The sequence below is a fragment of the Crocodylus porosus genome, unplaced genomic scaffold (assembly GCF_001723895.1).
Source record: "Crocodylus porosus isolate Cpor-Errol unplaced genomic scaffold, CroPor_comp1, whole genome shotgun sequence".
Lineage (NCBI taxonomy): Eukaryota > Metazoa > Chordata > Crocodylia > Crocodylidae > Crocodylus > Crocodylus porosus.
The window spans coordinates 660,798-769,492 of NW_017728893.1; the positions used below are offsets into that span (position 1 = coordinate 660,798).

Here is a 108,695-nt window from a genome sequence, read left to right on the forward strand (position 1 = left end):
GACCCCCAAGTCTTTTTCTTCTGTAGTGCTATCCAACGTAGCACTGCCGAGCCTATAAGGGTGCTGCAGGTTTTTCCTCCCAAGGTGGAGAACCTAGCCAGAGAATCAGCTCCCAGGGGGTGGGTGCAGGGCAGCGCCAAGTCCTCATTTTACTGTGAGAAATTCCCATTGCAGCTCCTTGTCCCCCTGTTTCCACTGAGGCTTGGAGCCATCCCCACCTTGCTTTCACCACCCTCCAGAAGCAGCATTTGATCATTGAATGACCTTGGGCATCTCCTAAGCGCAGACACGAGCCCGCTGGGGACCCTTTTCTCTGGGTTCTCCCCAGGGGATTGTGCCCTATCCTGGGGGCTGCTGCACCCAGCTGTGTCTGCGGCCACTTTGATCCGCTGCCTTTTGAACCAAATGTACACACTGGAGGCCCTGACATCAGAGATCTTTTGCAAGAGCTGGGGACATTAGTCAAAGTGTCTGGGCAGTTGTCCAGCGTGGGGTCTCGCCACTCACTCTCTCTACCACCAGAGACTAATTTTTGCTTCTGGACGAGAAGCTGGTACATAGCATTGTGTTTCAACAAGGCAGGAGAGAGGGGAAGGGAGCGCAGTGGTGGCCTTAGGATCACTGGGGCCCTGGGCAAGAGAGTCATTTGGGGCCCCTTAGAGGCATAAGTTGAAGAAAGAACAATGTTTTTAATAAGTTGAAGAAAGAAAGAGGGGGAATTAGATAAATAATCAAGTGCTAAATGCAAATAGAGCCACTTCCTTGCAAAAACTTCACTCCCCAAAAAATGTGGTGCAAATTTTGGGGACCCCTAAAGTGTGGCGGTCACCCAGTTTGCCCTCTCCTAAGGCTGTTACTTGGTAGTGCCCTGTCTAAGCACTCTGGAATTGCTCAGGCTGCCCCAGAGGGGCAGTTGCAAGCCTAATTATTAACATTGTGCTTGTAAAAGCTGCATTTCCACCTGGACCCAGACACGGTGTTATTATGGGAACATGGCCAGCAGTGCGTAGGCCTTTGTGCAGTCCCTTGCATGCATGCATCTCCAAACACTTGGCCAAAGCAGGCCATTGCTGAGCTCTCCTCCCAATTTCAGTGTGCAGTGCATGGGTTTTTGCTGTTCTTGATGAAGCCCCAGCTCCTGGAGTTGAGGTGCTGGGTGAGAATCTCAGCTTCTATTTGAAAATAAAAGGGTTTTCCAGCCCTGGGGAGGCGGGGAGGAGGAGGAGAACGGAGAAAGCAAGGAGTGAGAGAGGCCTAAAGATACAGCCGCCAGAAGGTGGTATGAAGGGGAAGCACTTTGACATCAGCCTGGGGCACGGGACCCTCAGGGTAATGAGACTGGGGCCTCCACCCTAGAGGGGCATGCATGGGGTGGTATTTGCTGCCTGTGGGGGGCAGTGGGATATGTACCTGGAAAAGCAACGAGCAAGACAGCAGTGTCCATGTAGGGGCTACCTGTCTGGTCTCACACTCCCCTCCTGCCAGGTCCTGTGCTCCCTCCTTGTCTCCAAGCTAAATCAGCTTGCTGGGCACTGAGCTCATCTATAGGTACAAGTCAGCCGTGCTCCACTCAGGCAACTGATGCTCACTTATTCCAGCCGACTATCTAGCCCCCTTTCCCCTCCCTGCTGCCAGCCAACACTTTGTCACTTGTGACAGTCTCAGGTAGAGCCAAGCTCAGACTGAGTCTGGCTCTTCCTTGTGACTTCAGGCCCATGCTGCTGCATGTTTGAGCTTGTTCTCCGCTGTCCAGTGCCTGGGTAATTCATTCACTGCGGTGAAACACCCCACCATTTCCATATACTGGGATTGCTCTTGCAGCCCTTTAAATGGGCCAAAAGGGCCTGGCTTTGATGTCCTCTTCATGCTGCCAAAGGGGTCCAAGAAACAGGCCTGTGATCAGGTCAGTGGGCAGAACGGAGCCCCAGGAGCTGGGGGAAGTGGTGCGCTCTCATGCTCAAGGTGCGCACGCGCTCTGCTAATGGGGCCCAGGAAAGACCTCACTGTACCTTCGAGGGGAATCCCTGGGTCAGGCTGGTGGAGAGGAAGGAGGGGGTGAGTCATTCTCTGTTTCAGCTCTGGGTGGAGTTGCCCTTGGCAGGTGGAACTGGGAGAACCTGTATGGTTTTCCCCTGCCGAGCTCCTGCCCCCAAGGTGTCTTGACCTCATCAAGAGAGGCTCCGAGTTTTGCAGCCTTTGCCCCTTTTGGATTTGCAGCTGTCACTCGAAGGCAAGAAAGAGCATGTTTTGCAAGCAGCACCGCTGACCCGCACGCTCAGGTGAGCTGTGCAAAGCCCGTTTGGGTCTCTGAAGGCAACCCCAGCCCTGCTCCATGTTTTGCTGTTCCAGGGGTAAATATTTCACCAGGGTTCACGATCCCAGCTCTTGTGACAACTATCACGGGATTTCTTATCCCCACCATTGGTCAAGGCTCATTTGCAAGGGTGCTCATTGCAAACCTCTAATGCTGTGCTGGGGGATTGACTGTGTGTGGGAGTTTCTCCTTCAGGTCAGCCTGGCAAAGGAGGTGGGGAGCTCTGCTCTCCCCTATAGCATGGGCATGGGTCTCCACCTGGAGTCCCCTGAGCATAGAGGAATCGCTGACTCTTTGGCAGGGCATATCCCCTGATTTTTATCTGTGGCTTTTTACAGGGTATGTGGCCCAGCGACATGTTTTGGGGTGAAGGGTTAGAGTCCGATGGTTTTAGGCCTTTGGCTACCTTCAGAAGCAGGGGTCTGGTTTCAAGACTGTGGCTTTATGCCCCTATGAAAAGGATGACTGTAAGGTGCTGGCACAAGGACTTGCTGTTCTAGCACGGGAGTCTTGATTCACGGTCAGGTCGATATAGGGCCACAGTGAAGCTATCCAAAAGTGTGTGATGTTTGCTCCTGGCTTTAGCTCCCACCTTGCAACCCCTATTGCCATTGCAATGCATTGGGGATGGTGAGGGGTCTGATGTGATGGATCTCAGCTGGGTTAAGCACAGATTGCTAGGAGCCCCCAAGTGATCCCCAGCCTGCTCTGGCCTCTGAACAGCAGCACCAAGGCTGAGGCATCGTGCTTGGCTTCCCTGAAGACACATGTGTCTGTGGAGAGCAGCGGTACCTGTGGCCACAAGCACTGGGTCTCGAGCCACTGGCAGCTAACCAGGATCAGGACCCCATTTAAACCCAGTGAGGTCCTGCTGCCCTTACCCCAGAGAAGCTGTAGGAATAGTTATGTTGCAGGGAAAAAGCTTGCTCACCACTGGAGTTGAAATGCTAGCGGGGTCAAGACAGACGGACTTCTATCATGGGGTAGGAAGAGGGGAGGGCCAAGATGCACCCTCCTCTGGGGACTGGAAGATGCCCCTTTGCTTTTGGAGTGGGAATGGGCTCTGCATTCCCGATCTCCCAGAGTAATGAACAGGTCTAGGTCAGCAGAGGTTAGTCCAAGGTCATAGACTAGGTGGGCAAAGCCAGGTCTCCCTTCTGATTCTCCAAGTCAAGCTGCCACTCTGCGTGGCAGACCCTATAAACCCGGGAGGAACGGCGCTCAGTGCCAGATCTGCCTTTGGGTATAACTTATTTCAGCATACCAGCCAGGGATCCATCCAGCTATCTACCATCAGCACTGGTGAGGGGCTATGGTGAGAGATGACACATACCCAGCCAACAGGCTGGGAGCAAGCTCTGCTGGATCCTAGAGCCAAGACCCAGGGCTTCTGCAGTGTTTGTATGATCAGGACTAACATGCAGGTCCCAGCCTGCGTTTCCAGCCTGGTACCTCTGCTTTGACTCTGTAGCAATAGTTCTGCAGTGTAGTCCATAGGCAAGGCCCGGTGCCTGCAGTGCCTGGGACCAGTTCTCTGGCATACGTTTGGCCCTGTGGTACTAGACTGAGAAGAGGATGATCTGATCTGCAGACTGAAAACTAAGGCATGGAGAGGAGCTGAGCAGCCCAGCATCACAGGGGAGAGGAAGGATTTGCACCAGCCAGGTCCAGGCCTTGACAGTAAGACTAAGCCAAGTGGAGCTAACTCATCCCTCAGCTCCCATGAACTACCAGTGTGGGTCTCCCCACATCTCTCTATCCACCTGCCACACTCATGCACATGTGCTCTTGTACTTGATTTTCACAGAATCACGGACAATGATGGTTGGCAGGGACCTCAGGAGGTCACATCTAGTCCAACCCCTGCTCCAAGCCGGACCAGCCCCAACTAGAATGTCCCAGCCAAGGCTTTGTCTAGCTGGGTCTTCAAAACCTCCAGGGATGGAGATGCCACTCTCTGGGAAACCTGTTCCACTACCTACTAGTGAGAAAATTTTTCCTAATATCCAACCTAAACTTCCCTTGCTGCAACTTGAAACCACTGCTCCTTGTTCTGTCATCTGTGACCACCAGCTACCATTTTGCAGGGCTGGTATTTGGACCCTGTAGCAGCATGAGCCCCAGAGGCGGGCAGGCTGTGAATGAAGCAGTCCCCCAGCTATGTTTAATGTGAGCATGTCTTAATTTGGGCAGCTAAGGTGGTGACATCCACAGAGGCTCATCTGGGATTTGAGTGACTCTTAGCATTAGGGACTGAGGACAAAGTTTCCCCTATTGCAGAGGATCCCTGCTTGATCCCTGCTCGACCCCTGCCTCCATTGCAGCATCTGAATGTAGGTGAGAGATGGCACAAAGCAATGATCCACCTGGGACTTGTGCCAGCCCAGAAAGGAATCGGCAAGGGGAAGGAGCGCTGTACTCACTTGGGTAGCGAAAGTAAAAGTCATTGTCCAGGTGGCTGCTGTTGCGATGAATCAGTTCCTGGTGCCACTGGCTGGCGCTGGCCTCCTGGTCGTAACGCACAAAGACAGCAAAGAGGAGGATGGTGAGGATCTCGAGGAGGAAGCATGTCGCTGGCAGCTTCAGCCTTAAGTTAGTGGCGTGGCTAGGCATGCCGCTCCAGGGAGGGAGAGACGAAAGTGAAACCTGGCCGGCAACAGATGGAGCGTCTGTCCCAGCCCCTAGACGATGGTTAAGTACATGCAGCAAGCTCCACCTCCTGGTGGGTGAGTCCCAGGCTGGTTCCCACTCGCTGAGACAGGGCATGAGTCCAGGGGATGAGAAACTATTTGCTCATGTTTGAGTTGCTTCATGTTTTGCAAGGGGCTGTCTGCTGTGGCACGTACAAAGTGTGCCTACGCAGCCAGAAGGGTTCACCTCTAGGCCAGGGCCTTGACTCATGGGTATGCATTGTCCTTCCTGTGCAAGTGTTGTGTTTGAAGCCCACCAAAAATCCAGCCCGTTGCATACCATTCTAGCTGCCATTCATTCAGCTGCGACTGCTGTCCAATGAGCGAGTTCAGGGAAGTTTTGTATGCTGGGAGCCACATACCCCCAGGCTGTGCCGGGCCAGTTCTAGATTCGACTGGGTGGACTGGAGCAGGAGCAAAGCAGTCAGATTGGATTGGAGAATGCCGGACGTTATATTGCATTAACTGGAGTGAATTAGAAATGAAAGAAGGTGATGAATTGAAGATGAGATTTGATGATCTCAGATGGACTTTAGATTCTTGGTTAGATTTGAGATGGGATGGTCCCTAGTAGTATTCACCAAGCGTTCATACCTTCTTAGGACAAATGATGGCTGAAATAGATAATAGATTATATGGATTAGGTTATAGGTTATATATTAGTGGTAGAGTCTATTAGGTTTTTATGTAGCTGTGCGTTGTGACAGCACAATTAATGTTGAGTTTTGCCCTTATTACGGTGATTAAACCTAATTGATTTGCATGACAGGTACAGCCCAAATGGACAGCACTTTTCCTGGAGTAAAGAATTAATTTTCCGAGAATTTACAAATGCATCCATTTATTTAATTGCCAAAAATGTGGCCCTTTAAGCAGCTTAGCATCTGGATCAATCTTTATTTCATCCCAAATGACATTAACAAAAAGAATAACGTAGGCACTTGAGGAAATTAATTGAGTGACGTGAATAATTAATTTATAATTGACATGAATGATTGCGTCTAATTGTTATGCTAGCTACAGGCACGGGTCAGGTCAACAGTTTAGTAACTTTCCAGGAGAGCTTTTGTGACACAAGTGGTAATTGAACCAGTCACCATCATTTGCTTGTTATATTTCTTGGCTGTAGTGACTCAGTTACCTAAGGGACATTAGTGACCTATACTCTGAGTTCTTCTTGATGGGTTACTTGAAACGTACATGTAAGTCATAGAGGAGGGCAATGAAATAAGTGGAATAAAAACAAATATCTGTCTTTAAAAATCAGGTTTATCCAGCAAAGGACCTCAAGTATTTATAATGATCGAATAAACATCCTGTGCTCATTACAGGACTTCAATGAAGGGCAGAGTTAAGGTTGTTTGGATGTTTTAACTATGAATTTCACCGTGTCCTAGAAAATGAGGGTTGGAAGGGACCTCAGGAGGTCACAAGTAGTCCAATCCCCTGCTCAAAGCAGGACCCGCCTCGGCTAGATCATCCCAGCCAAGGCTGGAGATCATCCAAGGATGGAGAGTCCACAGCCTCCCTTTTGGGATTTTTTTAGTGGAATTTTAACGCTGTGAAGATTATGTTTTGTGATCTATGGTTTGGGATCATTAATGGGTGCATCTACATATGCACTTTAATGCACAGTAGATTATTTTACTGTGCATTAAAGCATCACATAAAAACTGTGACATTCTGCTAATGCTCAGTAAAATGGTCTACTGTGCATTAAGCAGTTCTTTAAAAAGTGTGTAAATGCAGTACTGCACATTAGTACTGCCTAATGTGCATTAATTTAGTACCTCACATTGAAGGTACTAAATTTAATGCGCATTAGAAAAGGCACATTAATGCATGTGTAAACATGCCCAATATGTCTAACGCCTTCACTATTAAATTGATCGCGCTACTCAACCCTTCCTCCCTTTTAAAGCTGGGATTGTTCTTTATTTATTTGGTCTAGGAATGGATCAGGTGCTTTGGATTAGTTCTGAGATGAGATGAAGTGGATTTTAAATTACCTGGGAACAAATTTAGTCTCCAATATGGGTGAGAAGTTGAATTAGCACGTGCTGTTTCTAAATTGGTTGTTCTTTGTTCACATGTTTTTATGGCCAGTCAGTGGGTGTGGAAGAAATTCAGTGCAATTTCCTTCCTCCCCCCGCCCCGCCCCCCGCTTCTGGATTTTGGTGAGAGGTGTTTTTTGTGGGTTTTTTTGCATGCAGAGATGGTGTGAAATCAGAAAGGATGAGCATCAGAGATGAGCTGGCTCTCTAACATAAAGCATCCATTTGGAAAGTAACTGAAGTAACTCTGTCAAAGGCAACAGGCCAGATGATGAGCTCAGTTCGACCAGTCTCAATCTGGGGTCATGCCTTTAGTGGTGAAAACGGCATTTATTTTAGGTTGTCTGCTGTGTGTGAAAAATCTGGCTCGCAGGGGGATTGTCATGGGTTTTATAGCCTCATCCTCCCCCCCACCCCCCTGTGTGGGTGTGTAAGAGCTGCCTTTATTCAAGTGAAGTGTACAGAACAATTATGTTCCTGTCTGCCACCAGATTGGTGAAAAAAATATCAGCCTCCACCCAGACCGCAGACATATGTCACCATACAAAGCAAAGGCACATGTCGACAGAGGGGTTTTACTGGTACTGCTTAAGCAGAGATGTGTTTGTGTGTGTTCATATGAATGCGTTTTTCTATAAAAGGGAAGCAGAGAGCTGCATCAAAGAAACCCATGCAGAGAGAAGGGAAAGAGAGGGTGTGTTTCTTGGGCAGAGTACTGCCTGGAAGAGGCTTGAAATTTCTTATTCCTTTCTTTGCTCCTGTGTTTCTTTCCTGCTGAGACTTGGTTTCACATTGTTTCACCAGTTACATTGTTCCTGGTTTATACTGTGAAAATCAGCCCCCTTGCTCTTAGTTTACTGCAAGTTCTAGGCTGGCATCAAAGGGGTATGCATCAGCATGTCTTCACTGAAGGGGCTAGAACGACGTTTATGCTAGTGCCATGTTTAACTCACTGATTTTCATTTCTTCCAACCCCCAAGCCAAAATAAACCCGCCTCTCAGAAACTAAAGCAATCAAACACCCTTTAACACTAAATATCCAGCAGGAAGTTAATTATTAAGGATGAGTTTGCCCTGCAGCAGCGTGCAGGCTGGGCAAAGGCCTCCAATTACATGCACATGTGTTCCTGACTTGGCTTATATTGTGCCAGGTCCTCATTTGTGCCCAGGGTGATTTATGCAGCCCAGAATGGTGTAACGGGCCCTGAACATACCTGAGAATCTGCTCCCTTATCCCTACAGTTGCCCTTAAAGCAATTACCTGGTTAATCATTAAGTCTACGATTTTATTCTATTTATCTTTTATTCTTCCGCTCTTTATTTATTCTTTTGTACGGCAAGTGGCACATTATGCAATCAGCAAACTGGGGGTCCTTTAATGAGGTGGTACTCTAGAAGGGACTATTATCCAAAGCAAACCTTGGCCCTGTTCATAAGTACAATGCTCTCTTGCAAAGGGGATTCAGTGCAGTCATAAATCGTATTTCCTTTCCATTTCGGATGCCTTTATGCTGCTAGAGTGGTGCAAAGGGACCTTTTGTGTGAATGAGAATTGGACGCTCTCCGTTTTTATAGTTGTCTTCTCGGCTGTCAGGACGGATATTCCCAGGATGTAATTCTGGATGGTGCCATTAAAGTCAATGGAGCTCAACTCAATGAAAGCAGTTACTAATGTGGGCCAGGAATCTCACTGGCTGCCGAGGGTCTCTCTGAGAAATCAAGCCCCTGGCTTGTATTCATGGCTCAGTTTGAACAGGGCAGGGGGTTAGAAATGGGTTGTTCCATATGGGGCCAGATCCTCACAAGTGCCAATGTCTGATGCTTGGAAGTCAGCGGAGCCATATTGATTTATCCCAGCTGAGAGCCCACGGAAAGGAAGCTATTGCAGGGAGTGATTTGAAGTTTAGCCTGAGTTTAAGACTTGATGATCTGGCTGTGATTGGAGAGGCTGGGGGTGTCTCAGCTGTTTTATTGCTACACAGGATTTTGAGGAGGAAAATGTCTATTGTCAGCATTTTTGCCCAATAAAAACCCCACTGCAGGGGTTTAGGCACCAGTTCTTCTGCCCAGAGCTGCCACGCAGAGCAGCAGCAAGCGTAACTGAGTGGCGTAAAGGGGCCTGATGGCAACTGAGGATTGGGCCCAGAGCCTTGTTTTTCACTGGGGAGGGAAGGTTGTTTTCTGCATGTCACAGCGAGGCTGGGATCACGGTGTCCTTCACTGCCAGAGACAAACTGCTGCTTGTCTTGTGTCTCGTCCGAGCTGCATCTCCTCCTCTGTCCCTTGAGATGCATCTTCGGGGCATGGGGGGAGGAGGGAAGAGAAGGCCTGCCTGCGACCAGGCTCCAGAACACAGTCTCATTGTGTCTGCTTTTGTTTTCTCCGCATCTCCTTTGACAAGCAGAAGCTCACCCTCGTCCCCAGCCACGTGAGGAGGACAAGACCAGGGTATATCTGGACCGAGGGCCCGAATCACAGCTCAGGGAAGCCTTTCTACTGAGTGCAATGGCCTCAGGATCAGGCCTTAGGCAAAATGAGGCAGAGAAGAGAGGCTTGGCCCTGCTCCCGGGGCTGGATTAAGGCCCAGCTGTTCAATGGGCCAGTGCCTGGAGACAGGTGGGTGAGCCTTGATGGACCATGGAGAGCATCTTCCAGTGCCCCATGCGCCATGAGTTGTGGTCCCTGGCATTGGCAAGCCCTCCACTTACCTGAAGGGATCCCCCAGATCAATGCAGACCCTTGCACACAGCTTCAAGGGGCATTATCCCGTGAATGGCCTACCTAATGCTGCAGGCAAAACCCAGGGAGACAGGTACTGCCAGACACTGCAATGACAGGCAAGCAAGTAGTTCCCAGATGCTCAGAAGATCCCAGGACAAGGACCCAGGCCCAGGCTTCCAGACTGGGGACAGAGAGGAGCACTAGGACATGCCCAAGGTCCTGCAGAAAGTCAGTGGCAGAGCTGAGAGTTTGAATCCAGCCCTGCCCAGTCCATGTCCCATGCCCTCTTCTTGTTCATGCTGACGCCCTTGTCCTGGAAAGCCTCCAGTGGCTCTTTTGCCAAGAGGAGGCCAGTTGGGCTTCTCCTAGGATATAACAGACATGTTCTTCATTGCCTGTTGGCAGCTCCCTTGACTCAGTTGGCTTCTGGCAGCTGGAAAAAGCCCCTCCCTGCCTGCCTAAGAATAGCATGGGGCTCACTGCAAAAATAGCACTGAGTCTTGTCGTGATGCTGGAGAGCCCTGGGAGGAGCAGCAATAATGTGTCCTTAGCTCTTGCTTAGGGGGTCAGACTCTCAGCCGGGTAGAAATGGGCTTTGAAATGGATGGGTCAATGTTTGTTTCCATCACCTGAGGCCTCGCACCTCTGACAGGTGTCGCGCACCCTCCAGGCGCTCTGATGCAGCTACATTGCACCCTTGCAATGAGATGGATCCTCTCCTCCCACAGCCCAGTGCTCGCTGCCCTTCTCTGCAGTTGGGAGGGCACATTACCCATGCCAGCAACTCGCCCAAAGCCACTAACATTTTCCCAGCTGGAGCTGGGGGTAAGGTAGTGAGTGTATCAAGCTGATGCCACTAGCCTGCCAAAGTCTGGTGTCTGGGGATGGAATAATAGGCAGCAAGGAGCAATAATAACCTTTCAGGGTTGCTCAGTTGATGGCAATAGCCGTCAGGCCATGCGGCAGGATCCTCCTTTATTGAAACCATCGGAGTACGGCTCCTGGATGGGAGCACTGGCCTGGTGGATTGTGGGAGAATCCCTGTTCCCTAAAGCAAACAGAAGCCCCTTGGTCAGTGCCCTTTGGTCCCCAGAAAAGCCAAGGGGTGACCTTTTCCAGGGTGGCGGATCAGCCCCATGACCGTGGCCCGAGGAAAATGATTAGTAGCCCACATCGGAATGGTGTTGACATTTTCTCTGAATTCCCGGCCTCTGTGGCTGCGAATAAAGACGGGCTTGTTAGCCAGAGCCGCCCTGTTTTGCCCAGCAGAACAATACAGGGAAAGATGCTCACAATGGGAAATTGTGATTCCTTCTTTCTCGTGCATTCGGGGGGAGGTTATATAAAAAAAAAAAAAGAGAGAGAAAGGGAAAGGCAGGCGCACAAACTGTTTACTGGGCTTGCCGTGGAGGGCGGGAGCTGGAGCCAGGAGGAGTTGCAGTTCACCGGGGGCCAGGAGGCTGTTCAAGACAGAAGATAAAACCTCTCCCAGTTGAGATTAGTTTCCTTCCCTGTCCCCGAGCGGGCCAGCCTGACATGGAGCCTGTGCCGCCTGATGCCAATCGATGCACTTGCTTGCCATGACGGGAGCCTGGAGCTTCCCCAGCCACTGAACCCAGCATCCCCGGAGCAGCAGGTTTGATGTTTTTATGCCTCTGCCCCCAACAAAGGGCCAGTCTGGCTCGGGCACTGGGCCACCCGGAGACCAGCGCTGTGGAGCAGGCAGTACAGGGGAGGGCAACTTGGGAAGGATGGGTTGGGTTTCCAGGTGCTGTTTGGATGGGAGTGATGGGTTGGTTGGTGATGAGGACTTGACTGTCAGCATGATGGGTCTGGGTCTAGTCATGGAGAGGGCAGCAGCGTGGAGGGCTCTGCTTGGGCATGGAGGCTTTTAGGGGCAAGAGGCAGCCTGGGGTAGTGGGTAGAGGCCAGAGCTAGGTTCTTGGAGAGGGGTTTTCCATTCCCAGCTCTGTGACCCAGGTGCAGCCTAGGTGCCTCAGTTTCCTCTCCCAACTCTTGCCGACTTGGACCATAAGAGACTGCACCTTGTCTGGCGCTGGCACCAGGGGCTGTACGAGGAGGCTGCATGCTGTTGTTATGATGGTCCTGGTGCCTGGCCAAGCCTCCTAGAGTTGAATAAAGTCTGAAGGGATCAAGGCTTTTATTCCTGGCTGGGGATGGGAAGGACACTGCCAGAAAACGAACCATGGAGCAGTCTCCGCCGGGACCGAACACGGGGGGTTTGCTGCCATGCACATGACCGAAATAACCCCCTTCTCTCTCTTTGAGGCAAGCTTCACTATGCACCAACTTGTGCTGCTGGCTTCTGCCTGTCTCTCCTCCCTGCCTGCTGCCTTCACCATTTACCAGAAGGCAACTGGGAATCCAGGTGCGTGCGTGCGCGCATACGTGTAGCTGTCTCGGAGCTGGATTTCCCTGTTGGAGGTGGAGGAACTGGGGGGCTGTTTCCATCTCAGCTGGTTGATGTTTAATGACATGGGGGGTCAGCTGCAGTTTGTGCCCAAGGGCAGCCCTTTGGATCCGGGACAGAAGTTCAATAAACCCATTTAACTTAAATCAGTTACGTCTGACACTGCATCCCTCCAAGTTTAGCTTAAACCAATTTTGACCATTTTTTTGGAAGCAGTTATCTGGACTGAACTTCTGTCGTGTTACAGATTTGAACCGGTTTCCAAGCACTGATATTGGTTTATGTGTCATTTCTGTACCTAGCCTTATTGGCTCCCACCGATCTAAAACCTCCCACCATTTTCTAATACAGCCCTCTTTTTCTTTCAAGTCAAAGGTAGACAGACCATGTTGACAACAGGGGAATGGCTGGAAGAGCAAGAGGCCTGTTGAAAGGCTGGGAGGCCTGGGCAGGCTGGGATTTGAGAGGCATCAGTGAAGAGAGACAAGGCTGGAAGGAAAGGGGATGGTGGGAGTCAGGAAAGGGAAGGGGCTGGGAGGTGTCTGGGATCTAGGGTGAGGATTGCGGGGCATCCTCCGAGCAGTGCGTGAGCAGGATGGGATGGAAAGAGCAGGATTGAGGGATGCTTCCAGGGGTGCCCCAGGGTGGTGCTCACAGCCCGTGTGCCCTTGCAGCAGCTGCCCCGCGCCTGCAGTACCTGCTGGAACCACTGCACGAGGTGGTCCACACCCAGCGCGGTGCCACGGTCACCCTGCCCTGCGTGCTGCGCTCCCTGCCCACCAGCTACAAGGTGAAGTGGAGCAAGGTGGAGCCGGCTGACTTCCTGGAGAACATCGTCCTCATCACCAATGGGGCTCAGCACAAGAACTACGGGCACCTGGGTGCCCGGGCCCGCCTGCGCCGCGGCCACCGCCTGGATGCCTCCCTCACCATCACCAACGTGGCGCTGGAGGACGAGGGGCGCTACCGCTGCCAGCTCGTCAATGGCTTGGAGGATGAGAGCCTCTCCCTGAGTCTGCAGCTGGAGGGTGAGGAGCACGGCATCCCGGGGGCTCGATGCTGGGGAGAGCTGGTCCTTTCCTTTGTAGGAGGCCGTGCATCCCCCTCAATCAAGATAGGCTGGCCCAGATGCTGCTTGCTATTTGCCCTGGGGCAAGTCACATCTCCGCTCTGTGCCTCAGTTTCCCTTCTGGCTGTCTTCTCAGCCCACAGGCTCTTTGGAGAGCACGAGGCCCAGCCTTTCACACCCTCTCCCCCTAACTCCCCAGGTGTCGTCTTTCCCTACCAGACCGGCAACGGGCGCTACAAGTTCAACTACTTCGAGGCCAAGCGGGCATGTGAGGAGCAGGACTCCCGGCTGGCGACCTACCAGCAGCTGTACAAAGGTGATGGCGGCCTCTTCTCAGCTCACTGTCCTCTCAGTCTCACCCCGCACACGCCCCACCGACTGCCCCGCTTGGGCCTGCAGCTCTAGAACAGCTGTTAAACGAGCAATTTGCTGAAACAGATCTGGGAGGGAGCGGAAAGAACGTAGCAGAACAGGCAAGAAGGACACGTGTACACATTGCGCGGTGCAGGAAAGGGAACAAACAGCAGAGCACCAGATCGGGTTGGGAGCAGAAAGAAGAGCAGCAGATCAGGCAGGGGGAGGGTGTGGGGCTGATTTGTTGGCTCCCATCAACATAAAATATCCCACCAGTTTCCAATGCAACCCCCTTTTTCTTTTAAGTCAAACCTGTTCTCTTGGGCAAGGGTTGTCTGAAATGTTGATGGAGATTATCACTGATTTCCCCCCCCAAACTTAGTTACGCTTTTTATTAAATGGATTTTTCCTCCCCCAGTAGTATCACTGAATTTGGCATTTTCCATTTTTCCCCCCCACAACATGAAAAAGCCCCAAATCGGCCTTTTTTAAAACTAAAAAAAGCATCAAATGGCATCAACAGAATAATCCATCTGCCATCGTTTCCACTTCCTCCAGATTTGATGACAAATGTACTTTATTTTACCAAAAAGATGGATAAAAATCCCTCGAAATGTTGAAAAAAATTAAACCAACTTTTTTTTTTTTTAAAAGTTATGTCCTTTTTTCATGTGTTTTGACTGTCTCAACGCTGTCTCTTAGCTTGTTTGAGCCATTCTATGGCATCATTTCTTCTGTGTTAATTAACGCAGTGGTTCCTAGAGGGGCTTTGCAAGCCTCTGGTAAGCCTGTAGGCCCTGCAGTGTAGGGCAGTAGTATGTCATGTGGGTGGGTTATAACTCCCAATCCCCTCTCTGCTCTTCCCACTATGTTGCAGTCCCTCGCAGAGCTGGGTGTAGAACCCAGGAGTCCTGATGCCCTGCTCATTCCTCTAACCCTTAGCCCATGCTGCCTCTGGGAGCTGAAAGCAGCACCCCCTTTGCACCGTGCAAGATGCTGGGTAACAGAGAATCAATCCCACTTTGTATTTAAGGTGCCAACTCACCTGAAGCTGCCTCTCCGCTGCGGTAGGATGGGTAGCAATGCCCTGGCTTCCCTTGTACTGACCTTTTCTGCCCTCTCTTGCTGGCTGGACCCACAGCTTGGACCGAAGGGCTGGACTGGTGCAACGCAGGGTGGATTCTCGATGGCACAGTCCACTACCCCATCATCAACTCCCGTGAGCCTTGTGGGGGACGCCTCCTCCTCCCGGGCGTCCGGACCTACGGGGCCAAGGACAAGCAGAAGGACCGGTTCGATGCATTCTGCTTCACCTCTGCCATGAAAGGTGAGTCCAGGTTGAACACGGGGAGGGAGGAGCGATGGCTAATCTGGGCTGGCCTCTGTAGAGGTCCATGTAGCCAGGTGTTGTGTTGCTTGGTGGAGCTGGCTATTGCCACCCCCTGGTTTAGGTCAGCTTCATCTTCTAGTCTACGTCTGTGCTGTGCCGGCTTCATTCTGTGGTCTCGCTTTGAGTGCCTTGTCCCATTCTGAGCTGGCCCGTGTGTCCCATCTCAACCACCACCCCCTCCTCCTGCTCCCCATTCAGTGGTGCCAGTGCCACCCCCTTTGAGAGCTGGGATGAGCCTGCTGGTTTCCAAGCCAGGTCCAAGGCACCACGAGGACATCCCTTCCTTGGCACCTGGAGGCTGATCTGTAGCATCCTGTCCTCATGCCCTCTAGCCCTGACGCCCACCATCCCATCCCTCCTCTCATCCCCCAGGCCGGGTCTACTTCATCCGTGGCCATCTCAACTTCAAGGAGGCCGGGCAAGCCTGCCGCAATCACGGCGCCACCATCGCCAAGGTCGGGCAGCTCTACTCAGCGTGGAAGTTTTCCCAGCTGGACCGCTGTGACGGGGGCTGGCTGGCGGACGGCAGTGTGCGCTATCCCATCACCATCCCCCGGGCCCGCTGTGGTGGCCTCCCTGACCCCGGCATCCGGAGCTTCGGTTTCCCCAACAAGGAACAGAGGACGTATGGGACCTACTGCTACTCGGTGAAGTAGGGGTTGAGGGAGGGGACAACAGGACATGCAGCAGGGGGGTCTCTGCCCTTCGTGCCTGGCTGCCCACCCAGGGCATGAGATGTGCATCTTGCATACGTACTTCTCTGTCCCAGTGGGTCTCCATTCAGTTTGCGGTTCACTCGCACTCTTCCATAAGCATCCATTTTAGCAGGACTCAAATGACTCCCCTCCGCTGCTGTGGCCAGGGTCCACGAACTCTCTGCCTTGCTCTGGGAAGAAAGTCTGGTCTCCACTGCTGGGAATCTGGCCTGAATTTCACCCCTCAGTTTGGCTCAGGGCCACTTTGCCCTGAATTTGGTGGTTTGGGGTTTTTTTGAGCATGCAGATGTTACAAATTAACGAGTTTGACTAATTGAATTTGTCCTTGTAATTTAATAAAATGATGGTAAATCTGCCCCCAAAATAGCACCTTTTTTCCCCTCCCCTCCCTGCTTTTTACTTGCGTGGAGATGTAGCCTGATCTTCCTTGAGCCCATGCTAGATTTTGAACCCAAAACAGGCAGAGTTCAGAGGACATTTGGCTGCTCAGGCTTCAGCCGCAGCGCTCGTAAATGATGGGTGACCTTTCCTGTGTGCCAGCAGCAGAGCAAGCATGCGTCTTCCCCGGCTGTGCATTTACATCCAATGTATGGGTGGAATCCAAGGCTGGGGTTGCAGCATTAGAAGAAATAGCTGCATGGATCCAGATTTTGCCCCAATTCAAACCTCCCTGAGGTTCAGACATGCTGGTTCGATCTCTCGCCAGTAGCTGGGAAAGCAAAAAATCCCAGAAGAGCCATTCTGAGCTTGCTGACAGTCCTACCCCAATTGCTTCCTTCTCTTGAACCCTTAGCACTATTGCAATAGCAGCTGGTTGCACAGACGGACCGCAGGGCTCCCTGGGGCTGGGTGCTGCACAAACACGTGCTGCTGGAAACCAAAAGGACAAACAGAGTGTCTGCTTATTCCCACATTACTGAACAGACTCTGTTAGATCAAGTAGCTCAACCCAGGTCCTACGGGAAGCCCGTGACCATACAGAACCCAGTACTCCTACAGCTGTTACCCACAACCCCCGCCTTTCTAGAGCTGGAAAGTTTTGCTGATGGAGCTGTCAGCTAGGAGCATGTTGGGATAAAAACCACAACTTGCTGCTGAGCTCACGATGCCATGGAAACTCTTGGATCCGGGACAGAAGTTCGATTCACTTGTCTAACCTAAATCAATTAGATTTGAGTGAACATTAAACCAGGTCCATCTTAAGCCTGGTTCCACCATTTTAGACCCATCTATGCACGCCAAACTTCTGTATGGTTACAGATTTAGATTAGTTTCTGATCACTTAGACCAGTTTATGTGCAATGTCTGTATCTGGCCTGGATGTAGGCATGGCTGAGAGATCTGTAGCCAGCTGAGTTTATCGGGAAGGCGTTTAAGCTCTGCTCTTTGTGGTGACATGGGGATCTAGGACAGAAGTTCAGTAAACCGATTTAATCTAAATCAGTTAAGTCTGATACTGCATCCATCCAGGTTTAGTTTAAACCAGCAGTTCCCAGTCAGTGGTGCATGTATCACCAGTGGTACACAGACAACCTGTCAGTGGTACGCGTTAACAGGTTTATTATAATTACTTTGTATGACACAAATTTGCTGGTGCTACTTAAGGTTATATTGTTTTAAATTGGTGGTGCCCAATCTGTCAGAGTTTGGGAGCCTCTGGCTTAAACCAATTTTAGCCATTTTGAAAGTGGTTTATCTGTACTGAACTTCTGGGTCAGGGACAGAAGTTTCATAAACTGGTTTGGCTCAAATCAGTTAAGTCTGGCGCTACATTCAGCCAGGTTTGTTTTAAACTGGTTTCAATTGTTTTGAAATGGGTTTATGTGCGCTGCACTTCTGTTCTGTTACAGGTTTAAACCAGTTTCTGATTACTTAAACCGGTGTATGTGTAATTTCTGTCCCTACCCCTGTTGTGTTACAGATTTGAACCTGTTTCCAGTCACTTATACTGGTTTATGTGTAATTTCTGTCCCTAGTGGGTGTCTCCACTGGGAGGCACTGCTGACCTAGCTGTGCCTGCTCAACACTAGGCACTAGTGCAGAGAACAGGAGTGTATTGCTTTTCAGGGGTTCAGGGATATATTTGTTAGCCATGTTGGTTGGAGACAGAAAGAAATGCAAAACTACAACTCTTGGTTCAGAGATGATACCTTTTATTTTTTTTGTGATTTCTTAGCTTGTCTAATATCTTTTTCTGCAAGCTTTTGGGCTCATGAAGGACATGTGAGCCCAAAAGCTTGCAGAAAAAGATCTTTTTTTTGCAATGTCTTAGCTGGTCTAATAAAAGGTATCATCTCTGAACCAAGAGCTGTAGAGTCTTGCTTTTAAGTGTCACTTTCCCTCACTTTTAATTGATCTTTATTCTTCCCTCCCTGCCCCTGGCTTTTACCAGGAGGTAGAGAAAGGGAGGAGAGAAAAACATGCATTTCCACATAATTTCCCAGTGAAAATTTCCCCTCCAAAGCTAAGAAATCCATGTGAGCTCGGAGAGTTTAATTTCCAAAATAAAGCATCCTGCCTATGGAAGCTGGGCTCTTGTAGGCCCGGGGCGCGTCTTGCCCCCCTGTCTGTCCCCACTCTGTTGGAGGCTCTGTGTGGGCAGCTCGGGCTGCTCAGACATCAGCATCCGCGTCCTGCAGGAACTAGATGCTGGTTTGGAGATACCCCAAGGAAGACACTGAGGCAGCAACTGAAGCTGACAACGGACCAGGTAAGGCCTTGCTGCGTGGTTAAAGCAGTTAAGAGCACTTCCAAAGCAGCCGATGAAGTAGGTTGTTGTCTACAAAAGCTTGTGCCCCTCTGAACCAGTTAGTCCGTATGGTGCCCCCCAGCGTTGCTCCTTGCCTTTGGCTTTACAAAGCATCTTCCCGAGTCAAGGCAATACTGCAAATACCACCTCTCCCACCTGTCTGCTACCAGGACCGTAAGTGTCTCGGGGCAGAGACCCACTGTCTTGTTCTCTGCTTGCCCAGTGCCTAGCACCCCCGGACGCTTGTACATGTTCATGACCTTTTCTAGATTGATATATTCTTTGGGGGTTTTTTATGTCCTGCAGTGTATCGCAATGAGTCCTGCAACTATTTTGCACGTTACAGGTTTAACACTCACAACTCGTCAGTATGCTTTTATAAGTAAAAGAGGCTAGCGGGCACCTCATCACCATGCTACCCGCCCAACCTTCTACTACTAATTTACAGCAGGGGCCACTTTTGAGCTGTCAAATGTGTCGTACACAATACTTTTTAGTTATAAAATAATGAAGCAAGAAGCAGTCATATTGTAATAAGCATTAATATTATTAAAATATTGTTATATATTAATATATACTAATATATTCGTATTAATATATTATTATATTAATATGAATAGAATACAACTCCTGGCCAGCCCTTGGTGTCGGGGGGGGAACCCAGGCTCATCGTGGCACCCTCTCACCATCCCCATTTTCGGGGAGCCCGGTGCTGCAGTTTCGGGTGATATCTCCAAATTCCCAGAAGCCTGGCTGAAGGGGTCAGGTGGGACAGGCCCAGGCACTCTGCCCTGCCTCTGCAGAGCCATCAGCGCTACTGAGATGCAGCCAGAAGACTGGAAACGGAAACAGAGAGGCTATCACCTCTGCTCTGAAACAAAGCAAACCACGGTCTTCTCCATCAGTTTATTTATTTTAATATCAGCAACAGCGTAAAAAAAAAAGTCATTCACTTTGAACAAGGGGTGGAGGAATATGGGGTTTTTTGGACGTGATGGAGCGGGCGGTCCCCATCATCTGGACCAGATGCTAGCCATGCCCTTGACTCCTGGGCTGTTGGCTACTGGAACTGATGTGCCTCATCTGGGCTGGCCCTGGACCATCTCTTGACCTACCTACCCCTACTCAGAGAGCAATGGGGTAGGTGAGTCTGTCCTATCGAGCATCTATTGGGGAAGCTGTCTAGCAGAGATGTGGCCTGCGCTGGTAGAAGCTGAGCGACAGAGCTTTCTAAGCCTCTGGCTGGCATGAGCTATGCCAACCCTGAGAAAACAGGGCTGGAAGGGGCCTTGAGAAGCCATCTAGTCCATCCCCTGCTGCTGGCTGCATGGGCCCCAGGGGTTTGGCTGGCTTCGCTATCCCAGGCATATGCTTTCCCTACCTTTCCACCAGGGAAGTGGATTTTAATGAAGCTTGGGGCCCTCTAGGATGGTCTGGAAGTGTAAAGGGGTCTAATCAGGCATGGGAAAGACATGCTGAGCCTCTCCAGCTGGTGAAGAGCTGACCTCAGTGTCTAGCACTGTCCCTGCTTTGCACCTCCAGCACTGGGGGATGGGGAGGGTTGGGAATACCCCTTCCCTTGGCTTATTTCTAAACTGGGCCCATATTTATATGGGAAGTGTGATCTATTTTTCTACAGAGCCAAATCAATTCCAACCAACCAAAGCGTCAAGGAGCTGACTGCCAAGGTATGAAGTGCATACGTCCGCTGGCTGGCGAGATTGACTCCATACACCATCACACAGCTCTGTTCAGGGGTCAGAGGTTGCACCATCCTCGTCTCCAGCAGCCGTTACAGTTTGGGAGGCACAATACTCTTTGCGCAAAGTGAAAAGCTACGTTTTATGTTGCTGTTGATTTTTTTTTCTTTTTTTTTTTTAAAAGGGAATCTTTAGTTACTAGACTTTTTTCTTTATACAGATATCAACCAAACGCACAGGGGGTGGAAGGCATCGCTGCGGTGTGGGCTGGTGCCCAGGCTGCGGGGCTGAAGCTTTCCCCGCGTGGTTTGCAACCAGCCCCAGTGACAATGCCCTGGGAAGTGAGGTCTTCCCTCCTGCATCCAGGCTCAGTCCTCAGGGGTTTGAGTCACACCTGGAGAGAGAGGCAAGGAAGGAAACTGTGGGTCAGACATCACTCCTGGTGCTGGCGTAGCTAGGTGTATTATAAGGCTAGAAGAACCATTAAATCCTCTACTCTAGGGTGCAGAATTACACCGTGTTATTCCTGTAGTAAGCCCAGTAACTTCTGTTGGGAGGAATGGATCCACCAGAAACACGGCCCTCAGGAAGCTCCCGCTCTTTCAGCCTCTTACTCAAGGCAGGATCATCCTTGACTAAACCATCCCAGTCTAGTGTCTGTGTCTCATGTGCTCTTGAAAACTTCCAGGGTTTGAGATTTCAACAGTGTGTCCTGGTTTCCAAGAAGGCTAATGGCATCCTGGGTTGCATTAGTAGAAGTGCTGCCAGCAGATGGAGGGAAGTGAGTCTTCCCCTTGATTTCAGCACTAGGGAGGCCACATCTGGAGTCCTGTGTCCAGTTTTGGGCCCCCTGCTGCAGAAACGATGTGGACAAGTTGGAGAGTCCAGCGGATGGCAACAAGAGTGGATTGGGGTCTGGGGGACAGGGCTTCTGAGGAGGGGCTGAGGGAACTGGACTTATTTAGTCTAGAGAAGAGAAGACTGAGAAGAGATTTAATAGGAGCCTTCAACTCCCTGCAGGGTGGCTCCAAAGAGGCTGGAGCTGGGCTGTTCTCAGTGGTGGCAGATGACAGAACAAGGAGCAATGGGCTCAAGCTGCATCAAGGGAAGCTGAGGTTGGATATTAGGAAAAACTTTCTCCCTAGCAGGGTGGTGAAGCACTGGAACAGGTTCCCCAGAGAGGTGGTGCAATCTCCATACTCGAAGGTTTTTAAGGCTTGGCTCAACAAAGTTTTGGCTGGGATGATGTAGTTGGGGCTGGTCCTGCTTTGACCAGGGGCTTGGACTAGATGTGACCTCCTGAGGTCCCTTCCCACTCTCACTTTCTATGACTGTATGAATCCACCACCTCCCTACGCAGCCTGACTACCCCCCGCTGTCCCAGAGTGACAGACTCCTTCCTCATCACCAGCTTCATTTTCCCCTGCTGCCATTTGGGCCATTGCTCCTTCCCCAGTAGCTGCAGAGGATGGTCCGTCTACATCTTCTATGTCACTGCCCTTCAGGTGCTTGAAGACTGTGATCAAATCCCTCCTCAGCCCCATCTTCTACAGACTCACAGGCAGAGATTTGGACTGATGGAAAATCCATCACTCCCCTTTGGGAGTTGGAGTCAGGGGTTAATCCACCCTCAGCTTTTCAGCAGAATGCTTTTTTCAACCCCAAAATGCTGTTTTTCATCCCAATTCACGGGAGGGTGAAAACTGCAGGGATTTAACCCCGTGGTGCAGGCACTCACTTGGCAGGCAAGCAAGCTGGGGATGCTCCCACATCCCCTCCTCCTGGCACCGGATAATGGGTGAGTGGCGCTGGGTGAAGCCCTCCAGGCACCGGTACCGCACGATGGAGCTGATCTCGTAGCGTTGCTTTGGTTTGCCGAACATACGGGCATTGGTCACCTCTGGTGGGGAGCTGCAAGACACTGGGAGGAGGGAAAGGGAAGGCAGGCAAAGGCAAGGATATGTGCTGGGCTCATGGCAGGGATGACCTTATAATCCCTCCGAAGTCCTGGAGGAAGCAGAGTCCTCTAAGCATCCCATTGCAAGGCTGTCTCCCTGCTCAACCCACTTGGGACCCACAGACCATGTGAGAAGGAGTGGGAAATTTCCCAATTTCTACCCAGATAATATTAGGAAGATTTTTTTGTTCTACATGTCTGGCAAGATGCTTCAGCTCCTCTTTTCCACACCAGCTGTACCATTTGCACCAACTTCATCTGGTTCTCTTTGTAGGCCACAGGAAAAATGAGTCCAAGCCTACTACAGAGGGGAAAACAGCCTACTCTTGCTGGCAGTCAGCTGGATGTAAGCATCACAGAGGCCATGCTGTACAATGGAGAGAGAAGGTCCAGATGTTGCTAGAACCAATTTTGGGATTACAGCCAAAGCACAAACCCTGAAACTTGCCCTTGAATATCTTTGAGCATGTTCCATGTGGTCAGTGAGTCATAACTGTCCAGGGGGCTGAGTGAGGTCGGTAAAGCCCCTTCTTTTGCCTAGCTGGCCAGCACATAGGGTTCATGGGGCCTGGGGAGTTCAGCTTTGCCTCAAAAAGGTCAGTGAAAATGACTGCTTCTCATGGAAATGTCCCCTGGGGGGGGACCCACAGCTTCCAGTTCCATGCTTGCAGAAAAGCCCTGCATGGGATGCTTACCTAGCCCCATTTTGCATGTATAGGACAGGTGGTAGTTGCAAGGCACGTCACTCCATTGCCCCCCGTCATGCCACACGATGACCACGCAGTTCTCTCCAGATAGGAAGTAGCTGTCAGGCTGCCCGGGATGCCAATTCTCATAGAGCTGTCAAAGGGCAAGGAGGAGCGAATGAAAAAATCAGCCAGGGACTAGAGCATACAAAAAGTGCATGCATTAAATGTCAGGAGACAGGACTGGGTCTTGGGTATGGTCATGAAGGTCATGAACCCTGGTTGCAAGGCTGGTTCAATATGCAGCTCTCGCGGTGTCTGATTTGTCGGTAGCCCTGCTCCTGCTATTATCTGAGCTGGTTTGCTGAAGTTGTATTCACTGCAACATGGAGGGGCTCTGGATGATTCTCACCCAGGTGCTGGGGCTGAGCTCTGGCATTGGTTTTAGAGCAGCCTCATTTCAGTGGATGAGGAATCCCCCATGTCCCTTGCGGAGCTGGGCCCCTGGTACAGACCTGCCCTGTGCCGGATTTACTCAGCGCACTAGCTGTGATTGCAAAGGTGCAAGAGGGGATTCTGGAAGGCACATCAGGGCTGACCCCAAGGCAACCCATGGGAGAGCGGGCACAGTCCCACTACACCCTGCCCTTCAATGCAGCCATCCCTGGGGTGGAAAAGTAACAGCAAGTACCAGCAGAGAGGGAAGGGTACTGCATCCACTGCATGGTGCAGCCGAAGGACAGCAGCCCAGCCTGGAGCATGGCGCGGCTTGGGGGGAGACACCAGGGTCTCACAACCAAGAATTCACATGAGGTCTAAGCGTTGGTGCTATGTTTTTTAATAGGCTCAGTCATATAGGGCTGCTTGGAGAGCCGTGATTACAACCCATGTGAGTCCACGCTCATGTGCACGTGCATTCGTACCTGTGTGCACACACACGGTGCTGCAGGCTGGCGTTACACATGCACGTGCACACACATATACACACACACTCTGCTGCATGTTATTATCCAGTTGTGAGTGCTGGATACTTAAAAAGCAAAGGTGAGTGGCTCTGCTCTTTCATGAAACGTGGATGCTACCAGTACCACAGCATCCAGGACTGGCACAGTTGGCCAGCACTGACTCAGAAACTCAAACCCCTGAGGCCTGGACCACTCCAGCCACAGCTTCAGGGTTCAGCATGGGCCTCCCAGCCTGGACAGATGAGGCTTAGTTTGTGCAGGGGAGCAGGGTCCCAGCTCAAGAGGGTTTGGCACTACTTAAGCAGCTTGTCCTCTGGAGCAGTGTTACCATAGACCCCTGGAAGCAGGAGCTCCAATTGAAGTGTCTCATTCACACCTACAGGTGGGGAATGGCTTCCAGGTGATGGGAAGGAATAAAGGCTGTTGATGGGGTTTCTATTCTTTACTTGGTATCCGGCGCAGTGCTGAGTGCCTGGGACTTACCAAGGGACTCCCATCCGACCACTGGAAATCACCCTCAATTGTTCGATCGTTCAGCCCAATCCACTGATACTCCCTGTACTGATCTGGAAGCCACAGGGGTTTGCAGTTAGGGAGAATAAAATAACAGGCACAGCCAGACTGGACAGGTCTGTCGGTCTTGGAAACACACACATGCATGGTTGGTAGGGAGTGATCACACATGCGTACAGGCACATGGATGGTAGGGAACGATTGCACACACGTGTGTTTGGTAGGGAAAGATCACAGGCATGCACACACACACCTGGTCGGTAGGGTGCACATGCATGCACACGTATAGTTTGTAGGGAATGATCTGTGGCTAAAGGTGTGGGCATTTAGGGGGTTCTTTTGGCTTCCTAGGCAGAGGTCTCTGCCGTCAGACAGGCTCCATATCATGGCCTCAAGAAACTGCTAGCTCTTGAGCAAATGCTCACACTCCGGACATCCAGCAACCTAGGCCTGGGGTCACAGCCGGAGATGCAAGGCCAGTACAATGAAGCCATCCATTCCTCCCAGCCATGGGCAGCTATCACTGGGGGAAGCCAGGGGGTCCCGTGGCAGAGACAGAGGCTGTGCAGCATTGGGTCCCTGGTACCTTGATTTCCCCCCAGCCACCAACACCCACCCTTGTTCACCCTGCCAGCTGCAGCCCTGGCACAGTGCAAGCATGGCCTCCTCCTGGGACCTCTCCAGACTGGCATCGAGGGTCCCTCCTGTGCCAGCCTGTGGCCCTGGCCTCTCTCCTACCCTTCAGGGACCACCTGAAGGCCACTCACTGTTGATGAAGTCCTGCTCCTCGGGAGTCAGGATGTTAGCCAGGTGGCCGCCATAGTGTCTGCACTGCATCTCTGCATCCTCCCAGCTCCGGCGGGTGGAGAAGTGCTTGTAGCAGGAGCCCTGGAAGCTGTCCCAGCCTGGGCCACACTTTTGCAGGTCTGTGGGGGAGGAAAAGAGGCAGGGGAGGGTCAGGACTACCCCTGCCACTCCCCCAAAGAGGGGAAGAAAATGGGGGTATTAGCCATCAGCTAGGCCAGCTATAAATCAGGCTCCCCCAGCAATTAACTGCTCATTAAAGGCAGGTCCTACCTCCCCCCCCACACACCTGTTTCACAGCAACAACTCACCTGTCTCACAGGTGTGTCCCCCGTAGCCTGGCAGGCAGACACAACTGATGCCCACCTCCTCCTCGCTGCAGGTCCCACCATTCAGGCAGGGGTTTGGGATGCAGTCCTCTGGAAGAACAGGCATGCAGTGACGCTGGCAGCCATGCAGCATCCCCCCCACCTCAGATCCCACCAGGGCCTTGAGTCCAGGGGTCCACAGAGGAGGTGCTAGGCAGACCGGGCGGGGTATTCAAGTTCTCTTACACATCCACCCACACATACGCACTCACAGATTATGCGTGCGCTCATGGTGCTACTGTCCCAAGACTGAGGACCCCTCGAAACTACTTTGTACCTGGGCTTCTTGCAGACTTGTCACACTGTGGCTACCTCTCTTTTCATCTGCCTCGGGGCGGGGGGGCAGCTACCTTCAGTGATCACAGTCATGCTCTGGCAGGCACCTTGTTGGGCCTGATCCTGAAACCTTGGAAATAGGCCACCTACTAGGCACTAGGCACCAAACAGCCATTTGCGGTAGGTTTTTTTGGAGGTTGGGGGGGGCAATGCAGTTGCCTCAGAGTGACACCCTCCACCCCTCCATGGCCCTTGCCCATTATCAACCTAGTGCCTTTGCAGTCGGGTTGCCAGGATGCCTGGGTTCCTTGCTTAACGTGCTTCCTCCCATTGTCCCCCTGAGCAAAGACAGTCTCTGTGCCTCAGTTTCCCTATTGCTGCCCCCCCTCCTGCCCAGTCTTTTGCTCATCTCCAACCTTAGCCATGCCAGGATTGCTGCAGTGCCCACCCCGTCCCATCCCTATCCCTATCCCATCTGTTCCCTGTCGTGCCCCAGGCTGGGTCACTAGAGGACAAGTGACAGCGCCAGAGACAAGCTGTCCCACCATAAGGCTCCAGCAGCACATAATGTCCCTCTGGCCCCTCACCGAGGAGCTCTATTAAGTCCTGCTCATGTCCTCAATGGAGCACAGCAGACACCTTGATGCTGGGTCAACTAATGGCCCATGAGCAGCCTTTGCAAGCCCTGATGCTGGCAGCTAAATGGAGCAGCGGATGTGTGCTGCATGGCTGCCTTTGCGGTCACCCCATCGTCTTGGCCTGTCTCCCCAGCCGCGACGCCGTCATCCTCCAGGTGCAGCTGTCACCCTAGATGATGAGACATGGGGCTTGTGCTCTGAGACATTGCGGCTCCCCCTTCCCGTGTCCTACCCTTGCTGTCTGAAGCGTGCGTCCTAGCAGGCCCAGGAGGGCAGTGCTATTACCTTCATGTACAGATGGGACAAGGATGCCTACAATGGCAAAAGGCAGCTTTGGGCCCCTGAATTGTCTGGGCAGAGAGATGCCAGCACCACCCTCAAGAAGTTGAGCAAATGCAGACACAATGAACCCGTGCTGTGCTCTTTGCTACTGTGACACTGCTGGTGGCAAGGCTCTAGCCATTTCAGCTTGCTTTTTAGCTTGCTTTTGGCTCTTGGCTGCCGGTGAGCTCTTAAGGCCTTCTCCAGCAAGGTGCGTAATACCCCCCCCCCCCGGACTCTCCTACATTGAAGGGTTTGACCTTCACCCCCCGCCCCCCAGTTTCTCAGCTCTCTGGTGGGAACAGCAGCACTATGCTACGCTGACAAGCAGCTAGCTGCTGTGCTCAGATAAAAAAATTGGCAGGGTGGCCCAAGGGGATCGGTGAAGGCTAGAAACCTGCAAGATAACATGTATGTAACATAATGTAACGTGTACAAGTGCCCTGTGATTCTACTAATAGCATGATCTGGCCCCCAAAGAAACCCACTTCGAAGCTCCTGCAATTGCTGCTGGTGTTGGACATGGTCTTGAGTCCAGGTCGTGCCTTGCAGACACAGGAAAGCACAGCAGCCTACGTCCTCAGGCACCAGCCCCTGATACAGCTGGGATTAGCTCTCAGATCAAAGCTAGGCCTGTTCCCACTAGGGTTACCCATTTCTGAGATGCCAGAATAGGATGTGAGAGGGTCTTCATAGCTCTTTTGCTTCCTTGGAAGACCTGGTCTCTTTCAGGGACAGTCCCCAAATAAAATTGCCTCCTGTGGCTAGGCACTGAGGCCAGTGTGGTCCTGCTGGGGGTGAAGGGAAGCAATGGTTTGACCCCATCTGTGTTTATCAGTGGGACAGATCTTGTGCAATGTGAGCAAAGAGCCGCGGGGCCATCGGCAGCAAGAGGCGATGAGCACACGGGACTCGGCCAGAAAGACAGAGTCTCTGCTCCTGGTCTGGTGGGGAGATAACAGCATTCAGCATCATGGCTGGGACTTCTGCCTGACTGGGGCAAAGGGGCTTCTGGAAAGCACAAGAGACTGCTGGATGGCAGAGTCACACTGGAGCCAGCTCTCAGGGTGAGGACTGCAAAGGCATCTGGTCCCACTCCCCTCCGGGAAGCCACTGGAAGGAGCAGTTCCCCCTTCAGAGCTATCTGCTGCCACGCTGAGTGATGGAGATGTCCCTCAGAGATCTGGCTATGCTCCCAGCAGTGGAGAACAGGCCTTGAAGGGGCTCAACCTACCTCTAAACATCAGCTTTTGGCTGCCTTGGAGAACCCGGTGCCCTGTGCTGCATTTCCTAGGACTATAGCAAGGAACAGCGCAGAAAGTGGTGAGAAATGCAGCCCTGGCTCTGCACAAAGAGCCTGGGAATGGGGTGAACATGGAGTTCAGGAAGGAGCAAAGTGGGGCTATGGCTCTGCTATGCCCCCATTCACAAAAAAGTGACAGCATAGAGATGCACTCCCTCCTGGCCCTTGCCCCTTCCTTTGACTGGAGAGACCACCGCACCCCGAACTGCCGCTGAAGGACGCAGCAGCCGATCAGCCCAGAGGGGTGTGCAAAGATGAACTGGGTTAGACCAGGGCTGGGGAGGGAAAGCAAAGCCTGTTTGGTGGCAGTGACCAGCTGCAGAAAGCAGTGTCTGTCTGTCACATCACAGGGGAGATGGGGGCCCACCCGCAGCAGGGAGAAGGGGACTTGCAATGCCCTGCACCATTGGCATTGCTCTGTGCATGTGCCCTGAGATATGATACTGTGCCCAGACAGCTATTAAAAACTTTGGGAATAGGGGCTGTGTTGTCAACACCAACAATTTCTACTACCAGAGCACGACAGATAGGTGCCCTTAGAATAAGAGGCTCAGAATGGGGTTGGACTCCTTGGGGTCTACAGAGGTCCCTTCCGACCCTAAAAATCTATGAAATCTAGCCAAGGGATTTCCAAATGGGGTCCTGCAGTAACCTGGGATGCCTTGAGGTCTTTTCAAGGGCACCTGCGACTCCATGCAGTGCTAGCACTCTTCAGGGCACATAGACACAAGAATTTCACATGTTAAAAACCAATTCTGAGCTCTTTGCAATAGAAAATTTGATTTTAGATCACCATTAAATGATCTAACTGGGCAATCAGAGGCGAGCAAACTGGCCAATCTTAAATGGAGAATCAAAGAGAGTGAGGGTTGTGATTTTTCATACGGTACAACACATTCTGAACGAATTGCCCAATTGCATCATTTAATGGTGATCTAAAAAAATCAATCCATGCAGCTTCCCCTGAAGCAGGCGAATGGTTATCAAAGGTAGATATTAATCTAAATTTAATCTAAATCTAAAATTAGATATTTAATTCATCTGGGTTGCTGGATGTCTGGAGTTGTACTCTTAAAATGTCATATGAAAGAAGAAGGATAGAAGACTTTCTCTATTTTGTTTCCCTGGAGTTAAAAAACACAAGTGACAATGGAGCTGGCTTCTCCCCAGATGTGCTATGGGTCTAATAATGGTTAAGAACCACTGATGCAGCCCACGGCTCTTGGAGTAAAGTAAGGTGGATTAGTTCGTCAGTGGGAGACACAGGAAATTGCAAATGACATACGCGCGCGTGCACACACACACACACACACAAAGAGGCAACAGACCAATAAAGACAAGGGAAGCAGAGATCTAACCAAGGCAGCTTTGTTCTAGAAAGCTTTTAATTCTCTTTATTAGTATCCTGGTTAGTCGTAGTCGGTAGCTAGAGATTTAGCTTTTCTTTTCCCCTCCCCATTAAAAACACTTCATAGAAGTAGGAAAGATTTAAAGTGCATGCAGGCTTCGACCCAATTTGTTTGACAAATATGTGCTTCTCTGGACACAAACCTTCCCTGAAGAGGAGAGAGAGAAAGAAAGGAAGAAAGACAGAGACAGACGGACAGAGGAAAGCACAGCACGAAGAAAAGGCGTTTGGTTTTAGTGCCAGAGGCCAGGGGAAAGGGCTGCCCAGAGGACCAAGGCAGCGCAGCTGTACGGGTTACCTGAGATGTTCACCCCCACGCCCAGGCTGGCACGCTCGGTGGGGAGGACGGGCAAGGGATGGGCTGTGGTCAAAGGGGCATCGGTGAAGGGCATCCCCTCCAGCATGGAGCCGGACGCTGCTTCAGGCACCAGGCCGTGCTCGGGGCTGGCGGGGGGTCCGTCCCCCTCAGTTTCTCCACCTGGGGTAGCAGAAGGAGATGCTGCAGATGGAGGCCGCACTGCCACAGTCTCCCGGGCCACTGCCTGCGTGTCGCTCTCCCCCGACAGCTCCTTACTGGGTGGCCCCTGGTCAGCCCCCAAGTGTCCAGCGGGGACCGTGGTTACCTTGGGCTCAGCAGTACCTGGCTGGGACCCTGGCGATGGAGCCCCCACAGTGCCCTGCTGCTCCTTGCCCGGCTCGTGCAGGCTGGGGGACACGGACTGCAAGGTGGCCGGGCTCACTGTGGTGCCCACGGAGGCATCTCCAGAGAGCTCGGTCTCTTCAGGAGCGCCCGGGGGGCCGCCCAGGCTGGGGAAGTGCGTGCTGGTCAGCCCCGAGACCAAGCCTTGTTGGGGGGTGGCATGGGTCCAGGCAGGCTCCTCCTGCCCTGGTTCACTGGCCTTCCACAGCAGCGTGGAAGCAGCGACGGTCGAGTTTGCCAGCCCCAGCAAGTCCTGGCCGCTCCCAGCACTGGTGTTTGGAGCCAGGCGCTCCGAGACATCCCACTTTCCCCCCACGGCCCCCTCTGAGGCAGGGGCTGGGCGATCCTCTGGAAGAGAGTCCCCTTCTCCGTGCTTGGAGCCAGGGAAGAAGTCCGCCTCGCCGCTCACTTCTGGCACATGGGTGATATCCAAGGAACTGCCTTCTGCTGCAGCCTCCTCTCCATGCTCCTGGGAGGTTGCCGGAGATGCCAGGGCAGGGCCAGGTAACCCGCTGTGTTGGCTCGCATCCATCAGGGATGGGGAGACAGCAGCTGGGCTGAGCGTGGGTGCAGCCGTGACCGAGCCGGCCGTGGGGGCCTCGGTGGGGCGGACGGGGTTCTGCAGGCCACTGTCCAGCGCCAGAGTCCCTTCATCTTTGGAGGCACGGGCTGTCTCCCCTTCCGACAAGGAGCCCGGGTGCCCCTGGTCTGCGCCGTGCTCCTCCCCTGCACAATCCAAATGACAGAGACAGTGAGCACAGGGCTGGACGAGCGCGGCTTAGAAGAGTATGTCCCCACCCAGGCCGAGGGGAAACACAGACGCTTCCAAGCTGGTCGCTGCTGCAATCAAGTCAAACCGTGTTCGAGTCAGGCTGACCCACCCCCTGGCTCCAGGCGGGCTCAGCCCTGACCAAACCCTCCCAGACACGCACACGTACCTCTGGTCCCCAGTCAGAAATCTGGGGACAAACCCTTGGGGCATTTGTAATGCGAAAGGATCACTGGGCCACCCCAAAAAAACTGTTCTCTCCTTCAACACAACATCCCAAGGCTGCACTGTTCCTGCCCAAGCATGCACCCCTGAAGACAGCACTGCCTGAAGGGGCTTGTTAAAAGCTACCTTCCCCCTAGCTCAGCAGGTGACCCCCATCCACAGAGCAGCTGAGCATCAGCCAAGATGAAATGCAGTTGTCCTTATACCCCCATGGGCAGCTGTTACCCTCCCCCTCCACCTGTACAATAGGGATAAGTGATGTGCCCAAGGTCACACGGCATCTGTGGGAGGGGACACACTAGAACCCAAGCCTCTTGCAGGGCAAGCTGGTGCTTTCACCATGCCAACATCCTTCCTCTGTCTTGCCACCCTGAGTTCCTAAATCTCTTCTCCATCAAGGCTTTTTGCAGAAGGTGAAGGGGCTCGGGAGGGGCTGCAGATCTACAGACACAAGACCAGCATCAAAGCCCCCCCCCCCACAAAGAACTTGAATTACTCTTGTGCCCAGCTCCCTGTGCCAACCAGAGCTGCCCTGAGGCTGCTCTAACTCGCACGCCAGCTACCTGGGATGCTGCGGTCTTGGGAAGCAGAGAATGGACCCATGTTCCAAGAACATCCCAGTCCACCCACTATGAAGTGGTGCAGTGCTCTTATGCCAAATCCCACCAGCTGGGCACTCCTCTGTGCAGAGATGCATTTTCAGACATCCCTTTTCACCCATATGCTGCCAGACAAGTGTCTTGACATCTCTATGCTTTGCAAGCCTGAAAAGTCTCAGCCCCCACATCACCCCCAAACCAATGGCATAACTACTCCTTAGTGACATCTCTGCAGGGCAACCTTTTCCCAGGGATGGCAGCACTCCCAGACCCAACCAGAGCCTGTCTGATCTGAGGAAGCATGAAAAAAAATGACCCTTCCCTTCCCAAACCCTCCCAAATGGCACCCAGCCTTTCTCCAGCCAGCGCAGAGTTGAGCTGTGATCCAGGGTTTGGATTACGGCTCACTCAACCCAGAGCAGCATTTTCAAAAGGATGCAAGTGACTGATGAACTTCAGGCTAAAGTGATTTAGGAGCATGAGGCCTGAGTTACAGTCCTAAATCATTCCACGTATGCTATGCTGCACCCCGGGTAAGTGAGCCTTGGGTGGTCACGGCTAGATGGCTGCTGGTACCTGAGCAAGCTCAGTTCAAGCTAACTGGGGTGTGTCTACATACCAAATCCAAGTCACTTAAGAGCCCAAGTTCCAGTGCATTTAGAAGAGACCAAAGTAAGTGCCTGAGTCACTTTGGCAAATGGGAGAAGGGACCTGCTTTGCAAAGCAGTTGTGTGCCCATTTCCACTGAAACCAAATCAGGCTTTTTGGTGAATCCCATCTGTGGGCACCTCAATAAACGTTGCAATTCTCATCAGATCCTACATCCTCAGGGCAGATTTTCCAATGGGGATCAGAGATGTCTAAACACATGACCCCTTTGGTGACTGCTACCCCCTCTGACTATGATCTCCATTTGTCTGTTCCACCTTGCAAAATTCAGCTCTGGAAGGTCAGTGATGGCTCCTACGGGAGAGGCTGGGATTTTCTAAACCTCTTTGGTTTCTTCAACACACCGCACCTGGGCATACGCCTTCCAAGCTCTACTGCCATGACCCCACAACTCAGGCACCACCTCCTGATCACGCTAACAAGGATGCTCTACCTACCAGTCCTGGGTCTCTCTTGACTGGCCTCTGTGCAATTTCCACCTCTCCCCTTTTCCCCTGGCCAGGCAGAGCTCCCTGGCAGGGCACCACAGCTTATTGGGCCCCCCAGCTCTGCCCTGGAGGTGAAGGGGGTCTCAGGGGAAGGTGTGGCTGGTGGCAGATGGAGTCCTAGATCTGAGGACACGGAGTTATCTAGTGGGGCATGCCGGGGCACGGGCACGCTCGCCTCTTCGGGGGCACTGCTTGGCTTTTCCCGCTCAGCGTCCTGAAAAAAGGGGACGGAGTATATGGCCCCTCTTGACTCATTGTCCACTTCTGCTTGGGGCAGCTGCAGCTCCTCCATCCTCTCTGTCACTGTGACAATGTCCTGGAGGCCCCTGGGCTCACTGGCTTGGTGATTTTCGGGAACCTCAGTGAAAGAGCTGGGCTCTTCTGTGGGCAGAAAGAAAGTGGGATATTACTGCCTCGTCCTGGCTCCTCAGCAGCAGGACCCCTTACCAATGATGCTCCCAGAGCAGGGCTGCCCAGGAGGGGTACAAAAGACTGTAGTCAGCCCTGGTGCCCCCAGGGATCAAACCAGCCCAACTGCCTATCCCCCGGCTCTGAGGCCAGGTACACGCAAAAGTTCCCTTGATGCCACTTGGGTGCTGTGAATGGGCTTGGAAATGGCATCCTAAAGGAGAATCAGGCCTTGAGATTTCGTCAAAGAGCATGGCTAGGACCAATAGTCCATATCGCTTCCAACCAGCAAGGATTTGGGTGTGTGATATCTTTTATTGAATGAACTACATAGTTGGAAGGGATATAGACAAGTTTTCAGTTACCAAATACTGAGAAAGGGTGTATCTGGCACCCAAAAACTTGTCTCTGTCCTTCCCAGCTATGTAGTTGGTGCAATAAAAGATATCACCCGTAGAGATCCTTGCCTCTTGCATTTTTTCAGGACCATTGCAACGACAGCAACACCCCCACTAGATGACTAGTAATTGGCTAATGTCTCCCATAGGGGCAAGTCCCAGGGCATCCCGGGGGAAACAGCTTGAGACAAGAGCAGCTTGGGGCATTTACAGCAAAAACTCTTTTTCCAGGACCATTTCCCAAGCCAGGTTTGAGGCTCAAGGAGTTGCACCCCACCTGCGGCATCAGGGAGCCCTCAGGCTCTCCTGAGCCCTCACCAGGATTTCTGCGCACTCGTGGCTGCAGGCAGGTGCCAAAATTGTGCCCGTCGGTGATCTGGGCCACTGGAGCAGACTGACTCGCTCCAGTGAGGGACACGGACCATCGATTCCAATGGATTAGGGCCAGTTGACCCTGGAAATGTCTCCAGCTTGCTGTCTCCCACAGTGCAAAATGTGTCTGCCCGCAACAGGGCTCTGGCTGGGATATAAATTTGGAGGGGAATTGTGAATTAGCACCAGCCTGCGACTTCTCTTTCATTCAGGACCACTGTCTTCTCTCTCTCTCTCTCTCTCTCTCTCACACACACACACACACACACACACACACGGGGGAGGGGGGTTCTAGTGCAGTTCAGACTGGATCAGGAGAAAACCCACTGAGTGCGGTAAGCTCCATCCTAGAATCACAGGAAAGTCAAGGCTGGCAGGGATGTCTAGTCCAAGCCCATGCTCCAGGCAGCATCAGCCCTTTCTAAACCATCCCAGACCAGCATTTTCTTTCTTCCTGGCTCTAATACCCCAGGTCAAGGCGTGGGAAATTCTCTTGTTCCCGAGAGGGACCTCACTGCAGTGCTTGGCCCCAGTTGCAAAAGATGCTGCAAAATCTAGACCAGGCTGGTCCCCCGTCCCCCCGCCCCGAGGACAGCTCCACACTCCAGCTATGGCACATGCGGTCAGTGAGAAGAGAGTCCTGCCATCCGTGTTAAGTGACACAGCAAAGGACCATGGGGGCATGCAGTGGGAACAGCACTGACAGCAGTTAGTGAGTGACAGCTGAGGGGGAAGCACAGCTTAGTGGTTAAATCCAATTCCATTGCAGGCTTGTTCCCATGCTCCAGCTCCCATTCAGCCTCTGGAGGTCCCTTTCAGCCTGCTTCTCTATGAATCTATGCAGCCGCTTAGAGAAAGAACTTGTATCTGTACTACAGCAGGCCGAGGGGAATGACCCAGACACAAGCACGTGTAGCAGATCACTCAAACACGGGGTAAAACTCCCCCTGGAGAGACGGAGCAACTTCACTACATGGGGCAAAATAACTACTTGAGGACATATGTGCATTTACTGGGCAGTAACCCAAATTACTGTGCAGTACATGCGCACGTCTCTACATGCACACCCATACTGCACAGTAAATATGGTGACTTATGCCAACTTGAGCATAAATTTGATACCTGCATCATGCCAGTACGTGCAGATGCCTTACTGAGCAGTAACACTGTGGGTGTAGACTGACTTGGGACTAATGTTAATACAGCGTTAATGCACTTTAATGCCTCCACATGTAGATGCCAGCCTATTTCCCATTTACTGTGCAGTAAATTTAAGCCAGAGTAAATTCATGTGTAGACGCACCTAGAATGTACTGTAGGTCTCGCTGGAACTTTGATCATTATATGCTGCAAACACAAGAACTGGTCAGAGTAGGCCTGATCAGCAAAACAGAGTGATGCATGAACTCCTTATGTCTGCAAAACTTGGCTTGTGGTTCAGATGGCCTCCCCTGCCAGGAGATGGGAGCAGGGGATGGCTGTACAAGGTGTAGGATAGTCCAGGACCAGGATGAGAAGGTGAGAATGGGAACATCCAAATCAGAATGTAAAACAAGCCAGTGGTAAAGGATGGATTGAGATATTCAAGATATAGATGGAGTGCAATATGCAATTGGGTTTAATCATTGTACGAAAGGAGACTTGGAAATCCAGGGAATTTTGTAGTGGCCTTGGGAAGCCTGTGTGGTGTTGTGCCAACTATCTGGTCACATATACAAATGCCTTAACTCATGGACTGATGCACTTACTAGGTCAGGACATGGCAGGGCTGGGCTTGTAGACAATAAACCTTTGCCACTGAACTGAGCCTGTGGTCAGGCTTTAATCAGATTGATGCTGGAATCTGCTGACCACAACTTCAAACACCGCAGCTCCTGAGACTTCAACACCAACATATCAATAACACCCAATGACACACACAGTGTCCCTTGCTCAGTTTTATCCCAGGGTAACCCAAGGCAAGGCAGGTCCCCTTCCCCTCAACTGCAGACAGCCAGCTTGGGGGAACGGGGTTGTGCGTCCAGTCTTTGCCATGGATTAAACGCCAGATAAAATGACTCCACTGCACTTGGGTTACATCCTAGGTGCTGCCAAAGTGATAAAAATAATGCAGCTTCCCTGGGTAAAAGCTGGCCCCAAATACAGCTTGTAAAACTGGGAGCATCTTCACCCAGAGCACCACTCTACCGTGCCTCCAGCACCATTACTGAAACCAGTGGAAAGCATTCGAGCATCTCAGGCAGGAGAAATGAGCTCAGGTGCTTCTTCCCTGCTATTTTGTTTTAGAAGCAGGCTGGGATATAAGGCAGGGGGTGGCCAAAAAAATCTATGGGAAGACAGGAGAACAAGGCTGGTAGGGTTACAGCTAACACACCTTGGTTTGGTAACCTGCATGTCTTCCCTTTAGTTTCTTGGTCTGGTTGCCTAAACAAGCATCTCTTTGCTGGCATCATGGACCTTTTCATAACCCTTGCAGCCTCTTGCCAAGAACCTCAGAGCGCTTGAGCGATATGAATACACCAAGCCCTGTCCTTGATGGGACAGTATGGCCTCATCTGCTTTAACCATAGAGAAACTGAGGCCCAGAGGAGAGCAACTGAACCTCAGTTACTGGGTAAAGGAACCAGGAATAAAGCCCGGAAGCCTCCATAGCTCAGCTTCTGTTTTAACCTTGGAGGCACCTTCTGACCATCTCCCCACACATCCAGTGGCCTAGGCAGATGGACCTTTATCAACCCACATATATCAGCTTTTATTGCCACATATAGATCTTTAAGTATAGTATACTGGTAAGAACCCTATTATTCTGTGTGAGTACTGGGAAGATAGAAAGAAGATAGGATCTATCCATCTTTCCATCTAGCAGACAAAACCCTGATAAACTGAATGTATCAATCAATCATGACTGCTACACAGAAATGATCTTATATAGTACCACCATATATAAATATATTTGTCTATGTCCCCATGAATCAATATATCAGTCACTGCTGTTGCTACTCACAGATCTTTCTCCCTCCCCAGCCAAGAGCCCTGTTAACCTGAATACAATTGCCAGGCACAGATCTTTCTTTCTCTTTTTTTTTTTTTTGCCTATGGATATAGACAGAGACCTTCATTCTTAAAAATAAATTCTCAAGAACTAAATATAGCAGCCCCAGAAGCCCCTTGGAAGTGCACAATTTGGTCGGGATCCAAGAGCTGGGAATAGCGGCTCCAAGTAATTACTGAACCTGTCGCAGAACAGAAGTGCCCCATTTAGTCAAGCGAGACAGAAGAGTGGGATGGTGGGTAAGGGGAGACCCAGGCCAAGGGGCTGCGGCCAGGAGGGAGAGGGGGTGTTGGGGCTTTAAAGGAGACAGAGGCATGCAGGGTCCTGTCTGGAGGGAGTCAGGCTAATATCAGAGCCACAGATGCCTGGAAGAGCAATGTGGATTTCTCCTGATGGAGCTAAATTCGCCTCCCTTCCTTCATCAAAGAGGCACAAACCAAAGCTATCTACCACCGCTGCAACACCACCCCTGGGATCCAGACACAGCCTATCCCAAATGACTAGCTATCACACTGCACCCAATCCTGACAGCCACCGAACTCATGCACCAGGCCTTCCCTGACACTGCCCGAGCCCCAAGAAGTCACAGGGGGTGTCACGGTCCTACCATGCAGCAGCACCCAACTACCAGCTGTCTTAGGTACTTAGTGCCTCCAGGAAGAAACCAGACCTGCTACATCCTGCCATCTCAATGCTTCCAGCAAAGTGCGTAGGAGCATCGCGAGCCCTCGTCCAGAGACATCAGTCATTAGGCAACAGACACAGACCATCTCTCTCTTGACCCTGCCGGACAGCCCTACGCTGGGTGAAATTCTCCCCTGGGCAGCGAAGCAGCACCAAGCCCGGGGTCCTCCGATGCTCCGGCAGGGCCTGGGGGTGGATGCCACCCCTCCCCGTGCACAGCCGCGGCCCAATCTGTAGCGGCTGCCGGCGACGGCTGCTTTACCTCTAAAGCAGAACACATCGTATCTGCTCTGGGCATCGGGGAATCCCGTCTGATTCCGGAAGAGGAAGATGGTTTTGACTCCCGGCACACTCCCTCCGCACCGCTCCCGCGGGGTGACGATGGGGTAGCGGACGCTGCCGTCAGCCAGCCAGCCAGGGCTGCAGTGGTCTAGCCCCCGGGTCCAGGCCGCATACAGCTGACCCGTGGTTGCTATCTCTGCTCCCAGCGCCTGACAGTGAGCCTTGGCCTCTTGCCACGTGAATTTGTCTGGGGCCGTCTCCAAAAAGATTTCTCCTGCGAACACAGAGGAAGGAGGGAGGCATCAGAGCCGGGAGGGTCCCTGTGAGGGACGGGGCCTGACAGCCCCTCTCCCTCCTACCTCTTCTCCCACCCGTGGGCTACACGACACACCCCAGCATCAGCAGCCCTGATCTCCCAGGCCTTTGTCAGAGGCTTTGTCACTGCAATGGGGAAGTCAGTGTTTAGACCTGAACTCGGCCCCCCAACAAGCCTGTCTGCTGCTGTCATGCAGACCCCTCACTTCCTCTAAGCCAGACTGGTACTGAGCTGGCCCTTGGGGATTCACTTGTTTCATACCAATAACACTAGTGTTAGTGCAATCGCACGTTACAAGCAAGCTGGTAGACCCTGCCACCTCCATGGCTCTCATGGAGGAAGGGTAAGTGACTTGCCCAAGGTCACACAGGACATCAGTGGCAGGGAAGGGAATTTAGCCCCCAGTCTAAGTTTTAGGCAGATTGTTTTTACCACCAAGCCATCCTTCCCGACTGCCAATGAGAAGAGAAACTCTTGGCATCCAGGGCTCACCGAGGTGACTTTAGCCCTATGGAGACCGTGCCTGGGACTAACAAAGCAGCAGGGCACCAAACTCATGTAAAATGAGGAGGGTTTAAGCACTCCACAGTCTGCTGAGAAAGGAAGGGAGCTGCCAGGACAACAGGACAAGACCATCACATGCAGATATAAAGGACGATGCAACACTCAGTGCACAAGCCGGGTGACATGGAGACAAGCCTTCCCTCGCCCAGGGAGAGAGGGGAAGGACAGGGCAGCCGGACCCTCCATCTCAATGCAAACCCGCAATAAAATGCTGCATTGGATCCAGTCTGGGAATCCAGCTACAGGAGGGGATCTACTCTGCAGGGAAGAGGCTTTCCAAGCACAAGGCACTGGGCGAGGGCTGGGAGCGCCCATATCCTTCCCAAGCTGCCATCTTTCTCACTACTGGGAGAATCACGAATGTTTTTCCTCCACAGACCTCACAGCTACACCTTGGCCGGGTCTGGATTCAGAGGCACAGAAAGGGGAGGTGACCGTGCCCAAGGTCTCCCCACAGTCCTGGCTTTGCTGCCAGGCCAGACCCAGGTGTTCTGAGCCGGACGTAGCCCATCTCCACCTTTTAGAAAAGGAGAATTAGGTTCCCAGATCACTTTGGAATATGTTTCTTGAAATCACCTCGAAAATGGGGCTTCATTTAGGTCCTCAAAAGTAAATTTAGAGCAGTGGGGGCCAGGCTTTTTGGCAGGCATGCAGTGCTCTGCTTTCTGCTCCCTACCCAATCTCCCACCTTGATCTGCAGCATGCCATGCACACAGGCTATTTGTGCCCCTTGTAGCACGGGTGCCCCAGGTTGGCCACCCCCGATTGAGAGCCGCCAGGAGTGAGGGGTCTTTGAGGACCAAGGCTGTAGGAGCCTAAATCTCTTAGGAGACCAACTGGACTTAAAGCATATAGACCCCTTTGAGAAGGCAGCCCAGAACGTGTTGGAGCTCACGGGCTATGCTGGCACTCGAGGGCTCGTCCAGACCCTTGCAGCACAGCTGTGGGGCTGTGGCAGTGGGGACAGACCATGATTGTTTTGGAAAAGCCAGTGCTTTCCCTTTCATTTCTCCATGTCTTCTCTTTTTCCTGCTGTCTGGCGAGTCTCTGTTCCAAAGGGCCCTGCCGGGCTGGGCAGACGGCGCAGGGGAAAGAATCCAAGCCTTTGATGTCTCCTCCAGCTGACCTGAACCCCCCTTTGTGCCCGATAAGTTCACATCCTGCCGTGACCGGGTGCCAACACCACTACGAGAACATTGTGACCCCAGCCAAGGCCCGCTCAGCCCTCCCAGAGCCACGCTGGAGCTCACCAGGCATCAGGGGGAAAAACCCCAATGCCTCGTGTCCACCCGGATTCAGGGCAAAGCAATTCAGCCCTCGGCAGAGCTGCCCACACCAGGCCAAGCTGGCCTTTTTGTCCTCCAAAATCATAAGACATCAGAGATTCAAGGACTTGGTGCCATCAGCTCTACAGGGTGGCAAATCACACATTACAGCCGTAATGCCGTCTGTAGCACAAACCCTTTAGCATCACTCGATGTGTGGATGAGAAGCAGGTGTCACTGAAGCCTCTGCTAGTTAAAAGCCCAGATCATCTCAGAGGCAGAAAAACACAGGCACACAGGGCTTTACAGGAGCTAAATTCATCCCGGGGGTAACTCAGTGGTAATCCATGGTAGCACCAAGGAATGCCTGGTGCCACCATCTCACTCCTAATATTGATACCGGGATAGGGGCTTGAAAAAGGAGGTTCAGACGCATTTTCTCCTGCCCTTCAGATGACAGCGGTCTGCAGCAGCCAGGATCACTCAAGTCAGGTGATGTATAAAATGATATACACAGGCAGGAGGTGTCACAGTTCATCCCATGAGCTTCATGCATGTGAAAACACATGGATGTCAGGACCCAGCAGAGCAGTGCATGCAGCAGTGATCTCAGGCATGACTTGTGTTGGGTCTCCAGGAAACATGCCAATCCCTTATGTGTGCTAACCACTAGGTAAGTGGCTGACCTGTAACAATCCACCAGACTGGTCTCCTCTGAGGCTGGACACGTGGTGACCCACCAGCTCAGCATCATACATATAATCCATCAGCTCAGAGCCACCCATAAAACGACCCCAGGCAGGACATGCAATGATGCCCTTGGACACATGTGACAACCCACCGAGTCCAAATGGACTTACAATGACACATCAGCATGAAACATGCAACAACACGACAGACCATGCAACCATCCAGCAAGAAAGTCCATGCTATAATACATAAAGAAATGCTCTCCCACTAAGGCCAGAGAGCCAGGATTTAGCACTTTTCATATGCATAACTTATGATAACCATCAATAATCATGATTTGTCTCACCCTTTGCACCATACATTAGTAATTCAAGCCATTTTCTGTTCTTCAGACACCCACCCACCAGATCCTAGACATGCACAGACTCCAAGCTATGAAGCGAGATGCATGGGCCGATCTCAGACCCTGGGAACAGAGCTGGGTGATATCACTGAACGGGCTGAAAAGTCCAATATGAACCAAAACCTTCATAAATTCTGGTAGAAGACAGTGAAAAATTGTGCCCAAGGGGGAAAAAAACACCCAGAAGGGATGATTCCAGCAGCATGACCCTCAAATGCAAGAAGACCTATAATATTGGGTTGGACCTTTTGGGCTGGTCCAGAATGAACCTCATGGGCTTTCTTTGTTTCACTGTAAAAGGTTTCTGTCCTGGTTTCATTCAACCCATGTGTTCCCTTTACTGCTTTTTTGGTTGGGCTAGCAAACAGACAACTTTATTTTGTCACCCATTTTCCCCCTGGGATGTTGCCACCGACGTGCACAATGTTTTCATGCAGTAAGATGAAATACTCAAGGCCAAGATTCTCTCTCTGAGTTTGTGATAGATGTACAAAATGGGAGGATTTTGCAAGCCACCAGAGAGACAGGGCAAAGTCCCCTGGATACACTGAATATTCATGGCTGTGGGCAGGTGTTTAGGTCTAGCGCTGTTTGCTCATGAACTCCAGGCATCCCTCAGAGCTCAAGAGAAATAACCAAAAAGGGGATACGTGCCTCTTTTGCCCCACATTTGAACATCCAAATATCTAGAGCATTCTGCTGAAGTCACTGGGATAGTTCCCAGCATCTCAGAGGATTGGGGCCATACTCCAGAACCAAGGATGTGTGGCTAAAATTGCAACCAGAACTGGGGGGAAAGGAAGGGGCCTTAAAGCAACTGCAGTCTGCAGGGCATCAGCCCAGCTCTGCCTGAAAGGAAACTTCATATATGGGCAGCTCATTCCATAATTACCCCATAGGGGATCCCCGAGACAGGCTGGGTGGGGGGGCTACACAGGTAGCTAGGGGGACCACAGGGCCAGCGCAGCCAATTAAGATACCATGCGCTTCAGGCTCGTAATTACCGTGGAGCTCTTCGGCGTAACAATACACATCATACGTGTCTTCGGGGTCCACCACCCCGTAGTTGCGGACCCCAGGGAAGCCATTCATGTCTCCATAACAGGCCTCCCGCGGGGTGTGGATGGGGTACCTGGGCGGAGGAAGCACAGGGATGGGTTTGCCGCTGGCTTTTTTGAAGGAGGAAAAGAACGGGGCAAGGTGGGAATATTTTAATCTAGCCCAGAATTTCTAGCCAGCCCCATCCAAATGGTTCATTGTGTCCCCCCAGTTCACCATCAGATACCTGCAGCAGCCCTGTGAGATCCTGCAACCTGCAAGCAGAGCTGTCTATGCTCAGGCCCTAGGCCTCGTATCAGGACCTTGCACGATAGCCAGCCCTTTAGTCCCAGGCAGCATCACTGCACACGTTCCCTCTATTCACTGCATGTCTTGCATTCCTGAATCCCACCGCAGGCCATGCCATGGGTTAGCCCCCGTGGGAGATTTGCAGTCCCTGGCAGCCGGCTGCCCACCTGACGGTCTGGTCCGCGATCCAGCCGGCGTCACACTGCTCATAGCCACCCAGGTAGGCGGCATAGAGCTGCTCGGGCGTGGCAATGCGGGCCCCGACCCTGGCACAGGCCTCCTGGGCTTCGGCAAAGGTGTAGGCGTAGCGCTGGGAGCCCTCGCGGTAGTGGAAGACAACCCCTGGGAGACAGAGGGGGGGATATGGCAGGATGGGTGCAGACTGGAGCATGGGAGGGAGCCATTTGCTTTGGGCGGCAGGGATATGAAGAGATAACGTTCAGCAGCGCCATCACCTTACAGTCGTCACTGCATCTGTACTGCCACCACCTCGGCTATCACATGATATACATTGAAGCAGGAGATCCTGGATTCAGTCCCCACTGAGGAAGACCCACCCAAGGAGAGCCTAAGCAAAGACTAGCAACCTCATCAATATGAGGTTGGCTATAGGTACCTCATCAATATGAGATATAGCTATAGAGCTATAGATGATATATCTCTCTGTCTATAGCTCTATATAGATATATATTATATTATATAGATAGAGCAATTATCTGATGCTTCTGTACAAAGTGGTTGTGGATCTGGAAATGCCCTGCCCTTTCCCTTGCTGGGATGATGTAGTTGGGGCTGGTCCTGCTTTGAGCAGGGGCATGGACTAGATAATGACTTCCTGAGGTCCCTTCCAACCCTTATTGACTATGATTCTCTTTCCATCTAGAGACAAAACCCCCTCTCCAAAGGCTTGAAGCTGAAATCCAGCAAAGGGAGCACTCCTGCTGACTTGTAACAAGCTGCTTTTAGGTTTCTGGGTCTCCTGGAAATGAGGGGATGCTCTCGTTTGGAGCTCATAACTGCTGCTTTGAATTCCCCACTTCCCAAGCCACCAGAGGATGAAGATATCCCTTTCTCACCCCGTCCTTATTAGATTTTTCTGAGCAGCCGCCAGCTCTACATCCCCTGCCATGCCCCACATGACACCCCCAAAGGCCGGCGCTGTTACCTTTGACCTTCACCTCCAGCAGGTCATGCCCATCATCGATGCCGTGCTGCACGTCGCAGCGGTAGATCCCCGAGTCGCTGGGCCGCAGCTCCCGGAGCAGCAGAGAGGCGTTGGTGCGCTGGTGCTGGAAGATGGGCAGGGAGGCGCGGAAGCGATAGTCCTCGCTCACCTTCACCCTGTTGCCTCGGGCGACCAAGATCTCCACCTCTCTCTCATCGGAGATGAAGGTCCATTTGACGCGGGGGGCCCCCAGCACCGCCCGGCGCCCTGCCGTGCTGGAGGTGGGCAAGGGGCGCAGGTACGTGATGCTGCAGGGGATCAGGATGTTGCCAGCTAGCACAGCCTGCGTGGACGGGTGTTGGCTGATGGAGACTTTGAGAGCCTTGAGGTCATCTGCAAGGGAGATGGATACAACACTGATCAGCCATATCAGGCTGGGATGTGGGGTCACCGTGCTGCACATGCATGCATGCACCCTCTATTTTCATTGCATTGGAAGGCAGTTTCCACTCTTCCTTCTCCCTCACTCTGCACCCCCGTCCCCTGGGTGCAGTATGCAGCCAACACCCTAAGGTGTTTGCAAGGCCCTCTCTTCATCTGGATTTCTGCAGCCCCTCCACTCCCCTGGACCTGGGTCAATTTAAAGGCTACAAGTGGAGCTCCCAGCCCCAGTCACACAGGCATCAGCTGGATGGAGAGGCCTGACTGAAACAGCCTCCTTCCATGCTCCGGTCCAGCCTTTGCCACAAGCCTCTGCCTAATTCACTGCCCAGAACAGCCCGTGCTCATGCACTGGGCAGCTTTTCAGCCTCCGGCTTTGAACTTACTGTCCAGTGTGTGGCCTGGAGCCTGATTGACCAGTCTGAGGACAGAAGTAGCAACTTTCCACCCCCGCAACCCAGTGCTGTTTTATGGCTCATGCCCCCACAGATCCCAGTGCTGCGCCAATAGCAATGGGTTTTGCTTCTCCCTGTTCCCTATGTCAGAGTAGGTTGATCCTGTACCAAGGCAAGCGGACTTGTGAAAAGAAACAATATTGGCTCAAGTAATTAAAAGGCAGATTCCAGCCAGAGGCAGACACGCAGCATGGGGAGGTTTCAGCCCAAGGGCTTAAAGTTGGAGAAAGCTGCAAGTCCCTGAAAACAGAGGCTACAATGGAAACTATCAGTCAACCTTAGTAACAGGTAGTGCCACCAGCCACATGCACAATGGCAAGTGGGGTTGGGTGTGTGTTACCTGTGCTGTCTCCAGAGACAAATGCATGGGGGAAGGCCAGGGGGACAAACACACAGAGCAGCAGCAGGAAGGCATCGGCCATAGTGTCACCTGGAAATGCAGGAGAGGGGGAGAAAAAAACAACACAAGGCAAGTCAAAGGGAGTTTATATTAGTCCCCCTGCCCCAGCTCCCCCCCTCAACAGAGCACACAGAGTGCCTGAGAAGATCTGTATGTAACCATTACAGGTGCCTGGTGTACAGCAGGGTGTAAAGAGGAGAAAGAGAAAACTGGAGAAGGAAGGGGTGGATGAATGGATGGATGTGGCAGACATAATGGAAAGAGCAACCGGCATAGGAGAGGAAATGAGAGAAAGACCTGTGGATAGATGGGTAGGTACAGAGATTGATACACACTCTGATTAGATAGATGGGTGGGTAGGTGGATATAGATGAGTGTGTATGGATGGATGGGGTAAATAACTGCATGGATAAGTTACCGAGATAGATAGACAGATAGATAGATAGAGCCAAGCAAGCAAGCTGTGGAGGCAATGAGGCAGTTACAGAAAAAGAAATTACTGCGCATAGATGGACTAACAGAGGCCAGAGAAGAAGTGAAAGAGCAATGCCTAGAAAGAGGCGAGGAGAAAGATAACGGGAGAGATGAATGAAAGGATAGAGAGAAAGAGACAGTGCTGGAGGAAAGGACCAAGGTACAGCGGGATGGGCAGGGGAAGACAGACAGCTCTGTAGACCCCATTTGCACTCCCCCCCTCAGAAAACAGATATCATGGCTGGAAACACAGAGGTGGGTGACCCTGGCCCAAGAAGGCCCCTGCCCCATGTACAACCCCCAGCCCTCTTCCTCCTCTCTTTGCTCTTCCAGATGCATCTCCGTGGAGGGCTTAGCAGGGCTCGCAAAGAGCCTCGATGTTTGTTGCACAGGGCAATAGCTGCCAGCGAGCAATTGAAACCTCCTCTTGCAAATCACCTGCTGTCGGGAGAAATGTCACCGCAGAAGAAATACGGGGCTGGCCAGGCGCTTTCCGCTCCCCTGCGTGATGGCTCTACAGAGCCCAGGCTGTTCCACTTCACTGCCCAGACACCAGGGCTCCAATCTCTCCTTACCGCCTCTTGCGTCTGTGAATATGTCTGAGCATTGTGGGCATCACAACTGCCCCCGAAGATGCCCGTGGAAGCGCTTTACCAATGACACACACAACCTCATTATAGCAAACCCTACATGAGACCAGGGGAAAAGGTCTCACAGTCACTCAGTATTTCTTCCCCTGGACCCTGCCACAGTCTGGGAAGGGGCAGTCTGCCAATACCCCTTTGTATCTTCCCTGTCCCCCGCACAGCCAAGGGCCCCATGGAGGTGCCGTGCCTTAGAGCGGAAGGAAAGAGCTTGCAGGGGTGATTCAGGGGGTCCTTGGCTATTGGCCCTGTGCTCCTAAATCATGCCCTACACCAAACCGTACACACTTAGGCATAGCTGTGGTAGCAAAGTAAGCCCCGGGTGCCTGCTACAAAGACTGAGCAAAGAAATTTGGTGCTAGCAGGCAAAGGTTTGGGCTAAGGGACTTGCCCAGCATCCCATGGGAATGCGGTGGCAGAGGCACATTCCCTCTCCAGTTCTCCAGGGCCACATGACCGCCCTCACCCCCACTATGTCTTCCTACCAAGTCCAGCCTCATTCGCCACTAAACTTTCCAAGCCGTAAAATGAAGTGACACCACCATCTTCCAGGTGACAGTTTCCCTTGCTCCTCCACTGGAATTTGTCTCCAGAGCCCTTGTCATCTGGTGCCAGAGAGGAGGTGGAGGCTCAGGGTCACACACAAAAAAAAAAAAAAATAGCTAACACCCTTCTTAGACACTGACAGAGTCAGGAGCCCTCAAAGGGGCTGAGACTGAAAGTCATGGGGGCTTATAGCACAGCTCCAGAAGCAGATGCACAAGAGGGGATTAGGTGCCTAACTCCCATTGGCATAATTGTGAAGAGGGTAAGAATTTGGCCCCTGGCCCATAAACACCGTTTGAGTTGCTGTTTTCCCGGTGTCTCATCCCAGACTGACTCTGGAGATGCCCCCGTGAAACCAGACCCTGAATTTGCCATGCTGAGACTCTCCTGAACCTTTTGCATGTCAGAGGATGGGCAGGGAAGCAGGACATGGTGCCTAATAGATGGCCCAGAAAGACATCCATGCTGCAGATAACCCACCAGCTCAGCAACGCAGCACGGAAACTATGAGGGAAACCCCTAATATCTCCAGGGCTGGGTGAGGAATTATTTTTGGAAATGCTGTGGTTAAAAACCCCAGGATGGGTTTTAACAGCCTGTGTTTAGCTGGAGCCGGGGTACACCAGACGGTGGGTTAGGGCTGCCGGGCCTCGGGCAGTGAGGACAGGAGACTACATGTGCGTACGCACACACGTGTGCATGTAAGTGTGTTGCCAGAGCCATAGGTTCATCCTAGAGGCTGCCAAAGAGTTTCACAGCTGTGTCTGGAGCCACGAGGGGATGGAGCCAGGGAAATTCACTTTGCGATTCCGCTCAGGCCGGCGGTTCCCGGCTCGCAGGCTGTGAATGCCGTGGTCCCACCAAAGAGCCCATTATGTCCCCGGCTTTTCTCAAGGCTGCTTGGCACAAAGCAGCTTCCCCTCCCCCCTGCCTGCTTCCAAAAGCTCTGTCTGAAAGGGTTTCCCAGGCACTTAACGCTGGCTTTGCCGGGCTGAGCCCCTCTGGGCCACCTGGCGCTGCAAGGCCCTTGGCAGCGAGAGGAGAGAAAGAGGCTGCAATGGTCTGAGCTAGCTGCAATGGTCCCTGCCCTGCCAGTCTCCCCAGGCAGCCTTGGGCATGTCACTTCATGAGCCTCTGCCTCTCCGGTGACTCCCAGATGCCTCCTGCCAGCCTGGCTCTTCCTCCACCCTCATTCAGCTGAGGTTGACCGGCAGGGTGTGGACCCAACGCACTCTCTGGATCTTACTCTGAAGTTTTCCTCAATCCCAAAGCCCTTTGGGGTTGTGATATCCTGAAGCTGGAAGCAGGCTCCAGGGTTGAAGCCTTAGCACGGATGCAGGATGTACGCGTTCCTACGTCAGGCCAGCCAGGCATCCTTCCAGCCCACATGTTCGTGGATGGAGCAGTCTTCCACAAACCTCTTCAGATCCATCCCTACATTGTCCTGAGTGTCCACAAGTGAATCCCATGCTGCAGCCCACGGCAGCTCCCTACTGTTCCCTGAATGCCTATGACGAATCATCCTGATCCCATGAGGGCTGCGAGCTGCCCATCCAAGCCATCTCCACCCAGATGGCTCTTTCCCAGACCTCGGGAGTTAGCAGCAGGTCTCCCCTGCCAGCTTTCCAGCCCCCTGTGGATGTTGCGGACGGCCAGGCAGCCTTTGTCGCTCTCTCTGGATCATTGCAATTCAAAATCACTTCTCTGGAGGGAATCAGAACAAAGCCTTCCAGCCCCAGCCTGCGGCTGGGACTCAGCACCCAGCTGGATGAGCGCAGCCGCTCGAGGCAGACTCCTCGGGAAGCCTGTGAAAGCAGACAGCTTTTGTTGCCCAACTCCTTTTTCTGTTCCCAAGGTGCCACGGTGGCTTGAGTGATGGCTCTCCAGACAGCAAGCGCCAGAGGAAGGAGAGAAGAAAAGGAGCCATAAAAAAACCCACTGTTTCCCAAGAGGGTGTTTTTTCACCTCCTAACTCCTACCTGCGCTATCCCCTCTCCGGGGCATTGAGGGCTCTCGTGCCTCCAGACCCGTCAGCAGCAACTGTGACATGCCAAGAGGCATCATTCACTGCATTTTTAATGGTGCATCTCAAGATAATTCAAATCACCTCAAATCACCAGCTTCTGGAGCCCAGTGAGGATCTAGATGTTGTCTCAACATTTCTAGCCCTCTTTGTCATGGAAACTGTGGAAATGGATCCCCCTGGCTCCATCCTCAAAGCAAAGAGTCCCAAATGCAGGGTCTTATTTTGGGGGGGGTTCTTTAACCCTCCCATCACAGTGGGCAGCCGGGTGCTCTGCCCCTTGCAGTATCAGGGGCTGACAAAATGCAAAGACCCCGAAGACCCTACAAATCAGCAGAGCTGGAAACTAGACCACCACCAATGCACCTTCCTGCAATGGGATGGATGTGGCCGAGGTAATGAAAAAAGCAACAGGAACAGGAAAGGAAAAGAGAGAGAGAAAAAAAACTGGATAGGAGGGGTAGGTACAGAAACTGATACACAGTCAGACAGACACAGTCAGATGGATAGACAGGGGGAGGAGCCATCCCAAATGGGTCACCAAAATTCAGCAGGGAGCAGGGGCCAGATGAGCATGCTGGGTCTCCCAGCTTCAGCTCCATGCCCGTCGCTCCCATCTTGGAGGTGGGATAACATCAGCCTGTAGATTGAGCAGGGGCCTGTGCCCCCCCAGGGGGCGATGCCCGAAGCCACAACCATGCTGGGCCCCAATGGCAATGCCCCGCTGGCAGGAAGCTGGGGTCATCCCAGCCCCCTCCAGTCTGCTTGTCAGAGAAGAACCTGCTCCAAGCCTCCTTCCAAGCCTCCCCGGCCACGTGAGGCTTTAGTCATCCGGGATCACAAGGTGCCCTGTCGGCCCCGCAGGAAACGAAGGGAAGGAGACAGAGCAGTGGCTTTCCAGGGCTGCTCAGCTGCAGAATGAGTCAGCAGCCGCGCATCCACGGGCCTGGCGCCACGCCAGCGGGCAACGGAAGCAAGGGAGAGAGAAGGAGCCTTTGATGAGCCTGCAGAGACCGGCAGGCACGTGTCTGTCAGTGCACACCTGCACACACACACATGCACTGGGCTTGGGCTCTGCCGGCACACCTGCTCCCCGCACACAGCTTCATACGTGTGTGCAGCTCCCCCCACCCGCCTGCTTGGATGCCACGTGGCTGCACACACCTGCAGGCCCCTGCATGCATGGTCAGGAGTAAGGTCATGTGTGCACACATGCACCAACGTGTGCATACATGTGGGTCCAAAGCACACTTATGTATACATGCATGTGCTTTGGGCACACATGTGCAGGCACAAACTCCTCGCATGCACATGCTAGAAGCTAGCTCCTGCAAGCATGCGCATGTCCAGGTCCCTCTACCCGCATAGAGCTGCATCTATGCACACTCCTATACCCACAGACTTGTCCACCAGTGCATAGATGCATGTACACACATGCCCCACAAAATACTTGCATGTATCCACCCTGCCTCCCTCCCCCACAACACCCCTTTAGCATGTGCTATCAATGGAAACCTCCCTCATCCCACATCTAATCCACATGGACCATCCAGTGATGAGCTTTATCCAAAGGCTTTTGACCTCTTCCAGGCCGTTCAACAAAGCATGGCCAAAATCAACACCCTTTAGCTGGAAGGATTGATTGCAAAGACAAGGCCTTTCCCAATGGGATATCAGGCCATTTTTCCACCTGCTTTACCCAGGAGTTGATGGGAGCACCCTAGATATAAGCACAGGAATCCTATACCAGCTGGGAAGCATGCACAATGCCGGCTGAGCAATGGGTGAATACCAGGTCCGTTGCAGGGAGGATTCCCAGATTCCCTTCCTACAGCTCAGCCCCTGATCATTAAGCAAAGCAGCGGGAATGGGGTGCAGGGGCACACAGCCCTATCTTTAAGGGGAAGGGAGCTGGAGGGGGACAGTGCCCAGGAGCTGCCTTGGCAATGAAAATAACTTGGTAGAGTGGAAAAGGGAAGGGGGTGGGCTTTGCTGCGAGTCAGAGCAACTTAGGGCTGGGGGAGTAGAAAGGGGCTCTCTGGGACAAGGCAGCTGAAGGCGGCGTGGAGGGGACCTAAGTGGCAGCCCCAGCCTGCCCTGATTCTTCCTTCCTCCGCAACAGAGCATAGATCTTCCATCCCTTGTAATTGCATTCATTAGCCAGCCCCTCTGGGTGGGATGAATCTGCTCTGGCTGGGGTCTGGGAGAGTGGGAAAGCGGGAGTGTAGCTCCCAGGGCTGGTATTTCAGGCTGGAAGCTCAGAAGATGGGGAAGGGGGTGAACTGGATGAACCACCACAGGAGACAAGTTGGGGAAGGGATAAGATACTGCATCTGCTCAGCACAGGGGGAGTTTGCATTCAGATATTCACCTCGGGAGTCTGTGGGGGAAGGTAGTAAACAGAGCTCAGGAGAGACCAGCCATCGAGGCTGGTGCTAAGTGCTGTACAGGCAACCCAGCCAGAGCCAGCCCCTGCTCCCAAAGGGGCCAGAGTGGAGGGGAGGGGAAACTGAGGCAGGAAGCTTGGAAGAGCCTGGCCCACAGTCAACCAGCAGAGCTGGGCAGCAGAGGCGGAGGCTGGGTAGAGGACACCTGTTTCTGGAGCTGTGCAAGGCTCCACCTGCTCCCCTTGCCCCAGCTGTAACGTAGAGCAGCCTTGGTGCTGGCAAACTGGGCACAGGTACGCCCCTGCTCCATGATGAGCCACTGCCACATGGCTCTGCTGTCCTGAGCACGGGGCTGGGTGCACAGGACACGTGGGGCGTGTTCTCATGGCGGCACACCTGCACACACCCCTGCCCTCGGTGTGCCAGGGATGGCAGGAGTCAGCAGCTCCAGGCATGGCCAGTACCCACCTGTAGAGGGTGGGGGGAAGGAAAGGAGCAGTGATGGGTTTGGAGGGGTGGGGGTTGCAGTCAAAGGCACCAGTGGGGGTGACACACGTGCACACAGACATACCCCAACTGAATTAAAGAGAAGCAAAAGGAGAAAGCTACTGGAGCCCCTGGGATATTTAACCAGGTGGAAGATAATTACCCAGCTTGGAATCCAGCCAGGACAGAAGGACCCAGCCGTAGAGATCCATTAATGAGATCTCTTGCAGTGTGCATGCAGACGCGCACGCACGCACATGCACGCACGCACTGGCCCTCCAGCAGTCCTGCCCCTGCAGAGTGTAGGGGGGACTCGGCATCATTCCAGCCCCATAGGCAAGGCCTGCCAGACAAGGGCTGCGGGTCCCAGCCCCAACACCCCTGAAGTGCCACAAGGCAGCAGGCCCCACCTTTGACTTGGCGGAGGGGGAAACTGAGGCACGCAGCACGGGTGACTCACAGATAAGGAGCAGAGGCTGGGAGAGATCCCTGGCATCCAGCCTCCAGACAGCCTCCTTTCTAACCACTAGGCTATATTACTCTCCTACAGCTGCACATAAAAGACAGCCTCAACAACTAGACAACCTGCTCTAACCACTAGGAAACACCCCCTAGGAATGGAGCCCAGGCATCCTGATCCGCTCTAACCGTGCTCCCCAGCAATGAACCCAGGAGTCCTGAGGTCTGGGCAGCAATACCTCCTAGTCATGACAAATCCAGGCATCGTGCTGGAGAAGGAGGGACCAGCCCTCAGAACAGGACTGGGCAGGCTGGCAAAGACCCCAGGGGTCTCGCACCCCCCGTTCCTCCCTGCGAGGCCCCTAGGGTTGTCTACTAAGCCCCAGAGCAAAAAGCCAGGGCCCGATCCTGCCTTGCAGACAGGAACCCTTGCCCTCCAGGAGACAGAGGTGCTCAGCTTGGGGGCTGGCAGCCATAAACCTGGGAAGGGAGCATGGGGGGGATTTCTTTCTACCATGCTGTCTGGGATGAAAGGGGATGAGCAATACTGGAGGAGGGATGGGTTGCACCAAAGCAGGGAGAGAAAATGCATCCCCCAAGGCAGGCATTAGGCTTCATACATGACCAGGAGCAGCCCAGAGGCCACGAGGATGGGCACAGGGAGAACAAAACGGGACCTGAGCCCCAAAGGCCAGCACCACCGGGCAGTGAGCGAAGGTTTGATCCAAACCCAGCAGCTCATACATCCCTCAACCATGTTCTTGGCCTGCACATAGGAGCTCTCGGGCTGTGTGATCTAGCAGTTCACTGCCACCTCCCCCTGCCAGTGCCTCAGTTTCCCCTCCTGCCTATTGACATGGACTGCAAGCTCCACAGGCCTGATCTTGGCATGCCAGACCTGGGGCTCTGAGCCTGGCTGGGATGGCTCTAAGTTGGCTGCATTAGCAGAAAGCCACTGGCTACAGCTGGTCAGAGATAGGAGTCTCTGAAGCGCCGCCCTCAATTCGCTAAATATGCAAAATAAATGCCTTGTTAAGGAACTTTGTGCTCTCCTGCAGCTCGGAGGCAGCCTGACAGGGCAGGGCCCAGTTCAGACATGCTCTCATCCATTCCAGCAGGATGACAGTTCTGCCTGCAGATGCCACAGGGGCAATACTGTCCTGGGGTCAGTGGGGTATGGGATGGCAACTGGGGGTCTTTGCTGGGGATGATGACAAAGGCCTGGGAAATCCCAAGCCAGATGCAGTCACCCTTCTGCTCCAATGGAAGACAGACAGAGTTTTGCAAACCTGTGGCTTGGAGTGAGCCCTTGATGTATGGAGCTCCTAAGACACAAAAGGCAGCAGGGTTGATCCTCAGGCTGGGAGGGATCTTTGCAATTGCCCCCTCTGACCCTCCCATGTCACCCAGGCCTGAGAACCAGGTGCAGCAAAGGCTGCGTGGAGCCCAGCAGGGAAGGGCTGAGCCGGCCAGGCCTGGATTGTTCCCCGCAGTGCATCAGGACATGCAATCACCTTTCACAAATGGGGGTCTAGCTGCACCCCATCCCTCCTCCGGGAGCACTATCCCTTGTCACACAGCACAGAGGACATGGAACCAGATCCACACCCCTGCCCCATCAGATGCAACAAGTCCAGAGCTCAACCAGGACCTGAACCCAGGTCCCCCAGCTCCCAACCCAATGCCCCTGTCCTCCCTGCACAAAAGCAGCCATCGCCTCTAGTATTCAGTGTTCCTCTATGTCCTGGGGAGCTGAGCAGGAAGACCTCTGGATGAAGAAGCCAAGGAGATTGGATCCAGCATGCCCAGAGCAGCAGCAGGCTGCTAGATCCAGCTCCCAGTGCTGCTAGGATCCATCTCCCAGTGCCGCTCCCAGCCTGTCCCTGCTCAGAGAGGCACACACAGCAAGCATCCTCCCCAGCCCTGCTCAGCCAGAACTGCTGCCCGGTGCGCAATTCTCCCACACGCGCAACTTTAACCATGTTTCCCTCATCGCTAGAGCTGCAGATTTGAAGTAGATGTAGGGGGAAGGTTGGATTTGTAGCACAAAGCTTATCTATTAAAAATAAGAATAACAAAACTTGCACACACCGAAAAAATCATCTGATGCAGAGAGAGAGAGAAAAAAACCCTTAAAACCCCAAGCCAAGGACAAACCTCTCCAGCAAGTGACCCAACCAGAGTGACAAGCCCAGAGCTGAATATTGCAGGTCAAATATCTCCTCTGTGGTGTATCAGGTTCATCTCACTCACACAAAAGATAAATCTACCATCCAGACCCTTTCAGACTCCCTGCTGCGTCTCTTCGCTTACCTTCTGGCATTCAAGATCAAGAGCAAGGGAGGTCAAACAAAAAATCTCTTTGTACTTAAAAAAAAAAGAGCCCCCCAGAGCCAGCCGCACAGACCCTGGCTAGCACCCACTCCCATCAGTAGCCCCAGTGAGTCTTACTGGAGTGAGTGCTGGTCCTCAAGGGCTGGATAGGACCTGCCACTGAGCTCACAAGCAACCAGGAGGCATCACCCATCCCAACCTGGCTCTAAAGTGTCACTGGTTTCCAAAGTCTCCCTTAGATGGAAGAAAAAAAATAGCCCAAAGTCATTCACCAACCTCTTCAGGATGCTGGGAGCAGACTTGCAGAGCAGTGGAGGACCAGGCGTGTGTGTGCTGAGCTGAGAAAGGCAGAGAGAGAAAGAACTTTTCCTCTGGAGCTGAGCTGGTGCTTGCAGGGGGGGCAATGCAGAGATGAACTGCAGTTATTTCAGAAGGGAGCACAGATAAAATATACAGTCAGGAGCTGCCGGGCAGGACAGAGCTACTGGATGCACACACACATATCCTCCCCCGCTCCAGCCTTTTATATTTTCCCTCCCACTCCCCCCACCCTTCTGCAAAAAATCTATAGTGCCAAGGAAATGCACTGTATTTCTAATTCAGTGCTGCACTGGCTGCGTTCCCTCCTCCCTCCTCCTTCCCTGCCACTGGCAGAACCATCCCGAGAAGAGATGCGAGAGGAGAAAACCAAAGCAGGGCAGATTTTCAATCCAATGCAGCAAAACTTGCTGATGCCTCCGAGTTGCAAATCCAAAGTGCAGTGCCCTGGCTTGGGAGAAATGCGGCTTTTCTGAGGTCCTGGCCACTCTCTTGCACAGTTTCAGATGCACACACACACCCACCCAGGTACCTGCCCTAGCTCTGGGTGCAGAAGTGAATCAATACCTGTCATGGATCAATACAGAGCACAAGTGATTCCCCCCGTCCCCTCCCCGGTCTTCTTTCAGGGTGGCCAGTTGGCCCCTGGATTGAGTTATATGCAGCACTTGGCAGCCTTGAAGGAACGGTGTGGGGGGGCTGTTGGCAGGAGGCTGGGGGTAGCCAGGGTGGCTTTGTCATGCAAATCCCCCCCAGCTCTTTGTGTGCATGGGGGGCTGGGGTGGGCATGGATCAATGGTTCTGCAGTCCTTTACGACAGAGTTAAAAAAAAAAGCAATGCTGGAAGGTGGAGGAAATATCCCTGATTTTATTTCAGAATCTGCAACTTTGGAGCTTTATTTCCTGCTTATTAAAACCACGAGGTGTGGCTCAAATGTGACAGCAGGCAGCATCCAGTCCACATCACCTTAGTACTGGCAGGTGCCTTCCCCTCTCCCCTCAACCCATGGAAGTCCCTTCCCCCCCCGCCCATCCTGCTTGGAACCCTTCCAGCCTCAGTGTACTCAGCTGAGAAATGGGGCTGGGGAAAGCCCATGACAATGATGGCGATGGCTTCATAAAGGCACAGGGTTTGTTAGGGCTGTTTTTAGCTACATTGGGGTCCGCAAGGCTGTCCCTGTCAGCAGGCTGATGGGACCTCATTTGGCAACGAGTGGAGGGGAGGGGGGCAGAAAAACAGAAATCAAGAGTTGGTCCCCTGCAATAGACACGTTCTCCAGAGTTAATCGGCTCCCAGCAACCCCAGCTCAGTGCTCCGGGGGCAATAGATCCAGCTTTGGGGCTTGCTGCGCCAAACCCTTTCAAGGCTCAGATCCTCCCTGTGCTACTTGGACATTAAAACGCAAGAGGGGAGCTTTTGCTGCTCTTAGACTGAGCCTCTCCTGCCCACAGTGTTCTGCTGCACGCCAACTGGCTGCAGCCTTCCACCCCAGAGCTGGCTGCGTTTCAGCCGCGGTAAAGCCCAATCCTATGATGGAAAAGGCCAAGGCATCTCCTGCTATAATGAGGGTAGCACTGAGAAGGCTCACAACGTCCATGTGCCAGGGGCTTTAGAGACACCCAGCAGCAAACCAACCCTGCTCCCATAGGGCTTATAGCCAGAAGAGAAAAAGAAAGGACTTGCCCAAAACTAGTACAAGAGCTAGGAATTTGTGCTCTAACCACTGTACCACACTGCAGTGCTGTCGAGCAACTCTCAGGCCCTACTCCACCTACACTGTAGAGCCATGGGTGTGACCCCCTTCTCCAAGCAAGGGGTCTCGAATGCCTGTTCAAAGTCATTATGTTCCACCCCAGAGGTGGTTGCACAGTGCCACCCTGCAGCTTCCTGTTAAAGCCACAGGGCTGTAGGGAGGAGGGTTTCCTCTCTTCCCATTTTGATGCCATGTCTACAGCCTGCCAGGCATTTTGCAGGACAACACCTGCCTGCAAAAGCTTGCAGGATGCCCCACTACACAGGAGAGAGCATTGCTAGCAGCAGCCTCTGTCACTTTGGCAGAGGCTCCCGAGATGCAAAACCCAGGGGTTTTAAAAAGGTCCAGAAACAGAGCAGGATGAAGACACAGGAGAATTGCTTACAGTCAAAAAAATGCCCATTTGGCAAAACGTGGATGTTTCCTAGGAGCATGCGATTTTTGTGGAAGAGGCCCCGTTTCGAAGCAATGAGATCACGGTGGCTCTCAGACTGCAATCCTTTGCCTTTTATTTGTTCTCTGGAAACACTGGGTGGCAAAGGTCGGATAGCTCAGGGCAATTTCCCTCTGTGGAAGCATCCAAGATTTGGACTTTTTGGCCCCCAAAGCCCCACTTTCCAGTGCTCTGTTGGATATTCCAGTCTTCAATGAGGGTAGCACTGAAAAAACCCACCCAGGCCCAAGACCCTCATGTGCTGGGGGCTTGATCCTCCACTAAGAGAAGCCAGGGTGTAAGATGCAGGGATTCAGCCAGCATCCTGGCAACCGGTCCCCATGATACCAGCCATCCTGACCCCTGCCAGCAAGTGCTCAGCTCAGGCTCTGAAAAGGACCGGGGGGTGGGGGGGGTGTTATATCTATCATGCCCCATGCATCATAGCAACCATGCACTTTCTGGTAGGCCAATGTGCCATGTGCTGCTCTTTGCCAATGGGAAACTGCCAGCTCCTTTCCTTCAGAGCAAGCCACCTCCTTCTGCTCCTCAGACAGCCCCCCCAAATGCTCATTCAGGGTTCAGGGGTACCAGGTGCAAGATCCCAGCTGATCCAGGCCACTTTTAGCCTTGTCTAATTCTGCTACTGCTCAGCCTCGAGGTAGTAGTGACTCAATTTTTTCCTACAGCTGCTGAAATAGATAGGCGTCTAGTCGAGCCTGGAGGACTTCCCAGGCTAGCAGCAAAGCCTCCACTGGCAGCTTTTCCCAGCCCAAACCTCCTAACGGACTTAGAAAGGTTTTTTTTCCCCTAGAACCGAAGCACTGGGCTGTGTGGTCATCAAGCAGCTGCAGCATGCAGGACTTCAAGGGTTTCCACAGCATCAAGTACTCCAAAGGGATAGATGCACAGAGTTGTTTCAGCCAGCACCAAGATGCAGCTACTTCTGTGGAGGAACACTGCAGCTTTTAACAGCCCAAAGCAACAGTGCTGAGAGGTGGCCCTCCTGGCTCCGAAATGCAGCCAGCTCTGGGGTGTAGCAGCTGCCCTACAGGAGATGAGCATATTCAGTTGATATTGCTGGCAGGGGAATCAGCCAAAGGATCCTTCTACCCTGCTCCAAACCCAGCCATGCAACTAGGCAGTGGCTTGGGGCTGCACTGGCTGCCAGGCCAGAAGGAAATATCTCCTTTCCCTGAAGATTTCACCCCACATGTCACAATGGCCCATTCATTCCTCCCTGATCCTCTGCCACTGCCTGAATCAGCAACAACCTGGAGGTCTCTCCTCCCAGCCTCAACTGGCTCATGAGATCACATCCTGAGCTGGTACATTTGTGGCCGAGGGCTCGCAAGCTGCGTGCTCAGCAAGGGATGCTGCACCCTAATTAGAAACAAATGTTCCCTGCTTGGCCAGTGCATCATTCCAGGACTCCATGATTTTGGCTTCTTGGCCTCTGCAAAGGCAATGGAAAGGGGTAACACCTCTCCCCTCTGCACCCTGCCCCATCCAGGGCTCTCTCAGCAAGCAGTTCTGTACCTGTATTGATCCCACCCCTGGGGCAGGGGGTATTTGCATGGTTTTGCTTGTATCCATAGGGACCAGCTTCAGTTAGAGCAGCCTGGAGGTTGCTCTCGCTGTCACTAGAGGCAGGCCAGGACCCTACACAGCCCCTAGGACTCTGCAGGAAAAAAGAGAGGGCTTCTTAAAAGAAGCCAGGATATCAGGAACAGAACCTAGGACACAGGCCCAGCTACTCCAGACCTCCAAAACAAGGAGATGCACTCTGTCCAGCTCTGGTTAGGTCTGCTAACTGACTAATTTGGCTAAGAACCAGGTACAACACCATCAATGCAGTCCCTCTGCTTCTGGGCAAGAGCTAGAGGTGGGATAGCCAGGTTCACATTGTACCTGGGGTCATGCTGTGCCCACTACGCAACCTGGTGCCATCCTGGCAGGTTGATGGATTGCTTTCAGGCTCACCGGTCTGTGCACCAGAAGGGAGAAACTGAGGCACAAGCCCTATGGATCAGCTCTCCTGCCTTCTTGTGCCCTTTCCTGTCCTGGAACCAAAACTGCAAGGCCCCTGCCCTGCTGTAAACCATGGCCACCCCTATTCACTGCCACATACTCAGAGCTCAGCACCTACACCAGGACCAGCTGCAGGCAACCCAACCCAGACCCAGTGCCAAGGAAGCAGCACAGTTGCCTTGGTCCCAGTAGTGCCCTCGATAGGTCTTGTACAGCTACAGATGTCACCAGGGCTGAAGTCTGCATCCTCTTGGCAAGGGAGATACAGACCAGACTCCCTTCCCCACGCACCAGTGCAAAGCACCAGCAAGTAAGACTAAAGAGCAGCTTACACCCACCAGCGAGCGAGAAACAAGCAGCCAAGATGACTCTGGAGGCACGTGCACGCCAAACACTGACAATGCCAGCACGGTGCCCTCAAGCAGTTCTCAGCTGCCCAACTCCAAGCCAGCTGGGACCCAAGCAACCACCATCTGCCTGTTAAGAGACCCCCATGCCCCTGGCTGGCAGGACGGCTGCTCTCCTGATGCACCCTGCCAGCTCCTCCACTGGTTTTCCTAAAAATCACATCCCACTCCTCGTAGTAACAGGCACCTGTCTGTCTTGCGAGACCATAGCTTTATACTGAGCCTTGTTGAACTTCATCCTTGCTTGAAATTAGTGAAGCTGGAGTGACCCCTCCAGGGCACAACAGCCTGGGCAGTGTGCATGGAGACACGGAGCTGCCCACTGTCACTGTCCCTCTTAACCCTGCTGGTTTAATCCAGAGGAAGGGCAGGAGCCAGCTTGGCTGCAGGAGATGCCTGAGCAAAGGAGACCATCCACTTGTCCATCTATCAGGGCTCTGCCGCTAGCCTCAGAACCAGCATGGGTGTCCTCAAGCTGTTTGGTTGTGCTCCTATGTGAGCCATGTAAAAACATGTCCTGTAATTATGCAGACAGGACTATTAAGATATCAGCTCCTAGATGAGTTTACCCAGCACATTGCTGCTTTAAGCTGGTTTGATTGTCTTTGGCTCAAAAAGTGCCTGCTTTCTGCTGGGACAAAGTCTTTTAATGTGGGATCCTCCATTTCGAGTGCTTATGGAGGACCTCCCATAACTCTAGGGCAATGCCTTTTATCTGTGGGGCAAGCTCAGTGTATAGAGGGCTGTGCACTGCCAGGTCCTGACTCAAAGGCAATCTCTCACGAATGCAGGTGTCAGGGACATCGCTCATCCCCATTTAAGAGTTAAGAGTCAAGTCTGCCCAGAGGCCAAGACAACTGCTGTGTCCGAGACCTGCTGTCTAGACCAACCCCCCTGGCTTAGGGCATATCTCCCCACTCTGTGCCACTCTCCACCCACTCCCCTGTCTCCATTTCAAATAGCTGCCCTTCATCCCCCAGGCTCCCCACTGCAGGGGTGGGAGATGGTGGGTCCCCTGGGCACCACAGATAACACCAAGGTCTGGGGATGGCTACAGCACAGTACAAGGCCCCTGCTGAGTGGTTTGCACAGAGAGGGGATTTTTTTGTTTTGGTAGTCTTGGAAAAATACAGCCCAGCTGAGCTGTAATCAATAGATCAGCATCCAGAGCAAGGCAGGCCAGCCTGAGCACTGCATGCGATACCTGGCCCTGGCAGGGAGGAGGTGACTGGACTCAGGGTTACGTTCTTTGCTGAACGCTTCATAGGGCAAATAGGACCGGCCCCCTCTCACCGGCACTGGTCTGGATGGTGCCCTACTCAGACACAGCAGACCAGGCCCTTCCTCCACTAGCAGACCACCACTGAGGTCAGTTGAGCAGCCACAGTCAGCCCCAAGCCAGGACTGGCCCATTCATTTGCATCACATTAGCACAGCAAGGGACTCAGGGATCTCCATCCTGCTGGGACTTGCACACAGATGAGCGGGAGAAACAAAGGTGGTGGGGGTAGGGGGTGTGAATTGTCCTCCCTGCTCTGGAGCAAGATGGGACCCCAGGCACCAGTTCAGCTCTGCCCCGGGTGTCCTGAGGCAAGTCATCTCACCCACCCAACAGCACAGGCAGCAGAGACTCACCTGAAGCCATGATCTAGCAGCAGGCTGCCTCTAGCTTCACACTGCAGTCAGGAACTCTGGGTAAGGGGCAAGAGCACTGAACTAGGTCTGGGAAGGAAGCAGGGAGCTACCCACAGCTCTGGCTTGCAGAGCCACCTTGAGCCAGTTCCGTGCCTCAGTTTCCCCATCTGTAGAACAGAGTTTAGGTCAGGTGGAAGGGAGATGGTATCATTGCACCCTCCCAACCCACCTCCACCCCAGTCTAGGCTCAGTTTGGGTGAGTCTCCACCCAAAGCATGGTCCCTTCAAGCCCCAGGTCACCTTTTCCAGCTCCTATAGCATCAGCAGGGCCCTCAGCCCTACAAAGAAACCTCCACCCTGGCAGACTGCAGCTACTCCTGGGCCTGCTTTTATCCCCAGCCCAAATGGGGCAGGCACCCTGATTGGGTGGGCTGGTTAACCGTTTCCTTGCCAGCGCCATCATGGAGAGGATGCTCCAGGATGCTCCGTTTAGATGAAGACCAGTGTTCGGACAGGCATCAGGACTAGTGTCTTGGGGTGCACCTGAGCAGATTATGCTCATATCAGTGGGGTACAACACCCTGCCCTCGTCGCTGAAAGTGTCTGAGATCTGCTGACGTAGCCCTAGAGCATCACTGGGTGTTACTCTTCTGTGCCTGGCCCATTGAGGTCCCCAGGGCTCACAGCACAGGCTCCTAGTCACTACGGGTGCTTGTCCATGTGACAGTTTGGTACTATATTGCCCTGCAGCAGCTCACAACACCCAGCCCCAGCTCCCCCCATAGCTGACCTTAGCCAACCAGTCTCTTTGCTCTCTGCCCCCAAATCTCCTCTGCTGTGGTCCTTCCAGCTGCATCCTCCTCTGAGTCCAGCGTGGATCCATCTCTCAGCGCCGCGGCCCCCGGAGACACAGAGATGAATTACCAGCCTCACCTGCCCCCTGAGCTGTTGACCTCACTTAATGATATTTCAATGCAGCGTCCATGAAATAAACCAGAGACCGGGGTGCAGGGACGGGAAGGGGGGAGCCAGGCAGCCAGACAGGATGTCTGGATGGAGATTAGGTGGAAATCCAATCTGCTGGGGAGCTGGCTTCTTGGAAACCGGAGGAGCTTGCTGACAGAGCAGGGGCGCCCTGGGAACCACCTCTCCAGGCAAGACAGCAAAATGGAGAAGCACTTGGTTTATTTAAGAGTAAGAAGCTTCCCCCCAACAAAAAATTGCCTTTATCCCAACAGCCTCAGAAACAAGGAGGCAGGAGCCCATCACACAAGTACTGGCTTCGGACCCTGCAGAGAGGCCAGGTATAACCCTCCATATGTGCCCAGCCCTAGGGACTGGGCACATATGGAGCTCTCCTGCTACTGCCAGCCTGCTGCAGCTCTTAGGGGGTCAAGTCTGTGCAATCCACAGCTGTCAAGAGTCCAAAGGATGCATCAGGATCAGGACCGAGGGTGCGAGGAAGGAGGGAATCAAGCCAATGTGCTTTTGTCCTAAGAAGACTTGAATTCCCCCCCTGCCCCAAATTTTGCTGGGAGATATGGCCCTTCCTCCCAAAGCATTCTGGGAAGCGGTCCAACAGGCCAGATGTCTTGAATGCCTGCAGGGAGGGAGCAGGGCAATGGGAGCGGATGGATGATACTGGCAGGGGGATATTCAGCATCGTGAATCATTTTCAGTGGGACGCTGAAGCAGCAGAGACGCGAGGTTGTAAAGAAGGGTGGAACCAGTGTCTCTATGGCCCGGTTATCAACTTTCTTTTTGCATTTCCAGGACAGCTGCAAAGGCAGCCAGGCAATTCAGTCCAGCCCCAGACTGCCTGCAAAGGCAGAAAGGGTGCACTGTGGGGGGTCAGGGCTCTGGGCCTGCTAGACCTGGAGGCCCCTTCCTTTCTGGTGTTAAATACTGGCTGCAAAGAGTTGGTGACTGTCCAGTGCTGCCGTGAGCATCCCAGCAGAGGGTGCTGCCGCCTTGCTCTTGACAAGCCGTGGTGCAAAGCCGGGACAGGCCAGCTTTCATTGCCAGGTGTAGCAGGTGCAGAAATCCCCCTCCTTGCTCCAGGAGAGTCACCCTCACTGTACACTTGAAGGCCCAGGACACGCGGGTGGGAGCAAAGAGGGCTGTGCTCACATGACTCTATCATGCTGCTTTGAAACCTGTGGCTTGGGAGGGGCAGGGAGGAAAAATCACATCAGAAAGTTTTCTGCATGGATCCAGGCGGTTTCATCAACGCAAAAACTTCCCTGGGAAACACCCCCTGGCAGCCAAAGCGGCAGGGCTCTATCGAACCCCCCCAAAAGCTCAAAAGAAGTGCCATTCCTTGGGTCAGATGGACAGTAGGTCACCTATGGAGACTGGACTGCAGAGTGGCCTGGGCCTGACCAGATTTTTTCCCTGCTCCTTGCTCCCTGGCAGACTCCAGCATTGAAGGTCCAAATGCAGAGGTTGCATTGAAGGTCCAGGCAGTCCTGATGCAGAGGCCATGCCCCTCACTCCCCGCTCCATAGCGACTGATTCCCCTTTCCTTCAACAATGGGTCTGATCTCTGTTTGAATCTGGTTAAGCCAGGGGTGGGTAAAATGCAGCCCGTGGGCCAGATGCAGCCCGCCAAGCCATTCTATCCGACGCGCGAGGCCCCTAAAAAATTTAGAAAAGTAATATTAATCTACCCTGGGCTGTCTGTGACGCAGCCCTTGATGGCTTGCCAAAACTCAGTAAGCTGCCTTCCGCCCAAAATAATGGCCCACCCCTGGGTTAAGCTGTCAGCTTCCACCGCATCGTATGAGGATGATGAGTGCCACAGTTCTGTGGTTTTCTTTCTTCAGGGAGTGAAAATCAAAAGATTTCATAGAGATAGATAGATAGACAGACAGAGATCAAATGACCAACCCACTGAGTGCTAGGTAGAATGACAGACAGATAGATCGATCAATCGATCAAGATCAAATGACCAACTGACCGACAGACAGGCGTAGATAGATAGATAGATAGATAGATAGATAGATAGATGAGTCATGGATATAGATGAGTGTGTCCACAAAACAGATGATGGGGGTAAATAGCTATCTAGCTGGATGGATGGGTGAATTACAGTACAGATGAGTATATGGATGTATGGAGATAGATAGATAGATAGATAGAGATCAACTGACTGACAGACAGGTAGATTGATGGACAGACTTACAGACAGACAGACAGAAGATTAAACAAAGCCTGGACTATTCTGGCCAGCTGCGTGCCCTTCTGGGGTGAAAGCCCAGGCTAATCCCTGACAGTTCTTGCTTGTCAGTTGCCCCAAATCCATTTTGTTTAAACGACACCCCTTCCCCTCCCCCCCCCCCAAAAAAAGGGTTCGAGACTAATGTCACTTCCCATTCATCCACCGCTTAAATGAGGCTGCCGCCAGCAGAGGAAGGAGAGGGGTTTGCATCTGGGGGACTGCTAGGATGGGATGAGCTCACACGAGTGACGGGACGTCTGTTTGTCTGTCTTTCTTTACTGCAGGGCTGGCCGTGCTTCACAACCAAGAGGCATGGCAGGGGCTGGCTGGGAGTGTAGGGCCCTGCCTGCTTTGCTTCCTTGACTGGACCAGGGAGAAGCCAGCACCAAAAGAGCAGCATCCTAGCGCAAGCAGCTCGCAAGGGGTGCAGCTCCCAGGGTAGCAGGGTTCCTGGATCTTTCTCGGCATGGAAGTGAGAAACAGCTGTGTGTGTATGTGTGTGTGTGTGTGTGTGCATGTGCGCACGTGCGTGTCTGCATGTGCATGTGTAACCCCCCTCCTCCCCCACATACCTCCTGCTGTTTCCTGCCAGTTGCATGCTTCTTGCTGTCTTCTGTGCAACAAGTTGGGCACATTCTCAGCCCAGCCCCAGGGACAAGATCCTTCTTAACACAACGTAACACTTGCACCTGCCTTAACACAGCTGACTCTCTCCACTGGGGGCTGCTGGAGGGCACCAAGTGGTCAGGCTGCTGCCCTGGGGGTGGGGGGAAGGGCATTCCTTATTAATCCCGTTATTAATCAGATATATTTGCATTGCCTGCATGCCTCTGAGTCCCACAGCGGGCCCAGGCTCCATCACCTGGAGGCCGTGTATCCTACCCAGAAACCTTGCAGTCGACATCCCCCCACCCCCCGATTGACAAGAGAAGCTCAGAGGGGGACTTTCCTCACGTCCCACTGCTGGAGGTTGGAAGAGAGCTCAGGCGTCCTGATTTCCAGTCTGCAGCCCCCTCCCTCCCTCCCCACCCCTCATGATGTGACTATGAGAGCATCCTTGCAAAGCTCTTGCAGCTGGGCAAGCCCTGCTTGACGCACAGATGAAGCTCTTCTATATTTGGCCCAAGTCCAGCCAAAAATAGCCGGGTCTGGCACCGGGCAGTTTTCTCGAGCACGGGTGAGGACCTGGCCTGGAGCACGTCCAGGCTGCCACCGCCCTGAGGCATGGAAGAGTTAAAGCCCTCACTCACTGTCTGGGGCCTCCTACTCCGCCCACTGGAGTATGAATAGCTGCGCTCCGCTGTTTCCCGGCCACTTGCTCCCTCTCCCCCTCTGGACCACACTTCCCCGCTCTCTGCCCATCCACGGACCACGGTTGTCCAGTGATGTTGAGCATGGAGGGCTTGCTGGGGGCACGTGCCCTGGAGAAAGAGTCCCTCCAGATGTGGGACCTCAACAAGCGCCTGGAAGCCTACCTAGCCCGGGTGAAGTTCCTGGAAGAGGAAAACGAGGTGCTGAGAGCAGAGATCCAGAGAGCTAAGAGCAGCCCGGCCGAGAGGTCCTGGAGGAGCAGGTACGAGGAAGAGCTGAGAGCCCTGAGGGCTACCTTGGATGATGCCTTCAAGGAGAAGTGCCGAGCGGAGCTGGCCCGGGACAGCCTGTACGAGGAGGTGGAGCAGGTGAGGAGCAGGTGCGAGAGGGAACGGGCCGCCCGGGATGAAGCCAAGAGGCAACTGGGGCTGAGCAAGAAGGAGCTGGAAGAGGAGAGGAGAGCCCAGATCTGGCTGAAGGAGAGGGCTGCCCAACTGGAGAAGGAAGTGGAGGCACTGATGGAGATACACGAGGAAGACAGAGCCCAGCTGGACCAGGAGGTCGCCCGCTTCTCCTGCAGCCTGGAGAGCTTCCGGGCTCCATCGGCTGCCTTCCAGCCCCTGGAGGTCGAAGACTACTCCAAGAGGCTGGCCGAGATCTGGAAAGGAGCCGTGGAGACCTACAAGAGTGAGGTGGCCCAGCTGGAGAGCACCCTGGGCCAAGCCAAGGAGAACCTGTGGCAGGCGGTGGAGGGCAACCGGCAGAACCAGCTGCAGCTGCAGCAGCTGGAGAAGGACCTGGCCGGGCTCAAGGCGAGGAAGGAGATGCTGGAGGAGAACCTCTCCCAGCAGTGGCAGGAGCAGAGGGGGGAGGCGGAGAAGTTTCAGGTGGGTCCAAAGGCCACGGAGGGGAGGGCATGCAGATGGGCACACAGGACTGGGATCCAGACTAGCATCCTTGTCCTGTCCCTGGGAAGGAGCATGCCTAGTGGTTAGAGCCCGGGAGACCGGAGACCGGGACTCCAGGTTTCAAGACTGTACTCCGAGGGACAGATGCAGAGGGTGGGAGGGGAAGCGGGACTCCTGGGTTTTCTGCCTGGTTCTTGTGGTTAAATGCAGGGGGAGGCCGACTGGGCTCCTGGGTTCTCTCTGCAGCTGGGCCAGGCGCACCTGCATGCAGGAAACAGGATTTTTGGTGGGGGTTGAGGAAGTTTGCCAGTGGCAGGGCCACTTTTGGTCTGGACTGACTCATGGATTTGGACTTGATTTGGCTTGGCGCATGAAACATTTCTTTAAAAAAAAGAAGAGGATTTCCAGCCCAGGCAGGTGCAGAGAAGGGTTGTGTGAGACCGCGGCATGAGGTCTCAGAGGGGGGATGCCAGGAGCTGGGCTGGTCTGGCGGAGAGGGCTGGGCTTATCCCTGGCATTAGAGCAGGGAGGGCGTCTATCCCAAGCCCTGAGGAAAGGGTGAGGGACATGTCCTCATCCTCCTCTTCTGACATGCTGTGGTGCTTAGGGCTGGGGAGAATGGGAGCCAGGATGCCTGGCTTCTACCTCCATCAGGCATGCCCTTCCCTCGCTTTGTAAACCCGCCAGCCCCAGCAGGTTGGAGCTTGCAAGGCATTTCTGTGCCTACATGAGGGCATGACAGCCAGGGCTGCCAGGTCCTATGCCTGCTTAGGGGGCCCTTCCCCTTTCTGTGCCTCAGTTTCTCCATCTGCAGAAGCAGGATCATCATAGAGACTCCCCACCCCCTGCTTCAGGCGCTCAGTGATTTAAAATCTTAGATCAGGCATCTTGACGTGGAGTGGGGACATCCCCTGAGTCTCTGACTAGCCTGGGTGAGCTGATGACCTTGGATTCACAGCATGTGCTGGATCTGTCTCTGTCCCATGCACTGTCTTTCTGTCTCCTTTAGAAGAGACAAAAACCTTTCCAGGCTTCTGGAAATGGGAGGGTTGTCCAGTCTGGAACATAAAAATCCTCCCTCCATGACCTGCAAGTGGGGTGAAGACAGCTCCGCAGCTGCCCTGACCCATTCTGGCCTTGGCCGTGTTTGGAGCGGGTGAAGGCTTCAGAAGTTTCTTAGACTCTGTGTCAATCTGGAGTGTAAATCAGGGAGGGATTTGGCCCTGGAAGGGGGTTGGACCCATGGGTGAGTTGCACCCAGGGCTCCAGTTCAGAGCTCTTGAAGAAGGAGAATTTTGCTTCAGGCCCAGTTTGAATGCCCATTTGGATACTGCAAATCCAGAGTCAAACCCTCCACCCATTAATAGTGCTGGTCTGGATCCTTGCACCCGAACCTGCCCTGTCTCCACCCAGTGCATCTCCTCTCAGAGCTCTCCTGCTTTCCCCGCAGGGCATTGCACACCCGCTGCAGCAGAGATCCAGTTTCCCCATCTCCTCTTCCCAGCTGTCCAGCAGCTGCTCCCCTCGGTATCATCATGAACCAAGCAAACGGGGGGGCGGGGGAGGAAAAAAGAGCCTGACCACAGCTGTAGCTGGACAGCTGCAAAGTGGCTCCTCTGGGCAGGGCTGGTGGTGGTAGAGTAGGGGCAGGGGGCCCAGGGCACCAGGTCAAGGCAAGGCAGATAACTATGACATGGGTCTCATATGGCAGCCTGGAATTCATCCCTCCTCTTCCCGGACCAGGTGCAGGGAGAGGGGAATATGAGGAGCTAACAGGGAGGAAATCTCCAGCCTCCGGGATCGATGTCAGGAGCAGAGCACGTGGCGTCTCCCTTCATCCTGCCTGCTTTACTTTGCAGCTTCCCTTTCCCTGCCCCCCTCCCCCCCCAGACCTTCCTCCCCACCAGTGATCAGCCTCAAAGAGCTCCTTCCCCAGCTGCATTTCAGGTGCTTCCGAGATGACAGGGCCCCCTTGCTCTCTGCCAGGGCAGAAAACCCGCCGAGGCAGCTGTTGGGCTCCGGGGTGTAACGGGATCGGGGGCTTGGCTGCCTCTTCCCATTCGCACCCCAGGCGGAAGCTCCCTGAATAGACCAGGCTGTGCTGCTCTTCCTTCCCCCCATCCCAGGAGGAGATGGACAGAGGCCAGGCCTGGCCAGTCCATCTGAACTCAGATGAGGAAGGAAAGCAGAGTAATTGCTTCCTGTGGGAAGGAAAGCAGGAGCAATAGGAGGGGAGCGAGAGGAAAGCCTGGCTGGGGGCTGCACCAAGGAGTGCCGGCGGAGTTGTGCGTGACGGGGGGGAAACAGAGAAGCAGACTTCCCCCCGTTGTCTCTCCACATCCCCTGCCACCTCCTTCAGGGCAGGGTGTCACAGCCCTATTACTACGCCTGCCTGAGCACCCGGGCTCTGTTCTCCCAGCATGGCCAGAAGTAAGAGTGCACTATTCCCTCCTGGGCAAACTGGGGCACAGGGAAGGGCTCAGATGGGTCTGTCTGCCAGGAGTGGGTGGGGAAGGGATAAGCCGGGGGGGGTGGCTTGTGGACTCACCACTGTTTGCCCTTATCACCTTGGGCACATCCCTTAGCCCCTTAGGGGGAAGGGTGGTCCCAGCATGGCCCTTCCTCGCCAGGGTGCTTGGGTGCTGCCTGCCAGGCTGGGAGGCTTTGGGTGCACCCCAGATGCATGTCCTGGCCCACTGACCTGGCCTTTCCCATCCTAGTTGGCCATCGAGGCCCTGGAGCAGGAGAAGCAGGCGCTGCGGGTCCAGATCGCCCAGGTCCTGGAGGACAGGCAGCAGCTCATGCACCTCAAGATGTCCCTCAGCCTGGAGGTGGCCACGTACAGGTGGGTCTTACCCCTGCCCACCACAGACATGCCACGCCACGCCACGCCACGCCACGCCACGCCACGCCACACCATGCCATGCCATGAAGCACCGGAGCACACGGCCTCGGGGGCACTGAATGACCCGACATCCCTGCAGCAAAGGGGTTTGGGCACTTGGGATGTGCAAAGGGGCCAGTGAGAGGGGCTTCTCCAGCCTCACAGGCAGCTCCTGCTCTGAGAAAGCCCCTTTGCCAAAGGGATGGGCCAGATCGTGTCCATTGTCTGCACTTCCTTCTCCCCTCAAAGCCGTTCCCTGGGAACCTGCCCCCCCAGCCCTGCCCTGGCCCCTGCTTCCCATCCAGACAGCTCGCAGACAAGGGGCAGCCGGAGGGAGCGTGGGGAGGATTGATTAGCATGAGAATGGGGCCTCTGAGCTAGCCATGATGTCATGGGGATACGGGGAGGGGGGCAGGATGGAGCAGGGCCAGGGAGGGTGGTGCAGGAGGTGGCATAGAAGGGATATGGGGGGTGACTGGCGGTCCCATTGCAGGCACAGTGTTCAGCAGAGCTGCTCCTGGCACTGCCAGGGGGTTACCTGCCTCCCCTGCAACCACATGTCCCTGTGACACCTTGGTCAAGTCCCCTATCACTGTCCTGGCTCAGTCATGGCAAGGCAAGGTCAGTGCAGGGGGCCGAGCCGCCAACCTGCTCCCAGCTCCAGCGCTCACTGGTTGGTGCCTTTGTACCCATCAATCCCCCTCTCTCTTCCTCAGTTTTCCCCCACTGCAAAGATCTGCTAAGATAGATGGACGCTGGAGCTGCCCACTCAGACCGCTTGGAGCATCCTGGGCTGTCTGTTAGCAGGAACATCTCCTTATTAAAATGCACCAAGTGCTGAGTTAGCCATTCTTTTATTGTATGTTAAAGAACCAGTCTGTTCCCCACTGGCTGCCCAGGGGGTAGGGTCCTGTGACTGGAGGAGAGGGGGCAGCATCCTTATACCTCCAAAAGGGTCCTGGCGGCATTGGAGGATCTTTGGGCCGGAAGGTCTGCACTGAGCTGTATGTGCAGCACCAAGCACCACAGGGCTCTGATAGCATCTGAGGCTCACCAGAGGTCCTGGAATAACCCAGCACCCGATTCTCCATTGCAGGACACTGCTGGAAGCAGAGAGCACCAGGCTGCAGCTGCCAGCAGGGGAGTTCAAGCTGGCCAACAGCTTGCGAGGTGAGCAGGAGAGCCTGAGGGTCTGTACGTGGGTCCCTGGGGCACCCCGCTCTTTCAGCCACGATGGCAGGGATGTGCCCAGTCACTGCCGGTGTTGGACACAAGCTATGTACCCTATCCCCAGAGCAACACACTGCCTGGAGAGGGCAGATCTGACTACATGTGGCAGGGGCAGAACTGGGAGGGGACAGCTCACAGCTGGGGGGGTCTGGTAACCCTGTAGAGAGGGAAAAGACAAAGGGCTGGAGCCTGGGGGACTCCATTTTACCACATCCCCTGTTGCCAACTGGAAAAATCAAGAGCCGAAGCCCCAAAAGCAAAGAGCTCCAAATCTCAGGAAATTTTACCGAAAAAAATAAAAAAGCAAACAAATGGAGGAGGCTTTGCATTGCCCTTCTGGCTCCTGAATCCTTAGAGTGCAGACAGCCATGCTTCCCCCTGCTCCCAGGAAGGTTGCAACCCTTTGGGGTGCAAAGCAGCTGAGATTCACACCTGATCCCCTGACCCTGAAGCCAGGGCTATAAGAGAAACCAATCCAAATTCAGCAGCAGGAAGCCTAACTTGGTCTGGTGGGAGGCTACAAGAACATGTGGTGGGGCAAACACAGGGCTTCTCCCTGTAATCGGGCAGTTCCTGATTCATTTGTCTAGCGATGGGCACCACTGGCTATTAGACGACCCAAGGATGCCTGCGCTATAATTCTGGGCACTTGGAGTTTAAAGTATGCACTCAGTTGAAAAGGTCTCAGCTGTAATTTAAAACAGAAATAGCCCAGCAGGCAGGGGGAGAAGACAAGTCTTCTCTTCTGCAGGCACCAAAAAGTGCCTATGTGTACCCCCTTTCTAGCCCTGGCACCAATATCCGGCTTGAACTGCCAGCTTTGTAGCTCCATTAGACATCAGAGAGTCAGCAAGGGAGATTTTCCTGCCCTCCCACTCTGTCCCATCCCTACCTAGCCATTCTTCTGTGTTCTCACCAGCTTTCTGGTTCCACCCCAGAAGTGGCTGCATTCTGGAGGTGGAAGACCCCTGAATGGATGTAGGGTCAATCAAATGTCCCTCATCATGTTGCTCTGTCCCAACCAAAGACTTTGCGGTGATAACGGGCTGCGCCCAGGTGGTTTTCAGTCCACTTCAGGCTCTGTGTAAAGGCTCAGGGGATCAACTGGAGCAGATCTGCCTCCTCACAGCAGCTCTGAGCCCGTGTCTTCCCCTGTCTTCCCCTGCCAGTGCTGACTGCATTTGCCTCTCTCTCTGCAGAGGCCAAGCTGGAAATGAGTAGCAGCAAGCTCCAAGCCATGACCCCGGAGCCCAGAAAGCTGCTGCCCTGGGACCACCGGCTGAGCCCCATGGTCTTCCAGAAGACAGAGAGCAAGATGCATCTCTTGAGGACCCCGACCGAGTCCCCCAGGCTGCAGACAGCTGCGCTGCCCCAGAGCCGGCGCCCCATCACCAGGGAGCTCCCGAAAGCCATCACCGGCTTCCAGTTCTCATCCCGGCAAAGCATTGACACCGCAGGTCCCAGCAATGCAGCCTCCGGTCCTGTGGGTGCATCTCAGGGGCTCGCAGCCACTGAGATCAAGACAGTGGCTCGTTCTTTCTCCCGAGAGTCGCCGGAGCTGCTGAACTCTCCACGCTCTGCAATGCCGGAGCCTCTGGGACAACCCCCTTCGGACCTGGAGGGAGACAGAGAAGCGGAGCTGGGTGCCCAAAAGGAAGCTGGTGAGATGGGCAAGGAGGACGAGGATGCCATGAGGGAGGAAGGACGTGACGCCAGTGAAGAGCCTCCTGGGAAGCCGGTCCCCCGAGAGCTGCTGTACCCCGACCTGCTGGTCACTGAGGCCTTGGAAGATGCTTTGAGGGAAGTCAAGCAGGATGCAAATACCGCTGAGGGGTCCAGCCCTCTCTGCACCGATTGGGCTCCCCTGGAAGAGGTACATGGACTAGCAGTTCCTCCAGCTGCAGAAGAGCTAGATGGAGAAATAATGTGTGAGCTTGAAGGTCTGACGGACCCTGGCCAGTCCTTAGAGGCTGTCAGTGGGACCTCAAGGGAGGTCGACAGCGACCTGCAACCCCAGCCTGAAGACAGCACGGGACAGCCTGGTATGCAAAAGGAGAGTGGACAGCTCTGGAGCCCATCCAGGGAGACAAAGGACTATAGTTCCCACGCAGAAGTGCAGGACAGCGAGGCGGAAATCTGCATGGCGCAGGCTTTCTCCATGCAAAGCCTTCCAGCTGCCCCCCAAGAACCGCCTCTGAGAGGGGATGAGGAAGAGGACTGGGAGCAGGGGGTGCAGAGCCCCATTCAGCAGGACAAAGAGGTCCCCTGGGAAATGCGGGATCCTTCCCCCAGGCAGGATGAAGAACAGCCATCTGCCGAGACCCGGGAGGATGCCAGCTCCTGGGAGCAGGATGAGAGCAAAGAGGAAGAGACGCCCCCATTGCAGAGCCCAGAGGAACGTGAGGAAGCAGAGGCCATTTGCAGGAGTGCAGAGCCATTAGGAAACGATGTGGTAGTTTTAACAGAGCCCACAAGGGAGAGCTGGGAAGTGGGAGCACATGGCCGCAGCACCCAGGCAGGAAGCTCAGAGGAGTTTGACCGAGGGGAGGAAGACTTGGAAGTCATGAGCACAGAAGCCTTGCATCTGTCAGAGGATGAGGAGAGACGGGAGCACTGGAGCCCGTCCAGGGAGATTGAAGAATACAGTTTCCAGGCAGGAGCACAGGAAAGCGACTTTTTCCAAGCAGAGATTCAAGCAACGCAGGCTTTCTCTATGCAGAATTGCCCAGCTTTGCCTGTGGAGAACCTCGCAGAACAGCTCCAGACCACGGAGGTGGAGGCAAAGCGACTCCAGAAGACAGAGATGGTGTTGGAAGACGAGGGGAAGGTGGAGGTGGCAACAGAAGCCCAGGATTTTGGTATCTCGGGAGATGAGGTTTCATTTGGGGCTGAAGAAGCAGAGACCCTGGATGCAGCCAGAGAGGGAGGTGATGAGCACAAGGAAAAGCTGGAAGGGGAAGTATCGGGTAGTGAGATTCTCTGTATGGGACACGAAGGCCTAAGGCAGGACGAAGGCAGCTTGGAGGAGACTGGGGACCTGCAAGAAGGCACCTCTGGGCAAGACACGGGGCCAGGGGAGGAGGTTCTGGAGATGCCCCAGAGACAGGAGTCCTGGGGCAGGGAGGGGGATATGGAAGAGGATTACCGCAGGTCCCCTTCCTTGGAGCGGGGAGAGGAGGTAGCAGAGGGATATTCTGAGGATGGGGAAGGAGCTGAGGTCTTGGCACAGGCAGGCCACACCATGACCAGCATGGGGGCAGCCGACAGCAGAGAGGAGCAGACCCAGGGCAGTCTGGACTCAGAGGTGCAAGAAAGGAGAGAGGAAGAAGATGCTGACGTAGGTCATGGGGCTGGCCAAGAGCCCCCAACACAAGACAGCAGAGCAGAGCAGGCTGGCCCCAGCACAGAGCTGATGGGCGAAACCCAGCATACCCCAGAGAGACCGAGTGAGGACATTCAGAGCCCACCCACCCTGCCGCCTGTAGACTCCCCCCACCAGGAAATCCTTGAGGGGCCAGAAAAGGCTTGGGAAGGCTTGCAGCCCTCCCCTGAAACACAGGGGAAGGCTACAACCAGGGGAGAACATAACGAGTACGAAGAGCCAGACAACCTGGACGTGGCCTCCAAGATGCACCCACTGGGGCAAGGGGACTTCTCAGAGTCAGAGGACTCCCTGGCATCCCAGGAGGATTTGGACCTGAAAGCAGAAGGCGCAGATGAGGAGCTGGACAGAAGCACGAGGATCCGGCTGGAGGAGACGCTGCCGGACAGCACGCCTCTGCATGTCTATGAAGGGGAGATGCTGGCCCAGAACGTGTCCAGCCAGGAGCCTCCAGCAGCTGAAGGCATGGCAGACCCAGCCCCATCGTCCTCAGTTTCCCTCGAGGGTGCAGGGCAGGTGCAGACCGGGGCCGAGCCAACAGGCTCCCGAGACAGCGGGAGCAGTGAGGAGCACACAGCTGGGACGGGGCCTCTGGAGAGCACCGAGGAAGAAGGGTACTTCATGGTTTCGGCTGCCCCACACGAGACACCCAGCTGGGAGGAAGTCGAGGGCTCAGAGGACTTTGAGGAAATCCAAGCAGAAGCTGCAGGCACCCTCGGAGTTGATCTGAGTTTGGGCACCGCGCAGCCCGGGATGCAGGAGAATATGGGGCACTGTGGGGAGTCTACGGATGAACCCACCGAGGGTTTGGGAGCAGACATAGCCCAGGCTGAAACCTCTAAGGATGAGGGCGATTGGGGGGTGCACGATGAGGAGCTAAGCACGGCCACAGTGCCAGAGGACCAGGCACCCCTTGAGGAGCCGACGGTGGGATCGGAGGGACTGGCTGCCGAGCTCGATGCAGGGCAAGACGGTGAGGCAGGGGAGCTGCCCCAGGAAGACAGCAAACCCTGTCCCTCTGATATGGCCCCGGAGCCAGAGGAGAGTGGTGTTTCTCCAGAAAACGTGGTGCAGGATGGGGCTCAAACGCCCAAGGCCATCAGCCCTGGCACTGGGGATGCTGCCAAGGTCTCTCCACTGACCACTGTGGCTGACCTGGGAGAGATTGTGCTGGAAGGGCAAGCGCTGGCTGGCCAGACAGCAGTGGATGGGTCTCTTCCCTCCAAGGATGTGCAAGAACTGGACATCACCCTGGCCCCTCCAGATGGTCCTAAGGCCAGCAGCCAAGGGGACAACTCTGGGCAGCGCAAGGAAGATGCAGAGAAGAGCCAGGAGGTGCTGGTGGTCTCCCCGGACACTGCAGAGATGCTCCCAGCCAGTGTCATGAAGGACTCGGACATCCTAGAGATTGTGGAGCAGGCGCTGGAGTTCAACCAAGAGCTGATGTTGGGTACGAGACTCCCAGAGCTCCCCGATGACGCCGGGCAGCCAGCTCTGGGCACAGGCGAGGCGTCAGAGCCAGCCCCGGAGGCCAGGAGTGATGGCAGTGACTCCTCATCCGGCACGGACGAGTTGAGGACTGTGCACGAAGCCCTGGAGGACTCCTCGCCTGGCACCAAGGGACTCGTGACATCAGGTCTTATCTGGGCTGAGAACCACGCCACCGCAGATCTGAACGGGGTGCACCACGAGGCCCGGCTGGCGGAGCTGGCTGAGTTCACAGAGGAGATCCTGAATGGCATCTCCGACCTGCAGGTGCCCGATGGACACAATGGGTGTGAGGAGATCGCCATCCCCTCTGCACTCCATGGGCAGGACCCTGACACCTTCCCCGTCTACCAGAGCTCCCTGCCACGGAGCGACGAGGAGGGACACCAGGATGGGGACACCCCCGTGGAGAAAGCCCCCATGCCCCTGGATCCTGACAGCTGCAAATTGGCTGACATCCTGCAGTGCGGGAAGACCCTTGAGGCTCAGCCCATCTCTGTCCCATCGGCCTTCGGAGACGAAATCCTGCACCTGAGCCCTGGGCAGCCTCTGCAGCACCAGCCCAAAGACGCCCAGGGATCATGGTCTTCAGAGGATGACTGAACAGGACAGGGAGCCCAGACTGCGCATCCACCCAAGCTGTGACAAGTGAAAACCATGTATTTATGGGGCTGGGGGCTTCCACCCCTCTCACCACTGGCCCCCTTGCCAACTTAAAACAGGCACCGGTCTATTGACAATCGGCAGCCTCCCCTAGAGCATTTACTGCCGTAACACTGCCCATTGGGGGTTTATCATTATTATTATTATTATTATTATTATTGATTGTTTTTTAACACGTTTGTTTGGATTATCTTCCTTTTTTTTTTTTTGAAGCACACGTGAACGTAGTGGCATAGACTTAGCCCTCGGGGCTCGGTTGTGTCTCGGTGGGCGCGGAGTTGGGGGCGATGCTGTTTGCCTGGGGTGCAACATAGAGGAACACAAACATGGGAGGGCAATTCCCCTTTCTCATTCACACCCGCACCAAATCACGCATGGAGCCTCACTCTCTGTCGTCCCCTTTGCTCTGCTGTGATTTCTACCCGCTGGAAGCATCAATAAGAACAAGGTTCCTTTCTCCCGCTCTGTGGCTGCTCTGGCGTCTTTTGTGTTTTCGGTCTCTGGGCTTGTTGGTGCAAAAGGAAATCGAAGCTGGGGTTTCACGGAGGTGCCTGCTGTCTTTAGAGCATCTGAGCTGGCGCCCACGGGCTTGGGAAGTGGGGAATAGTGATGGCTACTGTGTCTTGAGGGCCCACAAAGGTGTGATGGGGGGTTGTTAATGACAAGGCTGGTAGGACTGGGGTGATGGACACCACCCCCCACCACAGCACAGTGAAGGGTCCTATTTCTTCCTCATCCCACTAGCTCCTCCCATCTTGTCCCCTCCTGCACCCGAGCATGGCATTTCCAGCCACATGGGATGGAGGAACTGGACATGACCCCCAAGAAGCAACAGGATAATTGAGTCTGACCCCTGTGGAATAAGGAACAGCTCCACTCTGGGCTTCTGCTTGGCCCCTTGCCTCAAGCCCCGCTTCCTTAAGGAGAGGAAGAGGAGGCAGGGACTCCACCAGCCTCTTCAAGGCTGTCTCCGTCCCTGGGTGGAACAGCTGAGGTGTCTCACGATGGGGGCAGGAGATGAGCTCAAGCCTCATCTGGACCCATGCTATTTGGCCCAGGTGTCAATGGAACCAGGCTGGGGGTGGAAGGCCAGTCTTGTCACTTCCTTCTCTGTGCCAGCTCAGCTCGGGGTGGCTTTGGGGCTCTTTAATCCCTGCTGTTAGCACTGGATCCCCCAGCCCGCAGCCATCGTGACAGCCGCCTCGGCGGGTTATGGCCGTACAATGCAGCGGCTAGGGGACAAGCTGTCTGTATGGACATGGGGTGAGAGCCTCACATCCCAAACTGGCATCGCTCAGTTGTGCCTGTATCCATCCACAGAGCAGGGCCCCATGACGTGCCAGGAGGCTGAGGATCTCTCCTTCCTGTTCATCGGACACGGGTCCAGGAAGAAACACCTCAAAATGATCCATTTAGGGCCTGTCTCCATCCTCCCACCACACACAAAGAGATAGCACCTGTTCTTCACCTTGTGACATCCACGGAGGCAGTTGCCACTGAGGAGAAACCCCCCTGCACATTGCAGGCTGTGCTCAAGAGAGAGCAAAGCCACTAGAATGATTTTTCCCCCGATCCTGAGATCTCCCCAACCTGCCATTTGTGCCAGGGGAGTTATGGGGATGACACAGAGCACCCCGAAAAGAGACTTAAAAAAAATAATCATATTCCAGGTTAAATTAGCCAAGTCAGTTCCAAATCCTATCGATTGAGCAGAACTCAGTTGTTCCAAAAACCTTACTGAGTGAGCAGACAGAACTCAATCGTTCTAAATACCGCGTGTGGCGCTACAGCTGGCCAGCATCCTCCTTCCCAGACCTGTGCCCCTGGGACTTCAGATGTTCCCAAATCCATTGGCAGGCATCCTATGTGCAGGCTCAAGCCCAGAGGTCTTGGGGTTCAGATACAGCAGGCAAGCATCCTCCATCCCAGAGTCTTTAGTCCCAGACTTCAGATACTCCCTACACTTGATCTGAGGCCAAACTATACTTGATCTGAGCCAAAAGGCCAGAAGTATCCCAAAAAGAGATGCATCCCTGTCCACACAGCCTGATTGCATCATAGGATAGTTTCATATCTGACCTCCAGCCCTGGCTTTCTGATCTATGCCCAGCAGCCAGCAAGCCCAGGATGAGCTGCTAGTGGATTCCCTGGCTCATTTGTCATTCAATAAAGCAATTGACTTCCCACCTGAGCTTGGTGTGGATTCATTTTGGGCCCTGATTCTAGCTGAGTGCTAGCTGTGGTGGACAATAAGCTTTTTGGCATCCTGGGTCTGTACAGCGCCTAGCGGTGCAAGGTCCTTATCCGCGACTTGGACTTCTGGGAGCCATTGCCATTTTGAGCAGAGGCAGCTCATGACAGTCGGAAGCCAGGGTTGATTTGCACCTTATAGGCTAACTGAATCAGACATGCATCACTTGGCTGAAGTGAAAACAGAAGCAAAACCCTCCATCCTGGACAGACCTGAAGTGAAAGGGCTGCTAGCACCGGTCATGGTGATTCACTACCCTGACAATGATTTCTTGCAGCAAAGTTATTTGACTTGGCAGGCTGGGAAGAGGTGGGGGGAAGTTCCCACTTATTTCCTAAGAGGCCTGGGAAAAGTTCCCTGGCCTTGCTAACATCTGGGGTGAGGTCATTGCTTTCTCTAAAGAAGCTGCGTCTTGCAGCAGATCAAATGAGAAGCCAAGGGGTGATGATAATCCTCCCCCGCTGCCCCCAGCCCCTTCCAACTGAGATGCAAATGTCTGGCTGGCTCTCCCAAAGCCCTGGGCTTTGTCCCGGGAGCAGAGACAAGGGGCTGAGCATGGGGGACCAGGTTCCTCTGCAGTTTCCCAGCTCCTCCTGAGATGCTTCAGCTGCCAGATGGAAGCCGGCGGGATGTGAGGAAGATCGGGGGGTGCTGGAGGGACTGGAGTGGGGGCTTCTTCCATCAGCAGTGAGCCCCCTGCTATCGACTCCAGGAGCACAGGACATGGCTATTGGACTGGCTTTTTCCCAGCAGCCTGTGTCTTGCAGCTCAGCAGATGCCCTCTAAGGACCCCATGGTTTTTAAGACAGGAACCAGGCCTTGTCTACACTGCCTGGTCCCAGGGCACCCCACAAGGCACCAGTCTTGAGTGTCCAGAGCCACAGGATGCAGCTGGGAGAGCCCCAGGAGCAGCCCCTCAATGGGCATCAAGCAGGGCATCTCCAGTCCAGCCCTGTTCCTCTCTCCCTGTTAGTGCAAGGGGGGAAGAGAGCATCTCCCCAATACCCCTCTGCCTGCCAGAGGCCAAGCCCGGACGCTGGGGCTGCATAGCTCCCAGCCACATGAGAGGCATCACCCCAGACACAAACCACACAGGCCACAGGCATAGCGGCTGCAGAGAAGATTGGTAGGGTGGGAAGGGTCAGATGCCAACCCACCTATTTGCAAGCACAGCTTGGAAAACACCAGGGCAGCATGTGTTTAGCAATGAGACAGCAGAACACGGCTGCTATTTATACAGGGCTGGGGAAGGGATGCCGGTGCATCTGCTCTCCACCAGCTGATGCAACTTGATTTCCAAAGACAAGAGGAAGGCCCCAGATTCCTCCACCCCAGCCTTGCCCCTGGCAGGAGAAAAGGAGAAATCAAGGGGGTGGGGGCTTGGGGAAGGACTTGCTTCCCACAGCATGTGCTAGGAGCTTCGGGCCATATGGGATAAGAGCTGGAAGGATGCGGTTTGCAGCCACTTCCCTTGCGAGCTGGGGGGCCGTAGCTAAGGGAGCCGGGCTCAGACCTGGGAAGCGCTTTGGGCAGCTCGTGTGGGCTCCAGCTGTCATCCAGGCATACGAACACCCCTTTGCGATGGCCTGGTTGAAGTAGCGGAGTTCCTTAGATCAGCCAAAATAGCCACGGCCATAGAGGCTGGACCCAAAACAGCAGAGCTCCTGCAAATGGGGAAACTGAGGCACAGCCTGGCAGAGCGATAGGCAGTCAAGGAGGGCTGGGGGAGAGCTGGGAAGGCAACCCAGGAGTCTTGGCCTTCCCTGGTCTCAGCAGGGGAGAGGCAGGGGCTGCTTTATTTAGGGCATGACAGCAGACAAGAGCAGATCTCACCCTGGCAAAACTCCCCCAGCAGCTGAGCATGAGTCGACACATTGGACCCTAGATCGCTCCTCTCAAATAGATGCTGGGTAAAGCTGCATATGACGGGGTATAAATACACTGATTACCAGGCCCTGCCATGCCTGGGCAGGAGGGGGCCAAATACAGTTCCAGCCATCCCTGCCATGAAGCGAGCCTGTGCTCAGCCAGCACTGCAGAGCACCCTGTTTGTGGATGGCACTGGGGACGGGGGTGCTGGCACCCCCTCTCCAGAGCCTCTGTGGCCTCTTTGGTGTATGCCAGCTGCGGGGCTGAGGCAGATCTGACAAAGCAGCCCCCAAAGGAGGGAGAGCGGGTGGTCACTGGGTAAAGGGACCCACTGAGGGTGGCCTAAGGGTGGCCCTGCGGCGTGCTTGGCTTTGGCATTTGCATCTTGCACTGTCTGTTCTGGGCAGTGCCCAGCAGGGGTTTTGCTCGGTCAATCAGAGCTTTGTGCTGATGTGCTGAGCCACAGCCCGGGGCCAGGCCTGGGCTGGGGGGGGTCGTATCCAGGCCAGGGAGGAGAATGGGACTCTTTGTGTGTGGCCAAGGCAGGAGCCAGCCGGCTGAGTCACGGCCACAAGCTGCCAGGCCGGGCGCCACGACTGATGCTGCAGATTTGCAGAGCCGCAAAGGGCAGGGGCTGCAAGGGCAGCCTGGCTGCCTCCTTGGGACACAGCTGACAGGCCCTCTCTGCCACGGGACAGGGAGATGCCACAGCCTGGCCAGGGCTGAGAGGGGCCAACGGGGCAGCAGGCCCATGATATACCCAGGTGTGCACCTGCAAGCTGCTCCGGCAGCCAGGACCAAGCACAAGAGCAAGAGCGAGAGAGATTCATGTGCAAGACACTGTGTAACCAGCACCTGGCAAGACCCCTGCGGTAGGTGGGTGCCCATTGCTGGTGCCCTTGCAAGCCAGCTGAGGCACCAGAAGTCACCACTGTGACTCAGCCACTCGCTAGCACAGCAGGACGAGTGACAAGAGAACCCAGGTGTCCTCAGTCCCTCCCTGCTCCGCTTCCTAGACCGCCTCCACCCCTGAAGCGCCACACATGCAACCCAGGAGTCCCAGCCCCGCTTCCCCAGCATGAGCATGGAGAGCTGCTGCACCCTCGTTGCCCAGAAGACTAATGGCACCTTGGGCTGCACTGGTAGGACCGTTGCCAGTAGGTCAAGGGCAGTGATTCTTCCCCTCTATTCTGCACCGGCAAGGCCACATCTGGAGTCCTGTGTCCTGCTTTGGACCTCCCACTACAGAAAGGATGTGGACACATTGGAGAGAGTCCAGCAGAGGGCAATGAAAAGGGTTTGGGGGCTGGAGGACATGACTTGTGAGGACAGACTGAGGGAACGGGGTTTATTTAGCCTGGAGAAGAGAAGACTGATGGGGGATTTAATAGCAGCTTTCAACTCCCTGCGGGGTGGCTCCAAAGAGGCTGGAGCTGGACTGATCTCAGTGGGGGCAGATGACAGAACAAGGAGCAATGGGCTCCACTCACAGCAAGGGGAGTTGAGGTTGGATATTAGGAAGAACATTGTCACTAAGGAGGGGAGTAAAACACTGGAACAGGCTCCCCAGAGAGTTGGTGGCATCTCCATCCTTGGAGGTTTTTAAGCCCAGGGCAGACAAAGACCTAGCCAGGATGATGTAGTTGGGTCTAGTCCTGCTTGGAGCAGAGGTTGGACTAGATGTGACCCCCGAGGTCCCTTCCAACCCTCATTTTCTAGGATTCTGCAGAGCTCCTGACCCAGCCTGCACCCTGCCCTGGTACCTGATGCCACGTCCTTATCCTGCTCCCAGGCACTGGCTGCTCAGATGCTGCCCTTGGCCACTTGCCCATGACTGGCCGCTTCCCCCCAGCCTTGCCCACGCTCCTGTGTTTAGCTTGGCAGCTGCATGCAGCCCCTTGGCCCCTTCCAGCAGCTCCGGCTGGCAGGGAGGAAACAAGCCCTGGTGATAAGGCCTGGTGTTGATCTGCCTGGTTCCAGCTTCCTTTTAAGGACAAATTCACCCACTGGGATAAAAAGCTTCTCCTTAGTGTAATTCGGCTGGAGGCCCAGGCTGAGTCACAAGCTGGCTGGGGCACTAGCATTGACTGGCCTGCCTAGTCTCAAGCAGATGCAGACCCCAGCCATTGCCTGACATGGGGTGCTGAGCACCCAGGTGCCTATCCAGGACCTCACCAAGGTGCACCAGGTTCAGCTTAGACAACTCCAACACGCCACGTACAGCTCTGTGCTCAGCTGCCAGAGCAGAAATCAGAGCCAGGATGGGAGACAAGTGAGACTGGAGACTGTCAGGGTGGAATCTAGCAGGACCCCTGCAAACCCACCCCAGAGACAGTTGCATTTCTGTAGTGCATACAAGTCTCTCTATGCAGTCAGGCCAAGCTCTGCCCTCAAAACACAGCTGGGGGCTGCATTTGTAGGTGCCCACCTGGTTCCTGAAGGAGTCAAGCACAAAGGGCAGGGGGGATCTGCACTTCCAGAGCAGTTGGTCCCTCACTTTGCAAGCCTCAGGACCCAGTGCTCAAGCTAAACAGGCCCTGGGCTCAGCATCCTGGTCCCAACGCTCTTCTCTGAGTATTTCCCAGACTTCTGGGCATTTCTGATTGCTACACAGGGCCAGGAAGGAATATGTATTGTTCCCCTCTTGCTGCTACATGTGTCTGGGGTTCCCCAGCCTCAACAGCACTGGGTGTTGGTGGCAGCCAGGGCTGGTGATGGTGACTGGGTTGTGCCAATGCACCTGCTGGGACTAAAACCTGGAGCGGCCTGACAAGAGGGTCTTGCCCCTCCGCTCAGGATCAGACCAATGTTGCATTGGGGTCAGGAAGGAATTTCCCCCCCCCGGCCAAGACACATTGATGTAGACTGGAAGGAGCGGGGATTGCTTTCCTCTATTGTGGAGGTGCAGCCTGATCCTGGGATCTCTGGAGCATCCGTTATCACCCTTTGCAGCACTTGGCTGTTGTCTTCCCCCTGCTTTCCCTGGGGCAGATTCGGGTGTGGTGCCCTACGGTTGTGTCAGAGTTGCCTGTAATTTTGGCTACAATGGGTGTCTTGGCTGGTTTGCACAGAGCTGATCCTGCCTCAGGTGGGGCGTTGGACTGGATGTGGCCCCTGGAGGCTCCTTGACTTCTCCCCGATTCGAAGGGTATAAGGAAAGGCTGAGCCATGAATTCCTGAAGTGGCTTGTATACTACAGCCCGGACCTGATTTCCCCCTCCAGGGAGACCCACTGCCACATGCACAAGAACGGCATCAGCAAAACCCAGCACCACCAGATCCATCGAGCCAGAGGAATGGTTTGCTGCTGCGGATCCAGAAATCCAACCTCCCCCCAACCCTGAAGTTGGAAAGGAGCTGGAGTGGAGCAGGGCCCCTGGGAAGGGGGAGGGGAGGCAGCCACAAAGGAGGCAGGCATTCCAGGAGAAATTAAAGCACATTCCTCCAGCTCTGGCTGACAATGGAGACAAGTGGGGACAGATGGTGGAAATGGAGCCACAGCCCCCAGGGGAGGAGGAGGAGCAGGAGGAACAGGCTAAGGGCTCAGCAGCAGGGTTGGGGCGGGAAGGAGGAGGCTGGAGAATGGGAGTTTCAGAGAATCCTAGAAAATCGGGGCTGGAAGGGACCTCAGGGGGTCTCATCTAGTCCAACCCCCTGCTCAAAGCAGGGCCAGCCCCAACTACATCATCCCAGCCAAGGCTTTGTCTAGCCAGGGCTTAAAAACTTCCAAGGATGGAGACTCCACCACCTCTCTGGGTGACCTGTTCCAGTGCTTCACCACCCTCCTAATGCGAAAGTATTTCCTAATATCCAACCTCAACTTCCCTTGCAGCAACTTGAGCCCACTGCTCCTTCTGTCATCTGCCCTCACTGAGAACAGTCCAGCTCCATCCTCTTTGCAACCCCCCCTGCAGGGAGCTGAAGGCTGCTATTCAACACCCCCTCAGTCTTCTCTTCTCCAGATTTGCTGGGCTCTGCTGGCCCTGTCCTTCCAGGAGGCCCTGGGGATCCCCAAGGGCACAGGGGTCAGGTTTGAGATGGCTCCTTGGCTGGGGGAGCACGTGTTACCCCCGCAGCCCCCAGCCCTTTCTCCACCAAGCGGGGGGTCCGTGGAAAGTGAGTGGGGAGAGAGAAACAGTTACTGGCCAGAAGACACCAGACCAATGGGAACCGCCGTAATTATCCGGGACCTGTCCAGCCTCATTAATTCCAGTCATCAGAGCATGCATAATCTAATTTTTGGGGGGGGAGTGGAGAATCTGGGTTGATTGGCAGCAGGGATCCATATGTGTATATGTATGTGCATGTATGTGTATATGTATGTGTATGTGTATATGCGCGTGTATGTGTGTGTGTACTCCAGTTCCAATATACCTGCACACTCACACGCCAAAAACATGTGTGCACACACACACTCATGCCTTCTCTGTCTTGGAGGCTGGACCTGATGATGTCATGAGGTCCCTTCCAGCCCTAAACTTCTGTGAATTTGTTTGACACACAGATGCTCTCACAGATGCCCACATGTTCCCCAGCCCTGTCTGCATGGAGGATGGCGTGAATCACATGCCCAGTGGTGCGAATTTGCCACTGTCCATTGGATGAATCAGTCTGGCCTTCAGCGTGCAAGGGTTGTGTGCAGGGCAGTGCACCGAGGCTGCCACTTTAAGAGCCCACAGAGGCCTTTCCTCCCTTGTCTCTCCCTTGGATAAAATCCAGACAATTAAAGGTTTTGTTTCCTTTAAGCCTGGCTGTTTCAATGGAGCCCACACAAAGCCTCCCTGTGGGGTAAGGGGGGGAGTGGAGATGACCTCAGTAGCATGACCTCACTGTGCAGCTCCCAAAATCGGCAAGCCTTATAAGGAAAGAGCCACTATATATATATATATAGATATGCACACACATACATACACATATATATGTAAATAGATACAGATATAGATATATATATAGATATATATCTTCATCTATCTTGCACACACGACACAAAAAAAGCCCCGTCACCCGGACAAAGCTAAATATAATCCAGCAAGACTCATTCAGGCTTTCTTTTATTTTTGCAACTAAGTGAAACAGGCATTTTTCCTTCCCCCCTCAGATGCACGGGGTGTTTGTCATGTTCTATTTATTCTCCCGATCTTTACCCCCCTCCTCGGGTTCCCAGAGACAATGAAGGGCCTTTGACGGTGGGAGGGACGTGATGACATGTGGAATGTGCTGGCAGATTCTTTTGGGGCCTGTGGAGGAAAGCATGGGAGGGGGAAGAGGAATGAACACACAAAGTAAGTTTTTTTTCCTTCCTCTTGGCATGATTTCAGTCAAAGCTTCATCCCATTCTCCACCCCACGTGCCTCAGTTTCCCCAGACACGAGGCAGGTGAGCAAGGCAGAACTGTTATGCAGGGGGAGGGATTGAAAAGACAGTCTAGTGACCTGAGCACTGCAAAAGCAGGGAGGGAGGGGGGGAGGGAAGCAACCTGCAGGGGCTCCACAGTTGGAAAAGGAGCAACAAGAGAGTGTATTTTAAATCAGAAAAGCAGATCATCACACCGGCATCAGGCCCCTTCCAACCCTCTCCTGCTCCTGCTCAGCTGGAAAAGGGTTTTATAGGCACTTCCCCACCCAGAATCCTTTTTTGGGAAGGAAAATTCCCCCTCCCACCCTCTTTTCCCTTGGGGGATTGATAGTTTGGCAAGTCAACCAGTTCCTACACAGTCTACAGCATGAGGGCAATGCCTTTCGTTTTTCTGAGGTTCCAATAAGCCAAAGACTTTTTAAATTACTATTATATTTCATGTTCTAGGTCAAAGCAGTTCCAAATCATATCGATAGAGCAGAACTCAATCGTTCCAAAAACCATATTGACTGAGCAGGCAGAACTCAATCGTTCCAAGCATCACGTATGGCACTACAACCAGCGAGCATCCTCCATCCCCGACCCATCACCCGGGGACTTCAGATGCTCCCAAATTCCTTGGCAGGCACGCTCCATGCAGGCCCAAGCCCAAACGTCTTGGGGTTCTGATGCCCCCACTTGATCTTAGCCTACAAGAGGACTTGATCTGAGCCATAAGGCCAAGAAGTGATAAGCCGAAGACCTAGGCCAGTCCAAGCAGGGCTGTTGAGCACAGTCATTTGTGCAGCAGGCTCTGGGAACTTGTCTGAGTGATAAAATTGGCCTTTAAAGCAGCTTAATTGCCCTTTTGAACCACTTTAATGATGTCACCGTTTACATCTGCAGCAGTGTATTTTGCTTTAATTTTGTCACAATCTACACGTGCTGCAGCATATTCCACTTTAAATGACCTTGTTACATTTGATATCAGAGGCCCACTGAGCCAGGCATTGTACAGACTCAGCAAGAGAGACTCCTGGCCTGGAAGAGCTCGGGGATAGGCAACGGGTGGGAGAAGAACCCAGGCGTCCGAGTCCCAGTGCAGTATTATGGAGGCTCCAGGGCTGGAGCATGGGGTAGCTTCATGTGAGATCAGGCTGGGGGACAAAGCAGGGCAGGGCAGCTTCCAGGATCACCCCCCAACCCAATTTGCACTACATGTCATTGCTATTTGATGGCATCACACATCGCACCTCGTTGCTATTTGATGACATCACACTTCATTGCGATGTGATGACATCATGCACCACACTTCATGGCTGTGTAATGACCTCAGTCCCCAGTGCTGGCCAGCCCATGATGTCACTTGCCCCATCTTGTTGTATGATGACACAGATCTGTCCCCATCGCCTGTCAGCCTCCTGGTGCTGCCTCATCCCATATCCCATTGGGTCATGTCATCCAATGGCAATGCTGTACCATGATGTCATTGCCAAGGCCCGTGATGTCATAATGACGGGAGATGACATCATCAAGCTGCACTGCCACCTCGTGTGATGTCTCCAAGCTGACGTCCAGCCCACGGGCCCTCCCGGACCCTTTATTCTCCCAGCAAAGCGAGACCAGTTCCAGCCAGGATCAGGGGCCAGGCTCTGCCTTCAGGTGCTCCCGTCCACAGCCCTCGCTGCAGATTCCTGGAGCTCACGTGCAGCACAGACATGGCCCAGAATAGCTGAGCCTATAATAAGTCCCCCTTTGGCTGTGGGGCAGCTGCTCCATGAGCCCCACCCCTCGCCCTGTGCCTGCCCTTCCCCACCCCCCCCCGGCAGCTGTCAGCCAAAGGAGGCCAAAAAAAGCCAGCGTGGATTTTTCCAGCTCTCCCCCCAGAATGCAGGCGGCCGGACCTCTGACCGGGACGGGATTAGAAGTGGGGTGGAGGGCAGCTGGCATGCCAGCTTGGAGCCATCCATCAGAGCTGGGGGACAGGGAGCAGCACTACTGTCCCCCCTGCCGCAGGTCACATTACATGGATAAGCATTTGTCCCTGCATTCAGGCTGGGATTTCAGGCAGCTGGGGGGGGGGTGTCACTGAAGGGCCCCGATCCTGTGCACCACTCTGGCCTCTCCCCCTGCAAGACCCCAGAGGCTGCTCATGGCACCAGAGCTCAGTCCAGCGGGCAGAGAGCAGTCGGGTCCCATGCCCAGCACACCCACTTGCATCTGGGCAGATTTCTTCTCTGAACTAGCCTTGGGTAGGGCACCGGGACTTGGCACCACAGAGGCCCAATCTTCTTTCTTTCATTCTCTTGTGAAATCAAACCAGTGGGGCCAGCTCTCCCCCATCCCATCCTTCCCCCCCACCATCCTGCAGTCATTCAAAATTAAGCACTTTTCCATGCTGTGGGCACGGAGCAGAGGCTGCTTCTAGCACAAGACGCTGGAGGGGGGAGAAAGAGAGAAAGGAAGAAGTCTCCAGATCTGGAGTCCCTTCTGCAGCACAAAGCCCAGGTGCAAGCCCCGGCTTTGACTTCCAGCGGAGGGGCTTGGCACCCTCTTAAGAGCAGCCCCTAGACGTCGGCCACCGCCAGTCTCCTGGCTTGTCCCAGCAGGTGCCCTTGAAATCCCCCCTTCTTTGACTCAGCTGGCCTTTTCTGTGGGGGGAAAACCCATTAATTCGGCCATGACAGATCCCAGCCACCCCTTGACTGGTGATTTGCAGGCTGGGAGGACGGAAGGAGCCCCCGCACCCGCACCCGCTCCGCTGGACCCGGCCTGACCCTGGCATGGGTAAACAGCAATTTTCGGAGCAGTAAGTACCGGATCCAGAGCTGAAGGAACCTGTAATAAAGTGAGAGCTGTGATTAGAGCTGCGGGCAGCAGGCAGGGTCAGCACATAGGAGCCCAGGGCAATGCCAAGTCTTGTGGGGGGGCTGGCAGCCCGTCCCCACAGAATGGCCCCCTCGTACCTCCCCCCATGATGCAGCAAGCTGGGAGCAAACTCCAACTCTGCCCCTGGCCTGAGCAGTGTTGCCCAGGCAGCTCCAAGGGTCTCAGTGCAATGAAAGTGTGTGCCGGGGGGAGCTGGCTGAGATCATGCGACTCCCCCACAATCGCCTGCGGTCAACCTCCCAGCATCAGGTCCGTCTTTAACGAGGAAACCAGCCGCTGCCCTCCCCCACGCCATGACATCATCCCCTTCTGGAAGGCTCCTTCGCCTCCTCGCCACTCTTTGTTCCCCGCTCCTGCGCCCGTTGCAACTCCCGACACTGCTGAGGTCCCCCAGCCTGCACCGGCTCTGGTGTCTGCTTCCCGTGGGACATGAACTAGAGCAGCCCCAAGGCTGCTCTGAGTGCGCCCGGGACAGGGGCAGAGCCCAAGCTGTGGCTCCATTTCTCTGCTGCCTAAGTGTGGCCCCTGCCTGGTCCTGGAGCAGGGCAGAGACCCTGTCCCCAGGGTGCAGGACGCAGCCCCGGATGCAGCCTGCAGACGTGGCCTCTGCTCCTTGGTCCCTGCTAGTCACAGGCCGGCCTCGGGCAGGGGAATTCTTGCCACCCCTTGACCCCCCACCCGCCCTCCAGGGAAACCATTCTTAACCCCCATAGTACTGGATTTGGTTGTCTTCACCCAGCACCCTGTGCTTCAGTTTCCCTGGGCAGGGGCCAGGGGCATCCTTGTGCCTTAGTTTCCCTGGCCTCAGGCATCCTTGTGCCTCAGTTTTCCCAGCCAGGGGCACCCCTATGCCTCAGTTTCCCCGGCCAGGAACATCCCTGTGCCTCCATTTCCTTGGCCAGGGACATCCCTGTGCCTCAGTTTCCCCAGGCAGAGGCCAGAGGCAAACTTGTGCCTGTTTCCCCAGGCAGGGGCCAGGAGCATCCCTGTGCCTCAGTTTCCCTGGCAAGGACCTAGAATACTACTCCCCTACCACTCTCACCCTACAAGGGGCCCAGGCAGCACTGGCAGGGAGTAAATTAGGCTGAGGCTGGACAGGGATGGGGGCGGAGGGGACTCTAGCCTGTCAGGCCTCAGGAAGCCCAATTCAGAGCTGCCTCAACGGTCTTTTTGTACCAGCTAGGGAGGCACATGCAGGGCCTCCCCGCATGCCAGGCTTGTTCCAGGCAGCTGCGGGGTGTCATTGCAAAAAGAAAAGACCTGTGTGTGCCCTGCTCCCATCCCCTTCTCCCCACACTTTGTGACCCAAATCTCTAATCAGAGTCTCCCTCTGGGCTGCCTCAAGAGCAAGCTGCCCCACGGCTGTGACTGGATGCCCCATACAGACTTGCCCTGAATAGGCAGTGCAGACTCTGAAGGGTTAATGCCTCCCCTCCCCTGCATTTGGGGGTGGGGAGAGGGGGCTCAACCCCAGGGCAGAGTCAGGGCCCGGGATTTCAATGTGGGGAACTGAGTCACAAGCTGCATCTGCCTCCGGAAGCCAAGACAAAGCAGCTCTTTTTCCTTCCTCACCAGGCCAGCCCATCCCCACGGGGGACAACAACCCCTTCCCTGGAGCCCAGGTGCACAAATCGTCTGGTTCCTGGGGAGCTCTCCATTATCTCCCTGCAGCAATAAGAGCCAGGCACAGTTTGGGACATAAAAGGGAAAAATGAAACCATGGGTATAGAGCTGGGCAAGGCCTGTCAGCCTTAGTCTTTATCCTGGAAGCAAAATGGGAGGCAAAGGGACTTGCCTGAGGTCACTGGGAAGTCAGTGGCAGAGCTGGGATTCAAACCCAGGTCCCCAGCTCCCACAACACCCAGTGTTTGGTGCACATCCAGGCTGAACAGACCCTCACCCTCTCACCCCCCAAAAAACAACCTGGCATCCCATGTGCCCTGGGACAACAGGAGTCTGTGATGTCTAGCCCCAAAGCAGCTGGCAGAAGCGGCTATTTTAATTCTGGCTGGAGGACAACTGGCCGGCAGGGTTGGATTTCAGTATCAGCAGCCCCCTGTCATCCCGGGGGAAAGGGGTCAGACACAGGTTTGCTACAGGATGGCTCTGGGGGGAGCACATGAACCCCCTGGTCCTGGGTTGGGATGCTATAATTGTGCTAGGAGCTGCACAACCTTCCCCTCTGCTGGGAGGCTGGAGGTGGAAGGGCCGGGACCCCAGGCAGGAGAGAAGACGGCTGCTGGCATGCGAGCAGGCTGAAGGCAGGGGTCTCATCCCAGCCTCTCCCGTGCACACTCCGCCTCCCTCGCCCTTTCCCGGTCTGAGAAGTGGGCACTATACAGCACCCGCCTGCAGACAAAGGAACATCCCCCCCATCCCGGGGCTTTCCAGTAACACGAGTCTCCAGCCCCTTCTTCTCACAGCCAAGACATGACTTCACTTCCCCCCGCCCCACACTCACTTCTGCAAATTGTGCCAGGGCCTCAGGCCCAGGCAGTGACTCACATCTCGGGAAATGCCTTCTTCCTGAGCCAGGCCTGGGATAAGGACCAGGAGCGAGAGCAGGCTTGTTTGCACCCCGACTGCAGCCCTCAGCAGGCACCGAACAACTGGAGGAAGCATGTCCAGGGGCTGGGGGTCAGGTAGCTCAGTGGTTGGGGCCTGTCTGGAAGGAGGCAGCTGAGTGTGGGGGTGCGTTTGGCTTGGGTCTTATGCTGGGATCTCCGGAGGGAAGGGTCCCAGCAAGGCAGCCGGGGCACGAAGCCACTCCTGGAAACTGAGGCACGCCAGCTGCAGCCCCTTCCCCGTGGTCAAGACCCAACAAACTCAGCTCAGCCACCAGCGAGCCACAAGTGGGGGCAGCTTCCTCCCTTCCCGCCCGCCGAACTTTCATTAATCCCTCATATCTCGCGTTGCTCCGTGCCTCGGTCTTTCCACCCGTAGACTGGGGAGAACGCCCTTTCTCCAGTCATCTTCGGCTGCGGGCCCTGCTCTTCTAGGATGCCTCTATCCCATTGCAAGCCCAGATAAGAGGCCTGCCTCCATCCCTGCTCTGGCTCACACTGCCCCGGGGAGGCGAAGCAGCCAAAAAAACCCCCAATGCCTCCCAGCATTAAACTTTCGACCCAGCTGCCTTATCAGGCTCCGCAGCTATTTTAGCTTCTCTGGTCCTCTTCACAGCTGCTGGGGCCAGCAAGTCTGACAGCCGCGCGCACCCGCCCGGGAGGGCGACGGGGGCCGCCTGGCGGGCCCACGGCCAGAGCGGAGACGGGGGCCGACTCACGGCCCTCTTGAAATAGCCCAGGCCCGACGGGCAGGAGGATGCCCCGGCCCCTCAAGGGGAAACTGAGGCCCGGCCGTCGGAGGACGCTCTGTGACTCCCCCCGTGTCCGCTTAAAACCCCCCAGGCAGGGCCGAGGCCCGCGGGAGCCGGGGGCCCCGGGCGCTGCCTGCGGATCCCTTTGCAGCGGGGGAAGCGCCTAAATCGGCGACGCCCTGCCTCGACCCGGGGCCCCAGGCCAGGGTGAGCCGGGCGCGCAGCGCCCCCTGCTGGACGCGCCAGGGACCACGGGCCCGAAACCCCTCGAAGCAGCCCCGCCCCGAGGGCGGGGGGGTAAATTTAAATCCCCCCCTTGAACCCGATTGGGTCGCCTGCTCACCCCTTTCGGCCAATCACAGCCGTAAACGCACTCCCGTGAGCACACGACCAATCACCAGGGCGTCCGCATCCGGGCGTCCGCAGCACCCAATGGGGCGAGGCCCACATCCGCATCCCACCCCTCCACCGCACCCCCCCCGCCACCGGAAACCGCGCCAGCCAATAGGGGGCGGGGCGGTGCCGGCGCTTCCGGGGGGTGTGGCGCCGGGGGAGGGGTGAGCCAATGGAGCGGCCGGGGAGGTGTGTCGGCAGCCAATGGGGCGCTAGGGGGCGTGTCCGGCCTTCCAGAGAGTTCGGAGCAGGGTGGAAGGAGGCCGAGCAGCGGCGGGTGAGTGGCGGCCCCGGGCCCTGGTCTGGTCCCCCCACCACCACCCCGGGGTGCCCAGGCTCGACTCCCCCCGTCCTCGGTCCGGGGCAGACCCACCTGTAGCAGCCGGGGGGGCATTGGGGTGTGCATGGGAGTGAGGGCAGCGAGGGCTGGGAGTGGACCCCTTGTTTTTCCCTCCTAGCGAATCCCCGACCGAAAAGATGGTGAAGGAAACCGGGTACTACGACCTGCTGGGCGTGCGACCCGGCGCCACCTTGGAGGAGATCAAGCGAGCCTACCGGCGCCTGGCGCTGCGCTACCACCCGGACAAGAACCCCAGTGAGGGCGAGCGGGTAGGTGCCGGGGTGAGCGGGTAGGTCGTGGGGCAAGCAGGGGGCGAGGGGGTCAGTGCCTCTGACCCCACGTCCCTCTCCCTGCCCCAGTTCAAGCAGATCTCGCAGGCCTACGAGGTGCTGTCGGACACCCAGAAGCGTGCCCTGTATGACCGGGGCGGGGAGCGTGCCATGAAGGAAGGGGGTGCGGGCGGCCGCGGGGGGTTCGCATCCCCCATGGACATCTTCGATCTGTTCTTCGGAGGCGGCGTGCGGATGCGTGGCTGGGCCGACAGGCGAGGTACCTGGTGCAGCGGGGCGGAGTGGGTGGGGAGACCGTACTCGTTCACACCCTGCCTCATCCTCGCCCGGCAAGGCCACACCCAGCTCTGCCCTTCCTGCGTCTGCCTTAAGGATGCTCGGAGCTTGGGCGGGAGGTATCGGAGGACATTTCCTACCCCAGACTACGAGGGAGCACCGTGCCATCGATCACTTGCCTGGTACAACGCCAGGCCCTAAAGCCGTGGGGGGCTTCCATCAACCCCGGGGCTGAGAGGCTGCTCCCAGCAGCCAGATGCAGGCGCCGTTGCAGCATGGGTGCCAGGGTGTTTACAACGAAGGCGTTGGGTTTAATAGCAGGGTTGTTGAGCAATACCCTGGCTGCAGAAAAAAACGTCTTGTGGCAAATAGGTCAGGAGATGAGGAAACAGGGCCAGGGCAGGGAGCAGCCTGACGCAGCTGCTTTGCGGGTGGGAACAAGATCACAGGGACACAGGACAATTAAGAGATCAGGCTGGGAGGGGGCAGGAACGGCTGGTGAGCCGCACACAGGAAACAAGCTGACATGCGCACACGCCTTATGCAAAAATCCCGGCCCAGGGAGCTGTCAAGGAGATAGATGCACAAACCCGGTGCTTGCATCAGGTTCTGGTTTCAGAGGGGTGGTGGATTCTCCATTTTTGGAGTTTTTTAAGCCCCAGGTAGCGAAAACCTTGGTGGGATGATGTAGTTGGGGCTGGTCCTGCTTGGAGCAGGGGCTTGGACTAGATGTGACCTCCTGAGGGCCTTTCCGACCTTTATTTTCTGTGATACACTCAGTCGTCTGATCACTTTTTGGTCAGCAAGGACTGGTGCAGAGACTGCGTCTAGTTGAGAAGCTGGGACACAGCAGGCTGTGTCCAGCCTGGCCTAAGAGAGGGAAAGTAATGGGTCAAAGGGGCAGCTAGCCTTGCCCTGTCCAAACATGTTGTGTGAGCCTGTTACCATGCAGCTGTGATGTTCTACCCCAGAGCTTGGGGGTATTTTCAAGCAGGACTGTCAGTCTCAGGGCAGCAATCCTTGGGGCTAAGCTACTGCCATGTTCCTCCCAAGAGGTGGCTGCATGGTAGGGATAGGTAGGCAGCCCCAGTGGATCATGGGTGTTAAGCCTGACATCTCTCCGGGCAGGGAAGACTGTGGTGCATCAGCTTTCGGTGTCACTAGAGGACCTGTACAGCGGCACCACCCGGAAGCTCTCCCTTCAGAAGAACGTCATCTGCAGGAAGTGTGGTGGTAAGCACTGGGGCCTGGGAGGGGGATGGGGGATGAGAGTCAGGGCTGCATCTTGGCTTAGTGAAACGGGCTGGGAAGCACAGCCCTATCGCTCTGGAGCCATCCAGGTAGAAACAGGTGGTGACTACCTTTTCCCATGTGCTTGGCGCTGTGCATCAAGGGGCAGGGAGTGTCAGGACTCCTGGGTTCTTACCCGTGGCTCTGATTAATTGACTCCCACCTTGGGCCAGTCTGTGCCCTGGAACTGGGGCAGTGGGGAATGAGGCTTCCAGCCTGGTCCTCCCATTTTCTGTGCTGTGGTCAGAGCAGGAATACCCTGTGCCCCCAGCGCCTTCCCCTGGTTTGGGGCCAGGTTCAGGGAGGGGCTCAGGCAGCATTGATTTATCTCCCAGCACTGACACCCAGCCCTGCCGTCCCTCCACCTCTGTCCACAGGTTGCGGGGTGCGAGAGGGCGCCCAGCGGAGATGCCCCAAGTGCCATGGGTCTGGCGTGGAGATGCGCATCCACCAGCTGGGGCCTGGCATGATCCAGCAGATTCAGACCATGTGCTCGCAGTGCCAGGGCCAGGGCGAGTGGATCCGGCCCCGTGACTGCTGCCCGGCTTGCAATGGCCGCAAGGTGGTGCGTGAGAAAAAGATCCTCAGCGTCCACCTGGACAAAGGTGAGGCGGGGGTACTGGGGGGTAGAGATGGGGACTCCTGGGTTTCTTTCCTGCTTTTGTGACAATGACACAGCCTCCTTCAGTGGCTCTGTCACAAGACAGGCAGCCAGGCTTGTTGTTCCTGCCTGCCTATGTTCCCCCTGCACTTGTGGTCTAACGCAGGGGGTTCTTTAGCTCTTGCCCTGCGTGACTCAGTAGTGTTGTGGCATGGTTGTGAAATGGCACCACCCCAGAGGTGGCCCCATTTCCGGTAAGACAGAAGCGGGGAGCGGTGAGACAGGCCCCTGAGCTGTTAGCGTCCCACTTGCAGGCATGAAGGACGGGCAGAAGATCACGTTCCATGAGGAAGGGGACCAAGTGCCGGGGCTGGAGCCCGGGGACATAATCATTGTGCTGGACCAGAAGGAGCACCCTGTGTTCCGGCGCAGCGGCAATGACCTCATCGTCCGCAAGGAGATCAGCCTGGCTGATGCGCTCTGCGGCTGCCGGCAGCTCATTCGCACTTTAGACAACCGCACCCTGCTTGTCTCCTCCCAGCCAGGTGGGTCAGGCACCCAGGACGCTTGGGTTCTTCCCTTCTTCAGGCTGGGAACAGTGGGGGGACATGAGTTCTAGAACAGAAGGGATCGGGCACCAGCACTACTGGGCTCTCCTCTGGGCTTTGGAGGGGAAGGGGGACCTGTAGTTAGAGTGGCGGCTGGAAACCAGGACTCCTGGGTTCTCTTCTGAGATTGAGGAGGTTGTCTAATGATTAGAACAGATTTCAGGATTCCTTATATCTGTTCCCAGCTCTGCTGGATGACTTTAGGCAAAGTATTCTGTATCTTGGTTTCTACCCCTGGAATGGGGAAGGGGTGATAATATTTTCCCACTCTGCACCCCCAGGTGATGTCATCCGGCCTGGAGACCTAAAGTGCATCCCCAACGAGGGCATGCCTGTGTACCGCAGCCCCTACCAGCGCGGCAAGCTCATCATCCAGTTCCAGGTAAGGATCCTCCCCTGCATTATGGAGAGCGGGGACAGATCCTGGCTTCCTGTTGCCCTGGAGTTGCTGGGAGACCGGTCTGGTTTCCAGGGAGCTTTCCTGTCTCCTTGGAGATGGGCTCCCACACTGATTCTGATCCCCCTCCCTCTGTCTCTCTCCCCCCCAGGTGAAGTTCCCAGAGCCCGGCTGGCTGCCAGCCGACCAGCTGCGCCAGCTGCAGGCCTTCTTCCCAGCCCAGGAGGAGGTGATGGCGACGGAGGACACAGAGGAGGTGGAGCTGAGTGAATATGTGCCACAAGCTGAGCGCGGGCGGCGCTCTCACGCTGGCGAGGCCTACTATGAGGACAACTACGATGGCATGCGGCAGCATGTCCAGTGCCAGACCTCGTAGCCCACCCTGGGGCCGGGGACCTGCCCCTGCCCCATGGCCGGGGAGGGGAAGGACAGGCGAGGGGCTGAGCCACGCCTATCAGGGATGTAAATAGCAAAATCCTCCCCCCTTTCAAGCTCATGGGGTTCGCAGGGCCCGGCCAGGCTCAGACACTCCCTGGGGATGCCCTTCCATGGTGGGAGGAGTCTTGGCATTGCTTGCTGTGGGGCCAGTGCCCCTCATCCTGGCAGGATGTGCTCTGGGAAGATTCGGTGGGTGTGAAGATGTAAGATCCAGGGAGATGGAGCTAGAAATAGGAGCTTGGGTCCAGAGAGATCTGGCAGGGGTTGGAGTTTGGATCCAGGGAGCTCTGGCAGGGGGTAGAAGCTTGGAATCCAGGGAGCTCTGGCAGGGGTAGGAGCTTGGGATCTACGGAGATCTGGCAGGGGTAGGAGCTTGGATCCAGGGAGACCTGGCAAGGACAGGAGCTTGGAAAACCTCTTGGTGCTCCTTTTCTGGGAGCCGCAGAGGAGGAGCTCCAGGGCTCAGGGCATCGGGATTGCTGTAAATGGGGCCTCCGAGCCATAGTAATGGTGACTTGCTCCCTGCTCAGGCCTCTGTGCACCACCCTGTCAGTGCCTTCTCTTGCCTGGGATCAGGTCCTCCCAGGATCCCGGGAAGCAAAGCCTCAGACCTAGCAGGGATCAGCCCTGATCCTGCACCTGGAGCCACCCTAGTGTTTCGTGGGTCTCTGGTAGGAGGAAGCTCCCAGGCCTGGATAATCCATTGCACTGCGCTGGGGACCTGCGGCAAGGGCATGGGGGGGCCAGCCGGGGAGGGTTCAGCCCCCATCCGGGAGAGCACCGAGGCCCCCAGTGCTGGTCCTGAACTGTGTGCAGCTTCTGCTGGTGGCTGCCTGTTCAGCTTCTGCTGGTGGCTGGGCTCCTCTTTCCATACAGCTCTGAGTGCATTCACCTGCTTTCTGCCAGCTCTGCTTGCAGCAGAGCCCTTTGGAGTCCTCCCCCAAACCCGCGCCCGCAGGCTGAGAGAGGAGTTAAGCATCCAGCTTGGTTCTGAGAGGGCAGCCGAACACAGCACGGTATGGCCCAGTGATTAGAGAAACACCCATCGCCCAGCTCTGTCAGAGACTTCAGACACATTGCCTCCCTCCGTGCCTCAGTTTCCTCCCATCTGCATGGAGACATGGAGGCCCCAAGCAGGGCCAACAGAAAGAGCCCAGTGGGCGCCGATCTGGAAGTTGTCTGGGGAACCTTCCTGCTGGGGCCGATGCTACAAAGCTGCCTGCCCTCGCCCCTTCCTTCGTCCCACTGCTTCTGAGACGTGGAGACATCCGAGCAAGAGGGCAAGGTCGGGGGACTTTGCTTTGGATGGATCATCTGTCAGCTCCTTTGCCCCTGCCAGACATGCTCCAGCTAAGCTAATCTGTGGACCAGTGGCTCTGGGATGGCACGGGGCATCCACAACGTGATGTGCATGGGCTTAGATGAGGAACCCTCCATTGCCAGGGGCCTGACTATGGCTGGAGGGGACATTTGCTTTGGCAGCTGCTGTTTTCAAGACAGAGGGATGACAGGACTGGCGCCAGGGGCCGGCAGGCAACAACCTTTCGGGTGCAGCTGGGGATACGCAGGGAGCTGCCAGCCTTTGGATGGCTCCAGTTGGCAACCGATGCTTGGGAGATGGGCAGATCAGGAGCCATGAAGTACAGCCATGGGGTGGAAATGCCTCCCTTCAGCACCCTGCTTGCGGGCTGGTGGCTGCAGCCTCTGAATACAGCCACAGGCTAAATCAGGGCCCTGGGGCTGTCTACAACCCCAGGGCTTTTTGGGGGGTGGCAGGTGTCTGCAGAAGGCACCAGAGGTGGGGGAACCCGACCCAGACATGGGCCTCAGCTGCCTTGTCCCTGCTGGAATTGCTGGGGTCTCAGGGTCCCAGCAGACACTGGTCCCCAAACGCTTCAGGGGTCCAGTCTCCGGGATGCCTGGGCATCAGTTGGCAGCACAAAGGGGCAGGTGGGGTGGACAGGAGCCAGGGAAAGGGTCAGGTCGCCTGCTTCACTTGCTTTAGCGGGTTTCGTTCTGGGTTAGGCAGGGAAGTAGCACTGTAGACTGTCCCCCTCCTTCTCTGGAGGGGAAACCCCTTTTAATTTATTTTTGAAAGGATTTTAAAAGTCATTTGGTTTCTTCCCCCCCCCTCCCCCTCTCCTTTTTTTGGAGACTTTGTACATGGCATTAAAAGCAACCCCCAGTGCAGCCTGTGTCCCTTGCTCTCTTCCAGCAGCCTCCAGGGCAGGGGAGGGCAGAGATAAGGCTCTGGGGGAGGTGAGGAGCCAGGATGGGTTTCAGGCCCTTTTGCTGCCAGATTTGGCCCGAGCCTTAGAAAGTTTGGGTGAAGCCTGGCTTTGCAACTGCATGACCTGGGCCATGTGCCTTGTCTCCACACCCGTGCACTAGTGAAGCGGGGGCGATGCCACCAAAATGCCCTTTGCAATACACTGGCAGACCGCACTAGATAGGATCCAGGCGCCACGACTAATTATTACTTGTCATTAAGCCTCCAGCAGGCAGGGAGGGTTGCTGGGCTTTGAAGCTTTCTCCAGAAATCTCTGAGTGGGGTGGGGTTGGTTTTCCCCTCTTCTGGGCAACTCTGAAGGTGGCTGATGCCCCTGGAGGGATTTCTAAATCTCCCCAGCATGATCAAAAGCAGGGCAGGGTCTTGTCAGAGGCCTTTTCTCCATAGTGTTCCTTGAACGCTTGAGTTAAATGTTAATGACCCCCCTCCTAAAAATAAAGGGTTTTCAAGCTCCCTGGGGAAAGTCCCTGCCCTCCCCAGCTGGGTTTCATGCAGTTGTTTCTTCTGATGTGAAACCAGAAGCCACAGCCCAAAGTTTGCAAGACAAACAGCTCTGTCTTGGAGTCAGGTCTGGTCTCTAGAGCTTGGAGCGTCATTGGGACTGTCAGCCACCAGCTCCTAGACACCACCCTAATACATAGCAGGTAGCGGTGCCACCCTGGATGCCACTCTACACAGGTATAAACCACCTGTGTCTGCAGGCAGACTAGTCTCGGGGAGGAGATTAAATATGAGGGGGTGAGAGATGCCGGGATTTAGCAAGAGGGAGGCTGGGATATAAATGTGCTGAGCTTTTGTCCTTGCCCTTGAGAGCAGGGAGGAGCAGAGAGGAAAGCTGGAGAGGGCATTTTGCATGCATCGAAGAGGGGGAAATGCCTTGACGGCACCATGCAAACTGGCTCAGGACCCTTGGGTCTATGCCTAGCCCTGCCAGGGAAGAGGGTGGTTTTGGGCAAGATGGCACCCTCCCTGTGCCTCAGTTTACCCCACTTATACAATGGAGCAGAGCTTGTTGCTTCCCAGGAGAGGGTAAGAGCCCCAGGGCCAGGTGGGCTTAAAGGGGCAGCAGAGAGTGGGAGTATTGTGGGGTCAGGGGTTTCCGGCTGTGGGTGCAGGATGCAAACATGGAGTACCAGCCTAGCTATGTTTCCCCCTCTGGAGGTCTCCAGGCCCCCACAAGCTCTGCCCATGAGTCCCATCTCCCAGGGGTGATGGGGCAGCTGGGCCTTTCTGCAGCTCAGGGAAGCACCCCCAGCAGGTGCCTCCTCTGCCCAGAGCAGGTTTGAATGGAGCTCCCACCCTTGCCATGCCCTGCCACACTGTGCAGGCCCCGATCCCTGGCTGCGCTCCGCAGGCTGCTGGATGGGGCAAGGGGTGTTCTCATGGCTGGGTCGTGGGTAGGAGCGCTGCAGATTCGCTGCTTCCTCTTTCCATCTGCCACCCAGCTGGAGCTCAAGGCCAAAACCTGTCGGTGAGTCAGCACTGGGTGCTGTACATCACTCCAGGGCTGCCCTCGCATACACACTGGGGGCAGAGAGGGTTCACCCTGATATTTTGCAACTCCGCTGCCCTCTCTGGGCCCAGGGCACAGCTGAGTCACAGAAGCATCACAGCCCCCTGGGAGAGAGTCAGCAACATCTGCCTGCATGAGGAAACTGAGACAGAGAGGGAAGGACCACACCTGATGATCATGATGGCAGAAGCTGGGATGAAACCCAGGAGTCCTGCCTCCCTTTCCTCTCCCCTTACACCACCAAACAGCATTGCTGCCCCGCGCCCAGCATCGAACCCAGGAGTCCTGGCTCCCAGCCCTGCTCTTGTACCCACGTGGCAGCGCAGACTGCCCCAAGTGAGTCGTCAGCCTGCAACATGGGGCAGGACACAACCCCCACCCCAGGCCTAGGGGCAGCTGCCCTGCCCCACAGCCCTAGTGTAGACGGTGCATCCCAGGGAGCTGCTCTGCCTCGGCCCCGCTGCTTGCAATGCCGCGGGTAGCCACCAGGTGTCAGTGTTGCCCTGGCAAAGCATTGTGCCCAGCCCGGGGGGGGGGGGGGGTTGGGGGTGCCCGCACCCTCCTTAGCTTTGGGTAGGAGGGAAGGGCACCCTATCTGACCCCCCAAAAACACACTCAGCAACCCCAGCCAGGGGGGCCTCCAGTTAAGTAGCTGCTGTCTGATTAATGAGCCCCCCTGAGATTTGCAGGAGCTGCTGTGTCTTCCACCTCCCCTTCCAGCCCCCGTGGCAGGGGGTACAACTAGCAGGGACTCCCCCACACCAAACCTGGCTCCAAAAGCTACACAGTGGCGCACTCCAGATCAGGGCAAGACACCCAGCAGGCGCTGTCAGCACAGCCCGGCACTGATGTACAGCCCGGCAGGCAGGAGTGTGTGTGTGTGTGTGTGTGTGTGTGTGTGTGTGTGAGTGAGAGAGAGAGAGAGAGAGAGAAAATGGGGTTAGGGATGCAGCAGGGCGGGGGTCTATGGAAGGAAGGGATCTCAGGGGAGCTGTGTGGCCCCAGTGGAGCTAGCTGGAGGGCTGGGATGGGGATGGAGGGGGCAGCTGGAGCACAGAGGGGAACCTGGGAGCAGGGGTGTCCTTGCAGCCCCCCCCCAGCAGGGTAAAGCCCCCATCTACATCCCCTCAGCAGAGAGAACAAAGCTGGTGGGAAGCCAGGGCCCCCCAGAAAAGGGAGAGAGCAATCAGCCAGGGCTTCCCCCCTTCTCCCTGCCCTGGGGACACCGGGTTCCCTTCTTGGCAGGGGGAGCGGATAGGGAAGCGCTCCATGCCCGGACACCTGGGTCCCCCCCTGCGTGCTGGTGGCAGTGCTTGGAGCAGCGAGGCGGTGAGGAGTGGAGGGGAAGTAGACAGAGCTCGGGGCTGCTGGGCTCCAGGCTTCCCCTGGGACCCTTCCTGAGCTTGGGGCAATGGCTGAAGCCCCCTCAGCCGGTCTGGGACAGGACTCAGTGCTGTCCCATTGGGGAAACTGCGGCACAGAGAGGCAGAAGTGACTCACAGACACAGGTGTCCTGGCTCTCAACCCCCCACTGCTGCAGCCCCACCGACCCTAGTCATTTCCTGGAGGGGAGAGAAGGATGCCGAGTCCTCACTACCAGGCTCTTCTCTGCTCTAATCACTAGCCCGCTCTGCACTGCCAGACCATGAGGGCCTGACTCCGCCAGCTGTTTTCGAGGTGACGGGATGGGGGGAGCACTGCCCATTGTGTCACCTCTTAGGGCTGTGTAAGGGGTTATGGAGACAGGTGGCTCCAAGAAGGGGGCTGGATTCCTGGTCATGGGCGCGAGGGGTGGGTGTGGGGGAGTTGTAATAAAAAGAAATACCCAGGAGACACGACCAGGCAGGTGTTCTCAGCTGTGGGACCAAGGGCCCCGCATGGCTGGGGGTGCAATGCCAGCACATGCAACGAGCTCAGTGTTCTCAGCTCAAAGGCATCAGGCCCCAAGCTCAAAGATGGGGCTTCTTCCCCCCCACCCCCAGTGTAGGACTCCTGGGGTTCAGACTGAGCCCCCAGAGGCCCCCCAGCCCCCAAAGCCCAGCTCAGGAGATGTTTGGCATGAGAGCTGGGACATGAGAGTGTTAAGGGGACTCCACCAGCCAGTGTCATCCCCCTGCAGCACACTGCCCTTAACTTCTTCCTGGGTGGATCTCAGCCCAGACCCTAGCAGACACAGTTTACCCCAAGATGGCCTAAGCAGGGGGATTCGCAGACCACAGTTGGCAAACCCACCCCATTGCTCCCTGGCTGGCCCAAGAGCTCTCCAGCTGGGGCTTTGCAACAGTCTCTGCAAGAAATCTCTCTTTTCAAGAGTCCAGGATCTGCTTGGTGCTGAGGTCCCTCCACTTGTCCAGCTTGGAAACCTCTGCAGAGATCTCATAGTAAGAAGCCCAGCCCCAGGCATGCCAGGAGAGGGCCATGTCGCTGGCAGGATGATGGAGGGACCGGGTGGGCTTTGATCTCTGAAGCAGAGCTGCCAGCAGTCCTTGGAGAGTGCATGCAGCCCCCCAGGCTGGGGGAGGAGGGGAGCAGAGTATGGCAGGATCACTGCATGCAGGATCAGAGCAAAAGGGATGGGTGGGCAGAGGATTTGCTGTTGGGAAAGGATGTGTCAAGGTGCAGCTCCCTTTCTTGGGACTGCAGGGACCCCAAGGGTCAGGCAGGGCTGGGGGTCGGACTGGAGCCCAAGCTCTTGGTAGCTCTGTGTCAGTGCTTGAGCCAAACACTCGGAAGCCGGAGTGACCAGGTAGCTTTGGAGGACCCAGAGTCCTGGGATGGGGAAATGGCAGGCCAGGCCAGAGCGCAGAGCTTGAAGCAGAAACCAAACTGGGAGCAGTGGGATGAAACTGGGAGCACCAGGATTCAAAGCAGCAGCCTGGAGCATGAACCAGGAGCAGAAGACCAGCACAGATGGATCTGGAGAGTGCGGGATTGGACCTCAGGATGTCGGGCTGGGACTCAGTGCTCAGAGCTTGCACTGGGCTCTTCAGAGGGGAGCGCGCAGTGCTGGACAAGAATCGAGGCCTTGCTCTGCTGGGTGGTGATTTGGGGCAGAGCTTGGGACTGCGACTGTGACTGCGAATGGGGAGCATCAGTCTGGAGCTCAGGGTGCTGAGCCGGGGCTTGTGGAGCCAGACTTGGGATCCAGAAGCCCGGGACTCAGGGCAGGAGCTTTGGGATGCGAGGCAGGAACTAGCATCGAAGCAGCACATGAAGCTGTGGACCTCGAAGAGCAGCGCTGGGTGCTGGGACTTAGGACCAGGTTCTCTGACTGGAACCACAAACGTGGGACTGGAGCGTGAAGCCGGAGCCTGGAGTTTAGGATGCTGGTCTGGAAGGGAGCAGAAGAGCAGCACAGAGAGGTCTGGAGCTGGAAAGCACCGGGCTCGGACTCAGGACATCAGGCTGGGACTCAGAGCATCAGGCCGGGCGTTTTGGAGCGGGGCTCTTAGCACCGCAACTTGGAGCAGCCGACCAGAACCGAGGCCTCATTCTACTGGGCAGCAACTCGGAGAGGAGGTTGAAGCTGCGACCTGGAGCATCAGCCTGGAGCCCAGAGCACCAAGCCGGGGCAGTTACAACCGAAGTTGGGACCCTGGAGCCTGGGACTTTGAGCGCAGGGTGGGAGCTCTGGGACACGAGGCAGGAATCAGTGTTGAAGCAGCACGCGAGGCTGCGGACCTCGGAGCGCAGTGCTGGGACTTGGGACCGGATTCTCCAATTGGGACCCAGAGCATGGGCCTGAAGCTGGAGCCTGGAGTTCAGGATGCTGCTCTGGGATGCGGAGAATGGCACAGAGAGGTCTGGAGCTGGGAGACATCAGGCTTACTGCATCGGACCGGGTGTTGCAGAGTCTCCTGGCACTGGAGCGTGGAGCAGCCAACTGGAACCGAGGCCTTGCTCTGCCGGGTGGCACCTGGAGCAGAACCTGGAGCTGCGACTGCAAACGTGGAGCATCAGCTGGAGCCCGGAGCCGGGGCTTTCAGAGCTGAACTTGGACGCCCAGAACTTGGGGTGTGGGGCGGGAGGTCTGGGACACGAGGCAGGAATCAGTGTTGAAGGCTCTGGACCTTGGAGAGCAGCGCTGGGTGCTGGGATTTAGGACTCAGTTCTCTGACTGGAGGTAGGAGTGTGAGTCTGGAGCTGGAGCCCGGAGTTCAGGACGCTGGCCTGGAAGCCAGAGCATGGGAAAGTGAGGCAGGCTCTAGACTCAAGCTGCAGCTGGGAGCCCAGGGCAGGACACTGGAACTGGGAGCTCTCGGAGCCGAGTGCTGGGCTGGGGTCCACCAGCACCGGGGCCAGAGCACAGAGCAGACCAGGCCCCAGGGACTTCGTGCCCTGGGACTCCAGGCAGAACTCAGAGCCTGGCACCAGAGCCAAGACCTGCAGAGCCAGGGAGCAGGGCCCCGATCCTCAGGCTGGATCCGGCTAAGAAGGAGTCTCGGACCAGAACCCACATCCTCAGGGAGAGCTTTGGGGACGTGAAGCTGAACCGGAGCATCCCAGTGGAGCAGAGAATGGGGTCAGAGCAGAACACACAGCCTCAGGCTGGACCTCCGAATTCAGCAGCTTGGACTGGAGAGCCTTGGCTGGGGGGGCAGACAGGCAGGCAGGACCCCCGGGACTCGCAGCGTCTCTTGGGAGCAGAGAGCTGAGGAGGGCTGGACTGGATCTTGGAGCATTCAATGGGAGCTCGGAGCTGAAGTGGAAATGCTGGGCGGGAGCTCGAGAAGAAGCTGGGGATGGTGGAACATCAACCTGCAATGTCGCGCACTGGGTTTAGTTGTCTTGGAGGAAGACCTGGAGTCCTGGGATGTGGATGTGGATGTGGATGTGGCAGGCCAGGCTGGAGCTCACAGCTCAAAGCAGAAACTGAACTGGGAGCACTGGGATGAAACCAGGAGCACTTAGATTCAGAGCATCAGCCTGGAGCACGAATCAGGAGTCTGCAGTTCAGGAGACTGGTGTGGACATCTGGAGATGGAAAGCGGGACTTTGGACTGAGACTCAGCACTCACCGAGGGGCTCAGAGCAGAGCTCTCAGTGCTGGACCAGACCGAGGGCTCGCTCTACTGGGCGGCGATTCGGAGCAGAGCTTGGAACTGCAATCCCAAACGCGGAGCATTGGCATGGGGCCCAGAGCTGGCGCTTGCAGAGCTGCACTTGGGACCCTGCAGCCTGGGACTCGGTGCTGGGGCAGAGCTGTGGGAGGTAAGGTGGGAGCAGCAAGCAGGCCTCTGGACTTTGTAAAGCAGTGCTCGATGCTGGAACACAGGACTAATCTTCAGCTGGGACTCAAGTGTGGGACTGCAGCTTGAACCCAGAGCCAAGGCACTGGGCTGGGACATCAGGCTCAGAGCATCGGACCGGGTGTTTCGGAGTCTCTTGGCACCGGAGCTTGGAGCGCCCAACTGGAACCGAGGCCTTGCTCCGCTGGGCGGCAACTGGAGCAGAGCCTGGAGCTGCGACTGCAAAAGCGGAGCATCAGCTGGAGCCCAGAGCTGGGGCTTTCAGAGCTGAACTTGGAGCCTGGGACTGAGTCCAGGGCGGGAGGTCTGGGACACGAGGCAGGAGTCAGTGTTGAAGGCTCTGGACCTCAGAGAGGAGCGCTGGGTGCTGAGACTCAGGACCTGATTCTCTGACTGGGACTCGAGGCATGGGGCTGCAGTTTGGGATGCTGGTCTGGACCACGGAGCAGTACAGTCACACAGAGGTATGGAGCTGGCAGGCGCCAGGCTGGGACTCAGGATATGAGGCTGGGACTCAGAGCATCAGACTGGGCATTTCAGAGCAGAGCTCTTAGGACTGCAACTCGGAGCCACCAGCCAGACTCAGCGCTGGGACTGGGGGCTGGATTCTCCCACCAGTGCTCCTGGTTCAGCATCAACTCAGCACTAGGGAGCTGCAAGCAGCAAATAGGATTCACTGCAGGCTCCAGGATGCCCGGACTAGGGCAGTGACTTGATCTTGCAAGTTCTCTGCAGCCCAAACTGGCAGGTATTGCCCACAGCCAGACACCTGGGGATGCAGCCCTCCAGGAACCCAGGCAAAGTCCAGGGACAAGGCAGAGTCAGGGGCACGAGACAACCCCAGAGCCCAAGGGACCCTCAGCAGAGCAACTTCTGCTCCAGGCTCACAGGGTAGGAAGAAATTGGGAGGGACCTCAGGGACAACAAGGGCTAGCTACAGAGTACATAATGGGTGTGTGTGTGTGTGCACAATCAATGCAAATCTCAGATACCAGTGTGTATGTGTGTGTGTGCATGCGCATGCGCACAATCAGTGCAAAGCACAGATACCAGTGCATCTGTGTACATGCTGTCTGAAAGTCCCCAACTCTGACCACTCAACCTGCTCCATTCTCAGATCTAAAAAAGGACCCAGGAGTCCTCACACCAGTGTCCAGCCCCTCACTCACCTCCTGGAGCACAGCCCCGTGAGCCAGGATGCCCGGGTCCCAGGCCGGGCTCTGGGGAGAGCGCTGCGCTCCAAGCAGGCAGGACGGCAAGTCCAGACACCCGGGTTGGATCCACTCCCCGGCAGCTGAACTCTTGAACCCCACGTCCCTCCCTGGCTGCAGGCTCCCCGGGGCAGGGACCTTGCATCCTCCATCAGGAGCTCCTTTGAGTCACTCCCTGCCCTGCCCTGGCTGGGGGCTGAGATTAAAGGTGTCGCAACAGAGCTGCCACCAGCCCCACCTCATCTTTCACAACCCATCCAGCCCTCTTCCTCCATCCTCAACCCATCCCACAATGGGAACAACCCAGAACCCTTTTCATGGCCGCTTCCCTGAGACCCAAACCCTGGTCTCCAAGCAAGGAACAGCCCCAGGGGCTTTGAAAAGTCCCTCCAGCCAACAGTAGCGTAGGCGTGAGAAGGTGGTAGCAGAGCAGGGGGCAAGGGGGAGCTGCCACCATCTCCCCCCTGCAAGCCTATAGCCCTTACCCCTGTCTCTGCCTTGAGGGGCTGGTCCCAGTGCAGGCAGGCTGTGCTGGGAGTGTCCCTGCTCCTAAATGCAGCAAATGTCAGACGTGCCTGGAGAAGGTCCCAGACTGTGAGGTGTTTTCCTTATTTAACTGAATCAGGCCCCGGGGTGCTGGGTATTTTGGGGTCTGACACAGCACAGTGAAGGGCAGTGGGACCCACACACCTGCCACCTGCAGAAAGAGACCTGAGGGCAGGTGTCTAGGGTCTCTCCTGCACTGATGAACAGGCAGGAGATCAGATGGGGTAGGACCGAGCATGCTCTGACCTTCCATGGCTGCACCGAGTTGCCAGGTCTCAGACCCGCAGACCCACGGGCCTCCCTGCTGACACAGCAAAGGGCCTGGGCATGTCCTGCCCTGCCGGAGAGACAGCTCTTTCCCAACCCTATACCCAGCCTTTCGGCCCCTGCACGCACCACCCACAGCTTGCAGCGGGCGTCCGGTTGCCCAACTCCGGTTCATAAAGCCACAGGCAGGAAATCTCAGCGAGGGGGCTACTTCCCCCAGCCCTTGGCGGGGGTCAAGGAATGTGCTTAGCACCTGGCAGCAGCTTAAAGGGCGTGAAAGTAGCCCCCATGTGAGCTCCCAGCCGCTCAGGACAGAGCCCGGCACCCTGGGCATAGAGGCAAAGTCACCCGGGCATCCGGGGCACGGGGGACAATCACCCCGTGATGGGTACAAAGGAGGCTACAGAGGTGGCTGTAGGCACTTGCCGAGTGTCAGGGGAGGGGGTGACATCTTCCAGGAGCTGCAGGAGGGATCTGACCCCTTTTGTCTACACTGCCTCACACTCACCAGCTTGGCTTTTGTCTCCGGTGCTGGGAGAGGTGCGGGCCCCGACACCCTCTTCCCTGGGCCAGGCCAGACAAGAGCAGGGCAAGCCGGAGCAGGCCCCTGCCCCGTGGTGCCCAGGAGGCCTTGCTTTTGGAGGGAGAAGGCAGTACAGGTGTGTGCATGCTTCCCCTGGCCAGGATTGGGCACCCGAGCCTGGCGGTGTCTGTGCTGTGCAGGTGGAGCCGGGGGCCAGGTGTCAGATGGATCTGCCTGACTGATGCGTGGCTTTGGTGGTGTGGTACCCCCCCCCATGTCCCCACTATGTGCTCACACATCCACATGTGACATGCATGTGCCAGGCCAAGCAGGGGGACTGCAGCTGCACACAGATACGTGCCTCTCATGTGCACACGCAGAGGCTCCTGTCTGGGCATGCCAGTACAGGTGGCTGCTGCATGCCCTGTATGCGTGCTCTGGCCATGTGGTAGGCCTGTGCTCATAGGGGATGGGCATGTGCGTGCCTGTCCATGTGTGGGCATGCATGTATGTACTGGGCTAGCATCCATGCATGGCCTGTGCATGCGTGTGTATGTAGGTGGCCAGCACCTATAGTGTATGCATGTGTGTGTATACTGGTCAGCACCCATGGCGTGTGCATGTACTAGGCCAGTACCCATAGTGTATGCATGTGTGTGTATGTGCTG

At 55.1% G+C, this 108,695-nt stretch overlaps 5 protein-coding genes and 1 long non-coding RNA gene across 9 annotated transcripts in view; 4 read left to right on the plus strand and 2 right to left on the minus strand.

The window, feature by feature from the left end:
• The window catches only part of RHBG (Rh family B glycoprotein), a 13,564-nt gene extending 8,580 nt beyond the window's left edge, over positions 1-4,984 (minus strand). Inside the window, exon 1 of the mRNA XM_019555555.1 lies at positions 4,738-4,984. Coding sequence (XP_019411100.1) covers positions 4,738-4,927 — 190 coding nt within the window. The 5' untranslated portion in view covers positions 4,928-4,984. The remainder of the gene's footprint in view (positions 1-4,737) is intronic.
• A 5,793-nt stretch (positions 4,985-10,777) lies between these two features.
• HAPLN2 (hyaluronan and proteoglycan link protein 2) lies at positions 10,778-16,095 on the plus strand. Its single transcript, XM_019555564.1, has 6 exons — positions 10,778-11,415; positions 12,069-12,168; positions 12,885-13,238; positions 13,479-13,595; positions 14,775-14,960; positions 15,396-16,095. Exons 1-6 carry the CDS (start codon positions 11,335-11,337, stop codon positions 15,677-15,679), a joined length of 1,122 nt encoding a protein of 373 aa, XP_019411109.1. The 5' UTR covers positions 10,778-11,334; the 3' UTR covers positions 15,680-16,095.
• A 4,345-nt stretch (positions 16,096-20,440) lies between these two features.
• BCAN (brevican) lies at positions 20,441-54,993 on the minus strand. 4 transcript variants are annotated; one of them, XM_019555580.1, is made up of 14 exons: positions 54,749-54,993; positions 45,060-45,149; positions 43,824-44,216; positions 42,826-43,000; positions 42,316-42,443; positions 38,054-38,347; positions 32,827-33,258; positions 29,726-30,853; positions 25,425-25,532; positions 25,077-25,235; positions 24,280-24,362; positions 22,841-22,985; positions 21,927-22,109; positions 20,441-20,582 (listed from the first exon to the last, which is right to left on the minus strand). In XM_019555580.1, exons 2-14 carry the CDS (start codon positions 45,139-45,141, stop codon positions 20,557-20,559), a joined length of 3,336 nt encoding a protein of 1,111 aa, XP_019411125.1. In that variant the 5' UTR covers positions 45,142-45,149; positions 54,749-54,993; the 3' UTR covers positions 20,441-20,556. The 4 variants fall into 4 exon arrangements, with proteins under 4 accessions (XP_019411125.1, XP_019411122.1, XP_019411134.1 ...); XM_019555577.1 differs by lacking the exon at positions 54,749-54,993 and adding an exon at positions 54,590-54,716; XM_019555589.1 differs by lacking the exons at positions 38,054-38,347; positions 54,749-54,993 and adding an exon at positions 54,590-54,716.
• A 38-nt stretch (positions 54,994-55,031) lies between these two features.
• On the plus strand, positions 55,032-63,333 carry LOC109323659. Its single transcript, XR_002104712.1, has 3 exons — positions 55,032-55,042; positions 60,419-60,425; positions 63,227-63,333. It is a non-coding gene; the product is annotated as an uncharacterized LOC109323659 (long non-coding RNA).
• A 2,232-nt stretch (positions 63,334-65,565) lies between these two features.
• NES (nestin) lies at positions 65,566-76,599 on the plus strand. The gene is made up of 4 exons (XM_019555607.1): positions 65,566-66,468; positions 69,210-69,334; positions 70,470-70,543; positions 71,803-76,599. The coding sequence occupies exons 1-4, from the start codon at positions 65,656-65,658 to the stop codon at positions 76,074-76,076; spliced, it is 5,286 nt and encodes a 1,761-aa protein (XP_019411152.1). The 5' UTR covers positions 65,566-65,655; the 3' UTR covers positions 76,077-76,599.
• Positions 76,600-92,382: 15,783 nt separating this feature from the next.
• On the plus strand, positions 92,383-97,247 carry LOC109323953 (dnaJ homolog subfamily A member 1-like). The gene is made up of 8 exons (XM_019555620.1): positions 92,383-92,465; positions 92,647-92,797; positions 92,888-93,077; positions 94,223-94,327; positions 94,762-94,989; positions 95,300-95,530; positions 95,875-95,975; positions 96,142-97,247. The coding sequence occupies exons 2-8, from the start codon at positions 92,666-92,668 to the stop codon at positions 96,364-96,366; spliced, it is 1,212 nt and encodes a 403-aa protein (XP_019411165.1). The 5' UTR covers positions 92,383-92,465; positions 92,647-92,665; the 3' UTR covers positions 96,367-97,247.
• Positions 97,248-108,695: the final 11,448 nt, after the last annotated feature.

Excerpts from the sequence above, each read along its gene's own strand:
- HAPLN2 (XM_019555564.1), top strand. The coding sequence starts at position 11,335 with ATGCCAATCGATGCACTTGCTTGCCATGACGGGAGCCTGGAGCTTCCC. Across the intron at positions 13,239-13,478 it reads CCTGAGTCTGCAGCTGGAGG|GTGTCGTCTTTCCCTACCAG; the intron begins GTGAGGAGCACG and ends CTAACTCCCCAG. Across the intron at positions 13,596-14,774 it reads CTACCAGCAGCTGTACAAAG|CTTGGACCGAAGGGCTGGAC; the intron begins GTGATGGCGGCC and ends CTGGACCCACAG.
- BCAN (XM_019555577.1), bottom strand. The coding sequence starts at position 54,665 with ATGGGTGATGCCTCCTGGTTGCTTGTGAGCTCAGTGGCAGGTCCTATC. Across the intron at positions 45,150-54,589 it reads GAGGACCAGCACTCACTCCA|GTGACACTATGGCCGATGCC; the intron begins GTAAGACTCACT and ends CTGCATTTCCAG. Across the intron at positions 33,259-38,053 it reads CGATGTGTTCTGCTTTAGAG|AAGAGCCCAGCTCTTTCACT; the intron begins GTAAAGCAGCCG and ends TTCTGCCCACAG.
- NES (XM_019555607.1), top strand. The coding sequence starts at position 65,656 with ATGTTGAGCATGGAGGGCTTGCTGGGGGCACGTGCCCTGGAGAAAGAG. Across the intron at positions 66,469-69,209 it reads GGGAGGCGGAGAAGTTTCAG|TTGGCCATCGAGGCCCTGGA; the intron begins GTGGGTCCAAAG and ends TTCCCATCCTAG. Across the intron at positions 70,544-71,802 it reads GCTGGCCAACAGCTTGCGAG|AGGCCAAGCTGGAAATGAGT; the intron begins GTGAGCAGGAGA and ends CTCTCTCTGCAG.
- LOC109323953 (XM_019555620.1), top strand. The coding sequence starts at position 92,666 with ATGGTGAAGGAAACCGGGTACTACGACCTGCTGGGCGTGCGACCCGGC. Across the intron at positions 93,078-94,222 it reads TGGCTGGGCCGACAGGCGAG|GGAAGACTGTGGTGCATCAG; the intron begins GTACCTGGTGCA and ends CTCTCCGGGCAG. Across the intron at positions 94,990-95,299 it reads CAGCGTCCACCTGGACAAAG|GCATGAAGGACGGGCAGAAG; the intron begins GTGAGGCGGGGG and ends TCCCACTTGCAG.